This window comes from Cololabis saira, chromosome 3 (assembly GCF_033807715.1).
Source record: "Cololabis saira isolate AMF1-May2022 chromosome 3, fColSai1.1, whole genome shotgun sequence".
In the NCBI taxonomy this organism is placed as follows: domain Eukaryota; kingdom Metazoa; phylum Chordata; class Actinopteri; order Beloniformes; family Belonidae; genus Cololabis; species Cololabis saira.
Window position 1 is genome coordinate 30,571,959 of NC_084589.1, and position 109,981 is coordinate 30,681,939.

A 109,981-nucleotide genomic window follows, 5' to 3' on the forward strand; every position below is an offset into this window, starting at 1 on the left:
TTGTTTGTTTTTGCAAATCTGTAACATTTCCAATAGGCCTTTAGAAGAGGGAGCAGTTGGATGCCTCCTATTAATCAGATGCCATTACTATGCATATTTGAGACAAAAGAGAACCCTGCAGGACTCTTAATTGCTACATTTAGCACAAGTTTAACATACCAAACAAACTTAAATGATGCTAAAGTGTGATTGCTGCTTAATTTATTGCTAGATGTCTCACTTAAAAAAAAAAAACTGAATATACTAAATGGCTCTAATGTTCTACCTTTCGTCAACTTCGGCTCAAAATGGTTTAATGCGTTAACTTTGAACACATTTTAGGGTATTTCCAAAAGTAGTTTTAGATCACAATTCTATTGACACAGTCTAATAGCCTCCACATACGTCAGCCGCTGATTAGAAATATAATTTGTACGGGGAGGTAAGGCCTCATCTGTGTCCCTGCTACTTTACTATGGGTATGTGACCTCCGATGAAAGCACGATTGCAATCAGCCTATAGGCCGGATTATCCATATATTGAACCGGGAGCGCCCAGGGGCACCAAATCAAATGTAACTGGACCATATGTCATTTTTCTCTCTATATTTGCTGGAAGAGGAGCAGGTACAGCAGTAACCAATGATATAATAAAAATACATGAAAATAAAATAAAAAGAATTGTGTTTGAGTGAGTGCCTTAAAAACCTTAGATCTAACAGCATTGCTATTTTATTAATGTGCTGTTCCCTACCTTCACATAAGCTCATTCAGTAGGCCTGTTTGATTGTTTAGTCATATGTTGTAATAGTTTTGCATTTAGTCCTCAGACAGGCTGTTATGATGGAAATGATGACAGTTAACATGTGGTGTTACATTGGCATGTGAGTTGTATTCTGATTGGAGCATCAGTATACTGTAGTATGGCGTTTGTAGACTCATGTCTATCTGTGGTGTTACTCTGTCTTCGTTGGTTGCTTGTCTTACATTTATTTGTAGTATTTGTAGAGTGTTGAGCCGCACCGCGGTGAGTGTTGAGCATATACTTCAGCAATACATTAATGTAAATCTATAGTCTTTATAACCATAGTAAAATTCCCTTTTTTACCGTAAAATGTGGGACGAGGGAGGCACTTCAGGTGTGGTCACCCTGGGGGACCACACTGAGTTAATCCGGGTCTGCAATCAGCGGTGGCATTTAAAAAAAAACGTGTGATCGTGTCGCATTGAAGGCACGAGCGGAACAGGGTGCGCGCGCTCGGTGCCCACCATAAACACCCCCCCAACCACCTTAAAAAAAATAAAAAATAAAATAAAACCATCATTCTTCCAGCTTCAACTGTCAGGATGTGGTTGTTGAGGACCCAAATGCAGGAGAGCAGGAGTTCACAAAAAGCAGGATTTATTAAACAAAAAAAAACAAAAAAAAAAACAAAAAAAAACAAAAGCGCTGCTGAGCTGGATCAAAAGGCTGAACAGAAACAGGAATCCAAAAAACTAGATGAGGAGACAATCAGGGCAGATGGGAAACAGGAGGGGTAGAACTGAAAACTCAAAACCCTGACATCAACAGCTGGAAAAGCCCATGTCCAGAGCCCAAAATTTCACTTGTCAGTACCACTCAAGGTGACAAAACTTGCTTATCATTTTTGAAAATACCCATGTCTGTAGATTATATTCTGGTATGATAACCCTTCCTAAGTGGCAGATATACAGCTGGTTATAAGCTCATGAAGTCACCCACGATATTGTCTTTGGTATCATTTTAAAGGGGACCTTTTAAGCATTCATTCAAGCTAAGATGTGAATCTTTCTGACCAACATGATTTTGTCGCTGACGCTCGCTCGCATCACATGCAGTCAGGACACGGTTACTCCGCCGGCCGGAGCTTCCGCCATCTTTTCGTAGCGGCGTATCGCGTCATTCAGGCAGCCAATCAGCACAGTGCCTCATTATCATAGCCTCCCCGCCCACTCAGAATCCCGCATAGATAATGAGGTTATAGAATGGGAAGATAAAGACATGGCTCAGAGGCTGAATTTCTAATTTATTTAGCAAAAACAATCAAAAGCTTGTTTTAAAGACATTCAAGGCCCGTTTAAAATATATATTATATGCCATAATAGGTCCCCTTTAAACTAGAAGAGCATCATTAGGCTCCTATGAAACTAGGCTATAACAGCCACTAGGCTGATGTCACAAACTGGTCTTTATCATGCAAATACAGGATGATACAGCTGCCACTCAGGAAGAGTTATTATACCAAAATATCATCTATATAGACATGGATATTTTCAAAAATTATAAGCAGTTTTTGTCACTTTGAGTGGTACTGATACAGGCCCAGTTCTACGAGGGTGCATAAGCAGTCATTGCACCCTCAGTTTATGTGTTTGCATGCTCAGTTGAAAAAGACGAAAAAAAACTGACAAGTGCACGCGCGTTAAGCCTGAATTATGGTTCTGCGTAAATCGACGCGCACCTACGGCGTAGGCTCTGCGTTGGTGTAACGCGGAACCATAAATCAGCCTTTAGTGTACGTCACTCATCTGCGTCCAGCGCGCAGTTACCTGCACCAGCAAGACGCTGGTCTCTGCTGCACCGTTAACACAAAGTAACAATGGATATTCGGAAGTGGTTCAAGCACAACCACGCCAGCAAGTTAGACAACGGTGATCATGAGACAGAGACTCGATCTCAACTTGAATGGACCACACAGGTTATATTTATTTTTGTTATTTATTTTTCTATGTTTTATTTTCTGTTGCTAGATTGTCTGATGGGTGAGGTAGCCCAGACTAAATGTAGCATTTTCTTTCTGCAGCAATATTGCTGCAATAAAGCATTTGAAATACACTTTAAATATTCTTGTTTTGCTAGTATCATTCTGCTTGAAATTATGGGAAAATGCATAACTTAGTGTTGAATAACGTGCCAGGCATGTGCACCCCCTCTGATCTGAGATGCACCCAGGGGCGTCAATTGGGTATGGCAAGGAATGGCAGCCGCCACACCTTGGCTTCAAGGGAAAATGTAAGTTTGTTTCTTAAATATATTTATGGAATTACTCTGTGTCTATTTGTATTGATTATTCTATTACTTAATACATATAGAATAACTACAAATGCTTATTTCTAGTTAAAATGTCTAATTTTTAGTCAAAAAAAAAATCTCATTACATTTAAGACAAGACTCAAAAACAACCATTTTCACCTGTTTCAAGTAAATTTTCACTTAAAATAAGTGGAAAAATCTGCCAGTGGAACAAGATTGTTTTGCTTGTAATAAGAAGATAAATCTTGTCCCACTGGCAGATTTTTCTACTTATTTCAAGTGAAAATTTACTTGAAACAGGTGAAAATTGTCAAAAACAAGTTATTTTTCTGGTGATGACTCTTGTTTTAAGTGTAATGAGATTTTTTGACTAAAAATGGGACATTTTAACTAGAAATAAGACAAATATTCCTGGTAAAATTTTGAGTTTTTGCAGTGAGCGAGACTGCATTTAAAAAAGTTTCAATTTTCTTGACCACACAGATAAGCTACATAGCAGACTTCTGTGATGAATATTTGCTGGACGTGTTGATTGATACTCTAGTTAAGTTCTGTGACTTGTAACCTTGCCATACCTTAGCTTCCACTGAATTGACGCCACTGGATGCACCACTAGTCATCATTTTCTAGAACCGGCCCTGTACTGATATCTGGCCGGGCTCGTGGACTAGAGAGGAGCGCATGCCGCGGGGTCGCGCCTCTCTCACCTTGTCCTGCGCCTCCGCTCCGCCGCTCCACCGTGCGCGCCCCCGCTCAGGGACCAGGGCTGCGTGCGCGCCCCCGCGCAGGCACCAGGCTCCGGGCTGAGAGCGCAGAGACGCGCAGAGAGAGACGCGGGCAGCGGGGAGAGAGGAAGATGGAGGTGCGGGTCGGGGACGGACTCCTGTGGCTGGCCGTACTGTCCAGTCTCTTCCTACAGTCAGCTCTCGGGAAATACGTCAGAGGCGTCGTCAACACCAAAGAGGTGAGCGATATTCATCTTTTTATTTTATTTTATTTTATTCCCCCTTTGCTGTGACTGTTACTGGTAGAAATGGACTGCGTATCCAGGTGTCTTTGCGGGTTTGGGGGACTTAAATTCACCAGCCAAGTTGCTTCTCTTATGTACATTTCCATTTTTTTTTTTTTTTTGCCACTGCATGAAACGCGCTCACCTGTTTTTTTTTTCGTCGAGCATTTATTTGGCACCATTTGCGCGTGTGCTCGGTGTGGCGTAGGTATCACCCTTTATTCTGACAGTCTTTCAGATCAGCTTTGTCCCAGCAAGCGACCCATATCGCTCCAGCCCGAGCAGCCCTTCAGACCTCCAGCAGTGTTCACATCTGAGTGTGTGACATAAACACCCCGCATGCTTAAATAAATGAGTGCTGGTCCGCCTGTTAACTGATTGGAGAGCCGTCACAGGTGTGCGTCATGCGGCTGCTGGAACCTGGACTCACTTAAAGCCTGATTTATGGATCTGCGTTTAATCGACGCAGAGCCTACGCCGTAGGGTACACGGCAGCGCGCACCTTACGCCGTAGGCGCTGCGTTGGTGTAACGCGGAACCATAAATCATCCCTTAAACCTGGCCAGTGTTCGGGTTTGTCACGTGGATTCAGGGGCGACAACATCACTGTCTTCATCGTTTTGATCGAGTTTGTGACAGTGACCGAGCAGGAGGAAGGAGCCGATGCTTCTGGGTCGCTTATAAAGCTCTTCCACATGTCGTTTGGTCGGGGTCAAGATCGACATAAATGGACAGCAGCCTGCAGTGGCTGTCAACCATTTTGCTGGGTTCAACTATACGGGGCACTTCCTGACAGAATAACAGTGACACCACATCACAGGCTCAGATAAGAATTACCCAGCTCTCTCTCTTCTTTATTTCCACCCATAACTTCTATTTATGCTGCATTCACCCAATCTCAAAGATGGGAGTCAAAGCTCATTTGCTCTTGTGTTTTGCTTCACTTGTAACAGTTTCCTTAAGAAATATGAACTAACAATGCTGGAACAGTATTATTTATATACAGAATTGGAGTTTATAAGAAACTGTGGAATCACAACTTGCTTTATGATTAGTTTGTTACCCTGTGGGCTCGCTGTTGCATTACTTCAGCTTTTAATAAGCCACGGAAAGTTGAGATTGTGCCCAAAAGAGGGACCAGTATTGATCTGTCTCGAGCAGAACTGCAGACGGTGGAAATGAAACTAGTCTGTTTTCGAATAAAAGTATTCCTGTTTTTGTGTTGTGTGAGTTCAGTTTGTGTGTGTGTGTGCGTTTCCTGGCTGGGTACTATATGTTCTCTCGCATGGCATAACATGTTCAAGGGATTCTTGAGGGTTAATTTGTGTCCAAATGTTTGTTTTCATGGATATGGAAAAACTGTCAGTCTGAAGTGTAAATCCTCACCCTGTAGAAAACACAGGAAGAGCAGAAACGATTGCTTAACTCCACTGCTGCGACCAGAGATATCAAGACAGGACTGCAGCTGTGGTACTGTCAGCCTGACGAAAAGATGTAGCAGACGTCTTTCTGAAAAAATGTGAATTACATGTAATGCATTAAAAAAAGATGCTTAAGCAATTTTGCAAAGTCCACCACAACATGTAAAGCTTCTTGTTTTGCTTAATAATTTGGCTATAAAATATATATATAAGGCAACAAAGCAGCTTTTGAAGCTGTTCGTATTTGGCATTTATAATAGTAAATGAGTACTGTCGCCTTGACGCCTTAAATTGCCATCAGTTAGTCCAACTAATGGTCTCAGAAACCTCCTCTTGCCACAATGGGTCCCATTGTGACCAGAAAGAGGAGTTGATGTTTGTGTTTTGCTTTGCGTGTCAGATCACAATGTGAGTGGAGGTGCAGATGCACAGAGGGGAGAAAAGGTTGGGCTTTCATGTTCAGAATCATAACCAGAAAAATGGTGCTAAAAATATTTTGTACCAAAATCATTACTGTTGAGCAGGAGTCTTGAATTTCATCTTATTTATTGAACACTCTCGTTGGCTCTAACTAAAAAAATAGAGTGGAAAAAAAACAACAATATTTAAGACCGCAAGCAGTTTGGGCCAACACTATAAAATTATCACTCCAGATTGTTGGCATGTTGGGCTCATATTTCCTCAAATCTTGACTTCAGTAAATTTAGAAATAAGTCAGACTGTGAGATTGATGTCAACAGTTTGCATCTCTGGGACAATGATGGGGGATCTGAATGTATAAATTAAACAAGAGGCATTCATCCGTCCGTCACAGCTGTTGAGATGCCCTTGAACGCTGCGCTATATCTGCACCTGCTCCAATAGAGCTGCTCAGTGGCCATGCAGAAAAAAGGTGGCTCTAGATGACTTGCCTGTGTGTGTCAGTACGAGATGGAGAGGAAAAGAGAGACCCTTTACATCCCGTCTAATAGATAAACCATCTATTCATCTAAAAATTTGCAATAAATTTAGAATGTTATCCAATCTGTCTTAATAAGTAAGGCTACAAATCAAGTTTAGCAGAAACAGGACCCACATTTACATGATATTATAACTGCTACTAAAAAAAAGATATAATTACCCAGATTATTTTTTCAATTAAGGGATTGCACTATAAAATGTCGTGGTGAAAATAATATTTTCCATTTTGTAAGTTATGACCACACTGGCCAGATCAAGCTTTCAAGCCAACTGATGAAAAGCCTAAAGAAATCAACAATGTCTTTTTAATGTTTAGTTGCACCAGCTGCTGATCAAAGGAGCTTTGAGGAGGATGATGTGCAGTATGTTTGCTTTTATTTCCATTGTTACAATATTGAGATGGTTATTGTGCTTCCACAATGATGAAATTAGTAAAATATAGATACAGTCTGAAAAATGACGTGAAAGTATTTTTGGTGACTAGACAGCTGCTCTGCTAGGCAAAACAAATGTGATAACACCATTTACACAATTTTCTATTAACCATCCATCCATCCATCCATCCATCCATCCATCCATCCATCCATCATCTAAACCCACTTATTCCAGTGCAGGGTCACAGGGATCTGCTGGAGCCTGTCCCAGCTCTCTTCGGATGGCAGGGGTGCATACTGGAGTAGTTGTCAGACCATCACAGGGCAAAATACTTTGATATCTGTGTATATCAGACAAAGCACAATTGTGGCATTTTTGTTCGGACCACTTTGATAATAGCTAAACTATTGCTAAGGGATTTTTTTGATGAACTAACAAATTAACCGAGCATTGGTTTTGGATTTACTGCATCGTCATGGGATTTTTCTTTTCTTATGCTTCCATTTGTCAAGGGCTTTTGACAGTTAAAGTACACAGTGCACTGTGAATGACAGTGGGCAGTGCCAAGTCTGACATTGTCTAAACCAGACACACACACAATATCAATGCTCACATTATGGAGATCTAAAGCAGACACTTTAGGAGGGCATGTCCTCCATATAAGAGTGAAAAGTAAATTCTCTTAATTTAAGATATTACATTTTGAAGGAGAAGACATGTTTTAAGGTCAGGCAGTAAGTAAGTGCAGTAAGTATTGTATACTGTTACGGCAGCCGTCGTTGGTATATACTACATCACTGTAACCCCTCTGTCCCTCTTGTGTGTTGGAAACATCAACATTCTTGCTGTCCACTGGCTTTGAAAGGGGTGATGTTGAATTATTGTAGAACTGACTTGTGGATCAAATGGGTCATGGTGAAAGCCTTACCTTCATCAGACGTTGAAAAAGTACAACTAGCACTGTAATCGCTTTGGTACATTGTAGTGTCTGATTGCATTATGGGATACAGTTTGCAAGTAGGTTAGAAATGATTAAAAAAGTAGCATGTTCTCCAGATGCTTCCCGGATACTGCAGATTATGTAATTACAAACTGCATTTGAGAAAATCAATATATCTCAGCAGTATTATGTGTGGTTTTAAAAATAATCCATCTTTTAAGTTTAGATTTGTTATGCAAGCAACTTCTTTTGGCTGTTCCCTTTTCAGTGGTTGGAGTACTGCATATACTTCAGAACTCTGCTGTTTGAATCGTCACTAAACCCGGAAAAAATGGTCCAGTCCAGCTCTGAGGTCTTTAAACTGGCTGCCTCTCCATCAGAGGATACTCTTTCTAAAGTTCTGATGTGGGCCCATAAAGCTCCAATTGGTTTAGGACCAAAATGCATCCACTGAGCGGTTCAGTATGATCCAGTCAATTCAGGTGAACGTGTCCACTGCAAGTCAGACCGCCACGGCCTATGCGGGGTGTAGACAAAATGACTAGCGTGGTGTGTAGGGCTGCAGCTATCGAATATTTTGGTAATTGATTATCCTATCGTCTACCTGTATATGTGGGCCTGCGATAGACTGGCGACCTGTCCTGCCTCTCGCCTAAAACCGGCAAAGGATAAAATGGCTATTTAAAAAAAAATGGATAGATGGATTATTCTATTGAATATTTCATCGATTAATTGAGTAATCGGATAAAATATGCTTTTGCTTAATTAAAGCAACCAATTTGTAAGAAAAAATTGACATCGATTTACATATTGTGCAAACTAGTAAACTGTTTTGTTAAATTTTCCCAATAAAACTAAATAAAATTACTTCAAACTTAACATTCCCTGAGACATAAAATTAACTAAAAATAAGTACCATTGTTTCCCAATTATTGTTTTCTAAGTATCAAAAATAAAATACAAATTATGCTTAAACACTGCTTGTTAAACTGTACAACGTTTAAACACAAATGCTTGGCTGTGGCCCGGGACTTGGACCAATAGTCTTACATAATGTGGACCGGGACCCTAATTTTTAATTCAAATGATCCCACACCGTCGACATCTTCTGCCTCTTCCTCTCATTACTGACACTTTGCTGCGTTTGCTAATTGTTGCTGTCACTGTTTTCGGTCCCGGGACGTCGTCTATACAGCAAAACTGTTCACACACATAACGGAAAGCCCGCCGCCGTCTTCTTCCGCTTTTATAATTTTAAATCATGTTTTTTTATTTTCTGCCATGTGATGTTTTAATGTCTCTGTAAATCCCTTTGAATCATCTTGTTGTTGAATTGTGCCTACATATCAATTTGCCTTCCTTGCCTTACTGCATATTGATTTGAGTTAGGTTTTACATCAGATGTCCTTCTTGGGACATGCATATCAGGACATGGCTTTTGACCTCCTTATTGCAGTATTTCTATCCAGGTCCTTGAGAGCAGGTGCCCCTCGTGTTTTAGTTGGATCCCTGCACTAGTACACCTGATTCAAATGAATGGCTCACCATCAGCTTGTCATTGAGGTCTGCCCAAGTCTGTTAATAATCCATTCATGCGAATCAGGTGTGTTGGAGCAGGGAAACATCTAAAACATGCAGGGCAACGGACTGAGGAACACTAATCGCTGGGTTCTTGCAGTGGGGACTCTTTGGCACGTGTCAGGGCGAGGGATCGACCTGCTGACCTTCTAGTTGATTGGTAACGAAAGGAATGAAGGACAACAAGCTGAAGTGTATAGTGTTTCCTAGAGGATCATTTGTAGACCCAATTCCAAGCCCTGACCCTATTCCTTCATTTTGCATGCTGACCTTTCAGTAGGGTGTTCCTTTTGCTTTAGGGTGCAGCAGTAGTTATATTTCTAGCCATTGAAATGGCTCCTGAAATTCAAGTTAAAAGGCTCAATGACCCATATCTATTGATTTCAAATGAAAAAGGGGAACTTACCCTGTAGAATACACTTTGGAGAAGTAGTGCTTGATGAACGGTGACTGGGAATGAGACGTAGATTACCCATTGACACCTCAAAAGAAACAGAACACTTGGTAACATTGCAGTGTGTTAAATGGACAGATGGGCTTGTGTTTGTTAGCACCAGTGAGGTAGCAAGGCATCTATGTGTATCAATCTCTTTCTTTTTTTTATGTTCAGCGAGTTCATATAGGCTTGGGTGTAGGGCTGGGCGATATGACCTTTTAATATCTTGATATTTCTAGGCCATGTCACGATACACGATATATATCTCGATATTTTGCCTTAGCCTTGAATTAACATTTTGATGCATACAATCACACCAGTATGATGGTTTTAGATGTCTACATTAAGACATTCTTGTTCATACTGCATTAATATATGCTAATTTTAAACTTTCATGCAAAAAGGGGGAATAAGTCAAATTTACCAAAACTGTATTTATTAAACAGTTATAAGCAGTGAGTGGCACAAACATAAAAAGTGTCATTTCAAAACAGAACGAGCACATTGCATCTCTCTGACTCCCCGTCTGAAGAACATCTGCTAAGAACATTTTCTGGTCCCAGTTTTACCTGGTTTTACCTGGTTTTACCAGGATGACCTGCTCTCGGGCAGGAGGGGCCCCTTAGAGCACCTTTATATTAAGACTAATTGTAGGTGTAGGCACTGCAATGTTTCATCCTCTCCTCCTTTACTTTGCATCACTTTCACTTACTTTTAGAAATATGACGTCATATAGTCTTGTTTGACTTTGTTTCGATGATAGTGATTGATTTCATGTGGCCACATTTAAGCAATACTAGGTGACGTTTCTCACCTCTGGAAGAGAAAGGCTTGGTGGCGCACTGCGCACGGACGCGTGTCGCACGGACGCGTGTCGCACGGACGCGTGTCGCACGGACGCATGTCGAACTGAGCGGCTCTCCGGAGAGCCGTGCGCGTCGTGCGAGGAGAAAACATCCCCCCTCGTCTTTACTAAGCCGTCCCAGTTTGCTTTGAAAAGAGTCAGTCGCGAGCAGCAACCGCGCAGATGAGCTCACGGCGCAAACAGCCCGAGTTTGGGAAAGTTAGGTGGAACTCAACGGTGGTCCCGGACAGCAGCGCCAACACCAGCAGCTGGTCGTGGGCGTATGACGATACACGCACGACAGCATGTGACTGACGTATGTAACTAGGTGCGCTTGTTTTATCTCTCTGAGAAGGAGAGACGAGACGAGAGAGTGAGAAAAGCCTGTAATTTATTGCCCGCGGCTAAAAGCAAATGCGTGACAATGTATACTTGAATATTCACGATATAGTCATTTTGTACATCGCACAGTAGTAGAAGCCGCGATACCTCGAGTATACTCGATATATCACCCAGCCCTACTTCTCAAAATCTATGGGTGCATGGCTTTCAGAGATGCAAAGGATTTAATATCAAATAGGACACATGTCAAAAACAATAATGAACAAAGAGGCATGGACAGAGGCTGCACTGGAAAATCTTCATTACTTGAACACTCAATTTCACTCAGCCACAAATGAGTTCTTTTGTCCATTATGACTTAGCATGAACAACAGCACATTAACACAATCCACAATCCAGAGTACCTCACACCTCAAAGTGTAAGTCTGAAACTGCTCCAAGTGACAGCAATATTGTGAGTACCAGTGCACAGGGGGTTGCAGATTTAAGCACATCCAACCAAAAGGCCAGTAGGTGTGGGATAGACTTAAGTCCTGGGGAAATAAGTTTGTAAATGTCTGCTGAATTTATGAAAGTGCCTACATGTTTAACACCGCATTGTTACCCATTAACCCTCATGTCAAAACATATACAGTACAAAGTTTGAACTTTACTTTAGTCCCTTGCCATTGCAACTGCTTCAATCTCTGCAGAATCAAGGACACAGCCTGTGGAGAGGTGTAATTTGCCAAATAAAAGTTACCACACTGAGAAGGACAAACTGTTGAAATATAGGGAGTAACTGTATAACTGCAGGGAGACAACAGCATAGTTATCCAAAGTCACTGGTGCGCAACACTGGTCAACTGCTTTCAATGGGCTGGTTGATGTTTACAATTAGTTTAAGTGGCTCATGACATATGGACACGCTGATAAAATGTCCCTGTTGAGGGGACAGCGGAGCAGTGATTTAGAGCCAGAGGAAAGATGCTACTGCTTTGAAATCAGCTTGGAAAATTTAGGAAATTAATTAACTTTGCCTTCCCCTGATAGCCAGGAGCACAGGACCTCTGAGCGAGGCATCAAATCCACACCCTGTTTCAGTCTGTGCTTGTGTGTTGACGTCCATAGATGTGTGTGATATTGCACCACAACTATTGAATATTTAATGGATTTGGTTGAGCCGAGTTGTGGCTTATGAATACAGGCCTGCCGTTTTGGAGTATCGCGAAACATATAGATTTTTTAAATTTTTTAAATTTTTTGGTAATTGAGAGAAAAACTAGCTCAATTTAATTTAAAATATTATAGTGAGCACTGAGTATAAATTAAATCAATATGCAGTTTGTATATCAAGCAAGAGCAGTGAGCTTTTTTATGATATTTGGCTGACAGACAAGTGGAAATTAAAAATTTCAGCAAAGTAAATTTGCCAGCAACAGTTGCAGTCTTAATCTTAGTTGCTAAGACATGCTAAGACAAGTTAAGACCCTACTTAGCGGAAACATTACTTTTAAATATGAATTTGCCAAAATCTAGACGGCTATACATTTTTTTTGTCTGTACAGTAATGAACGTTTGTGGATTATGCAAAAGATAGCTCTAAGTGTTTGTCCTTTGAAACTGAAAGAAGAATTGGCAAATGCCCTTGAAGGCTCTGTTTCTAATTTAGAAATATGTCACCTACATTAATTGGCATACCTCGGCTCAGTGACTCTTTTCTTCTTACTAAAATCAACACCGCGCACCCTGAGGAGATGAAGTAAAAAAAAAAAAGGTTATGGATGTGTGGGCTGATGTCAAAATAGTTTTTAAATGTAGCATTTTGCCAGGATTTCTGCTCCCTATGAGATCATAAAAAGTCCTTGAATTTGTGTCGTATTTGTATGTTACATCTTATTGTAAAACAGTTCTAAAATCTTGAGCTTCACCAACCAAAGCTTTGAAAGCCACTAAAAAAGTGTAATTTGACTTTTGCCCATTTTGTGACATTTTTCCTTTACAGCTACACTTGATCAGTTTTACTTCATCTTTTATTCACTGGGGACATCGAGATTAGATTCCACATGTGTTTACGTTGGTGTATGGGTATGTGAAAGTGTTTCCATCTGTCCGTATGCTTTAATATGTTCGTGTATGTATGTGTGTCTGCATGTCTGAAAAATCTGTGTATACACAATGGAAGCCTCACCAAACAAAAAGGGACAGAGCTTGAATGTGTCAGTGTGTGAGAGTGTTTATGCAGTATTGTGTAACCCTGACTAATGAATCATTGAGAAGCCTATCGGTCCAGGGGTGACTTGACTAGCTGATTGGTAATTAATTGTTAATGAGGCTTAGCCAGCAAACATGGATCTTGGGGGACAGAGGAAAAAGACACAAAGCCACAGATATGAAAAGACGGAAACTGTGAGACTTGAACCAAGCATGAAAGCTGAAGAGTGACTGTGAGGAGCTGAATTGACCAGATACTGCATTAAGGAGGCATAGCACTTGATTAATGGGGTGTACATACACACACACACGCACATCTAACAACGCACACACACACACACACACACACTTGGGGAGCTGGCTGAGTGACTCTGCATCACAATGCAGTGGCCTTGGGGGAAATAACAGGACTAAAAGGGGATTAAGGTTGACATGTCATCTACTGTTGCTGCTTTCCAATGTAACACATGCACGCTGGTTTATGCAAGCCTTACTGGTAGGTGCTTTTTTGTAGTTTTTGATAATAATTAAAATGCTGCACTGAAAGCATTTCATTGCTTTGTCAAATTTAGGTGTCTGCCTTTTGAAATTACCATCCATCCATCCATCCATCCATCCATCTTCTTCCGCTTATCCGTTCCCGGGTCGCGGGGCAGCATCCTCAGCAGAGATGCCCAGACTTCCTTCACCCCAGACACTTCCTCCAGCTCTTCCGAGGGGAGTCCGAGGCGTTCCCAGGCCAGCCAAGAGACATAGTCTCTCCAGCGTGTCCTGGGTCTTCCCCGGGGTCTCCTCCCGGAGGGACATCCCTGGAACACCTCCCTAGGGAGGCGTCCAGGAGGCATCCGGTACAGATGCCCAAGCCACCTCAGCTGACTCCTCTCAATGTGAAGGAGCAGCGGCTCGACTCCGAGCTCCTCCCGGGTGACCAAACTCCTCACCCTATCTCTAAGGGAGCGTCCAGCCACCCTGCGGAGGAAACTCATCTCGGCCGCTTGTATCCGCGATCTTGTCCTTTCGGTCACTACCCAAAGTTCATGACCATAGGTGAGGGTAGGTGCGTAGATTGACCGGTAAATCGAAAGCTTCGCCTTTCGACTCAGCTCCTTCTTCACCACGACGGTCTGGTACATCGACCGCATAACTGCGGACGCTGCACAGATCCGTCTGTCAGTCTCACGCTCCATCGTTCCCTCACTCGTGAACAAGACCCTGAGATACTTGAACTCCTCCACCTGAGGCAGGACTTCTCCACCCACCCGGAGAAGGCACGCCACCCTTTCCCGGTGGAGAACCATGGCCTCGGTTTTGGAGGTTCTGATTCTCATCCCTGCCGCATCGCACTCTGCCTCAAACCGCCCCAGCACATGCTGAAGGTCCCGGTCTGATGAAGCCAACAGGACAACATCATCCGCAAAAAGCAGAGATGAAATCCCGAGGTTCCCAAACTGGATCCCCTCCGGCCTCTGGCTACGCCTAGAAATCCTGTCCATAAAAATTATAAACAGGACCGGTGACACGGTCAAATGCCTTCTCCAGATCCACAAAACACATGTAGACTGGTTGGGCAAATTCCCATGAACCCTCAAGCACCCTGCAGAGGGTATAGAGCTGGTCCAGTGTTCCACGACCGGGACGAAAACCACATTGTTCCTCCTGAATCCGAGGTTCAACTACCGGCCGTATTCTCCCCTCCAGTACCCTGGCGTAGACTTTCCCGGGGAGGCGAAGAAGTTTGATCCCCCTATAGTTGGAACACACTCTCCGGTCCCCCTTTTTAAAAAGAGGGACCACCACCCCGGTTTGCCACTCCAGTGGTACTGTCCCCTTCCTCCATGCAATGTCGCAGAGGCGTGTCAACCAAGACAGCCCTACGACATCCAGAGACTTGAGGTACTCAGGGCGAATCTCATCCACCCCCGGTGCCCGGCCACTGAGGAGCTTACGAACTACCTCAGTGACCTCGGCTCGGGTGAGGGATGAGCACGTCCCCGAGTCCCCACTCTCTGCTTCCTCAATGGAAGGCATGTCAGTCGGGTTGAGGAGATCCTCAAAGTATTCCTTCCACCGTCCGACTATGTCCCCAGTCGAGGTCAACAGCTCCCCACCCGCACCGTAAATGGTTCAATTCAATTCAATTTTATTTATATAGCGTCTAATACAACAGATGTTGTCTCTAGACGCTTTCCAGAGATCCAGAACATGAACATAAACATAAACATAAACATGAACCCCCGAGCAATTATTATATAAACAATGGCAGGTAAAAACTCCCTTAAGCCGGGCATACACTGTGCGATTATCGGCTCGTTTTGAGCCGATTTTCCAGTCGTGCGACTTTTTTTTGATCGGGCCCGATTTCTACCCAATCGTTGCTCGTGCCTCGTGCTGTGTACGTGGGGTAGCGACGAGAGATTAACACCTCACGACGAGCTCCCGATCACAAATCGTGAGGTCGCAAGAAAATCCAGCATGTTTGAAATTCTCGTGAGGTACCGCACAGTTGAAGCAGTGCTGCGACCCGATTTGCCTCATCCTTTTGCAGAGAGCATGCGCAATCTCTGATGTCACGTCAAAAACTATTATTTGTAGTTTAATAAGGGCCAAATCCACAAAAGGATTGCGCGGCTTTTGCGGCCGCTAAAAGAGAGCGTCTAATTCACAAAGCACCCGCAAAGGGGGAATTGCTCCACAAACTGCGCTGCCAAGCAAATAGTGGCAGTCTGCGCCTGTGCCATTTGCATGCATGCAAATTAGGTAATATTCATACATTCGGCGCAAAATTGCCCCCTTTCTATGCAAATAAGCCTCATTGCAAAAAGCGCCTAATTCATAAAGGCCAGGGCTATTTGCCACACGCAAAAATAGTGGAGCAAATACCGTTTTTCAGAAGCGTGTATTAAACTGCGCGCAAACTCCTCATTCCCCGTCTGTCTCTGTTTCTCTCTCTCTCAATGTCATTCAAGCCTGTGTGATACTGAATGATATTAAGGGTGAAATCTATAGTCAGACATGACTGTACACAGTCAGATCAAGTGGGGTTGTGGACTTATCTCGGATTTAAAAATAAAAATAACAGGAGCTCAGGATTCATCCATGTAGCCTACAGTAAGGGGCTGCTTTATTACAAACAATTCCACCATATAAACATATAAATCTAGAATGTGTGTGTTTAACAGCTTAATAATGTCATCACATATCACAACATATATCAGACTTATAATAAAATAGCGCTGATCGTGTCCCTGTGAAGCTCAGCGTCAGTCAGGACTCTCAGCTGCTGCTGGAGATGCAGCCGCTGGACGGGTGGGCTGCCACCCGTCCCTTGAAATACGGAATTGTTACGTAATTGGGAATTAGAATTCATATAAAACAGTTTATTCCGTATTTCACAATCGTCCCATGCGCGTCTGTCACATACGCACACACTAGTTAAGCCTAATTATGCTTAAATAATGGTCCGCGTTAAATCGACGCAGAGACTACGCCGTAAGGTACGCGGCGACGCGCACTGTACGGTGCGCCAGCCCGTAAAGTGCTCTGCGTCGATTTAACGCGGAACCATAAATCATCCTTGAGCAGCACGGAGGGAGGAGGGAGGAGGGGGAGCGGGGCTCTTCGCAGTGTCCTGATGATTTGTAATACAGGCTGAGCCTACCGTTAGTTCTTAAACTGTAAAAAAGCTGGGGGGGGGACTAAAACATGAGTTTGAAAAGTGGGGGGGCATGTCCCCCCTGTTCCCAGTGGAAATTGCGCCCTTGCGCCTCACGGCGTTTTATTTTCACTCGCTTTATTTTTTATTTCTGCAGTTTTCATTGTGGACCAATGTGTGTGCAGAAATATGGAAAACACTTGAAACAGCTCCGCTCACAGACAAGGGCAAATTGCACTCAGCCGCAAAACTTTATGGGCGTGTTTGCTCCGGTATATCATTAGAGCAAAATCTTTTGTGAATAGGACCTTAAAGCGGGGCAAATTGCGGGCGCTAATGCAGCGCAATTCACAGCGCTATTTGCAGGCGCAATCTGTTCTTTGTGGATTTACCCTTAAGTGTTGCAAATTCACATTACAAATCATGTTTTAATAGCAAAAAAATACCGCATTTCCACGTAAGGTGCGGGTCGCCGCGTACCCTGCGCCGTAGGCTCTGCGTTGGTGTAACGCGGAACCATAAATCAGCCTTCAGTGTGTGCGCTGTCTGCTGTTGTATTGTATTGGGAAAACCTCTTTTTTCTCTTCTCACTTTGCTGGGACGCCGGTCCCTCCGCCGAGACACAACTTTTGCGGTTTGCGTTCTTTGTTGTGTCAAAAATGATGCGCAGTGCCCACCCAATCACAAACGATACAGATATTTTGGGATTTTTTTAATATATATATATGTATATAAAAAATTTAAATTATAAAAAACTAAAGGATCCCCATAACCTTTGATCAGGTGGGCAGCCAGGACGCACGTTTGGGTGGGAACAGCCCACCCCTGCCCCAGAACCAGCCTCGAGTTCCAGTACAGAGAGGTCCGACGGGAGGATTATGAACGTATAGTGTGAGCAGACGGGTCGCATCAGAGCATCGGCTCGTACAGTGTGAGAACATAAATCGTGGGTTCTGAACTTTTGAACTCCGCGATCTAGTCGTGCAGTGTGAGATGGGGCAGTCGCATACGATTCAAAATATCGCACAGTGTATTCCCGGCTTTAGTGGGAGAAAAGCCTTAAGCCAAACAGTGGTGCCGGCAGAGTACTGCTTCCCCCTTCTGAGGCGCCGAACGGTCCGCCAGAAATTTCCTCGAGGCTTCCCCGGCCTCGAGGAAATTACCATCAACTGATTTTAATGTGAGAAAACATATTTGAGTTTATTGTGTATTTATACTATTGCTCCATCTTTAAAATATCAACAATGTAAAAAGCCAGTAAAATGATTGGAACTAGACTGTTGGACACATTTTTGCTTGGATGACTTGAATAGCTATTTGACAAAATTGTGTCCCAGTTTATTTATCTCTATAGGATTGCATATAGATCAATCCCAATCATGTAATTTTAGTAATCTTTTTGACAATTTAGTTAAATATGACTTCTTCACACTCAGGCAGGCGGCTCCAGTCCTCATTGTCTCCTCTTCCATGGTCATGCCTCTGTACTGTACATCCTTTGGTCTTACATTGTCTTGTCTAAAAAGGTGTGGATGCCTTGAAGGGAGATATTTTGTTCTAAAATGTCAGTGAACTTTCCTCCATTACTCTTTTCATCACAGGTAAATGTCCCCTCCAACCCCATGCAATGCTGATAACAGTCTGGGTGGTCCTTTTTATCTTTGTTAGTCTGAAGTGTTTACTTGTTTAACCATAATACATGCTTCCACTCTATACTGGTACATCGTGGATACAGCTGAATCCAGACATCACAGTCACCTCTGGACAAGGTTAAAATAAGGCCTCTTTTTTTGAACGGTAAAGTTTTAACATTTGTGAATGTCGCCTCATAGTGTTTGATAGAAGTTTTCCAAAGTAATCCTTTTCCCTTGTGGGTAAATCAGCTTTTGATGAATGACAGTTCTTGATGCAGTGCAGTCCGACAAACACATACACACACCCCAGTCTCCTTGAAACATTCAATAATATTAAGCACTCTAGAAGGAAAAATATTCAAATCCCTCTCAATATCTTTTTTCTTTTAGCTTTTTCCTCCCCTCTTTTCTGGTGGTACCAGAATTTAGAGTTTGGTCTTCAGTGCAGGACCCATCAGACCACCAGACAGGGATGCAATAAAATTACATGAATTAAATTTCCACTATAAACCTAAAAACAAGGAAAACATTGTGAAAATAGGGACGGAAATATGGTAGTGTTATGGGGTGTGGTTATTGTGGTTTTGAATTTGTATACTTTTGTCATACATGGGTCTTTAGTTTTGGTGGTTTCTGTCAGGATCTGGGTTCAGTTTGATGTTGGTGTTCTTGGGTTTTGTCTTGTTTTCTCCCCTCTGACCATGTCTGTTAACTATACTTCCTTTTTTAGGAAGCGCCAACCGTCTTACTTCCGCATTGAGTCTCTCATGTGGAGCTAAGTTTCATTGCTGTCCCTTTACTGGCCGATGGAGGCTGGCTGCAAATGGCCAGTCAATCTCCGTTGACTTGCATGTTAAAAAATGTCCAACTTTAAAGCAGAAATTAACATATGTAGAGTAGAGAGTTCAGAAAACCATTTTCGTCTCAATCGTTTGATGTCAAACCCATGACAACTTTGAGGGTGGTGAATCTTTTTGTACAAGAACAGGAGAGTTTATATCAAGCAATACATTTATTTCTAATATGATTGATTGGCAGTTGGTTCCGCCGATCGCTAGCCATTATCACTTCCTCATCCAAAATCATCATGCATACAACCCAGCATCAGCTAAACATAACGGTCATTTTTGATTTCGCCGTCGAGTTTACATCTTAACGGTACATCTTGCTGTTAATGTCTGATGGCGCTTCTACAGATATTTCTGCAGTTTGGCTGGGAGGAGCTGAGAGCAAACCTAAATTTGATTGACGTGTGGTGGGCGTGTTTCTGTTGGCTTGCTGAGCAACATGGCTGCACACCGTACAAAGAAAAAAGGAAATCAATGGGTCACGTGACCAAAAGCTTCCTCCATTGTTATGTACAGTGTATTGTTAGCCTTAGTGAGTGGATATCTCATCTTTCCCTTCCTCCCAGCTGGTCCATGTGTGTTTCCACCTGTCTGTTTTACCTATGTTTTTTCTACCTGTCTGTTTTCCAGTAAAGATCTTTTTTCTTTGAATTACTACGGCTGCAGCGGATAATGTTAATAAAAGTATTTTTCTTTGTGCCATAGCAAGAGTCTGTCTCTTTGCATGTTCTCGTCATGCTTGCGTGGCATAGGCTTCAGCAAACATCATTGACCCCGTATAGGATTAAGCGGACAAAATGGATGGACAGAAAACATGGCTTATACTGAGGCTGTTTTTTCTGCGACTCAGTGACTGTAAATCAGGGCTGCAAATATGGATTAAAGTGTAAAGCAATTGGCTTTACAAATATATTTATTATACAGTTTTGTCTTTCCTTGTATCTATGTCCACAAGCCAAAGTGGCATCTTCAAAAGACATATTTTGTAATACCAACAGTTAGGAGACCATCAATGTGCAAAATCTATATATATATATATATATATATAAAATCAAAATTCAGAAATGACATGCGTATTTAAGTGTTAGGTGTTTAATCAGCTCATCAGTTAAAATTTTAACCACTCAGGGAAAAACTATTGCAAAACACGTCATTATTATTATTATTATTATTATTATTATTATTATTATTATTATTATTGTGCATTCCACCCTGGGGCACAGTTTTGTAGAATGCCCTTTTCAGTTTCAGCATGTCCAAAAGGAAACTGCTCTTTGATTTTTGTTGTAAAAAATACTTAACTGGTCTGCACAAAGCCTGACCTCAACCCCATTAAACACCTTCTGAGATGAAGCGGAATACCAACTGCTAGCTCGGCCTTATCGCCCGACATCGGTGCCTGACCTCACTAAAGCTCCTTGCAGCAGAAAGAGAGCAAATCCCTCCAGCAAGGTTCCAAAATCTTGTTGCAAAGCCTTTTCCTGAAGAGTAGTGGATGTTCTTGCAGTATATTAATGCCTCCGGATTCAGTATAAGATCACCCGCTGACTTCTCACATTGTTGTGTCTGTGTGTGTGTGTGTCTGTGTGTGTTTCACTGCTTTTCTATTTTGATTCATGCCTTATGTTTAATCGTGGTATTTCATTGCTGAGAAATAGTAGTAATGATAACTGTTTATGCTTCAGCCTTTGTGTTTCTAAATGCATAGGTTTAAGCTCAAATTGAGATGCAAGTAAACCTCAGTTAGAGTTGTAATTACTGGCAATTTAATAAATTAGATTAATTCTTGAGCCTTATTTAATTAAAAACATGTCACTTAGTTGAGTAGTTAATTGTTGTGCATTCATTATAAACATCAATGTGTTAACTGATCTAGTGGCTGCATTTGCTCTCTTTGCCATGTGGAAAGCACAAAAAATTTGCTCGTTTAGCAAAAGAAGTCAAACTAATTATCTACTTTGAACATCATTGTTTGGAACTGTGTACCTCTCCTGGGTTATTGAGTGGAAGACAGGGGTGAAATAAAAGTGGTAGTGAAATGAAGGCTTGTCCTTTTGATGTTTCTATGGCAGCTGCAGCAAAGGTATGCTGTAGTTGCTATGGCAGAAATGGGAAGTGGGGGTGGCGTGAGGAGACGTTGGATTTAGTACAGTGCGTGCGCCTTAAGTGTGCTGTGTAGATGAGTGTGAGCATGCATGATTGAGATCAACCATTCTGTTACCAGTGTTGCAGATATCTTTGGGTACGTGTTCAATAAAGAGGGTTTTGAGTCCTAGTCTGTGGTGAGTTAAATGACCCCGACATCAACCACTCCGCTCTGCTCACTCTAGGGATTCATCTCTGGGCCAGTGCTTCCTTCTTAAGCCCTGGTTGTCATGGTTATAGCCTTAGCGTCTAGCCGGACGTTTCAGAGGTGGGCGTGAGTCTCTGACTTTTGCCGTGAATTTATAACACAGAGGCTCCGGGGACTGAAGCTGGATGGCAGCTCCTGAAATATGGCTGCGGTTTTTGTTTGCTGTGATATATGAAGGGAGCTGTGCTGGCCACACTGCTCTGGTTGCACTTTCTATCTCAGTACAGACATTACTGAGCTTGTTTATGTAGGGACAACACTGGCAGAGGTAATTACAGTATAATGGTGCATGGGGAGCTTTTCTTGGTTGGTCTGAGATCAGAAGTTCATGGCGACCAACCTTTAGGCCTGTTTTAATAAACAAGCTGTAAATACAATAAATAGCAGCTAGCAAATTGTGGAAATGTTTTTGATGATTGGTTTAAAAATATGAAGAATACAACTGATTCAAATTAAATATTGTACGTATGCCAAACTACAACCTCTGGGATTTAGCTTTCAACCATCTTTTTGTTTTAAGATGAGAAATGAATGTTGCTGATGCAATACCAACCCTTACTTTCTCCAGCATGTTAGGCCTTGGTTGGGCCTGTTAATGCTTTCTGACCTCAAATTATACATCGATCCAAAGTTTCCAACTCGTAAATAGTAAAACTTGCTTGTGAACTTTTGGTCTTCCTCAAACTAAAAGGCCTGAATTTAAAAATCTTCAGCTAATTATTAATTCAAATCGGGAAAACAGAATAAATTGGATTGTATTCAAATTGACTTTTTTCAATAGATTTATATCTTTACCGTAATGATTAATCGCACTGTGTGTCAAGAGACCTGTGAAATGGATGACCTTTCCAGATTTTTTCTCTTTTTACCCTGCTATAGAAGTTGAAGAGCTGCCAGTTGTTTCCTCACAAAGGCACTTGTGAAAATTTAATTCTGAAACTCCACAGTCATAACCCAGATCCTGTTGGCTAAAAGAGTGACCAGAAGAGACATCAGTTACATTCAAGTCCAGCTATTTGAGGATTTTAATGTGTTCAAAACCAAATAGAAACCCCATATTCTTAAAGTCAACACACACGATAATATGGCTAATAAAGGGCCGGGTACTTTAAAAATGTTTTGGTTCAGATACCTTCACTTTGATACCGGTTCCGAACTGCACTTTTTTCGATACCAATTTTATGAAATTAATTGTAAAGAGTAAAGAATTACATAACACATGACATTACCATAGTAATGTTGACCTTTATTTTTCAGCTTTAGTCATTTGACTGTAAGAAGCTTCAAACAAATAAATAATTTTAGTCCAAACAAACGTTTACAAATTATTATATATTATTATTTTACTTGCTTTTTAAAATTTTTTATTGTTTTGCACCGAGCACAGGAGAAGCTCTACAATTTCGTTATACAATGTATATCGCATTCACCTCTGTTAAGAAAAGTGGTAAAATGACCAGTTTGTGGTCGTGTATAAGCTATAAACTTAAGCCAATGTATAATACATTGGGAGAGCAATGCCTCACTCTGTTGAAAAACATGCGTGCTGACAATGGCGGCTGAACAGTATTGTGCATATGCATTTCTCAGCAGAGGTAGGATGGAAGAGGATGCTTCACTTTCAAATTTAATTTTTTCCCGACAATAGTTGACAATTAAATTTGTTAGCGACTATCTTTATCGATTTTTGTCGACAATGTTGACTAATCGTTGGACCCCTAGCTAATAATATCAGGTTTTTTTTTTTTTTACTTTTCTGCTATTCCATTTTTTGTTTGGAATGTTTTGCATTTTATTATGCAATGAAATGGTCCCATACAAAGATTGACTCTGTTAAAATATTAGTTTGAGATAGCTGTGCAGGACAGGAATATATATCAACATGAGTGATGCTTGGTGCCCAAATCTGGTCGACAGCTGGATGCTTCTTATCAGTTTTCAGGTGTTTGGTGTTCGAATGCCAGTGGCTAGTGTTTGTATACATTTCTCAATATGGCAAATAAAGAAAACTGTTGTTTTATATTAAAGCTGATGATTTTAATAAGACCTCAGAGCAGCCTTATCCATATTCCACTATCCCATTGTCATAGTGGTGGCACCAGTGGAAGCAATACCCTGAGGCACAAGGGGTAGCAAAAGTTTGAACTGAAATCTACTGACTTTCAGCATTAAGCGGCCATAAAACGTTATCTCATTGTCATCCATGTCAACATGAACAGAGTGTGCTTAATCTGATACATGCAAACACTTATAATTTCTAGTCATTAAAGATTCAACAGGGCCGGAAGAAAAGATAAGTGAACCCTCAGAGTTAATAGCTCGTCAGACCGCTTTTGGCATCAATGAAATAGTCATTCAAATCGATAGCTCTGGATCAGACCTTGGTAAGATGTTACCCAACTTAAGTCTCCCCTGCCAGACAGTCACCTGACATTGTCCTGGCGGATCTTTTTTTCAATTTTGGAATTCATTTTTCTTTCCATGATGGTGTAATCCAGGCCCTGAGGCAGTAAGGCAATAAATCATGGTGCCTCCACTACACTTTCAATGTGATGACTTCTGATGTTCGTAAGCTTTATATGCAATACATACTGCTGAATATTCTTTAGAATAACTTGATCCTTTATTTCATCAGTTTGCTAACTCTTTTCCCAGTAGCCTTGCAGATTGCCAAGGTGCTTTTTCGGCAAAATTCAGATGCACATCAATGTTTTCTTTTCTTTTTGGAGAGCTGCAGCTTTCATTGCAGTGTTCCGCCATGACCATTCATGCCTTTTGTGAATGGTACACTCATGAACAGGGATGTCTGGGTGTTTGTTATATTTTCAAGGCCTTAGCTGTTATTTGTAGGCTGTTCCTTACCTCTTTAGAGAATCTGTGCAGCTTTTGTTGGAGTCATCTTGGCTGGGTGCCTGCTTCTAGGATCCTCAGTATTACTGTCTCCATTTATAGACAGTGGGCCTCATTCATGAGATGTGAGCAGAATGGAGAACAATATTTATGTATGTTTTGGCATTTTTGAAAATGTTAGCGGTTCCAAATTGCTTGTTGTTGCAAACAGAATCTACTCCTGCCGTCACACCACGCATAGAGCCGGTGTCAGTGAGTGCATATTGATATTGCTTGTCGTGATCAGACATTCAAATGTTAAAGCCTTATATGGTCTGCTTTTTATCACAATATGTAGATACTAGGGGTGTAACATTGAAAAGAATTCACGGTTCGGTACGTACCTTGGTTTTAAGGTCAAGGTTCGGTTCCTTTTCGGTACAGTAAGGGAAAAAAAACCCACAAAACTTAAAAATTGCTTTTCGTTTAATTTTCAACTTTTGCAAACAACATTTTTTTTTTTAATAAAAATGAAATATTAAAAAATATATAAAAATAAGAAATAGAATACTGCTTAAATCTATTTCCAAATCCTCAAATAAATAAAATATTCTCAAATTAAACAAAATATAAAACATGTGTTTAAAACCCATGTTCTCAACAACTGAGTATGTATGCCGCTATAAAAACCCCAGTGGCGTTAGTTGTAGCTATAGCCCGATCTGAATGATTGAAAAGCATGTTTAAATGGCAGACGTAGCTGCGTTGACACGGTGATGGTTTTTTTCCTTGCAGTAGCGATATTCACATTAGCGTTGTGCCGTTTCAAATGTGTTGAGGTTTTGCTATTGCCAGAAACATGCTGATTGCTGTTGAACAACGTCGGCACACTGCTCTAGTCTTATGTACTTGTCTTGGTCCGTTGTTGTTTTTCAAGCTCCTGCTTCTTGCTTACAATGACGTCTGCAAGCGGGAAAAAAAAAACTCACCTGGGATTCCGGTGCTGACTACAAACTTCCAGTCCACCACTTAAGATGTCCATGTGAGAAGCTCAGGTTTGAAGTATACCATGTGCGCAAAACAAGCCTGTTAACTCGCTACTGTTAAACATCGTACCGTACCGACAGCCCTGTGCCGAAATGGTTCGGTACAGATGCATGTACCGTTACACCCCTAGTAGATACCTTTTTTATAAAACTGTATTTAAACCTGACAATAAATTATAAATTACACATTTATCTGGATTTTGCATACTTACGCTTCAGATTACCTTTCTGAAAATGCCTCTGGGTTAATTAAACTGGCATAATTTTTTGTCTGCGTTCAGGAGAAGCATGTGAAGGAGATGAAACTGGAGTCACTTTCAATTTGTAAAAAGGAAAAAAAAAACGGTGGTGTTGCCCTCATCTGCAGATGTACTCTTTCTGTTACTCAAATAAATCAAAGTTTGTGGGCCAACAAACTTTAAATAACCTGCAATGAAGGAAATTAATGGGCTGTAAAATTTATTCCTGCCCATCGTTTCTTACAACGTGTAAAAGCAATACATCCTCTGGCTGCCTCAATGCATAGTGATATAACGTACTGTAAGAACAGTAAGGTTGCCTTCAGAGTTTGCTCTTGGCTCCCATGGAGACCCTGTCTGTGTGTATCAGGTATGAATCCTGATCCTGGGGTATCTCCAATTATAGAGACAATGCAGTTGTCTGCACTCTGCAGAAGATAGTTTTGATATAGAGAAATGCTTTGCATCCACCTGTTTTTTTTGTTGTCTTTTTTGTTTGTTTTGCTTCAGGTTTTTAATGCTTTGTTGGACAGAAGAGACAGCATTACCTGTTTTGATCATCTCTTTACAGGCCTGTACTTCACCGGTCCCTGTCATAGCCGTAGCCAACTAACGGAGCAAAATAAAATATTCATTTCTTTCTCCACTGTAGTTAAAAATGTTTCTTCTCTCTTTTTTAAAAATGTATGCCATGTCCACAGGTAGACATACACATTCACACCTCGTTTTATATGGTGGTCCCTGGGCAGGGATTTATGCACATTTTTTAAAGTCAAGAGTACGAGACCTGTGATCCACTGCTATTCATGAGTGTGCACAGGTTCCTCCAATCAAATCCAAGTTTTATGCAGCATTCCAGAGTTTTTCAGAGCGGCAGTGATGATTACTTTGTAACCTTTTCCAGCCTTATGCAGATTAAATATTGTTATCGTATGTCTTCAAAGATCTCCTTTTATGAGAGGCATCGTTTACAACAACAGATGTGGTGTTGTTGTTTTTTCTTTTTTAAATTGAATAGTTTGTGGCTTTGCTTATTTTATTCTAGTACTGTCTGTCAATGTTTTGGTAGGTTCAATAAATAGTCAAGCAATTAACCGAGTGCTATCAGCTAGAGCACATTGTGTCTATTACTGTGACTGAGATGAAGCTCAGATAATGTTTAATTGCAAAATAATTCAGAAAAACAGTAAATTTCATGGGCTGAATATTGATACAAACATTACAACCAGCTGCTAATAATTTAAATCCTGTTATTTATATATACGACAATATTTTTACACACACATACATATACACATATATATATATATATATATATATATATATATATATATATATATATATATATATATATATATATATATATATATAATATAAATATAAATTCTTGTCTTACTTCCAGCTGATGAAAAGCCTCAAGCAATCAGTAAAAATGGCTAAAACTATGGAGAGTTGAAGCTGCTGCTCTAGTGAGCTGTTTAGAGTGCAGAGACTCTCACATAATCAGCGATATTACTGAGGTGAGAGATTGCAACAAAGCTCAAAGGATACTTAACGACAATATCAAACGCAGCCTCAGCCTCAGCCTGTTCACCCTGCGGTCTTCTTGTAAGTGATACAGAAATATCCACCGCTATACCACCAGATCTTAGAGTATTTCTTCATGCTGTGGGGTATGAATTCATCCTCCACTCCACCAAGAAAGTGTTTCACTATATAGAACTGATCATTTTTTTTAGGCATATCAGCTTTGAGAAGGCGGTGCAGAGGGGCTGCATCTGTTGTTTTGTTATCTTATCTTCTGTAAACAGAAGCTGTTATAGCTAAAAGCTATGTAAGGTGCTTCTTGGGAAAACCTGTCTCAAGTTACTGATGAGAATTTTTGTATTTTAAAAATCAAACCCCTTGAGTAAGTGGGATGGAGAAATTTGAGGTGTGTGTGTCATGCGTGCGTGCGTGCGTGCAGAGTTGAACTGATCACTGTTTTTTAAGTCCTCTTATGCATGTGCTATGGATAGTGTCTCTTAAAACAAAACTGGATTATTTTGTATTTTAGATGTGAGCCCAGGTTGCTTTAATGTTACTTGTTTTTCAGTAATCCACAAACTTTGTCAGAAATGCATCTGAAGAATAGTGAAAACAAAACGTATATCTTTTTACAGGCAACCCAAGCTCATGCAGTTTTAGATGAAGAGTCGGCCAATAATAACTGAATCAGTTACCCATCTACTGGCATGGAGCTGTGCTGTCATGTGTGACTCTTCATCTCATACCCCACTGTGGCTTCTCTTTCATGGTTAAAGAACATAAGAAAGCTGAAAATGACTGTGCGACCTCCTCACAAAAATGTACAACTCAGTAAGTAACAGGTCAGTAGTTTGGAACCCCTTTTGGTTTTGCTGTCAAATACGAAGGTTATGAAAGAGTGGTGGATAAGAAAAAACCCCAACAGTATGCTGCATCTGTTACAGCAGAATTGGTTACCCCGGCAGAAATACCACAAACATGTCAGTTCATTTACACCGACATCATCCCAATGTATTGATCGGTGGAACTAGATAAAAACAGGGAGTGACACACACTCAGCAAACCATTATTCCAGCATTTTGCCAGTGTCAGCCATTCCCAAGTGACTCAAACAGGACAAAATAAATAACGGTGGTAATTGCTACCTTTTAATAGCCGCGGACATGAGACTCTTTACTGTAGTTGAAAATGCCAGCAACCCTTATGTGAGAGATGTCAAAAGAGCCATCGGAAAATGATCTGCAGGAGAGATGCACCGACCCTAGCCTTCATGATTACCTAGACAAGAGCACCGCTTTGGACCCACGGTTCAGGTCACTGCTACACTTGGATGCTGCCGCTCGCCTGAGGGTCCATGACACTCTCACCACAGATTATGAGCACTGAACAACAGGTATTCATGTTCTGCTGCTTTAAATACATACATTGTATATTTTGGGATTTTTTTATTTTATTTTTGATACTTAGAAAAAATAAGTGGGAAACGATTTTACAAACAGTTTACTAGTTTGCATAATATGTAAATAAATATAGATTTTTCTTTATAAAGGAAACAAATTGTTTTTATTAAGTGACTTGTCTCGTTTTCTATTGTATATTTATAATTCGGCTTTAATTAAGCAAAAGTAAGTTTTATCCGATTACTCGATTAACAGATGCAATATTCGATAGGATAATTGATTACCAAAATATTGGATAGCTGCAGCCCTACATTTTTGGTCATTATATTTTATTAATGAACCAGTTACACATGGAATGTTTTAATGGAGCTGTGTTTGGAGCACCTGAGGTTCATCGGATGTAAAATATCAACTGGGTTTTAATCATCATTTTTATTAATAACTGCCTTTATTGTCAGATAATATGACTGCTGACTATATTTCTTAAGTTCCTAGCAGCAGGCACCACTAAAGCAGTGGTCATGGAGACTTCCACATCTCCTCCCCCAGTAAAGAAGTCTGCCATGACTGAGTTATTTGGGTAATTAAGTAACAAAGGACATAACGAAGAAGGTGAACTCTTTCAGGGCATGGGACTGTATTCCCCTGGATGCTGATTCACTGAAATGGTGGAAAAATCCTGAGCACTTACCCTCATATTGCCATGTTGGCACGACATTATTTGGCTGTTCCTGGGACATCTGTCCCGAGTGAGAGGGTGCGAGTGCGTTTTGCACCGCAGGTGACATTGTCACATCAAACAGATCTCTGCTGTCCGCAGAAAATGTTTTTGATAGAGCAGTCTTTCCTTGATGTGCTCCTAAAAACCTCAGACGATGGGTCAAATATATCTCTGACAATGTTTAAAGAAATTAATAACTTTTATCTTTTAAATAGATATCGAACCGTGGCACCAATGTATTGAATCAATCCAAACCTAGAATTTACACACACGCAGGCAAGAACACACGCAGGCATGCGCACACCCACACATACACACACGGGCACGCTTTTGGCTACAACCGTGCTTAGACAGCTCATTTGCTTAGCAAGTTACATCTGCATGCCGCTGGGAGCTTCAGAAGAGCTGAGAGCCTGATGCTCGATGCAGCAGCTTCCAAAAGCTGCAGGAGAGCTTCAACAACTGCTAGCTTGAACAGCTACAAATAAACTGAAAAAAGCTTTTGGCAATCACTCTGCATTTACTTTTACTTATTCATGGTCATGGTTATTTCCTAATGTAATCAGAGAATTGGTGGATTTTGATTGAATTTTTTTTTTTTTTTTTTTTTTGTATCAGTCCTTACTCTACATGTCTGCTGTTAAAGATATTTTATTGGAGTGCAACCTCTTTTCATGAAAATCTAACTGTTTACCTTTTTATACAGTATATGTCAAATGGTGGTTTCAAATGGAAGTCCTTCATAATCAACTAGCCATGGTCTGTTTAATATTGTAGATATCTCTCAGATTTTTTTTTAGAGTAGCCAAAACGGGGCGTGATATGCCGGTTACCATGATGGTCACGTCAACGGTCATGGCTTACCAGCAGGATCGCAGCCTGACCCCGTCTCTGCCAGACTAATAATGAACATGTCTTCACCAGTGAGGTCATTTTTCTCAGTGGCAGAAGATAACCACAGCATTGCTGTCTGCAAAACCTGCTCAACAAGGATTCAAAGAGGAGAAAAAAACGCTTCAAGTTTCATCACAACAGATCTTATAGTTCATCTGAAAAGTCGTCATCGCAGTGAAGCGGTATTGAATACGAAGCAGCCGCAGTAGCAGCTAGCTAAGAACTTTTCAACAGACAGTGAAAAGGCAAAAGCCATTGATGACGGTCATGGAATTCATAGTGTTCGACAACCAGCCTTTTTCTGTCGTTGAGAACCGGGTTTTCGCAAGTTAATAGTACATTTGGAGCCATGTTACACCCTTCCAAGCCCTCGCTATTTCTCTTGTGTCCCTCCCTGACCTTTATTATATCATTGCCACACACATCCACGACTTGATCGACAACAACAGACTGTCAGTTTTACCACAAACATGGACATCTGACGTTAGTCCGGTCAGAATGCTAAGCTTAACGCCTCAGTGGTTGGATCACGATTTTAACATGCAAAAAGCAATGCTGCACACACAGGAGTGCCCCGGGTCACATACAGCGACAATGATATGCAAAGATTTTGAAAACAATGCTTGCACAGTGGAGTATGACAATAGAGCAAGTGCATGTTGCGCTCAGGGATTATGCACGAAACATGACAAAGGCTATGGAGGAATGTGGGCTTGCAAGCTTGAGCTGTATGGTACACACTTAACAGCTCGCTGTGAACGAGGCTGCGCTGAGCCAAACAACCATCACAGGCTGTGTTTCGATCAGCAGAAAGATAGTAGGGCACTTCAAACATTCCCAACTTGCCACCGCCATTCTTCAAAGCTTACAGAAACAACTAGGCATGAAAGAGGCAAGGGTTTGACGAGATGTGCCAACTAGATGGAACAGCACGTTCTACATGATGAGAAGTTTGTTGGAGCAGAGGCGAGCCCTTACAGCATATGCAGTAGATTTTGAGTTAACTGCTTTTCTGAGCCCATACCAGTGGAATTTAATTGAAAAACACAGTCAGTCACTATTCTTGACCCATGTGAACAGCTGACAAAAGACATTAGCTCAGCTACAGCCACAGCGGCTGATGCGGTCCCTGCCACTGAAGCCTTAAAGAAGACTGTTGCAACAACACGTGGACTTAAAACCTCAAAGACTAACTATTGCAAGCTATAGGTCAGCGTTTCAGTCACATCTACACAGTCCTTTATTTTTTCTTGTTACAATCTTGGACCATAGATATAATGACAGCTATTTTGAGCAAACAACAAAAAGGGAAGCAACAGAGGTGTTGCAGGTCAAGGTGAGACATGCAACATCAACAGAAAATGTTGAAGAGCCAAAGGAGAAGAAAACGTGACAGATTGCAACAATGTTTCCATGCTGACAATGTATGAAGAAATCCTTCAAGAAAACGAGAGGAAAGAGCCAAACACATCAGCAGGTAATTCATTCATTGTTTGAGTAAAGCTTTCGTTATCCCGAATAAAATAGACCAAAAATAGTGATGTTAAATATAACATTTTGTTTTTGTTCTTTATTGTTCTACTTTATACCCAAGCTTATCTCTCAGAGCCCATGATTCCTCCATCCAAGAGCCATGCCTCACTTGCACTGACATACTTTTCCTCACCTTGCACCAGCATCGACAGTGAACGTTTGTTTTCTACTGCTGCAAATGTTAATCATGACAAAAGAAACTGACTTGGATGTGAGAAGGCAGAGATGCTTCTTTTTGTTAAGAAAAATACTCCCACTGATGCCCTCGCATAGCAAATAGAAAAGACAATGTAGACATTAGACAGAGTGACAAGTGAAAAGATAGTTTGGTGAAGGTTAAAAAGGGTGTGTAGGAAGTGGAAATCTTTTTTTTATTTTTTTTTTAATTTTATTTCAAACTAGATTTCAGACAAATCTCCGCTATGCCCAATGCAGTCAGAGCATTAATGATTCTGTAACCCATTGATGATTCACTTCATTTTTGAGGATGCACTTCATTTTATTTATTTGATTATATTTTTTGTAATTGAGGTTGACATATGTCGATGTGTCCTCAGGCACTATTACTTTTGTGTAAATACTTGAATATGAATCTTGTTATTTGCAGACAAACCAGTTAGAGTTCTATTAAACAATTTTACAAGGATACAACAGTTATGCCAGGATGCTCTTTGTGGATTATATTTTATATTCTGGGATATTTCAACACAATCTTAATTACCACCCTGGGCACCCTGGCCCTCTCACCTGCACCTGGATCAAAGGTTTTTTGAACAACCAACCCCAGACTGTGACTTGGCCCTTACCTCTCCTCCACCTGCACGCTGAGCGCCGGGTCACCACAGGGCTGCGTGCTGAGCACCCTCCTGTACTGTCTCTACACCCACGACTAGGGATGGGAATTGATAAGATTTTTTCGATTCCGATTCTCTTATCGATTCTGCTTATCGATTCGATTCTTTATCGATTCTCTTATCGATTCTCATTTGGAAAAAAGGAGAAGAAACAATTTTAGTATCAACTTTGTTTTAATAAAACAAAGTTGATACTAAAATACTAAAAAGAAACAATTTTAGTATGAACTTTGTTTTAATAAAACAAAGTTGATACTAAAATTGTTTCTTTGTTTCAATTTCTTTGTTTCTCTGATCTTTTTTGTTCAAAGATATAAAACTTTTTAAGACGCCCCCAGCCTTGGGCTCCTCGATGGTGCCAGGGGGTCCCCACAAAATGATTTGTAATATACAGTAAAATATGTATTTAATATAAAATAATAATAATAAAATAAATATTCTTCTGTACAAATTAACGAAAAACAACAAATTACTTTGTAGCAATTCCACAAGAATGTCCAGTAACATGTTCAACACCACAAACTTAGTCCCTGCTTGGTGACATTCATCTATTCTGGCCTGATACTCTTCCCTGCCTTGATGAAAGGAGAAGCTAGTGGTACAAGCTCTTTAACTTCTCCATAGATGAGCTGACGAGATGCAGCTGTGTCTGGAGCTCCGCTGTCCGCCGGAGCGCCCGGCACGTCTGCGTGGCGCAGCTCTTCTAAAGCATGATTTATGGTTCCGCGTTAAATCGACGCAGACCCTACGGCGTAAGGTACGCGGCAACGCGCGCCGTACGGTGCGAGTTGCCGCGTACCCTACGCCGTAGGCTCTGCGTTGGTGTAACGCGGGACCATAAATCAGCCTTAACACACGCCGGCTGACTCCGCGCTCTCAGCGCATCAGCCGGCCGAGTCCTAACAGTTTCCCCCCTTTGTTGAAATGTCCACATTGCAAGAATTGTCGCCCTGTTGTCATCCTTTTTGGTAAAATGTAACCAAACTTTCCAGCGTTTGTGCCGCTTTGTCCCCGTGTTTTCCTGCTGGGCGTGAATGCGCACGGTGCGCCACGTGCTTGGTGACGTCATTCGTGCCGACTGGAATCGATAAGGGAATCGTTTGGGAAAAAGGCAAACGATTCCAAGGAATTGAAACACTGGGAACCGGTTCTCAACAAGAACCGGTTCTCGATTCCCATCCCTACCCACGACTACAGCGCAGGCCAGCGACAAGCATGTAGAGAGTTCCACACATTCAGGTTCCTGGGAGTCCAGATATCTGATGACCTCTCCTGGACACACAACACCACTGCTGTCATAAAGATGGCTCAGCAGCCTCTGGACAGTAAACTGCTGCTGGCCTTCTACAGCTCGTCCGTCGAGACCCTGCTGACGTGCTGTATTTCCACCTGGGAGACACAGGAAGCTGCACTGAGGCAGGCAGAGTGAGGCTGCAGAGGACAATCAAAGCACCACAGAGGATTGTTGGCTGTCCTTTCCTCTCCCTGATGGACATCTACTCTGCCCCGTCCCTCAGCAGAGCTCACAACATCACCAAGGACAGCTCACATCGCAGTACTCAGCTGTTTGACCTGTTACCGTCTGGCAGGCCCCACAGAAACTTTAAAGCAAGGACAAACAGACTGAGAAAAAGCTTCTCTCCAAAAGCCATCAACATCCTGAACAAATGCAAGATACAAGATGAACAGTTACCATACATTTTCAGACATTATACTTTTCATTCTTATATTATTATTTTGCATATCTGCACTTTTTTAATTTACTTTAATTGTTTTCCACTGACCACAGGAGAAGCTCTACAATTTTGTTGTACAATGTATAATGACAATAAAAAGGCATTACATTTGTCAGTGCATTTGATTTATTCATTTCACATGGAAAGTTTTTGGCTTATGAGTGTCTTTGGTGCGATGACATGGTAAAACAAATTAATATTTAAAGAGCCAAAACTTTTGTTTGCTGTTGTACATAGGCCAGAGCTATCAGTTTTTCATCACTGCATCCTGCACTATCAGCAGATTATATAAAGATTATGTTGAATATAAAAATATGAATTTATTGGTTGCCTGTATTGGCACCGTTTATAAGAAGAAGGATATTATCGGTATTGGTTGGAATTTTTCATATCGTGCATCACTACTGATTACATTTGTCATTTATTTTATTGTCTATCTACAAACCGGATTCAGTTGAAGTTGGGAAATTGTGTAAAATGTAAATAAAAACAAAATACTAATAGATTTTAAAATCCTTCTCAACCTATATTCAATTGAATACACTACAAAGACAACATATTTAATGCTCAACTGATAAACTTAATTGTTTTTTGCCAAATAATAAACTTAGAATTTCATGGCTGCAGAACGTCCAGTAGAAGGAAGGTTGGGAAAGGTGGCAAAAAATACTGAGAAAGCTGAGAAAAGCTCATCAAACACCTATTTGGAACATCCCACATGTGATCAGGCTAATTGGGAACAGGTGGGTACCATGATTAGGTATAAAAGGAGCCTCCCCAAACATGCTCAGTCATTCACAAGCAAGGATGGGGCGAGGGTCACCACTTTGTCCACAACTGCGTGAGAAAATAGTTGAATAGTTTAAGAACAACATTTCTCAAAGCAAAATTGCAAGGAATTTAGGGATTTCAACATCTATGATCCATAATATCATCAAAAGGTTCAGAGAATCTGGTGAAATCACTGCACGTAAGCGTCACGGCCGGAAACCAAGACTGAATGACCGTGACCTTCGATCTCTCACACGGCACTGCCTTAAAAACCCACATGAGTGTGTAAAGGATATCACCAAATGGGCTCAGGAAAACTTCAGAAAACCACTGTCAGTAAATACAGTTTGTCACTACATCAGTAAGTGCGGGTTAAAACTCTACCATGCAAAGCAAAAGCCGTTTATGAACAACATCCAGAAACGCCGCCGGGTTATCTGGGCCCGAGCTCATGTAAAATGGACTGATGCACAATGGAAAAGTGTTTTGTGGTCTGATGAGTCCACTCTTCAAATTGTTTTTGGAAACACTGGACGTCGTGTCCTCCGGACCAAAGAGGAAGCGGAACCATCCGGACTGTTATCAACGCAAAGTTCAAAAACCGGCATCTGTGATGGTATGAGGGGGCATTAGTTCCCATGGCATGGCTGACTTACATTTCTGTGAAGGCAACATAAACGCTGAAAAGTACATACAGATTTTGGAGCAACATATGCTGCCATCCAAGCCACGTCTTTTTCATGGACGCCGCTGCTTATTTCAGCAAGACAATGCCAAGCCACATTCTGCACGTGTTACAACAGCGTGGCTTCGAGGTAAAAGAGTCCAGGTTCTCCCCTGGCCCGCTTGCAGTCCAGACCTGTCTCCCATTGAAAATGTGTGGCGCATTATGAAGCGTAAAATACGACAGAGAAGACCCCGGACTGTTGAACAACTGAAGCGGTTCATCAAGCAAGAATGGGAAAGAATTCCACATGAGAAGCTAAGATAATTAGTCTCCTCTCTTCCAAAACGTTTGAGTGTTATTAAAAGGAAAGGTGATGTAATGAAGTGGTAAACAAGCCCTTTCCCAACTTCTACTGCACGTGTTGCAGCCATGAAATTCTAAGTTAATTATAATTTGAAAAATAAAATAAAGTTTATGAGTTTGAGCATTAAATATGTTGTCTTTATAGTGTATTCAATTGAATATGGGTTGAAAAGGATTTTCAAATCATTGTATTTTGTTTTTATTTACATTTTACACAATTTCCCAACTTCAACCGAATCCGGTTTGTTTAAGTTTCACCATGAACAATTGCAGTTTGACAGGTGGGGAGTACGTCTAACCTTCAACCTAGAGTCGCAGTTTTTAGCTTGTGGCCTGATGTCAGTGCTGCAGCTTAACATCGCTGTTGCTACATTTACTATTGAGTTTTATTTTCAAAAAAAGTGACAAATCTAGCTACAAATCTAGCAACTTTTTTCAGGTATCATTGACAACTTTTGTAGACCTAACCTAATGGCTCATCGTTTATACTCTTCTCAGCGAGCAGCCAACGCTGACCACAGCATTGGCTTAGAGCAGCCACTCAACTGCAGTCACAACAGGAGACATTCACCACAATGCGTCCAGACTTGCAAATGAGCCCCACATTTGCAAATCAGCTTCTGGCTGATCTTGCCCTGGCCCGGCATCATCGAATAATAATAAATATTCATATATAATTCTATTTAATGTTATGATTATAATAATTATTCAATAGTGCTGCACTGGCCTATAGTCAGGACAAAGGAAGAGGGTTGAAATAGTGACATAGATAAGAAAAAAGAATCGAGGAAAGAAAGTTAATTTATAGTTCTAAGCATATTTAGTGTTTTGTTTTTTTTACTCCCTTTTTTTTTAATCTCTCCCATGACTATCCCTTTTTCCTTCAGCCTTCATTGCAATTAAATACAAATTGTAACGCCAATAGCTACCTGCCTTGAGGGCCATTTCCACCGGGAGTTACGTGTAGATTTTTCGCATTACCATTACCAGGAAAACCCCTGTAATGTGGCCTTCAGGAACCTTTTACGGGGACAAAAAACGGTCCTGTAGTAGGAGAGGGCCATTTTTCGGCCTGGATGGGCTACCTGGTGGGTGGTCTCTCCTGATAGGGTATTCTAGTAGCAGCCTCTCACGTGAATTTAAATCATGTGACCAAAAAGTATTTGGACCAGAGACATTTTGCTAGAACCACATTTGATGCAGTTAGAGAGTACATGAAAAAAAACAATGGACTGAGGAATCGTTTTAGGTCTTGTTGCCATATTACACCACAGAAGTTCTGCGGGGGTTTCTTTTAATCTACGTATGTAAATGTCAAAAAAAGGAAGTAGCATCTGTTGTTTATGTGTTTGGTTTTCTCTTTATTCTTCTGCTTGATTCTTTTTTGTGTTTTTTTATTATGCTGCTGGCTGTTTGCGAACAGCAAAAAATACTGCGACCTCGTGGTCAGATTTTCTGTTTTTCATTGAAAGGTTCTTTGGTGGCACTGCATTGTAATGGAGACACGTCAGCTGAAGGGGTCTGGAGGATTTACTCTTAAAGGACGAAATATGGTTCTGCGTCAAAACTGCGCCGACCACACGCCGTCACCTGCGCCGTCACTGACGTGCACCTCCCGAAAATTGTAACTACGCGTCGAGCGACGCAGACCACACGCAGACAGAGAGGGCTGTGATTGGTTCACTTGGGAGCAACGCATTTCCGGTTTCCGGTTTGAAGCAGTCGTGAACTTTCAGGGCTCTTTTCTTCGTTTATGTGTGATTTTTTTTATTTTGGTTTTTTGATTCCATGTGACTGGAAAAAGTCGGATAAACCATTCAGAAAAAGATTGCTAACTAGCGGCCGCGGGGGGTACTGCACCGCGACCAAATGGAGAGACGGAGAAGTCCGAAGGGTTCAATACGGCGTCACGGCTGCGGCGTGTGCTCTGCGTTGGTGTGACGCAGAAGCTTAATTCAGCCTTAACTCTTGCTAGTAGAAACGCACCTTTACAGAGGAGTTGGCAACACTGGTTGACCTAAACGTTGAGCAAACTTAAAGCGGACTCATCAGCACTTTTAGAAATGCCTTCAATTTTGACAAATTTCCAATTGGACAGCGAATTGAGTGCTACAGCAGCTTCTACTGTTCGCAATTTGGGAATTGGTTGGATGGAAACGGAAGAGCTGCTTTTTTTTCTTCCATTTTTTAGGCATAGGCACTCGGTATCAGCTAATATTCAAAATCAAATTACTCAAGCTTGGGACCAAAAAATGTGATGGTACGTTCCTTGTTATTTATTTTTATAGTATTGAAGTAAGCAGAAAGTGTGAACTTTTGGCCTTCGGCAGTAGGGTCCCACCTTATGAGCCAGATGCTGCTCAAAGTTTCTTCCCTCCTAAAGGGGAGATTTTCCTTGCCGCTATTTGGCTTAAGGTTTTTCTCCCACTAGGGGAGTTTTTATCTGCCAATGTTTATGTAATAACTGCTCGGGGGTCATGTTCTGGGTCTCTGGAAAGCGCCTAGAGACCACTTCTGTTGTAATAGACGCTATGGAAATAAAATTGAATTGAACTATTCAATGTGTCAATATTTTATCAAAATGAGGTACACCTTAAGGTTTTTACCACAGTCCTATGGTATTTTATTGCCCTGTTGTATTATTGTATTTTATTGCCCTGTTTTTGTTGTTTAAACATGAGACACCTTTTGTTTGTTGTATTAATTTATAAGACTGTCTTTAGTACTTATTAAAGAATTGATGTCTCATTCTGCTGCAAAAGCCATGAACCCTTTCAATTTTTCATCCTGGCTTACAGTAGTTGGGCCCACTCACACTGGGCATTCATCCAGGTAAAGAAGTGTGTGTAAACAGCACATTACTATAAGTGATGTGATGTTAGTGCTGTGTTCAGCACTATGATCCATTTCCAGTGAATGTGTCTGCCCACTGTTGTATAGAGTATATATATTAGCACACACCTGTAGAGACCCCAAATGACTGATCCACTGTACCTCTGCTGCTGCAGTTGCTTATGTAATCTCAGTGAAGTATATCATCAGCACTATTATCAGCTCCCATGCTGCCACACTGATAGCTTAATAATTTTGTGGATGGACAGGGCTTTTTTTTTTCCTTCTTTTTATTAATGTGCTCAGCAGCCCTTTAATGTCATCTTTGTTTATCCCCAGTTGAAGTTTAAACTCTTGGCAGTACCTCCCTCTTCTTCGCTTCTTGGTTTTTTCTTCCCCCAACTTCTTTTATTGCTGCTTCTCTGCTTCTTCAACATTTCTGAATCTCTTTCATGCTTTTATAACTCCCTTTCCCACTCTAACTCCTTTTTTATTGCCTTGTTGATGGTTTCCACCAGTTTTATTTTTTTATTTTCTTCTCTGCAGTTCTGTTTCTCTGTTTTTACAACTTTTATGTCCCTAGGTTTTCCACAACCTTTTCTAAACTTGCCAGTGGTGTGGCTTTCTTGAGGTCTTTTCCACAGTGCCTCAGCCTCTAAACTATACAGCACCATGGGTCTCATCTCAGCCGTCTTGTGCACCTTTTCTTTCATTCTTGTTGATATTCGTATTGCTCTGGGCAGTTGACCCCAAGTACTTGAAACCCCCCCATCTTCTTTCTCTGTTCTCCCTGTAGCTTCACTGTTCCACTTGGGTCGTCCTCATTCACACACGTGTATTCTGTCTTGGTGCAAACCCTCATTTCTCGTCTTTCCAGGGCATACCTCCATCTCTAGATTTTTCTCCACGTGCTTCCATCTCTCACAACAGATCACAATGTCATCTGCAAACATCATAGTCCATTGAGACTCCTGTCTAACTTCATCCGTCAGCCTGTCCAACACCAAGGCAATCAAGAAAGGGATCAGATACAGTCCCACCTGCACCTTGAACAACTCGCGCCACTGTCTTACAACTCCTATATGTGTCCTGGACATATTTTGAAACCCTCAAAAGTGCACTCTCTGTACTGTGGAGGGCTATGAACCCAGACTGGAACGGTCCAGTGATTCCAGATTCAGACTGAGATGGAAATCATATTAATCTATTGCTGTTTGACACTACTTCAGTATAAGTCTTAACCTTTTCCAAAATATACAGCTTTATCACTTTTTTTTTTAATAGGGGGAAATGATAGAAATTGCTACATATTAACAAGTTTTTAGATTAGACCTCGACAAAGAACTTGTGTGTAATACGTGCTAGGCAGTGTGATAGTGTCATTGCCTCCCCAGTGCCTGAAGCCAAGTTGAAGGGAGGGAAGAGTAGTCAGAAAGCATTATTGAGTAGTACTGTAACATGAATGTTTGCTTACCAACATTGGAAGAGCTGGCAGAGGCAGCTCTGGGTGCAGGAGATGGAGCGGGTGCCAGATCCATGCTACTCTGAGTATCAACAGGATTTGCGGAGTGGCTTCCCCCAAATCGTGTAGCACAAATGGAAATATGGCTGTTGTAGAAAAAGATGAAATCATCAAACTGACTCTGGTTGAATATTTGCAAAATAAAGACCTTTATTTTACTTGCAAGGATAGCGTTTCATACACAGCATTTCATCTGTTTTATAGCAGTTACTAAGGGGGAGAAGACCCGCTCCTCATATAACCCCCATCTCAACAGAGAGGGAGAATAAGTCACTTAAAGCTGCACGCAGAAACAAAGTATACAGCAAAACAAAACCAGAGACTACCGTCTCTTTACAACATCCTCAGTACAGTTGCAGACTCTTATTACCTGTGTTACCTGTGACAGGGTTTACAACTTATGACCCCCTTTATGGCCTGGGCCTGCAATGGAAAAAAGCAAGCTACCCTGAGTCAGCATTTTCAAAAGGGAAGACACAAAATTCCATGTCATTAAGAAAGAAAAGGAGAGACGGGCAATTATTGTAAAGGATACGAGAATAGAAATAACATGTATTTTCCCATTACAATTGTCAGTCCAATTTTCCTCTGCAACTCCTCCTGTTGGGGTTGTTGATCGCATGTAAGTTCTTTCTAAAGCTTGAGTTATGGTTCTGCGTCAAAACGAGTTTGGTACACGTCGACGCGTACCACACGCCGTCACTGACGCGCACCTCCCGAAAATTGTAACTACGCGTCGAAGCGACGCAGACCGAGAGGTCTGTGATTGGTTCCCTTGGAAGCAACGCATTTTTGGTTTCCGGTTTGAAGCAGTCGTGAACTTTCAGCTCTCTTTTCTTCGTGTATGTGTAATTTTTTTTTTTTTTGTTTTTGTACAATAGTTGTCCTTATCTCTTTGATTCACTGTGACCGGAAAAAGTCGGATAAACCATTCAGGAAAATATGGCGAATTAGCGGTCACGGGTGTAGTACTGCACCACGGCAAAATGGAGTGACGGAGAAGTCCGAAACGTTCACGACGCGCGTGCTCTGCGTTGGTTTGACGCAGAACCATAATTCAGGCTTAAGGCTCTTCAGTTTGTTAATGACGTGAGTTCTGTTTCTGCAAAGTCACTGTCTGGAATTCAGTTGCCAGTTGCTCCAACAATTGACCATCTTATACGGTTTCTGTCACACGTATGCTGGTTTATGGCATCCTTGGCTTTAAGACTGAGGTGTTCTTGGACCGCCTTGCCATGTTTAAGTGTACCCTAGGAGGTGTGCTATTGAGGGGGCCAGCTCGACCCCCAACCCCATGTCAGTTGGTGTAAAAAGGACACGATAACTTGGTGGAATAAACACAGGAAAGCTGATGATCTAAAAGGGGCTATTATGAATGAATTCAGGAAAAAGAATCCAAGAACCACTGATGTGGCTTGTTTACTCCTTTCTCCTTTCACATTGTCATCACTTTTCACTGTTTTCCTTGTTTCTGCAGGATTGGGTATTCCTCACACGCTTCTGCTTTCTCACCGAATTCGGGCGGCTGGATTTCAGATTTCGCTATCCCAAGGTAGGGTGTTTTTTTTTTGTTGTTGTTTTTTTTATGTGACATGAAATCACATAAATTTTTTTCAAAATGTTAATCTGCCATGTTTTTCAAGAGAAGTTAATTATTTCTGCAAAATGTTACAAAACCACATTCATTATGTATTAGAATAGTGGGGTCCATAACGAGTTTAAGTGTCAGTTGTGCCAATTTACGAGCCAGCAAGCCAAAGATGACTGTACTTTTGAGTCCAAGAAATAATGCATGAAAACTTTCAAAAGCATAAGAGTTTATCTCCTCAGTTCCCAAAAGCTTAGAATTTTGTGACAAGAATATGTGATACGGTCCAATGTTTTTGAAAACGTATCATGCATATCAGTATGAGCATGTATTTTGCAAAATGTATCAATATTTGATGAGTTATCTTAGTGCTGTTTCCGCTTAGATACTGTATATAGTTAAAATGACTTGGGTATATTTTTTTTGTTCTGTTTTTAAACACCAAATTCAGTAAACTGGCAACATAAGCAAGCTTTTCCTCTTTCCCTCATCTTTTTTATGTAGTGTCTTCCACTCAATTAGTTTTCTATTCTTCTCCTTTATTCTTTCTTTTCTTTGTTGTATTAACTGATGCCAGACTTTTCTCTGTTCTCTGGCTATTTCTGCATTGTAGAGGGAAGAAGGGGGACCTTCCTTCATGTCTAGCGAAGAGTTTTTTTTGTCTATTTTTCTCCCCCACTGTGCTTCTTTAACCCATGCATTGCTTTACATGTTTGAGCCTTCAGACTTTGGGAACAGTTTTGTCTTTAGATCTTAAATTGTCTCACTAACTGCCCCCTGATCCACGGACATCCCGGTGCAATCTCTTTTTCTGTCATCGTCTCTCTTCTGTGCAGTCTCGCTGCTGTCAGAACATACTGCTCTACTTTGATGACAGTTCTCAGTGGCCAGCAGTTTACAAAAGGCCAGAAAAGGTGAGATACTGACACGCCCTGTATCCTGTCATCTGACAGGCTATGAGGAAAGAAAAATGTTTCTTTTTCATATGTCACAGTGTAAAAGTCGTGCCACAAATTTGAATTTTACTCAAACTAAAAGATCCCACACTTCTCACCCTGCTCACAGTAAAAGCATGTTTTCAGTTCTTGAAAAGTTGACACTTTTGAAAAGGCCAGTTTTTTTCTCACAAGCAGTGATATATTATTGATAATACATGCTATGATTAAGGATGATGTGATACACATTCATTAAATACAAACTGAGCCACTAGAGAGATGAGCATAAGTTGGAGCTGTAGCATTAAAAATTGGGGCATGAGATGAGATTTTCTGCAAATATATATTTATGCTTTATGCCATTGAAAAATAGTTTGAAAGGCCAGTTATAGTGTAATAAATTCTAGATTATGACACATTTGTAATGTAATGGCTTTCTAGTCCAATAGTTTCTAAAAAAAATGGTGGTTTTAAGTATTTTTTCTGTGTTGTTTAGTGTTTTTAAGGGTAAATTGGTAGAATCTGGGTGAATTATTCCCCCTAGTTTTATCTGGCTCAATTGGGAAAGATTGCATAGATGAGTCAGTATTCCTCTTCCTCTTCACTCAGTATCACCCTGAAGACTTTGAATTACTGTTGAAGCTGAAAGTCGGCACTTGGGTCTTTTGGCTGCTTTTTATTAAAAAATCTGCAGCAGTGCAGTGTCAACAAAAGAAACAACATAAAAAATGACTTCCTTCCTCTTAAAAGGCTGAACTAGATGTAGGAAACCTGTTTGCTGTTTGTTTGATTCTAAATGTTTAGATCTTTGCTTGCGCAGGGGGTGGATTATATAAAGTCCTCTGTCCCTCAGCTTTAAGACCATCATGCATAAATTATTTTCTCATAATGTGCCATCTCTCAGTAACACTCAGTTGATATTCTGAGATGTAACCATAATTGGTTGGTTTATGAAATCAAAATTAAACTGCCTTCACAACCAGTAAATAATATATAATGCTAGCTTATCATATGCATGCCGCAGTATCTTCCACTTTGCCTTGTTAAAGCTGTTCTTTACCAGTTCAGTATGTTTTTATTAACCGTCGGATGTGACTGCTTATTTTCTTACAGGAGATGTCTGAGTTAGAAATGGTTTACTCTGATTTAAATGTTATGTGCTGTAATATCCTATTGGAAAATCCATCATAAAATGATTTTGCACAGCAGGAAAATATAATGTCAACTTAAATATCTTTCATTTCTTGCCTCATGTGCAGAAGTTGTTTGGTTGACTGTGTAATCTTCCTCTGCCTGACATATTCTGACACACAGATGTGACATCTATAAAACATTTCTAGTGCACTTACAAGCATCGCATTACTTCTCAGCATTCTCAAGTTCCCAGAATCAAACACTTTGACTTTTTCTTTTTGCTCACCATTTTTCAATTTGAGAAGTTGCACAGAAATAAATCCATCACAGAAGAAGCAAAAATTCTGTTTTGATCCCAGCAATTAATTACATCAGGATGCAGATTTCAGCATGCCAGTAATATCGATGCAGATGGAAGTTGTTTATGAAGCAAGAAACCTGGCTGCCAATATACAATACTGACTTCCAGTTGTTTTCTTTTGTTTTTAGTTTTTTGATGTGATAAACTACAGCAATTCAATAATGACAAACAAGACACAATTATTAACCTTTAATGAACTTTAAATATTGTATTGTCCGTACTGTGTCTGTAGCACACTTATTTCAAGTAAGTGTCTGCTAAATAAATGGCTTAAAATCTTTGAAAAACATTGCCACGTTTTAAATACGATTGTTTTACGTTTCTTTTTCTGTGTATGCTGACGGCAGAACTGCTACCAGAAGGAAGCAGTGCTTAGGCCTGAAAATAACCAGGTCATCAATCTGACCACCCATTACACCTGGTCAGGATGTGTGGTAAGACGGACACACACACACACACACACACACACACACACACACACACACACACACACATATACATATATATAAGTCTGTTATAATACACTTTTTGGATGCTGTTTTGTCAATTAAATTGATCTCTGACCCTGCTGTGTGGTAATGTGCAGTAGTGGTGGGTATTGTAGTAGATGGCACAGAAAAATGTAAATTGAGAAAACAATAAAGACCGGCTGATGGAGAGGGAGGGGGAGCTAACGACCCGTAATGTGCTTTTACAAGGTTCCACCCATTTACATTTTCCACTTTGTATGATTCAACGCAGTCTATCAGAGGCTTAAAATAAATATTTCCTGTAACATATTTTACAGTTTCTCATTCAAGAAATAAAGCAGCTTGTTTGTTTATTGCATTAGGAGTTGTGATTATCAGTCTGATCATGTTGTGATGGCAGTTAGAGGATCTTACTGCCACATTCCAGGCTATATTTGGGTGTGAAATATGCTTCTGTCTTGATATCTCAAGCTCTCACTCCAGTCTGACAACTCAGTCTCTGAAGTAAAAATGTGCTGCCTCTTTGGAATAACATCCTCTCTTCTCTGCCCCGACCCTGCATTTCCTATGTGTTTCAGGTGGAGGGCGATGGCAACGACGAGGTCCTGAGCTGCGTGGGTGGCCGAAGTTTCCGCTCGGTGAGGGAAAGATGGTGGTATATTGCTCTCAGCAAGTGTGGGGTAAGTGATAATCTCTGATCCTCCAGACACTTACACCTCTTTCTCCTCAAGAAGGGCAGGTTTACTGCCAGACGGTTGGCGTGGTTACACAGACACACTGGGAGGGCTTGCAGGCTTTCCCAGTGTTCTTCCTTTGTCTCGAGAAAGAAACGTCATCACCATCATCAGCGTCGTCTTGTCTGCCCATTTTCTTTTCTGAAGACAGACTGTGGTTTAGGTAGCATTTGAAGTCCAGGTTTTAAATATTTTTCAACAATTTCAGGTGGAAGTAGCAGAAATGGATATTAAGATATGAAAGCAAAGGCAAAAACATGCCCTCCATGCCCTGATGAATGGTCATTGCTGGTTCTCTGTGAATTTTATATCAACTTGAGCATACATTTAGACCCAGTGCATGTTTTGGATTTACAAATTTTAAACCAAACTATTTTTAAAATTAGCCTGTATAATGTAAATGAGCTTAAGAAAAAGCCCTTACAAAAACAAAACAAAAAAAACAGTATCTCTCAGAGCCATCCAATTGCCTTATCCTGCCCGTGTGTTTGATGCTGGATTCAATGTCGACTTCTGAAAGCCTTACCTCCTTCATGCTACACTGCTTTCTGCAACTAATACGCAGCTCTCTGCTTACACTGTGATGGACAAGACCTCTGAAGTCTCAGCTGTAGCCTATTGATTAACTTGCTTTAAGAACATTTAAGTGTTGACTTCAGAAACGTAGCATAATGTTGGTTACAGTCTGTTCATACGCATATCTCCGGGCACTCTGTGAAGAAATCATGAGCTTGGATAATGACAGCTCAGTGATGATACATAAACCTTCGCCAAGTGCTTCAGTCAAAGAGAATTCCTTGGAGTACGTGTTTGTGTTGCTATGTTCTGTGTGTGTGCTTTAATTACGGTGTTATGAGCGTAGATGAAGCTAATATTTATTTATATAGCTCCTCTCAGAGACGGTCACAAAATACTTTACAACAAAATGAAGAGAATAAATAAAAGCAATTGAAAACTATAAAAAACCCACATGAAATAAGAAATAGCAACAGCTTAAGACAACTTAATACTCACCTAAAAGCCATCATAAATAAAAAAGTTTTCAGCTGTTCTTTAAATGCGTCCTCTGAAACTATAAAATTAAGATACCATGGTGGAGAAGTTTAGAGTCTAAGTGGCACGAGCACAAAAGCCAGATCGCCATGTGTTTTTTGAAATGAGAACAACACCTCCATGACCATAAGAGCTCAGAGAAATACTGGGGTGTCTTATTGTTGGGAGCTTTAATGGTAAAAACAAGGATTTTAAACTTATTCTGAAGATGTCAGGGAGCTAGTGAACAGTTTTTAAAATTGGAATAATGTGGTCTCTCTTCCTGAAGGTGGACAAAACTTGTGTGGCTGCATTTTGAACAGGCTGCAGCTCATTTACGGATGTTTTGTGTTGACAGGTAAAAAGAGATTTGCAGTAGTTCAGTCATGAAATAAAAGCATGAATAATAAATTCCTGTTTTGATATTTCTGAGCTGCTGAACATGAATATCGAAGGACAGAAAACTGTCCTTAATGACCACCAAAGTTTCACAAACTAGATTTTGCAAAAGCCTCAACTGACCCACTTTTCTTGCCTGTTACGGCCTTTTTAGGATTCGTACTGTGGTATCCTGGCCTCTTAACAGTAAGGGGTGCAGAGGAGCGAATACTTGGCAGTGAGAAAAGGTCACCATACTTACAAAAGACACATTTGAAGCAGGGTATGCTGATTGCATGTAAAAACAGCTGAAACGGTCACCGACAGAATGTAGATATGATCAGTAAAAACAAAGAGAAACGTCTCAGTGACAGCAGCAGTGGTAGGGCCAAGCACAGGCACCGCCATGCCACATCGACAGAGGAGATGCGTACATTTCTACTGGATGTGACAGTGCACTTGCTTATCAGTGACATGCCGTTAGAGCGGTGGATGCCCCAGATGCCGTGTGTAATTGTGTGCAAGTACTCGTGCCCTTGAATTTATTTTTCCCTCTTTTTGTTAAGTGTTGTTTTTCCTGAGTGTTGTTGTTGGCTGAGTACGGATATGATTAAAAAGGATCCTTCCTACACTGTGTGGTTTCATGTCATGCCAGCATCCACTGACAGACGAGCTGCCTGATTCCGTTGGACTTGAGTACAAAAGCTCATCCATGACACACGCATGCTGCGTCCCGCAACCAATTTTCACCCCTCGTCTCTCACTGCTTGCCCTCTTGGTTTCATTTGGCTTCCACGCCGCTTCATCTTTCTTCCAGCTGTCGCTCACAATCTTCAGCAATGTCCCGATCTCTTTTAACTCTGTCAGAAATCTACGATGCGCTCCACGCCTTTTCATATCTATTTACCTCTTTCTCTCCAGCTTGCTTCTGTCAGCCTCTTCTTAATTGTATTTTTACTCTCCATGTCTCCGCCTTGGTAAACTCATTACTTTGCGTCTTGCTTCTTTAATGTATTTTTCCCGGCCCCCTCACTGCTCCAGGATATTTTCCTCTCTGTTCCTGTTTATGCTCCAACCAGCTCAGCTCTCATGTACTTTCCATATCAGTCTATACCTGCGTCTGGGTGGTATACGTCCTTTAAAACCAAGAGATGTCTGCTCTGATTTCCCCATGCATGAAGTGGTAAAATGTGACGCTGATTTTTATTTTACATTTTCAGAGCGGAGGACCTGTGACGGTCAGAATTATAGTTTTCCAGAAAAGCCAAATGTCAGATGAATCAGTGTTTACAAGTGATCATGTTTATTCTGCTTCTGCTTGGTGTGAAACAGAAATACAGCAGTGGATAGATAGAACTTCACCTGTATAAGTATAGTCCTAAAATGTGTCTGTAAAACTTTTGTGCATTTTAAAGATTAAGTGGGGTTTGGATTGTTTAAGGATCAAGGGAGTTTGAAAGATGGATAGGAACTGTTTTGATGAATTACACAGCTGACACTTGTTAGCAGATCTAATTATACAGCCATATGTGAAAACAAACAGAATGCAAAGTAGCTCTGCTAACTCTCACTGACCTCGACAAATGCTGTCAGTGTTTAGCCTTGTGTTCTTTCAAAAGCAAATGAAAAGAGGCATTTTGAATTGCTGTAGTCAATTCCTTCTTTATTACTCTCAGCAGAGCTCGTGTTAATGACATGAAATCACCTCAGTAGGGATTCAACAAAAACAGTGAACTTGGAGAAGCTGTTAATTGATGCAGACTTATAGAGAAAAACAAAACAAAACTGTCTATAATTTTTCAGCTGCCAACTTGACCAGTCACTCATCTCTACAGAAGAGATGGTGTAGAAATTCACCAGCTGCTGTAGTTAGCCCTAGTCTCAGGCAAGAACATTTTAAACTACGTCTCACGTGGAGACTTGCAGCGCTGTCATGCATGGTGTGGTTCTTTGTTCGTAACAGATGGTGGGGGTGTCTGGACACACTTCTGGCATATAATAAATGAGAAATAATTACAAGCGTATTTGACAACTTCACGAGTCCTCGAGGATGTACATTCACCCATATAGGAAATGAACAGACATGATGATTTATACATTGTGCTGGTCAGTCCTTACTGGGTTTTGAAATGAGGAATATGCAATGTCAGATAAACACCTTGTGCCACACTGCACTGTCATTTATTTATTTATTTAACAAAAAGTATATTTATTTGAGAGCAGAATTTGTATTACAGATTACTGTTTTGAAGCGTTCAGGTATATACTGTATTAACAATGTCAAGAGGGAATGAGATCAGTAATGATCTGAGAGGAATAAATGTTTCGGCCCATCAATCCGAGAAAGGTTATAAGTCATGTACAAACTATGAGTTTGTTTTTGTACAGTTAGAGAGAATATTTCCAAATTGGAAACATTCAATACAGTTGATAATCTTTCCATGAGTGAATGTTTCAGCAGGTTCCCACCAGGGTCAGATGCTAAAAGAAATTTAAAAAACGTTAAAAAAAAATACATCTTCTAAGGCTAGAACTCTTCAGGACTCAGTCGGCATGTGAAATTTAAAAAGTCATGACATTACAATTAGAAAAAAACATTGAACCATTATGGTGTGTTTTAAAGGGTGGCGAAGAGAAAGCCTCACATATTTTCTTTTTTGTGAAGAAACAAACATGTCAACACAATTTCGATTTGCATCTGAGGCTGCAAACAAGCCAACCGAGTTCTGAAACAATGTACTTTCGACAGATGACACCAAAGTGTGGATGATTTTTCATAATGTACAATGTCATATTTGATGAAAACCAAACTTGAGAGAGAAAGTTAAGAACGATCAATGATATACTACAAATTCATTTAGACTTACTCTATCTGAACGAACACCTCATACCAACTGCCAAGCACAGTAGTGAAGGGGTGATGATTTGGGCACCTTGCAGTCATTGATTAAACCATGAGCCACTAATACACTGAAGCATTCCAGTCGATTGCTGTGCAGATGTGAGGCCATCTGCCTGATGAGTACAGCTTGGCCCAAATCGGCTCGTGTTGCAGGACACCATTCCTAAACATACGAGCAAATCTATCACAGAATTGCTGGCTGAAAAATAAAATCAATATGCAAAGGCCCAGTTGAAATCCAGACCTCAACCAGTTGAAATGCTGTGGCGAGAGTTTCGGAGTAATGAATAAACTCTTGTCTACAAATCTTAATCAACTGAAACCTTTTTGTAGAGGGTTGGCCAGAATTCCTCCTCAGTGATGTGAATGGATGCTGTAATGTATAATAACCTTAGTTATCCTGAGAGTGTATGGAAGGGCTTAGTTATTATCATAAGTTATTATCATATGGGTTGAAAATATATTGATTATCATTCTGCAAACTCAAAATGGGAAGCCTAAATATGATTTACAAAAAGGATCCAATTTATATTAACCTCAGCTGACTAATTAATACATTAAATATTTGAGCTCTAAACTATGTGTGGAGTGTTCTCGTAACTTGAACATGCCTTTCATAATTTGGATCGGATCGATTTCATTCTAAACAAATATTGCTAGTGTTTACAGCATGTTGTTTCGATATGACATTTCCTTCCAGTGTAAGGTTGGTCTTTTGCAGAACTGTCAGAGCTTATTGTAGAAACATTTCAAAGGCCTTCACGGCCCTGACCTCTAACATCTCCAGCATGAGTTGGAGCACCAACAGCGAGCCAGACGTTATCATCTAACATCACTGTCTGACCTCACTAATCCTTCCCTGTTGCCTGGATAGCAATTCCCGCTTCACAGGTTCACAAATCCTGTGGAAAGTTATCGAGAAACAGTGACTGTTGCTGTTTTAACAGACACTGTAATGTACAATAAAGGAAGACTGGTAATATTTTGTCTGTGCCTTTTAAGGTGGTGAAACGGTGATGGTTTGCATATGTAAGTTGTCACTGGGAATGTAGCAGCACTATGTAAATCTCTTTCTTGTAAATCTCTTAAATTCAAGGAAATCCATCCATCGATCAATCCATTAAGGACAATTATCTAAACCTGCTTATGGCTGTAATTCAGGTGGTCTGCTGGAATCTATCCCAGCTCTCTTCTAGTGAAAAGACAACGGTACCCTAGACAGCTTGCCAATCCATTGCAAGGTTCGTTGGAATTCCTACTTAATTGGTGGAATTGGTGTTTTAACTTTGAATATCCATCCACCCATTAACTTCTTCCTTTCTGGGTTTGAGTCGTGGGGGCAGCAGCTTCTCAATGTGGAGGAACAGTGACCGTACTTCGAGTCTCTCGTGAATAGCTAAATTTCTCACCCTATCACTGGAGAGTCCATCCAATGCACATAAGAAACTAATTCCAGCCATTTGTACCTGCAATCTCGTTCTTTCTCACTCCATTACTCACATTTTGAGATCAAAGGTAATTATAGATTTGAGACCAACTGGTAAATTAAGTAATTCCCTTTGCCTCAATTCTCTCCTCTCCACAACAGACCACCTGACTTTGAATGTTTAACAATTACATATGGGCATAATATTCATCTGTACAGATATTTTGCTCATGTCGAGTATCTAGAACTATGCAAACTCCGTTCAGAGTTGTTAAACTGTGCTGAACTGCCAGATAGAAACAAGAATTCATGTCCCAAAGTAACAATGTCAACCAGACAGATGCCATTAAGAGCATGAAACACTTAAACTATGAAAATGTTTGTGATATGAGGACAGTAAGTCAGATTCCTTTTAGACCTGAAGCCAACCATTAGCCCCAAACTCATCATGAGAGTCCATCTGTTCCACGGAGAGCACTCCTGCTGTGAAATGCCATTCCCTCCCTCCTCATCCCATCTCCTGTGCATCCACCTCACTTTCCCTCTTTGCATTTGTTCATTTTTTTCTTCATTCATCCTTTCTCTTGACTGGTATTTTAAACTTTCTCTACATCTATTACTCCCCTTATCTCCGACTCCCTACTCTTTGTGTCTGTATTGATTTTGTGGCAGTGCACGCTCCATGCTGCTCACCCTTTTTTGATGGAGGGAGTGAGATGGAGTCTCGGGCTGCCAAATGAAATCAAAGTCTTTCCCCCCTCCCTCCCTCTCTCTGTTTCTCTCGCTGCACTACAACAAGCGCGAACTCCATCGGCTTTGAACTTGCGTGTGTGAAATGAGCTCTCTGTGCTCTGATTGTCAACCCATCTCCGTGCCCTTTCTCTTGTTCTCTGCTCTCCCTCCTCCATTTTTTTCCCTCCCCTTTCCAAGTTCACCGGAGTTACCAAAAATGAACCTCATTCCAGTGAAGGTTTATTATGAGGAGACTGCGCCATCTTACTCAGTGTATAACTATTACAGCAGACAAGCATATTACCAGATTTCACTGTATGAAAACAAAAACAAGAATATCTTACATTCAGTATTAAATTGGGTGGTAAAAGTCCTAGATCTCCTTTGTCTTTCTCCACTAACTTTTCCTGGGGAGTGTGAGGTGCTTCACGGCCAGCTAGGAGACTCACTGACTACACTAAGCCAATAAATCTCTTCCTCCCCTAGGAACATGTGTATGTTTTCAACCTAAAGCCAGAGGAAATGTTAGAAGAAATCTGGATTTGTCACAAGGCTAGTGGGCTGGGACTTTTCTGTTCTGCTCATCTTTTAAAAGAAAAATGACATTGTGCTTTAACAAAGGAGAGCATCCGGTCAAGTCAAAAGCTATGACTTCATTCTCTTCATCGTATGAAAAGAATGGACACAAGTGAAACATTTTTTACTGCTCAATGTGCTGAATCAGGGTGTTTAGAAAAGCCTCACTGTCTCATGAGCAGCAGCAGCATCCAAGCAACAGCAAGCGTTTTTCATTATGATTGTGCAATTTGCTGATAAATTGGGTTGTTTGCGTAGTTGTTGGAGTAGAAATTAAAGCAGGCTAATGTGCTGACACCGGGATATGGGACAAGATGAATTTTATTTATTTGGAAATGACCCGTGTATGTCTTATGGGAATGCTCTGAGTGTATGAGCAAAATGGTGTAAGAATATATATATACAGAGATAAACTACGACATTAAACCCCCTGCCTGATATCCTACCATCCAAACAGGTCTAACCCACTGAGGCAGGCATGCAAGACCCTTGAGGTGTGCTGTGATGTGACACCAAGACAAAATTAGTAAGTCCTATGGGTCTTGTGGACATTTTCTGGTACATCATGTGAATCCAGTATCAGATAGGGATTTTGAGAATTTGGAGGCTGGGATTTTACAATACCATGGTCACTTTTCCTAGTGTTCTTCCGAACCGGGTTTTTAATTATTGTTGTCTTTGTCCTTTTGGGGCTTCGGGGGAAACTGCTAAGGTGTTTTCCTGAGTATACTCCTCATACCTCAGAGGAGATGTGTGTGCTTGGTATGCAGCAACATTTAGTGGGGTGGTAAAAGTCCAAAAAGCATGCATAAATGCAAGAATTTAGGGAATGTATCAAAGTGCCCAACGTGTGTCCATGTAATCCTAATCTGAGATTTGCAAAAAAGCCTTCCCTGCAAAAGCAGTTCCAGTGTTGGTTTAGAGTCAGTGCCTGACTTAGAGCTGGTTCTTCATTGTTTTCAACAGCCAACCGCATAGAAAGAGCTGGGAAAACGGTGCAATGCTGGCTCAAAACCGTTGGGCAAGATGAAAGGATTGTAAATATCGGGGGTTTGAAGTACGATTGTATGTCCAATGATGACATTGTGACCACCATAATTTAAGTCACATCAGTGTTGAGTTTGTGGAAACTAACAAAAAAGAATGGACACCAAAAACAAGCAGCAGTCATCTGAGGACAAGACCATCTCCTCTAGTCAAGTTAATTGGAAGCAACAGTGGAAACACAACACATTTAATGGTTTAACAATGTTTGTTTATGCAGCACTTTGCATAAAAAAACAATCACAGTGGCTGTTTTTAAACAGAATTTAAAAACTGTGGTTGCATCTTGATTAATGAACATTGTTTGATAGTTTTATATTGTCCAAATGGTATTTCCGAATCTTGCTCAAATTCTGTTTCTAGGGACGTTAATAAAAACTGGTCAACCGTGTGTATGGCGAGCTTTATAAATTCAGATTTGCAATATTACAACATTTTTTTTGAGGGAAAACAAGATAAACACTGAATTTCTGTAAAGGGCCCCGTTGCACAAAGGACACAGATCACAAAGTACAATAAAGGGAGGTTCATACGCCATTGGGAAGGACATAATGACTTAATTGCATTGCTCTGTTGTGGCTCTGTATATAAGGAAGGCAACAAGAGTCTGAAAACACTCCCACGTTGAACCAGCTGCTGAATTGACTTTAGCACCAGTCCATGACCAGTGCGTGATTCATGTTGGTCAAACGTTAACTGAGATCCATGCCATAAAATGGCAGAGCTGGTTTGGCAGCATGAGTGGAATCTACACAATAATCATCAGACGGCTTTAATGTTGTGGCTGATCAACATGAGCGTTCATATTTATGTGGTGTGCTAATGAGATAATCAGGGCAATTCATTTCGACCATCTGTTTTCTTTATGTTGTCATCTGTAAAGGTACTAAGATGTTCTTTATTTGCCTGATAAGTGATGTTCAATTTTGAAATACCTGGGCTGTCAGGATGGTCCATGACACTAAAGTTCCCAATGTTAAATTGTATAGTGCTGCTTTTAAATACATATCATAATTTTTCTCTCCCAGTGGGTTCCATAAATATCAATTTTCAGTATTTTAGAGACAAAGCAAAGTGACCCAAGACTGTTCAAATATAAATCTAAAAGCCATTACCTCTTGCTGCCAGTGTAACCAACGGCATTGTCCACTACAGCCTGCAGCATTAATCATATTTTGTGCTGATCAAATAGGCCTGAAACAGCACATTTTTAATCAAACTTGCCCCCCTCCCCCTTTTGCTCCCCTCTTCCATCTTGCAGGGCGATGGTTTGCAGCTGGAGTATGAGATGAAACTGACCAATGGACAGTCTTTCTGGACGCAACATTTCTCTGCAGATGAGTTTGGTAAGAGCGATTAGACTGAAAGAGAGAAATTACAGAATGAATAGCCGATGGCACAAGCCAACACCACTTAGCACGGCCAATAAAGCACCCTGAACTGAACAAATTGCAATAATGAAGGGATGGTTGAATGAATTAATGATGATGGATGAACTAAGAGAAAGGAATGAAAAGGAAAAAGATGCTCATGTATCTGCTAAATGGATTATTTCTACATGTCCAATGCACCATCCCTCTCTCAAACTCTTCTGCTATTCTAACTGTTCCTCTCTGAACTAATCCAATATCCCCATCAACTGCATGCTTCTCTGGGTTTCCTCTGGTTTCTACTCTGCTCTATTGTTCAACTTTCCTCCAATCTTTAAAATATGTGAATTCTAATGAGTCATTTAACATGTACTTGTGTAACTTTTTCACATTTGTCTGTCCTTTTTTCATATTTCTATCCTTTTTATCAATTATTCTACTCCTTATTTTCTCACAGGAATTTTGGAGACAGACATCACATTTCTGGTCATCTTCTCCTTGGTGTTCCTTCTCTCCTGTTACTTTGCCTGTAAGTACTACCTTTTCCACTTAGTCACATTTCTCTTTGTTCCCTTTAAGGAAATTTACTCTGTTTCTCAAAGCTCACAGCAATCATTAAATTGACTTTTCCACAGCTCTATGATAAAATCTGCATGTTTTCTTGATGGGATAGAAGTACGTTCTCATGTTTCTTCGGAGAAGTAAAGGTGAAGCTTTCCCTTTTTCCCTCTCCTGGCTGAGGGTTTGTCAGAATGGAGCATGCAACACAGAAGCAGGAGTGAGAGGATGGTGAGAGTGGGTCTTGGTTTTCATGTAAAAATGATCAGTTGGTTGAATGGAGAAGCTGGCAACAGCCTTAATATTTCTGAGGTGATTTTGTTGCATGGATATTAAGGCTGTAATAACTCTGAAAGGGCAGAGGACAGGAGCTAAAAGGAGTAACTTAAAACTTGATAAAAATGTGCAATTCCATGGTGTCATAACTTTCCTACTTTTGGCAACATAAAAGAGATGAGAGAAGGCAGTTTAGTGTATTACGTCTGAAATAAAAGACAATGATCAGACATAACGCAAAGCATTAAAACGGTAGTATTAGATACCAAAGTAATGCCATTGAGTGGAACATAAGTGACAGTTTATTTCTGAGGCACTCCGGTCCAAAGACCAAAACTCAACTTAATAGGAAGTTAGAAGTTATTCTGGCCTTTGTCTCGACATGCTTGTAGTCCAGCTAACTTACTAGCTTCATCTTGTTTAATTGATATTTATAAATGAATATCATCTGTATATTGATGAAAAAATATTGCAAATGCCTGATGAATGTACCTTAAGGAACTGTGCAAAGAAATAAGATGCAAGTTTTCATTTGTGGGCATGGACTTCCAACAATATACTACTGAATAAGAGAATGCTGTCTGCCCAAAGGTACCTTTTCTTCATCGTGTCTCACAAAATTCATTGGTTACTGTCTCTCATGGATAGTTGTTTTTTTTTCTACAATGATGGTTGAAAATCTTTTAATAGAATATATTTCTACTAGTTTTGCTGGTGTCCTTCCCACTTTTTAAATTAAATTCAGTTTATTTCCATTCGGGGATTGATGAAGTTTTTTTTTTTTTATTCGACATGAATTTTTGTCTGTTTTAAGACAGTAGCCTTATTTACATTTTGTTCCGCCTCTGTAGTGCATATATTAAAAGGTACTGTCTTCAGATTGTTCCTTATACATCTTAAATATACTAGATTTTATTTTATACACAACTTCTCAAAGTTGTTTCTTTAAAATTATGTCACAAATGAGTTATTACATCTCTGTACTTATAATTAGGAACCACAGGTAGTCTTTAATGTGCTACACCTGGCTCTCTATTTATAGGCACTTTTTTTCAAAACACAGTTTTAGTAATATTATTAAAAATTATTTACATTTCAGGGTTATAGTTCATATTTTTAGCATGTACATATTTAATCGTATCATCAGCATACATCTTGATTTGCATGACTGATGGACAAACTTCAGAAAAGCCATTAATTTACAAGCAGCAGAAGATCCAATATAGAGCCTTAAGATACACCAACCATATTATCAGCTACTTGAGTAGTTTCACAATCAATGAAAACATGTCGTTTTCTATTAGCTGGATATGATTTTATCCATCTTGTGACTTTAGCTGAAAAATTAATCCCTGATGACTTTTTAATTAAAACCTCATGGTTGACTATCAAAGGCTTCTTTAAATCATGAAAAATATAGACACTACTACACTATTCTTATCTAATTTAGCCTTGCTTTTTTTCTGAAAAAATCAATCACCATTGGTGATTGGAATTTGTGATGCTACATGTTACTACATACCTGAGCTTTAAAGTCAGGACACACTGTCATTTGAAAGTTACTGTAGTTTCTTTCCAGAGGACATACCGGTACCTTCTCTCACTCTTATAATCGTCACATAATAGTATGAGGGTTCATACAAATTCATACAAGCCTCTTTTGGAGCTGACAGAGCTCTAGATTTTCTACCATGGTATAACACACTCAGAAAGATTCCCACAAACAGATGGATATGATATAATTCTAATTGGCCTGTTTTACTCAAGGGAGTGAGATGTATGTGGCTCCACCTTTGGTTCCACTTTTAGTTTTGGCTGTGTTTGTTTTGGGCCGCTTAGCTGCTGCACACAGCACTTTCCCAAGGTTGTATATTATCTCTCTAATTAAACGAAGAAAGACAAAAACATAGCAGTCAGTTCAAGAGCAATGTCTCCTGTGGGAGAGAAAAATTCACTCTGGTGTTGACTTGGTAACATTCACAGAGGGGGGAAAGATAAGTTTTGTCACCGACTAAAGGAAAAGTGGAAAAACACAAAAAGCGTATTTGCCTTTGAAAAAATGAAAAATCAAACCACATGATTTTCCACTGTGTACAGTATGTCAATAATCCCAGTAGGTTTTGCTTTGTTACCATTTTTTGACCCTAAATGTTTGCTGTTTCACTCAGTCTAAACCTTTTATTATATAATGGTAAGATGAGCCTGGCATGCGTTTTCATGTACCTGTTCTATTAGGCCTTTTCCTCCCGGTCATGCTTCATTAGGATTTATTAAAGTGATCTTGTTACAATCGGCCTGCTGCACAACTCAGCCCAAGTTATCTCAATAGGTTAATTATTTCCTTTTAAAAAACTCCACTATTTCCTATTTCTTTTCCACCATTTATCACTATAACTCGGTACAATAATTTCCTCCCCAAAATGTTATAACTGCTCTCTTTCAGTGGCCACTTGAACTGGAGATGATCAAACCTCCATTTTTTCTGGTTCCTTGGGCAATTTGTGTTCGTCTTGCTGCTAAACTGACTTGTGTTGGCTGCCTTCACATTAAAGAAATCATCAGATTGTTTTATATATAGAAACTCCTGAAATGATTCAACATTTTTTACCATGTTACTTCTGCTTATTGACTCCTTGAAATGGAAGCAAAAATATAACTAAATTAACTGTTATATATACACAGAGGGAACTGTTTGCCTCAAGGATTTGTCTAAATGGGTAAAAAAAAAAGTACCTGCAATAGATTTGAAAGGTTATTAGATTCTGAAGTCAGTAGAATGATTTAATTTTCAAGATGTGTGTTCATTTAACAGCCGTCATTGCAGGCAGCTCTTGCCAGAGGAGCTATGCGTAGCTGTTTACAACCCTTCCTCCATCTATACCTCTCTGCCCTACAGGCCACTGCTGTTGCTGTGTTTTGGTCGTAAAATTGCCTGCTAAAATATACATTAAGATTATTTCCTCTCAGATAGTAAGATCAGAGATGCATTGGGTCTTGGTATTACAAGATGGATGCACACTAATGATTGCCATCCCCATTTACGTTGCCTGTTGCCTTGTTCTCATATTTTCTGCTGTCTTCCACTCTAGCTATCCTGTGGCATCTGTTAGTGTCTCAATCCTTTTTATCTCTACCCTTTCAATACACACACACACACACACACACACACACACACGTACACGGCTCTGTCACCTCATTCTTGCTTTTTTTTCCTTTCTCCAGACAATCTGAAGGGAAGACAACTTCTTCACACTACCTACAAAATGTTTATGACGGCAGCAGGTGTGGAGGGTAAGAGCTTCTATCCTAAACACGACACACACACAGATCATAAAACACACACACACACAGACGCTGGATGGCAATGAGACTCTTGCAGTGCTGCAGCATCTCATACCTTAATCCGCACTCCAAGAGCAGAGATATTATCGGCCTTATTAGTTCTGAATAAGAACGATTGCAAGCAGAAGTGCTGCACTACAGTGTTCAGTGAAGCGTGCTGTTACTGATGAACCCCCCCACTCACACACCCATACACCACTACTACTCTTCTCATCTTAGTCTCGCTTCTTTCTTCCAGGGCCTTATCACACTTTCTTCTTTCTCGCTTGCTTGTCCCCTCTCCAAATCCTTTCATGATTCTCCTGAAGTTCTCGTTCACCCTCTCCTCCCAAGCCTCTCAAGCTTTCTTTTATCAATTCTTCTTTCTTTTCATGCCCTCCCCTTCGAAATTTCTCTCTCTCCTTCCACATTATCATCTCCCTGTCGCTGCGCGCGTTTGCTTTAATCCCACATCTTCTGCGATAACTGTTCACCTTTTCCTTTCCACCCCTCTCCTTCCTTCCTTCACTTATTTTGCCATGTCTCTTCTTCCTGCATCTCTTTTTACTTGGCAGTGCTCAGCCTGTTGTTCCATTGTGTCTACTGGGGCCTGTACGCCAGAGATGGAGTTGGCAACGGCAGTCTGAAAATACTCGGTGAGTTCTGCCCCTGCATTGGTCACTGACTGACTGAATGACTGACACTGGCTCTGCACTGGAAAATCGCTCACTGCCCGAGCGGAATGGATGAGTGGACAATGATAGATGCGCGTGCAGCTGAAAAAAACGGAGCGGTGTGTTTGATAGGTGGGATCATGCAAGACGCTCTGTGAGTGCGAGCGTGCAGTGCGTGTGTGGTGACCTGATTTTATTGTTCCCCTCTGATATTACAGATTTGGAAACCACAACCTAATTACCCCTTCTGTCTCCTCTCTCGTTTTTTTTTTTTGTCTCTCCCCGCCTCACTGTCCGTCTCCAGGGAAATTACTGTTCTCCATCAGTTTCTTGGTGTTCCTTCTGATGCTCATATTGTTGGGCAAAGGTTTCACTGTCACCAGGTGGGGGAGGGCGTTGGAGTGGGTTTTACTTTTTTATGTGTCTATTACTTCTCTTATTCTCTGTGTCTTAATGCATGCCTTTTACATTTTGTGGGTGTGTTAGCTTCAGCACTGTCTGTAACATTCAGCTGTCACACTCTTTCTTTTAACATGACACTGCCGGGTTTCAGTCACATGGTCAGTTAGGGTCTTGGCTCTCATTCTACGGACAAACTCCTAATATAATCCATAAAATGTAACACATCAGTGACCTGTAATTGTTTATGGCCATTATGTGAAATTATTTTGGTTTAGTCTTTACTCTCTGCCAAGGCATTTGCTTGTGGCTGGTGGTTAGACTACACAGACAATTTATGGGAGTTTGTCCTCACTGGAACATCAGCATGTATCCATCTTACACCTCACTGGAGAATTACTGTCCTGGCTCAGTTGTCACCGTGCAAGTTTTAAAAACTCGTTTTAAATTCCAGGTGTCAAAGTTAGTGGATTAAAAAAATATATATAGAGAAAAAACTAAAAGCATGCCAGCTCTTCTTCATTGGTTTCAGAGTTTCATGTCAGAGAAGTCTCACGATTACACAGTCGTTCTTAAAAAAAAAAAAAAAAAAAAAAAAATCTAAAATCTAAATAGCTTCTTTCAAACGGTGTTTCACAAGGTCTGAGTTCTGATTTGTAGTGAGTCATCGCCTAAATCACCGTTCAGAGTCTGAAGATTTGTTTTGCTTTGCAGTTCAATCTTTGTGAAGATTTTCTCTAAACGGAAATAGAGCTTGCAATGTTGTGAAGCTGCCTTTTTTTTCTCTCCTTTTTCCATGGATTACACCTTCCTCTGGCTTTAAAAGGATTTTGTGATCTGGACTTTCCAAGCTCTTCTAAAATTGCACGAAACCTGCATCACCATCAAGCTAAAAATGACTCTCTTCCTTGATTAACTGACACCTTGAAAACAAGTATTATTTTTTTTCTAGTAGTACATTTGTTCTGCTGAGAACTGTTTAAAATGCTGATGAAACTTCATTCTGACTTGCTACTGTTAAATGCTGAGACAAAAGATGCATTAACTTCTGCTTGTTTTCTCTTCATGAGCCTGCAAGCCATTTCATTCTTATAAACAAGAGCGTTGTGTTCAATAACCGCTTGCATAATAAGCTTTCTGCCTGACCATAAGATATTAAATGCATGATTTATTGCGTGTGTGTGTCTGTGTGTATGTATGTATACGCCTGTATTTCTCTTTTTGTCTATATTTATGTGTTTTCATGATCTTTCTCCAACGTCTGTGCCACCTCTGACCTTCTTGGTTTGTTCCTGTGTCAGGGCGAGGATCAGTCACAGTGGGTCTGTTAAACTGAGTATCTACATGACTGTCTACACAATCACCTACGTCATCCTCTTCATCTATGAGGCTGAGGTACAGTATAAATGCTATACTGACGGCACAGCACTGTAATTAATACTGAAGCTTCAAGTGTAATTTTAATATAGATTAATGTATCAACAAAACGTGTCAACAAAATGTAATTACCCGATCAGTCTGTCATTCATGGGCCACCAATAGCTGAAAGATTTCATTCAACCAGGACTTGGTGGTTGTTGCCTGATACGGGATAGAATAATTATCAGGCTCCCTGAATAGATTTTAAGCCACAATTAAATGTAACTACAAAGGTATTGAACAACAACAACAAACACAAGATTACATATTTTTTTTAAATAATTAGTTTTTCTTGTAACAAAAGGCTGTTTGCTTACCACTATTTCAAAATGATAAGAAAACTTTCTGGGGATTGCTTTGAAAGCTTGGAGTTTTGCTGTCTGATTAAAAGCATTCCCAATTATCTCAAAGAAAATTACTGTTTAGGAGTTTGTCAAGTTTCACCCAAGATTCTTCCAGGTGCTGGTATTTAGAGGAATCTCATTTAGAAAGGTTTGGTGCTTGTTATAAAAAAGTTACCATGACTTCCCACTGACATGGATGAAACCCCAATGCTGGTTTCAGTTTTTAACAAACAACTGAACCAAACACTGTCAGTGAAGGTCAAGGAGGATGCCTTTAATGAAAGAAATGTAGCAAGAAAGAAGATAAGAGGACGATAAATCAAAGACTTTCTGTGATCTTCTGTTGACATGGGAAACAACAGAAGACCTTGATAGGAGTTCAATGCATCATCATTTTTTTAAATGGCAATAAGATAAAGCTCATAAAAATAAGAAACACTATTACAAAGTTGTTTCATACAGAAAATGTGTTACCCAGTTTCATAAAACAATGTTTCATTGCAAGATTTGGGTGTTTCAACTGGACCACCAAACAACTGAAAAAACACATCCAAAAGCAAAAAAAAAAAAGGAAAAGAACATGGACAGTTTAAAACAGGCCAACAAAGACTGCTATTCTGAATCCCACTGAATTCCTTAAAGAGCTTACAGCTGCAGTTGAAAGAAATGGAATAAAATTAAATAAATTTGCAGTACCGGAAGTGGCGAAGATATTCTGTGTTTGCAACTATTCACTTTTTAAAGGCCTCCTGTCATTCTTGTTTTTCAATGACTGGTTTAAATATTCTGATTGTAACCGACTGATTTTTACATCTATATGTACAAATACTCTAATGTATTCTTTGTTTACATAAAGGGATTCCAATGATTCTGATCAGAACTGTGCGAGGCAAAACCGCCAACTTTTGTACATAATTTCTAACACTAAGACAGAACAAAAACAAAACAAATACATATATCACAAAAAATAAGTGTCTAATATTGTCACTCATTGGTTAATTGTAAATCTGTCTGTGGTGTTTATTGAACACAGTGAGCATATTCAAAGGTCTTGACAGAAACAAGTGTTTGTCCCCAAACACCTTCAAATCCACAACTTCGCAGAGTCTCAGCTTTGAGTGCCAGTTGGTATCTATGTCAGCAGATGGAACCGAGATGGCGAACATGGTTTTTACACCAGTGAAACAAGTGCAACATTCTGGTGACATCAGTTTGAACTCTAACATTGACAACATAATTGAAATCTGCACCAGTTTTGGGGAGATTCTCTCATTACCTATAATCCAATATTAAACCACATGTGAATAAAACTGGACTGGTATTTTTTGTTTCATCCTACTGGCAGACAAGCAGACAATCTTAAAGTTTAAGTGAGCCAGAAATGCATTTAACTTATTAACCACTCAACCAAATAATAATGATATAAACAATGCTCAAGTACACAAGACAAGGTTCCAAAAGAATGAGCACTGTTCTCTGCTTTGCTTTGCTTTGCTTGTGTATTTACTATTATGCTCAGTGACAGATCTCAGGCCAACTAATTGAGCTGCATTAATGAGCAAACAGCAGAGTTTCAACTGAACCCAGCTGCTCAGATATGAAATTACCAAGCACACACTTTTTTAATAGAGTTGGGATCTTCTTGCCGATGACGGCAAAGTTGTCAGCACAGTGAATGTGCTAATGGATGAGGAAGGGAGTTGATTGTGGCAATGATTCATCCATTCGTTTCACTTGTATTTGCTAAAGGTTTTTAAAAGTACAGTACCAGGTTAAAAATAAGGCAAAAGTTGATGAGAGCCTAACTTCTCTTTCACCATAGTTTTGCACAAAATCAGTCCACTAAACATCCACTTACTTCTGCTATCTTTCAGTAGTAGCTAAGCCCATAAACCTTCACCATCAGGCGTTGGCTCTTTGCTAAATTAATTTATAAAGTGTTACTTACAGATGGTACGTGATTCTCTAAGCTGATGTGTAGCCCCTTTCAGCATCTGCTGTGTTGCATATCGGCTTCCTTCTTCACATAATTCAACCACTTCTTCTTAATCTCATTATTCCTTTGCAGTTTAAAGCAACCAAGTTTTACAAAGTCTCAAATCCTGGGAACATGTATTTCTGTGATGAAAAAAGAAATGTTTATTCACTTGCCAGATATACAGCTAGAAACAATAGTTGGGTCAGGTCTCAGACTAAATGCATCTTAGGTCTGTTAATAACATTAGTGTTAGGGTGAGCTTTTACTTGCTTGTAAAACCTACAGAATCTTGATTTTTCACCTGTCCTCGAAATCCTTAACATAGACACAATGAAAAACAGCTTTAAGATGGTTATCAGTCTTTTAACCCATTTAAAATAATTATGTGTAGCATGCAAACCCCTGAATTTGAGGTATTCATACATAAATCTGAACAATTGCTTCCTCTGCATTTCCACCCTCTCGCCAAGGTAATGATTGGCACTGAAAATTATGGGTCATATGTGTGGTGCTCACTGAGAGCCCACTTTTGTTCAGCTCTAACCAATTCCAAGCTGTGTAACTACAGGTTTGACCTGAAAATAACTTCTGAAGTACATCCAGTATAACTGGATGCAAGATTTCTGCCACGACAACACTCGACAATATATCTGGACTTGTGCAGTGGCTCTCTGACATTTTGATAATATCATACCCATAAAACAATATAGCCCACAGATGGGAGTGGGGTGTAAAGGCCACCAAGTTATTTGTTAAATTTTTACTTGATTTATATACATATATAAACAAATGTGCGATCCTGAAGCAAATAGCCAGGAATTTGCGGTTGAAAATGCAACAAAATACATATCTGGTACTTACTTATGCACTTGAAATAAATACTGTAATTAATTACACTGGCCTCACTATATTCTGTAGCAGAAGATGGAAATGTATTTTAGTTCCTATGATGTTGAACACGAGCCTATGAATTATTAACACTCTCAGGAGAGTTAAGATGTACATGTATCTCTGCACAGACTTCACCAGAGTTGGATGTAAAGCTGGTGCATTTAGGGACTGTGGATTACAGCTTTTGAATACAAGGTGTTAATGACCCAAGAGATGAAGTGTGCTGTGGAAGTATCTGTGCTATATTTAACATTGAAGACTTTAGCCGTCACTCTTACCACAATATTGAGGTCTGAAGCTAGGATTTATCAGTCGGCTGCCCTCTTACACAGGCCCTGCTATGAAAGAGCTCTAAACTCGGGGGAACTCTAAAAATAAGATAAACTAGGTTACAATCTGAGCTGAAATGAAGACTTTGGATTATTCCCGCTGCCTGGCCTCCAGTGTGGAAACCGCAAGGCTCATGTTGACTGGGTACATCCCAAGAAGCTCCAGACCAAACTGGTAGAACTATGCATTATGTAGCAAGAGTAACCCTGTACAGCCCTGTGAAATGCAATCTAGCGTCTAAACATGCAACCGTACACGGCAAACTCACGCCCACAAAGTTGATAACAAACTTACTTGTGACCTAGATTTGGGGAAGTGTCAATTATGTACTAAATAAATGCAACAAGTTAAAATTTGGCCTGGAACCATAAAAATCCATCTCAGGAAATAGGATATGGACAACTACAGGATTCTGAACCAACATTTATTTTTGTGAGTGAACATTTTGTATATCTCATTGTGAATGTCACATCCCTGTGCCAGTTCTTTGACCCAGGTGAAGTGCTTTATGCCTACGACAGTCCAGCAGGCTATGGTCTGATGGCTCTGCAACTGGTTGCCTATGTGTGGTTCTGCTACGCTGTTCTGGTCTCCTTGAAACACTACCCTGAGAAGCAGCCCTTCTACATCCCTTTCTTCACCACATACACGCTATGGTGAGACCCGCACAGCTTCCACCAACTCAATTTGAATAATTTATGCTGCTCCTTAAAAAAAAAAGAGAAAAAAAAGCATTGAATAGTTGATGAACTTGCTTTCCAGGAATGCCATGTTATTAGTTCACACTACCTTTTCCCACCATTGTGGGACCAAGCTCTATATTGTAGTTGAGGTCAAATGGGAAAAAATGCTTTCTTTGAACTCTATGAATTCATAGGAACAATAAAAACATTATCTGGGCTTTACAAAGTTTAAATATTTGTAGGTTCAAATGAAATAAACAACACATAGCATACTACATTATTCAGCTAAACTATGCAGAAACAATCCATTCAAAATATTGGATTTATGAGTGTGAGTGGCAACCAGGTACTGCTCATCAAATTAACTTGAGTGATTAATCATCAGCAGGAGTCACCGACCTTTGCTGATCTAAAGGAAGAGGAGGGTTGACAGGGTTACAACGGAGGAAGCACCTTCCTGCTAAAAAGGAATTTAGCAGCTTAGGTTTGCAAGGTTTTGAAAAAGCAAACAACTCGTAGAACAATTACTTGGATAAATGAGAAAAAAAAATGGAAATGTTTGTCCAAATTGCACAGCACCACATTTAGCAAAAACCCTGTATGATAGATGAAGCATGCTGGTTGGGGGGTGATTATTTGGACTTGTTTAATAGCCACAGGACATGTGGATCTTGCAAGCATTGTACTATATTCAAACATATCTGCATGATAAAATATCTGAGTCAAATGTGAGGCCATCTGCTTGATAGCTGAGACTTGTCCAAAAAAAACGAATGAATCACACAACAAGACAATGAGCCCAATCTAAAACAGAATGGTTGACAAAGAATCAATAAAATCCTGTGAAGGGAACATTTTAAAATATCTGTGCTTAAACAAAAGCAGCAAACCCAAAGGACTGAGGCAACATAGTTTGGAATAATTGGCTAAAGTTCCTCTACAAATATGTGAAAGAGTGATAACATACAGTACAATAAACAATTGCTTGAAGTTTTGGATGCTAAAGGTGTTTCTTCACACTATTCATTCATGAACGCGACCTATTTTTTCACACTCTGATTCTGCGTTTGTTCAGTTCTTTTTGAGACGCTCAATATTTAAATATGTTGTGACTCATGAAATCTTATTCATAATTTATGATACATTTATAATTTTTCAACACCTCCATATGTGCTAGAAATTCTTTTTTTTTTACTGCGCTGTAATGTAATTTTACTTCTTTTTTTTTTTAACTTTGCCGGATACATTTTTCACACAGCCCAGAGAAAACATATACTGTATAGAACGTTACTGTCTAAGCCCTTGAGCAACAGAGTCTGATAGCAGAGATATAAAATGAAATGTACATTACAAAGATTAATATCATCTCTGCTCACTAGAGCCTCATTATCTACATCCCTCCCTCTATATTTATCACTCTCAGTGCTTTACACCCTCTTGTTTTAGATCTCCCTGTACCAAACCATTTTCTCATCAGATATCTTCTTATTATCCTAAATCTGTTCACTTCTCTTTCTCCCAGGTTTTTTGCGGTGCCTGTCATGGCTCTGATTGCCAACTTCGGGATTCCACGTTGGGCTCGGGAGAAGATTGTGAACGGCATTCAGCTTGGCATCCACCTCTATGCTCACATAGTCTTCCTTGTTCGTACCACGCACACATACTTATGCAGACTCTTAAGTTTCTACATCCTTCACATCGCACGAGAAGAGTTATTGCCACTGTCAGTCATTTATTATTTATAATCCTTGAGTCCTTCTCCACACATCATTATCTACCCCTTTACAATTTTCAACATATTCTTTACCAATGGATCATTCTGCTTCATGTTCATCTTATCTGAATCTCATATGCTCTGACTATGTATTACCATCACATACATTGTGCATGCATTTCCCATTTAAGGATTATGATTGTTAATACTTCTGTTTCTTAGGTTATTACAAGGCCTTCAGCAGCCAACAAAAACTTCCCGTATCATGTTCGGACATCCCAGATTGGTATCCTGCTGTCCAGTCCGAAAGCAGGAGAAGGGGCTGAGAGTTTTCCCCATCATGCCTATGGAAATAGCTCCTTCGTCGGAGATTCTCAACCCAACTTTACTGAGCTCTTCTCCATCCAATCTGTAAGTTTCTCTCTGTGTGTGTATGTGTATATGTGTGTGTGTGTGTGTGTGTGTGTGTGTGTGTGTGCGTGCGCGTACACCTTAAGATGGTTGGTTAATGTGAAGTCGGGAGATAAAACAAGAGCATAAGCATAAGATCCACTGACCTTAAAACAATTATACTACAAATCTGCTTCCAGCTTTCCATCACCGGTAATTAGATGAATACTTATCTGTACTAATTTTCTGATACTTTTAACTCAAGCATTGCTTGACATTAACTGCTGCATCGTCTGATAGATTTGTCGAAAATTAGAAGGCATTAGTGCAGCAGTACAGTTTTTGATGATGTTTTTTGGATGTTTTCTGTTGATGGCTGAACATTTTATATTATCCTGAGGGAGATGGGTGAATGATAATAAGCATGGTATAACGTATCACGAGCAATGATATTAAAACACTTGAGTGCAATGAAATTGAGCTTAAATAGAAACGTTGACAAAAACGTATTACGATGCTGTGTTTGCTGTAATGTATTGTCTTGCTTGGGTAACTTTCATATCAGTCAGTGTTTGACACTGCACGGAAGTGAGGGACAGAATAAGAGATCATGTTGTTAAAACTGTACAAATACAACGTAGCATGAAGGAGCAAAGCTGGAAAAACCTTACAAGGAGCTCTTCCTTTTTTTAAATGTTTTTGAGAGGGTTAAAACTTTAAAGGGGACCTATTATGGCATCTAATACCTATTTTAAACAGACCTTGAATGTCTTAAAAAAAAGATTTGGATTGTTTTTGCTAAATAAATTAGAAATTCAGCCTCTGTCTTTATCTTCCCATTATCTAACCTCCTTCTCTATGCGGGATTCTGAGTGGGTGGGGAGGCTATGATAATGAGGCACTGTGCTGATTGGCTGCCTGACGCGAATGACGCGATACACCGCTACGAAAAAATGGTGGAAGCTCCGGCCGGCGGAGTTACCGTGTCCTGACACCGTGTCATAACTGCATGCGATGCGAACGTCAGTGACAAAATCAATTCTATTGCTTTATTTTCTATTGGACTGTCTTAACTGGCCGTAGCGCTGTGCAGCGCAGCGCCGTGCCGCTTTGAGTTGAACATTTGTCGGACGCCCTGCTTCTATTTTCTTCCTGTCGCTCGCGTTGAAAGCCGCTTCAAAGCGCTGTAGGAAACAGTCACAGAAGTTATCTCTATGATACCTCCTTATTTCACTACAAAAACCTCAATAAAGTGGCAGCTGGCTGGAGGGAGATGGACAGAGAGCGTCCGATGTCACGCAGTGCGACGCGATAGTCGGACACTCTCATGCAGTTACACGGTTTCATAGTTGTGGGCGTGGTTTGCATTTTGGTTACGTAACGAAAATGCGCAAATCTGAATGGCTCGTAGAAGCCACATCACACTGGATGGCTCATCTGGGCGGCTGTACAGACACTGCAGAATTTGGTTGCTTTCCTCCTTTTCTGAGTTGGCAGGCTGAGGGGAGACCACTTTATATATGTTAAAGCAAGAAAAAAATGTGTTTTTCATATTAGGTCCCCTTTAAATATATTGACTTTCATTAAGAAACCATGCTTTAGAAATAAATAGATTAATACAATAAAATGAAACTGCAGTGACTTTAAAAAATTATAAACAAATTACATTAAAAAATGACTTGGGGTGGAGGAAGTTGTTTCTTATTTTCTTCCCCCAATTCATTTCCTCATTTTCTTATAGTACAATTTAAAGTCTTCCAACCGCCTGAAAACCATTGTGAATCTTGATTTATGCTTCCGCACTGGCTTGACTCAGTCTAAGGCGTAGCAGCCTGATGTACATACACCTCAACAGAGCAGCGTTTTCAGCAACTGTGAAAATTCTGCTGGGCACAATGTTTTATTATGTATGGGATTCGTGCCATTTGAGATGTAATGTCTGTTTAACAAAAATAGAACATTTAATAAGCTGCAGCTGTATCAAACTTTCTTTCTTTAATTCAATAACAAAAAACTGTGTCCTGTCTTTTTGTTCACATCAATACACTTTATACTGATAATTGTTATAGATATCTGGCCTCTATGTTGATGATAAACAATGCACTTCCTTTCTTTCACGAGTTAAGTTAAGGGGGGAAAAGGGTTTCAATCTAATTAGAGATTTCTAGAACTATTTATTAAATACTAGCTTGATATTCCTAATAATGAAAAGGAAACTGTAATGAGCCTCATTTCAGCCATGAAGGGTAGGTGAATGGGTGAATAGATGAGAAGTTGAGAGCTGACTGGGAGATCATATTGATCATATGACTCTGCAACTGGTTGCCTATGTGTGGTTCTGCTATGCTGTTCTGGTCTCCTTGAAACACTACCTTGAGAAGCAGCCCTTCTACGTCCCTTTCTTCACCACATACACGCTATGGTGAGACCCGCACAGCCTCCACCAACTCAATTTGAATAATATAATGCTGCTCTTTAAAAAAAAAAAAGAAAAAAAAGCATTGAATAGTTGATGAACTTGCTTTCCAGGAATGCCATGTTATTAGTTCACACTACCTCTTCCCACCATTGTGGGACCAAGCTCTATATTGTAGTTGAGGTCAAATGGGAAAAAATGCTTTCTTCGAACTCTATGAATTCATAGGAACAATAAAAACATTATCTGGGCTTTACAAAGTTTAAATATTTGTAGGTTCAAATTAAATAAACAACACATAGCATACTACATTATTCAGCTAAACTATGCAGAAACAATCCATTCAAAATATTGGATTTATGAGTGTGAGTGGCAACCAGGTACTGCTCATCAAATTAACTTGGGTGATTAATCATCAGCAGGAGTCACCGACCTTTGCTGATCTAAAGGAAGAGGAGGGTTGACAGGGTTACAACGGAGGAAGCACCTTCCTGCTAAAAAGGAATTTAGCAGCTTAGGTTTGCAAGGTTTTGAAAAAGCAAACAACTCGTAGAACAATTACTTGGATAAATGAGAAAAAAATGGAAATGTAATTAGAGATTTCTAGAACTATTTATTAAATACTAGCTTGATATTCCTAATAATGAAAAGAAAACTGTAATGAGCCTCATTTCAGCCATGAAGGGTAGTGAATGGGTGAATGGATGAGAAGTTGAGAGCTGACTGGGAGATCATATTGTGTGATCTTGTATTTTGTTTTGTATCAACAAACCAACTGAATCAAATATTCATAGCACTTAAGTCATCAAGGCAAATTGACAAACTTCACATTGCTGAGGGTTTGGAGTGCGCTCATGCATCATTCATCTAATTATACGTGTGTGCGTGTGTGAGTGAGTGTAAAATGTGCTTTTGTGTTGCAACATAAAAACGATTAAGAAAAGGCACCTTTTAAATAAAATGTCTGAAAGTTTGTGATAAAATTAATGATAGTAATGAGTCTATTGCAAATGGTTCTTTACAAGAATTAGTCATTTTAAATCAACTGGGGGGACGGTGACTGCAGTGGGGTGAAGTCACATATGAATGTAAATTGCCCGGGAGTACCGCAAGGGTCTGTTCTCAGGTGATTATTGTTCACAATGTATATTAACAACGTACCAAGCTGCTGTCAGAGATGTCAACTGCCAGATGCATCCTGATGAGACACTCATCACCACAGTTGGATGTAAAGCACTCATGTGTCCAATTAAACAACCAACCTGGCAGGTGAGCATCTGACGCAGGCTTTATTGATCATCTCTGAATGGCTCGATTATACTGTCTAACTTTTACTGTTAAAAAAAACTTCATCCATGTGTTTCTTCAAAGCTTGTTAGTCAGGTTAAGTTCATTTGAAGGTTATACCAAATTTTAGTTTCTTCAACCACATTAAAACCTATAATCTCATACACGCAGGCAATAAAACTCATGGACTGTAAACCAACAAGATGGCATCGCTGCCATATATATATATATATATATATATATATATATATATATATATATATATATATATATATATATATATATATATATATATAAAAAAAAAACAGCCTTCTCAGCTTTGAAAATGTCATGGGTTTTAGTACTCTTAAATTGTTTGTAAATCATGCATCACTACTGTTTTCTGAATTGGCCACCAGACGTCAAAGCTCTCATAGAGCGACCACACAAGCCTCCACCAGTGGTCATTGTCTCGTCCCAAGATACAGGACTTCAGTCTGTCGGTCTGCTTTTCCTGTAAAGGTGGCAACATTTTGGAGCTCTCTAGCCATTAAAGACCAACATGCTCTGAACACAGGGCTCGAACAACAGCTAAAATCAGAACAGTGCTCACATGAATAGTTTCAATCGGTTGATCGCTCAACTATATTCCCTTGGCTTTGTCACTTATGTATGTATATAATCTGAAAAACTGCTTCTCTTTTACTGTTGTATTGTTATTATGGCTTTTATTTCTCTATATATATTTATTTTATTATCCCGAAAGCCAGCTGTGGACAAGTGGTGTGAATTAGCATGTGCTAAAACACTCAATCGATGCGTCTGGTTTGTCCAATGTAATTGATATGTCCACATCAAATAAACAATAAATAAATACTAATTTTGGGATCAATACTGGCAGAAATGCCGTATGAAATACATTACCTGTCAAAAGTTTGGACACCCTTTCCCCTTTGATTTGAACAGTAAAGTGTGTCCAAACATTTGACTGGTAGTGTATTTATTAATTTCTAATCTAATGCCTTTGTAATGTTTTGACTGTGGCTCAAGACTGAGCTCTATATTAATGAGAAAATTGTGGACGAAACAAAATGTAAGTAACATCTGTTCACATCAAATGGTCAGTGGACATTTAAACATCAAACCGAGTGTGAGCAGCACTTAGGTTTACATTTGCAGTCTTTTTTTCTTTTATTCAAATGTGTAAATATGTTTAGAATAACTAAAAGTATTGAACATTTATCCATAAAAAGACTGGTCTTTTTTGTGGTTTTGCTTTTGTGGGCTGTGTGAATAAAAGCCCTCACACATCACACGCTTAGGCTCATTATGACTCGTAATCTAATGCAGGACAAGGTAACAGATAAATAGATAGTAATCAGCTTACAGAGTTCCATTCTGACATCTTATGGCACGCATCATCTGGATTATTTTGGTAAGAGCCATCAGCTTGATTAAACACGTAAATGCAGCTTCGACAGTCACACTTAATACTGCTTGATGGATGAGCTGTCACTACGAGCAGTAGACATGAATACAAGAATTACGAAGAAACGAGCGTTGATGGACCGCAGAAACCAGACTCAGAAAGTACACCGATTTTCTGCTTCGGAAAAATGTCTTTTTTTCCAGACTGTGCTCCCAGTTGTTGCAATGACTCTCAGTTAAAATGCATTCAATAGCAGTTTTATTTCTGTGCATCAGCATGCATGTTTTACACTGACAGTTTGTAGTTAAATGTACATTAGATATACAAAAGGTAGGATGTGCACATTTTCAGGTGCACGTCCTCCATCCCGTTCCAATGTACTTTAAAAATTGAACATTGTCTTACGATTTGTATGCACATGGCTTTATAAATCTGATAAATCTTTTAGCACATGCCATTTTCTCGCTTGTGGGCACTTACTTTTTTAGTATGGATCCTACACACTGCTGTAAAAAAAGAGGCTTCGAGTCAAACATGTATAACTTTTTTTTTTCTTTTTTCAGGAGCCAGTAAAGACGGTGGAGGAGACAGTGGCTCGTAAAGGGCCAGATGTGCCAAGGAACAGCGAACAGAAGATCATCACCACCACTGCTGATTTGACTTCCATATTACCCCCACCTCCACCTCCAATCCCCCCACGCCCAGCTTCACGTTCACCTCCGCTGCCACGTCGGCTCCCATCCTTCACAGAGTATTTCAGCATGCAGAGCGGCAACGGAGGAGGAGCATTTGGAATGAAGGCGTAAGATGGAGAGAAGGGAAGGACGGCGGTAGAACAGGGAACTTAAGAAGGCAACAGACGGAATGACAGGACGAGGTAAAAGCACAGTCGGTCGGTATAATTCAAAGTGTTGCTGTTAAAAGACAAAAAGGTCAGCCAAAAAAAGAAAAGGGAAGCAAAATTGAAAGGACTGAGAAGAGAAATCACCATAGAAGTGCTCATCTCTAAATGGTCCCTTTTCACCTGTGAACAGGAGTGACCAGAGCCGAGGAGCGAGGGGAAGTGGCTGAGACTCTAGTGCTGAGCTTGTAAAAAATAAAGAAGCAATAAATTTTTGATGTTGACCAGTAGAAGGCACGCGGCGTGGAAAATGACAAAGTGGATGTAGCCAGGGCGATAGATTGATAGCTGTGCACAATGTGGAAATGAACAAAATTCTTGAAATACTTTAATTCAAAGATTCATGAGGATTCGGTGGTGTGTCTGAAAGAGCTTGTAAATAGCTAAAACTGTTGAAATCTACTGTTCTATATAGTTTTAATTTCAACAGAGATTTATTTTCACGTTTTTCCACATTATTACACTCTAGCTGACCATAGAAAATCTCATGCCATTACATGGATCATAGTAATCTAAGAAAATACTTTTTTTTTTATGTTTGACACATTTTGATAAAGTATAGACATATTTACTCTATAGAGAGTCTGTTGGGTTAATTTATATTCTTATATGCCTTCATTGCAGCTGTTTCTTCTGGAGTGATATGCTGATGTTTAACTGTAAATTGTCACATTTACTGTGGGCACCTAGAAATACAGTACTCGTAAAACATGCATGTTTGTATTGTATTTCACGTCCAAAAAACTGATATATGTACTCCATGTGACCTTTCAATATTTGCTTATTGTGTGTATTGAAGTCCATGCCTTTATAAATACATACAATAGGCTGCAGAGTATTTTTGACTGCAGAATTTGTTGTTATTCCAGTCAAAACCATCTTGCACTGATTGAACTGCAAAATAAAGCTATTGTTATACAGTTGCTGGGTTTAGTTGACTTTTCACTGGAGTGCAGAATATGCCTGCTCAAAATTGTCATTTCTGTGTATGTGGACGTTGGTGAATGTACTGATGCAATACAGCACAAGGACAGGGGTGATTATCAAGTTACTCAAACACTGCAGTAGAGCTTTGTGAAATTTTCTTGGCTGCACATCACTGATTTAAGAGTAGATTTTTTTATTTTATTATTTTCATCTTCAACACAAGTAACTTAATCTTTACCCTTGTCTTGTATGTGATTTTTTTTTTATTAGTTGGCTTTTTGCACCCCAGTGTTTCTACAGTGCAGAGAGCTGAACAAGTATTTGCGTTTTTTTTATCCCCTCATGTGAGAAAGGAGGAGAAATTAAAAAAAAAGTTTCTCACAAATGAACTGAGAAAACAGCAACACAACTGTACATTTTGTCTGTCCTGCATGGAGCACTTTAATGTTCCTGATCTTAGTCTGTTTATCTGTAATGATGTCACCTTATAAGACTGTAAATACAAGCTGAAAATCTCATCCATTTTTCCTGACATTTTTAGGGAAAAATTCACACTTGTTTAAAAAAAAAAAACTGGAAAAAGGGAGAAGTGTGTGTGTGTACATACACACACACATATATATATATATATATATATATATATATATATATATATATATATATATATATATATATATAAATCAGTACACTGACAAATTCTGTGGTTTTATCTTGATGTAGACTAACTGTGCTACTTGGCTACCAGCCCACAGATTTTCCAGTGGAAGTCTTGCTGATGTTACTGGTGTTAGCTGATGTCGAGACTGTTGTGTTTTTAACTTGTGAGAGTGTAGTCAGAGGTGTAACTAGTCTGTGAAATGGAATGATACTTGAATTAGAGTATTAATTGTTATTTCTGATTTTGTGTCTGGTTCATAATTGGCATGTCTGCCGTTCCGTCCGCTGTTGCCGTGGCCTGACCGAGTAGACACCGAGTTGGCAGGCTTACTGGTACCTTTTATCTCTGCTTCAGCCCTGTGTAAACTGACGCTTAATTACAGGAATGACAAAAAGACTTGGGAAGAGAACTTGAAGGAGATTATGTATGCATGACAGACAACAGCACAGCTTTTAGGCTTTACAGAGCGATCCGGTTAAGAGCACATCACAAAAGCACTGTTCAGATGCATTTTAATGGTGTCAAATAATAATTCTAAATATGCTGTGTATATATACACTTTTTGCCAAAATAATAAAAAAAAGATATGGTTTTATTAAAGGTCTTGCCTTGGTCTGTGTGTGTCATTTGCTTCCTGTCAATTTGGGGGTAGTTGGGACACGGACATACGGTAAGTAAAAATGAGTACATCAAATGTATAAATCATATTTCAAATCCATTCTCAATTAAAGGAAAATACATAAGGGAAAATGTCCAGCCTTGTTGCATTCTTGATTTGGGAGGGATAATTGTTTCACTGTCAATGTCCTGGTCTTACTCTTGTACTCACACAGCTGCAAACAATTACTGAACAATTGTGTTTCTGACAGCGCTTTGAGAGTTTTTGTCCGACCAATGCAATAGTTTAAAAAGATATAACTGGCTGTTAGTGAAACTCTTACAGCCCAGTCTGCAGTGGCCAACACGCATCATTATCTGTGGAAGCGTTTTAACAGCAGAGCTGTTCACCAGCAGGCTCTGACAAGAGGCAAGAGAGGCACGACAGTCATTTATTGTACTGATGACGGCTCGTATCCATGTGAGTGTTGTTCTGAGCCAGCGTTGACATCCTCTACGCTTTGACATAAATAATAGATTGTGGTGAGCCAGATCAATAGTTTTTGATGGGACTACAATTTTTTGTTCCTCTCACCCAAATATGCTACAGGGCACAAAGGTATCAGATGCTGCGCCTTTCTTTTGGTTCATCCACTGCAATAACTAACTGAGTAGTATATTGAATGTATCCGTTTATTTATTTTGCCTAGAACTAAATACGCTGCTCAAAAAATAAATAGAGGGAGCATAAAGAAACTGCCCAGATCTGAGTTAATGAAATATTCTTATTCATTACTTTGTTCTTCACTTAGTTGAAGGTGCTGACAACAAAAATTATCAGTGGAAATCAAATTTAGCAACCCATGGTGGTCAGGATTTGGAGTCACACTCAAAATTAAAGTGGAATAAGACCTTACAGGCTGATCTAACTGTGATGCAATGTCCTTAAAACACATCAAAATGAGGCTCAGTAGTGCGTGTGGCCTCCATGAGCCTGTATGAGCTCCCTACAACGCCTGGGCGTGCTCCTGGTGAGATGGTGGATGGTCCCCTGAGGGATCTCCTCCCTGACCCGGACTAAAGCATCCGCCAGCTCCTGGACAGTCTGTGGTGCCAACGTTGGTGGACGGAGCGAGACATGATGTCCCAGATGTGCTCAGTTGGATTCAGGTCTGGGGAAGAGGCGGGCCCGTCCATGGCATCAATGCCTTCGTCCAGCAGTAACTGCTGACACACTCCAGCCACATGAGGAGGAACCCAGGGCCAACCGCATTAGCATATGGTCTCACAAGGGGTCTGAGGATCTCATCTCAGTTCCTAATGGCAGTCAGTAGGGGTGGGCAAAAATATCGATATGGCAATATATCGCGATACTTTTCCAGCCGATTCAATATCGATATTCAAAATTCAGAATATCGTTTTTTTTTTTATCCCCGATCTTTTTCCCATTATATCACCCAGTGCTCCTACCTAAGTGACAGTCCTGGGCATTGCCACTCTCTACCAACCCTGGGAGGGCCCTGCACTGAGCTCAGGTTTTATTTCACGTTTTATTTCATTTTATAATTTATTTTTTATATAACACAATTGCCTGTCCTTAAAAAATGAAAAATAATGGACAGAGGTTTATTTATTTATGGATTTATATCTATACTGACTGATCACTGTGCCTGTCCTTGGTTTTAGTTCCATCTTTCTTGTGTTTATTATCATTTGCCACATAATTAAAGCAACCTCATACTAAATTTAATGTTAATTTCATATGATGTAAATAATATGAAAAACATATACAAATATGTTGTAACTTTAGCTTGTATAGTTATAATAAAACATTGTTTTGACTCAGTTTGTCCCATGAATTGTCACTATAATCTGATGAACGTGCAACTCGGATTTTAAGATCCATCACTATCATCTGATGTACATATATACAACTTGGATTTTAAGATGTGTAATGCATTTTTACATTTTTCGGTGAACTATGTAGAATATAATAATCAGGATATCGCATAATCGGGATATCGCAATGTGTATCGTATCGTGGCTCATGTATCGTGATGCGTATCGTATCGTGAGGTCCTTCCCAATACCCACCCCTAGCAGTCAGGCTACCTCCGGCAAGCACATGGAGGGCTGTGCGTCCCCCCAAAGAAATGCAACCCCACCCCATTCCTGATCCAATGCCAAACTGGTCGTGCTGGAGGATGTTGCAGGCAGCAGAACGTTCTCCCCAGCGTCTCCAGACTCTTTTCACGTCTGTCACATCCTGCACATTTGTGGCCTGCTTGAGGTCATTTTCCGGGCTCTGGCAGTGCTCCTCCTGTTCCTCCTCGCACAAAGGCGGAGGTAGCGGTCCTGCTGTTGGGTTGTTGCCCTCCTACGGCCTCCTCCACCTCTCCCGGTGGCGCCTCCAGGCTCTGGAAACTGGCCTGACAGACACAGCAAACCTTTCCACAGCTCGCACTGATGTCCCATCCTGGATGAGCTGAGCCACTTGTCTCACGCCACCACGAGAGTGAAATCAGCGCCAGCATTCATCAATAGCCAAAACATCAACCAGAAAGCACAGATAGTGAGACGCGGCCTGTGGTTAACACCTGCAAAATCTTGCCAATAATAATTATTATAATTTCCGCCTCTGTTCTAATCCATTTGCACCACGGCATGTGAAATTGATTGTCAATCAGTTTTGCTTCCTAAGTGGACAGTTTGATTTCACAGAAGTGTGATCGACTTGGAGTTACATTGTGTTGTTTAAGTGTTCCCTTTATTTTTTGAGAAGTGTAATTCTGCCTTTTTTTTTTTTAAATAACCCAATTAGTTTTGTTTTTGTGTTGCTTCTATCCAGGATTTGTGGAGATGTGTTCTTCATCAAACAAGCATACATTTTCACCGGCTTTGAGTCGAAAGATGACATCAAAGGTACGCTGTCATCAGAGGGTTTTTGGGTTTGAGCCATTTTTTTCAGGTTTTGTACCAAATTGGGTTTTGGAAAATTGTCTTGTGCGTGAACCAACACAGAACCTGCTCCAAGCTAGTGGAAACTGGGTCCCAGGGACTCTAAAGTATGATGCTGGATCACTCCCTGAACCTTTCATACATTGACACTCAGTTGCAGTTTCATCAAAGACTAGGGGGAAGGAACTAAGAAATCATGTATGGGATAAAAAATTTCAAAATGAATTAAAAAGGTTTAAACTAAAATTAAAGGAGCTTGAGGCCGGATTGTGGCAGGATTTATGAAAAAAATCCGTATACATTTTAAGTTTTCTAGTAATAATGTCAGATGAAGCGTTCCAAACCCAAAAGAATGAGCCCTCTAGTGTATCTCTCCTTTGCCTTGAACAGGCTGTGTGCTGCAAAATGTGCTGCAATTCGGTCCCGAATTTCCCGCGCTGGGCTGCGGATGTGACGTCACATGACGCTGCATGTGCGTCTCCCCGTTCTCCCGTGCCGGCTTCACTGTTGGCTGCAGTACCCCCAACGGCCGTTGTGGTGAATGGTGGCGCTAGAGAGTCATTTCTCAAAAGGAGCCTCAAGCTCCTTTAAGTATAAGCCACAGAAAGCAATAACTCAACCCAGTGCTTTAGAGTGGGGGAGTTTTCATCAACACAAAATTGTAGTTTGTCCATCTGGACTAAAATTAAAAGAAAATCTGAAGCAAAAGAAGTGCTTCAAATATCCATTGAGCTGTTGTGTGTGTCCCCTGACTCCTCGGACACAGGGACAGTAAGAAACATTTTATTAACCCTATAAATGTCCTTGAAGTGTCCTGAAAACATGATTGTACTGGTATGTGGGAGTCAGGTCTTGCAGGTCTGGCAACATTCCCTGACCCTCAGAGCGCTGACTGTTACTCGGAGATTATCCAGCTGAATTTCTTGTTACGACTTTGTATTAACGGTTTCCACAGTGGTTGCAAAGGACCTGGCAGGCCCAGACCCTAATACTTCCTCTGCCATGCCCCAAGTCTGGATAAACGCATCAGCGTGAGGTTTTTATACACCAGTTCTTTGCAAACCTGCAATATATGTAAGGTTTTTCTTCTACTGACTTCAGCTGATTTTTGAAGATTCACAGCGATATTTGCGGAGTTCAGGAAGAAATTTGCTTTATTGTGAACGGGTTATTCAGTTTGGCTTTATTCATGTAGTGCCAAATCAGAGAGCACTATACTCTTATGTCCTGTTGAAGTATTTGAGATCGAGTCTCGGCTGGTAACTGAATTTCTCATAAAAGAAAGGGACACGTCTGCAACCCACACTCAAGTCCTTAAGTGGGAAATAGTCATTAGCACAGAGGAATGTCCTTGAAAGACATGAAAAGTACAACTCTGTTATTTGTTCTGCATCTGTGTGTAAATATTAGATCCGATTTTGATTAACGGAGAACTTTTTCCTTGCAGAAGAATAAACTACTGGGTTTCAAAAATGATTGGAAAGTAAGAATAAGGTGTGTTTTTGCTGCTGCAGCTTCAATCGTCTGTCTCATCAAACCACCAGATTTACCTTCACAAGAAAAGCAATTCAGGTGGAGTATATATCTATATACACAGTGGGGCAAAAAAGTATTTAGTCAGACACCGGTTTTGCAAGTTCTCCCACTTAAAAAGATAAGACGCCCAAAAGTTTGGACACACATTCTCATTCAAACAAAAAGGTAAGTGTGTCCAAACTTTTGATCTGTACTGTATATTTTATAATAAAAAAAAAAAAAAAAAATCCAGAAAATCACTCGTCTGATTTTTAAAGAATGTATTTGCAAATTATAGTGGAAAATAAGTATTTGGTCAATAACAAAGGTTAATGTCAATACTTTGTTATATACCCTTTGTTGGCAATGACAGAGGTCAAACATTTTCTGTAAGTCTTCACAAGGTTTACACACTCTGTTGCTGGTATTTTGGCCCATTCCTCCATGCAGATCTCCTCTAGAGCAGTGATGTTTTGGGGCTGTTGCTGGGAAACACGGGCTTTCAACTCCCTCCAAAGATTTTCTATGGGGTTGAGATCTGGAGACTGGCTAGGCCACTCCAGGCCCTTAAAATGTTTCTTATTAAGTCACTCCTTCGTTGCCCGGGTGATGTGTTTACTATACTATACTACTGTCATTTAGCAGACGCTTTTATCCAAAGCGACTTACATCTGAGAGAACACAAGCACAACAATCACATAGGAGGTTACAGCTGGATAAGTGCTGGTCAGACTGCTGAGAGTCCAGTTGGACACAGGTGCTTCCATGCCAGTGCTAAAATATCTTTTTTTCTTTTGTTTGGGATCATTGTCATGCTGAAAGACCCAGCTACGTTTCATCTTCAATGCCCTTGCTGATGGAAGGTTTTCACTCAGAATCTCACGATACATGGCCCCATTCATTCTTTCCCTTACACTCACCGTTCTTGTGATCATTTTTACCCCTTGGGGTGAGATCTTGTGTGGAGCCCCAGATCGAGGGAGATTATCAGTGGTCTTGTATGTCTTCCATTTTTTAATAATTGCTCCCATAGTTGATTTCTTCACACCAAGCTGCTTACCTATTGCAGATTCAGTCTTCCCAGCCTGGTGCAGCTCTACAATTTTGTTTCTCACGTCCTTTGACAGCTCTTTGGTCTTGGCCATAGTGGAGTTTGGAGTGTAACTGTTTGAGGTTGTGGACAGGTGTCTTTTATACTGATAACCAGTTAAAACAGGTGCCATTAATACAGGTAACGAGTGGAGGACAGAGGAGCCTCTTCAAGAAGAAGTTACAGGTCTGTGAAAGCCAGAAATCTTGCTTGTTTGTAGGTGACCAAATACTTTCTTTATCCAGGAATTTACCAATTAATTCAGTAAAACTTCTACAATGAAAATACAATGACGAAAATTACAGGCTTCTTTCATCTTTTTAAGTGGGAGAACTTGCACAATTGGTGGCTGACCAAATACTTTTTTTCACTGTGTGTGTGTATGTGTGTGTGTGTGTGTGTGTATATATATATATATATATTTTTTTTTTTAATATATATTTTTTTTACATATCTGTGTCTGTGTGAGCCAATCCTCCAGTGTTTTGATTAATATTTAAGGAAATAATATGAATCTGTTACCTTCGTTTGAAGATATAACATTTATTAACATACAATCAGTTCAATGTTGTCTTTAACAGAACTGTCCTTAGCTTCAGATGACACTTGAGCTTTTTCAAATGATGGGTTGGTGAAAAAAATGCATCAGTCTCTTCAAGCCACAAGCTGCAGCATCACAAGTCTCCCAACATCACAATCATGCTTTTGCAGCGAACGCTTGCGCCCTTTCTTCTCTGTAGCCTTTGAGCAGCTGGTTGATGAGAGTCAGTTCATTCTCCTTTCTCACAGGATAGAGAGGTGGGAAAGGGTTGCCTTTGTACTCCAGGACAGCCATCTTGGCTCTATCCAGGTTCTCTCTGCTGGGAAGGCGTGCCATCCGTGTGTAACCTTTAGAATGTTCCTCAAACCGAGGAGCGAGGACCTTAAAGAGCTTTGGGACCAGGTCCTTTTCCTGGAGGACAAAGGGAAACATAACCTACACGTCACATAGATTGTTTGTGTTACACAGCTTGTAACTTTATGAGAATAGCTGCAGAAACCTACCGTCAGCCAAAAACTGGCCATTTTCATCGCCTTGTCATCGGTGTCTCCCTTTTTGGCATAATCAATCAGCTGAAATGATGAAGCAAGAAAACACCAACAGTCAGATCAAATTCAAGTCAAACAGAATTTAAACTGGGTAACTTATCTTCATGTAAAAATAATGAGTAGGAGCATTATAAAACTTTCATGTACTATTGTGGCTTTTACACTTAGTCCAGGAGAAATGGAGCATACAGGAGGATCTGCAGGAACATCTTTCTTAAGGGTCTAGTGCACTTATTAAACAAGCATTTATCTGTTTGAATAATCTGATGTAAATGTACAACATATGCAGCACATTTTGGTTTCAGTCTTGTAGATATTAGGGGTGGGCAAAAATATTGATACGGCAATATATCGCGATACATAGTCTCCCGATACGATATCGATATTCAATGTATGTATCGCGATATATTGCCGTAGCAATATTTTTGCCCACCCCTAGCTGCACTTTATTTTGTGATTTCAGTGTGGGTGAGACACTGCATTTTATTTTTGTCATTTTAAGTCAGGGGCAAGTAGCTGTACTGTATTTTTGTGATTTCAATTTCAGTGTGGGTGAGACACTGCATTTTATTTTGAGTATTTTGTATCTAAGAATAATGCACACACTGCACTTTTCATTGTGTTTCAGTGTGTTTTTTCATGCAAATATGTTGCATAATTAAAATGGAAAGTTTGAATTACATTGTTTTGACTCAGTCTGTCCAATGCATTATCACTATCATCTGATGTACATATATACAACTTGGATTTTAAGATGTGTAATGCATTTTTAAATTTTTCGGTGAACTATGTAGAATATCGCGATATATCGGGATATATCGCATAATCGGGATATCGCAATTTGTATCGTATCGTGGCTCAAGTATCGTGATGCGTATCGTATCGTGAGGTCCTTCCCAATACCCAGCCCTAGTAGATATATGTATATGTTTTTCCCCTTAGCATCAGCATGTAACTACATAGATTAGTCTTCACTAAGAGAGTATTGAACAATTTAAGTGAAAATGAATAACTGGGGGCATGTCTGTCAGTCCCATTTGATAGATCTGGTGCCTTGTACCAACACACAGTTTGAAAGGATACCAAAGCTTCTCTTCTGTATTTCAAGCGTCCAAAGACATAAGCACTGCTGAATGATTTAAAGTACTGTTAATCTAGTCATTGATCCAAGATGAGTCATAATTGGCAAATTAGACTCGTCAATATGAATGAGATCCAGAGTTCCCTTTTGGAGATGTGAGAACTTAAACAATTCTTCTCTACCAGGGTCATGGCCAGACTTGTACAGGCCTTGATGACAAGAATCAGCAGTGCTAAAGCAGGGAAACATTTAAAAACACAGGGCAGGAGGTCCTTAGTACCAAGATTGGGATACACTTCTGTAAATGCTCAGGATGTCAGGCCTGATCTTGCTTCCATCAAACGCTGTAAAATCTCCGGGGATACAGCCAGAGCTTGGTCTTAACTAATCCAAACGTGTGCGGAGGAAGCTGATAATCTCTAGAAAGCCTGGATGTCTGGAAGGTTTTCTAGGGAGAAAAAGAGGCTGGCTTTTTCTACCAAAGGAGACTTTAACAAGTAGTAATAGAAATATCTTGTTCTTTGGATTGGATTATTTTTTCTCTAAGGGAAAAAGGCAGTAATATATGATCTTAAACTAAACTTAACTAAACATGAAAGCAAAAAAGATCTGAAAGTCTGAAAACTCTCTAAATACCAACAGTATTTCATAATCAGAAAGAAGTTTCTTGTAGTTGAACACACATATAAGTAGTTGAACACACATAAGGAATTTGTTGTGGTGATTGGTGCAATACAAAAGAGCAAATAATATTCAAAGAAAAAATGTACAACAAGTTGGTTCTAAAGTGCCGGAGTAATGAGTCTGTAGGGAGAAAAAAAAACCCTCTTCCAGACCTTACTTTTAAATTTTCAAATGATAATTTAAATTTGTTAACCCTAATCTTCACTTAACGTCCGCCAATTCTTTTCCAGTAACATTTCAGGAGTATATAAAGAAATACAAAGAAATAGTTTGTTTGAAGTATAAAAGTGAAGACTGGGTTTAAAGATCACCAGCTGTGTGTTCTGCTAATTTGTCATGCTGTCTTTGTATGATTACTGGGTATATACTTGGATTTACGTATTATATTTATATCACAGTTATATGTTTACTCAAGCCTACTCTTAAATTAAATACTTACCTGCTGTACTCTACTGCCCTTATTTTTAACAGCTTGTGCTTTTTTATTATTTTACTTTTTTTTCTTATCATTTTATTTATTATTTTACCTCCTTTTCTCATAATTTTATTTACTGTACAATTATGTCTTGCTGCTTTTAATGTCGATGTAAAGCACCTTGAATCACCTTGTGCTATATAAATAAACTTGCCTTGCCTTATATTATATCGATATCATAGTTATATTATATTTACGATAGAGCTTATATCTTGTATTAAACAGGTTATTTTTGTAAAAATGATATATATTTATACAAATTAGTGTATAGTATAAAAGATAATACAGACATATAATTTATGTTTAGTTGTGGAAAGGGGGTGGGATTAAATCAGTTTGTTTCCTCCCATTCCTTTTCGAACATGTAACTGAAATATGTGTTTTGATGTTGTTGTTTTTTTCTTTATGTGGTGGGATGCCCACCTGTATTTGTTTTCTTGTTTTTTTATACATGTTCGAAATAAACAAAAACGAACGAAGGAAAGTATATTAGATCTAACTTTGAAACATATTGTTTCATGTGTGTGCTCCCTGCAGCATCCATGCAGGGACGGCTGTGTGTGACCCCGGCGGGGCTCGGCACCTTCTCGGCGTAGAAGTGGACCTCGTCGGCTAATTTCGGTTAACGTCGGTTAATTTCTCAACTCATACTACCACTTGTTGATTATGCAGATATTGTTTATCAAAATACTCCAGATACCCATCTTAAACCTCTGACTGTATTATTTAATTCATTATGTAGATTTGTGTTACGTTGTCCTTTCAGAACACATCATTGTTTTATGTTTGATTCATTGAACTGCAACCCAAATCTAGACGGCAGTTTCACTGGCTTCACTTCCTTTTTAAATGCGTTTATTTTCACTGTCCTCCATATTTAAAAGAACTCATGATTCCATATAACTCTCCATACTCACTCAGACATATGAATTTGCCTTTTTTCTTTGTTCCTAGAATTTTAAAATAGGTTGGGAAAAGATCATTTTATTTTAAAGCTCCATCAGATTGGAATAATCTTCCCCTCTTTTTGCATTCTCAATTCAATTCAATTCAATTTTATTTATATAGCGTCTAATACAACAGATGTTGTCTCTAGACGCTTTCCAGAGATCCAGAACATGAACATAAACCCCCGAGCAATTATTACATAAACAATGGCAGGTAAAAACTCCCATAGTGGGAGAAAAGTCTTAAGCCAAACAGTGGCAGGAAAAACTCCCCTTTAGGAGGAAGAAACCTTGAGCAGGACCAGGCTCATAACGGGGGACCCTCCTGCCGAAGGCCAGACTGGGGGAGTCAGGGACGTCAGCGTCTTATTACCTCTTTTTTTAAGCATTATATTCTCATTTTAAAACAAATTGCCTATGTTTTTAATTTATTTATTTATTTATTTTTTCGTTTCTTTCTGTTATGTTATATTTATCTCATTGTTTCGGTTATTTAATTAGCCTACTTTGTAACTAGACTTATGTGGGTGGGGGTTGTGTGTGGGAGGATGAGCAAGATGTCTGTGTTTGTTTTATGTCAAGTATGTCTGTACTGTAATGTAATATATTGTAATGTATGTTTTATGGGACCCCCTTGAAAATGAGATGTTACATCTCAAGGGGCTATCCTTTAATACATTCTAAATTCTAAACATGTTGTTTCATGTTAGGGATACCTAGATCATACGAATAATTTGTTTTTAAATTCTTATTTGCTCAAGTTTCCAGATTTGGTGAAATTCAAAACAGCGCAGACCATGTTTAAAGCCTGGAATAATAGTTTACCTGGAAAAATCCAAACGTTATTTAGGAAAAGAGATGATATTCATGATTTACGGAATAAACGCACTTTTAAACAGACAATGGCTCATACTACATTGAAAAAGATGTGCATTTCAGTGTATGGTATAACACTCTGGAACAATCTTGATGAAAGTGTGAAGGTCTGCAAGAACATCAGGCTATTCAAACGCTGCTATAAGCAGATTCTACTGAACTACCAACATTTGATGTTATAATGACCATGATTTTTTATTTTATTTTTTTTCATTGACTTTTTTTCTTCTCTACTGTGCTTGATGCCTTGATTCGTTTTAGCTACTTTTATTATTGACTCACTTGTCTTAATTACTTTTATATGTCAAGAAGAAGGGTATATACTGTATATATGTATTATTGTTGTTGTTATTATTATTATTATTATTGCTATTATTATTCTTTTATATATCGGATATTCTTATATTGCAAGAAGGGGCCGGACTAGATAAGCATTTGCTTCTTCCTGTCCCTTCTTGAACAAAACTGGTTTTTTAATAGTTTTGTTCAAGATGAATAAAGATCAAATCAAATCAAATTGTGTGTGATCCAGCAGCATCCATGTATACGGCTGTGTGTGTGTGTGTGTGTGTGTGTGTGTGTGTGTGTGTGTGTGTGTGTGTGTGTGTGTGTGTGTGTGTGTGTGTGTGTGTGTGTGTGTGTGTGACCCCGGCGGGGCTCGGCACCTTCTCGGCGTAGAATTGGACCTCGTCGGCCCGGCCCACCGTGGTCTCGATCCTCTCGTGCCGGACCAGTCCCGTCAGCAGGTTCCGCAGCATGTGGATCCTGGACTCCGGGCCCAGGCCCATCCTGCGGGCCATCCGCCCATGCGAGATCCACGCTTGCAGCGTCAGGCGCATCTTGTCGCCTACAACAGTCCGCAATAACGCGACACAAACCTCAGACCGTTAACCTTTATGTGTACAGTTTACCTACACGACGTTTAACGAAAAAACAAAAAAAACGGAGCATTCATCAGCAGATAAAAACAATGGTCGGTTATGTCAATGAGAAATTTCCTGCCGTGTTTGACATTGAGGGTGCGTCATCAAATGTGTCCGACTGTCTCTTTGGTACAAGAAAGTAGTTCCGCAGAATAAACGGTGACTACACTTTGTTGGAGGTCTCTTTTTATGCTGGATGTTTCTCCGTGAAGTAAATTTGCATATTAAATAAAACTAACAATGAAATATGCACGGTTCGATTCCAAGATATTTGTCATCCCCTGTTGTGACTGTTTTAGGTATGAGCATTTAGGTGTTAGGCAGAAAAATGCGTTCACGCCTAATGTCTAATTGTGTCTAAAAGCTATAATATTACCCTATAACGACATTATAAAAACATTTCTAAGTATCTGTGACCAGGTGGAAGATTTCCATTGGCCAGGTGTTTGAGGCAGGACATAAATACCTGTGACACCAGCAGCAGCAGCAGCGTTGTGTCACTGTTGTCGGCCGTGCAGTTTCACTGACGGGGTAGTTGCTGGTATGCATGAGCCGGTGTAGAGCAGGTACTACTTTTTAATGTGAAGGGTTTTGTTTTGTTGTTAAGCTGTTTTCCTTGTTTCAGTGTGGTATTTTTGACACCGATTCAGAGCTGATGCTTCTATATGTTTTGGTTAAACAGTAAGAAGCCAGACAGAGGTCCTGTTGCCCAGTGTGAAGTGTGTCTGTAAAGTAGTCAACCGTACTGAGGCGAGTGTGCACCAGGCCAGTGGTGTATTTATGTATATGCATCCCTGGCAAACAGTATATATTTAAGTGGGTCTTTGTGTCTGCAGGAGTTGTGGAGCAAGTAGCCTGCTCCAGTCCACTGTGTCTATTCAGACCGAGCTTGAGCACCTTTTTGATATCACTGTGATTTTTGTATACTGAAGCTAGTGAGTCTGGGAACCTCAAAGCACTATTGCACTTTGGAGATCTGGGGCCTCATGTACAAAGGGTGCGTACGCACAAAAACGTGGCGTACGCCCTTTTCCACGCAAACGTTCAGATGTATCAAGAGTGAAATTACCGTGGAAATGTGCGGTGCCCAACACCAACTTCATGGCTGGCGTACGCACGTTTCCACAGCTATTGGTCCGTTGGCGACACTTAGAGGTGATGCTGGGAAACCGTTAATAATGTGAAAACAATTAGCCCTCAGAGTGATGTGCACATCAGAGACACACTGATGAACAATTAACACATTCACCTGTTTAAACGGCCAACATTAAAGCGCAATTTGCAGCGAGAGCCGGTCTTCCTAATCAGAGCTCCATCACTGGATGAATATGTGTACGTTAACAGGAAGCATTTTCATTCCATTAATGTACAGATTATATGTGATGCGCAAATGCAATTAACAAACATTGTGGCGAGGTGGCCTGGTTCAATGCACGATTCATTCATTCTAACTAACAGCATGGTTGGGAACAGACTACAAGCTGGCACCGTGCGCGATGGGTGGCTTCTTGGTGAGTAAATAATTCATCCGTTTAATTGTCCTAATATTAATCCCCCAGATGCGCATTGAGCATGTGCACCCCTAAATATCATCCTGTCTTCACGGCATCATTACTAGTCAGTGGTTCAAGTTTGTGACTTGCTGTGTTTTGCTGGTTAAACTACAGCTTCAGAGCTTTCTAACAAGCCCCTGATTGTCTCTGTGTGTAAAGTACTTATGTCAATAAACACATGCGTAAAATTTGAGACACATGCGTAAAGTTTGAAATGACTATCAGCCTCACCTTTTCCCCGGCGCACTTCGCTTCGTTAATTTACAGCAATAGTGTGTGATCCATGTAAGTGGTGTATAAAATTAACAAATGGAAACTGTACATACATTTTGCACATAATTTACCTACTTCCTCCGCTTCACCTCCACCTTAATGTCTGAGCACTTTTTTTTTTGTTCTGTGTGTGTCCACTGCTCTGACCCCACAGCATTGACCGCCTCACACACACGGTCCCACTCACTCCTCTTGCGTTTACTAGTTATGCCCGAGGACAGCGTGCCAAAAAGGACTCTCTTCCTCGCCTCTACCTCACTGAGGAGCGTCTCCACCTCACATTCAGTGAAATTCTTTTTCTTTCCAGTCTTACTCATCGTTTGTTTTGTCTTATCTGATCGCGCAGAAAGGGGAATCTCACCTGCAGGGCCTATTTAAATAAATTTGCATATTTAAATGGGGGCGTGGACAGGGAGGAGTCTGGTACTCCTACATGTGCGCTCAATTCCACGTTGATTGGGATGTACAAAGGAAATGTGCTTGGATTCATGCCTACGCATACATCTGGATTTTTTTGTGCGTAGGACGTTTTCTGGATTTAAGCGTACGCCATGTTTCAGAAGGAAATCCATGCAAGTCTTCGTACATGAGGCCCCTGGTCATTAGTGGTATCTAAATACCTAGTTTGTCTCCTTTCATTTTGTTTTGTAGCAAAATGTTTTTCTTTTTTGTATTCCCTGAAATCCTCTTTTTTTTTTTTTTTTTTTTTTCTCTGTCATGATTCTGACTTTATAATAAAATAATTATTTTTTATATTTAACTCAGTTGACTGACTGCTTCTTACTGTTGGTGATCTTGTCACGAGGTTAGATATCTATGATTTTCTAAAGGATTCTCATTCTTACAGCCTCTAGCAGCAGAGAAAAGGCCTTATCTCATGACAGTAGGATCACTTTTTAAGATTTGTTGTGGACCCCCTCTGAGAATTGACTTTTTCGTTTTCTCCAAATGTGAAACCTCTTTAAAACTCTACCTTATCTGCAAGAAGGGGAGATGCATGGTTTTTAAGTTAGGAATTTATATTTTCTATTGGACAAAAACAGAAAGGAACAGGACACTGATACTATGCAAATAATGTTTGTTTGGTAATTTTCCAATGTTTTGGGAGTTTAATACAATAAGTTTGTTACATGTTATAACCTGTGTATACCCCTATTTAGAGCAGTTGAATCCAAAGTCATTAACTGCTTTAATTCAACTTTTAAACTGTAGCATTTCAGCTTAGAAATGTTTTATAAAGTCAGGAGAAAACAGTGAAATAAAAAAAAGAAAAAGGCCTTAAACAGTGACTGATAAAACAACATATGATTCAGATTATTTTAGATGAGGTAGGAACAAAATTGACAAAGTAAAACGCTTTAACCAAGGGAAAAAAAGTCCATCCATCCATCGTACGCCGCTTTTCCGTTCACAGGTCGCGGGGGCAGCAGCCTCAACAGGTATGCCCAGACTTCCTTCACCCCAGACACTTCCTCCAGCTCTTCCGAGGCGTTCCCAGGCCAGCCGAGAGACATAGTCTCTCCAGCATGTCCTGGGTCTTCCCCGGGGTCTCCTCCCGGAGGGACATGCCTGGAACACCTCCCTAGGGAGGCGTCCAGGAGGCATACGATACAGATGCCCAAGCCACCTCAGCTGACTCCTCTCTATAGCCCCTTTCACACAGAGATTCCGCAATATTGGTGTAAAGAAGTCCTGCCAATACGCCGCCTTTGTTGGTTCACACAGAACCATACAACGCCGGCATAACGCCGCTCCCGTCTGTAAATTCACACAGCATGCGGGCGTTCCGCAATCAGAGGCGTGACGACAGCGTCAGCGCTGGCCCCGGCTGGCCCCGGCATGCCGGCTGTGTCATTCACACAGACCCCGTTTCGTCTCTGTGACGGCTCTGTGACTACCTCCGCTGCCGGCTTATTGGTGGGGCCACTTGGCCCCCCCATTCCACCTCCGTGACTTTCACACAGAACAGCGAGGCGGCTTAAAGGCGCAACGTTCCCGCCTCGAACTGGCTGTGTGAAAGGGGCTAATGTGAAGGAGCAGCGTCTCGACTCCGAGCTCCTCCCGGGTGACCGAACTCCTCACCCTATCTCTAAGGGAGTGTCCAGCCACCCTGCGGAGAAAATCATCTCGGTCGCTTGTATCTGCGATCTTGTACTTTCGGTCACTACCCACAGTTCATGACCATAGGTGAGGGTAGGTGCGTAGATTGACCGGTAAATCGAGAGCTTCGCCTTTCGACTCAGCTCCTTCTTCACCACGACGGTCCGGTACATCGACCGCATAACTGCGGATGCTGCACCGATCCGTCAATGTTAATCTCCCGCTCCATCGTTCCCTTACTCGTGAACAAGACCCCGAGATACTTGAACTCCTCCACCCGAGGCAGGACTTCTCCACCCACCCGGAGAAGGCACGCCACCCTTTCCCGGTGGAGAACCATGGCCTCAGTTTTGGAGGTGCTGATTCTCATCTCCGCCGTGTTGCACTTGGCCTCAGACGGCCCCAGCCCATGGTCCCGGTCCGATGAAGCCAACAGGACAATGTCATCCGAGCTGATTTATGGTTCCGCGTTAAATCAACGCAGAGCCTACGGCATAGGGTACGCCGTACCCTACGCCGTAGGGTACGGCGTAGGGTACGGCGTACGGCGCGCGGCGCCGCGTAACCTACGCCGGTCCGGGGGATCGGGCCTCCCCTGGCCGGGGGGTGCACGGGCGGGCGCGGTGGCGGGATGGAACCATTCTCAGATGTCTGTCTTATATTATCAGTATGAATGGAGGGATGCTGGACCGTTTCCCCCTACGTCTGGGGGCTCCGGCAGCGCCGGGGGCGCCCGTGGAGGTACAGTGGGGCCCTGGCCCGGCTCGGAGGGCTGGCCCCCGTCAACTGGATGGCCGGTGAGGGAGCCTTCGCTCCCCCTCTACACGATTCATACGCACATAAGTGAAGGGGCGGGGGGTCCGGGGCCTGGGGGGCATTGTCCCGCGTGGCCCAGCACTCCCCACCTCACGGTTTTAACGTCACTGCATATTCAACATTTAATAAATACATTTAACAAGGACACTTAGTTCTGGAGGGGGGGGATCATTGTCAGCTTGATACCCTGTCCTCCCCCTCGGTGTTTTTATGGCATTAATCACATGCACTCAACACCAGGGTCCGGAGGGGGGCCCACATCACCCGCGTTCCCTCGTCGGCCTGGGATAGGTGGGTCGCGATGCCCGGGCCTGGGGGGGCTCGCCGCGCAGCCTGGGGTGCCTTCTGGCGGTGCTGGACCTCCCCGGGGAGGGGGAAACGGTGCGTGATTGTGCGTCTTTGTCGGTGAGAATGCGGTATGAAAGGGTCCTGCCATGGAGGATTTGGGCCTCCATTGGCAGGACAACAAAATTTAATAATTTATTAATATTATACTATACAAAGATTATTATTATTATTATTATTATTATTATTATTATTATTATTATTATTATTATTATTATTATTATTATTATTATTATTATCATCATTATTGTGTTTAGTATATCTTATTATTATTATTATTATAGATATCGGATAGATGATTGGATGGATGAATGGGATGCCTGGGTCTGGGGCCCTCCCTTGTCGCCCTGTTGGGGGGTTCCCTCTATCCGGGCCCGTCTCAGGTCCCCCCCGCTGCCTCCTCGGCGGGGCGCCCCTCTGGTCCTGGAGGGCCACTTTCGTGGGGGCGGATCCATCGTAGTCGAAGATGACGTAGCTTCCTTCTGCTGTGGTGTGTTGGGCAGTGGCTATCGGTGCTGGCGACGATGCCACTGTAGGTGACTATGAAGCCCAATTCTGGAGCCACATATCCTGCCACAGTCAGGACATATGAGGCCTGGGTCAGGAGGCTGAAGTGGTACTGGGACAGTACGTTGGTGTCGTTGCTGGCGCCGCACCGTTGGCTGCTGAGTGCGTCTCACCTCAAGCTGTGAGAGCCCTTCGTGGCATAGAGAACGCCAAAATGGCCGATCAGCTGCAGCTGACTCCAGATCACTGGGTTTGATGTTGCATCTCTTCAGGGTCTGTTTCAGCTGGTCTTTGTACCGCAGCTTTGGTCCACCGGGCATCCTGTTTGCTGACAAAATCTGTCCATAAAGCACCTGATGAGGCAAGCGGCATCCAGGCATCCGGATGACATGACCAACCCATCGGAGTTGCCTCAGGGCTAGTGCTGCCGCTATACTGATGGACTTAGTGCGGTGGAGGATGTCAGTGTGCGGGACGCGGTCCTGCTAAGTGATGCCAAGGATGCGCTGTAGGCATCTGATGTTGAATGCATCAAGGCGCCTGACGTGGCGTCAGTAAACAGTCCAAGCTTCTGACCCATATAGCAGTGTAGACACGCACACTGCCCTGTAGACAGCAACTTTCGTCTGTGTTCGTAGATGGTTGTTTTCAAACACGCAAGAGCGCAGTCTGCCAAAGGAGTGGGAGGCTTGGTTGATGCGTGCTTGGATGTCATCATCTATTTGGCAGGAAGGGGTCAGCATGCTTCCGAGGTAGCAAAACTGCTGGACAGTCTTGAGGGGTGTGTCGCAGATGTTAAATACGGGGGGTGGGGATCGCTCTTGTGTCATGATCTCTGTTTTGTGGATGTTAATCACAAGGCCGAGCTAGCCGTAAACGGAGGACATGGTTTCCAGGGCTTGTTGCATAGCAGCCGGGCTGTGGGCCAGGAGAGCACAATCGTCTGCGTATTGAAGCTCATAGATGTTGCTAACCAGGGTCTTGGTCTTGGCCTGTAGGCGTCTTATGTTAAACAGGTTACCATCAAGGCGGAACTGAATTTTCACACCACCCTCTTACTGGATGGATTTGTGGAAGAGGAGTGTGGCTGCCGTCAGGAAAAGATTGAAAATCACTGGGACCAGCACACAACCCTGCTTCACTCTAACCTTTACAGGGAAGGAGAGAGATTGCTGGCTGCCAACAAGCACAGATGCCTGCATGCCACTGTGGAACTGCTTCAGGATGCTGAGGAATTTGGGAGGAACGCCAAACTTCTGCAGTATAGTCCAGAGGATCTCCCGGGCAACAGTATCAAAGGCCTTAGTGAGGTCTATGAAGGTGATATAGAGGTCTTTGTTCTGCTCCCTACATTTCTCCTGAACTTGACGTGCAGTGAAAATCATATCCAGTGTGCTTCGGTTCTTTCGAAAGCCACACTGGGTCTCCGGGAGGATGTCCTCTGTGATGTGTGTTGTTAGGCGAAGCAGCATTAGTTTTGCAAGGATCTTGCCAGCAATAGAGAGCAAAGAGATGCCACGACTGTTACCACAGGATGACCTGTCTCCCTTTTTTTTAATAAATGGTGACAGTGTTGCTGTCTTTCCATTCCTGAGGAAGTGTCTCACTTTGCCAGATCTTGCAGATAAGATGGTAGAGCTGTCGCAGTAAGAGGTAACCTCCTTTCTTGAGGACCTCGCCGGGAAGTCCATCAGGGCCAGGGCTTTTCTTGTTTTTGAGGGTCCTGACTGCGGAGAGAACCTCAGTGAACTTGGGTGGTTCATCGAGAGAGGGAACTGATGGAAGTTCTGGGAGAGCATTGAGGACAGAGGGATCCGAGGGATTTATTTTGTTCAGCAGGGAGTTGAAATGTTCGGTCCATCGGTCAAGGATCTGCTGTTTCTCCTTGAGCACCACAGAACCGTCTGCTGATCTTACTGGCGAGATATTTTGCCTTTGTGGACCATACAGGGACTTAACAGCATCATGAAAAGCGAATGAGTTGTTATTGTCTGCATGCCTTTGGATTTCTTGGGCTTTTCTGACCACCACTCATTCTCCATGCTTCGGAGTTGTTTCTGTGTCTCACTGCAAAAGGAAAAGGAACAAACAATTTTTGAGTCACCTTTTCTAGACCCTTCACCTTTAAGGGGTGAGCAGTGTGGACCCTAAATAGGGCTGCTCAGACGCACGGGATGCTGCCGATGGAAGATGTTGTTCCAGTCCCATCCTCGCGACGACCATCAGGCCTGTGCCGCCTCTGTGCAGGATTCAAGCTAGAGGCTTTCAGTCACATCCATGACCTGCCCCTGTCACTCTATCCTATCGCCAGAGGACTTCTATGGTGGAAGTTGAAGCCAGCGCTGCTAATTGATTTAGTGTGACGGATGGGGCGCGCAGTCCCTTCCCCCACAAGCTTGGCCACACCCACCGGGTTCCAGTGGCAAGAGTAAGGACTCCAGACCACCTTCAGGTGAGTGAGGTTGCAGGGGGCTGCCAGTGTCTCTATTACCCAGAGTCTGCCTATGTGTGCCCCCAAGCACAGTGGTTGGATCGCCCTTGGTCTGGAACCTCCCCTTGAACCTTACCGCCATGGTTGGACCCACCAGGAGCCTAAGCTCCAGACGGCATCGCTCTCAGGTTCATTGGAGCACGCAAGGTTCTCCACCACGTCAAGGTGGCGATCCAGGGAGAACACACACACACACACACACACACACACACACAGTCATATACATACACGCACACACACACATAGATATATGTGTATACGTGTGGTCCTGCTTCCTGGATTGGCAGTGGATGTCACCCCCCAATATTTGATAGTCCTTATTCTCTGCCATAACATTTGAACGGGTTGTGATAAAGACATGTGGGTGGTGTCATCGGACTAGGTTTTGAGTCCTTGACCTTCATTGGCTTGAATTAGTCCCGCCCCTTTTTCTGATTTGTCAATATTTGATAGATCCTATTTTCTGCCATAACCTTTGAATGGTATGACATACAGAGTCGTGGGTGGTGTCGTCACACTCTGTTTTGACTCCTTCACCTTAATTGGTGCAAAATAGCCCCGCCCCGCCATCTGATTGGTTGATATCTGATAGTTCCTACTTTCTGCCATAACTTTTGAATGGTTTGGTATAGAGAGTCGTGGGTGGTGTCATCCGCTAAATGTCCAGGCCTGAAGACATCTACATGCAAGTCATACAGGCGCTTCCACTGCAGCACGCCTAAGCGTGCACAAGGGTGCAAGGGCCCGTTCATCGCTGCTTGCAGCTTTAATTTCTATTTGAATTTCAGTTACTTTTCTGTCCATTTATCTTTCAATAATGGACAGAAAACTATAATTTTGGATTCTCCTTTTATTCTAACGGCTTGTGTAATTTATCCTGACTAATCTATACACATATACAGCTTTTAAAATGCTGCATGCAACAGAAGTGACAAACTAACAAGTACATTTCTGATTTCACTCTCTGTCAAAATACGTGCAGACTCCTTTTTTTATGTGCTTATAACATCCTTTCGAGTGTTACTATGATACTATGAGGATGCTATGATATGAAACAATGAAGAGCAAAGAGAAAAACAGAAACAGAGAAGTTCAACTTTTACGTGTTTATTGATTTGTGTGGAAACTGGCTGCATGTTGTTTTGAACTCTACAGCAGCTGTTGAGTTACAACAAAGGATCGAAGAAATACATGGTGGTCTCCAGCCACTCGTTGAAACGGCAAACCTAAAACAGAAGAAGACCACTGTGAGAATAGTTTATCAGTGTGACGATGCGTTCAACTCTAGCTAGACACCGCATTTGAGATTTTTTTTTCCCTTTCAAAGGTACCTTGGCGTAGACACCAGGGTGGTCCTTCTCAGCGCATCCATAGCCCCAGGATACAACACCCTGCAGCTCACCATTACACACAAGAGGGCCACCAGAGTCACCCTGACAACAAAGGATAAGATGGATGATGATGATGACTTGTTATAAAGTAAAAGTATTGTTATGAGGAAGACATTTGGCTTGTGCTTACCTGGCAAGAGTCCTTGCCTCCCTCCAGGTATCCAGCACAGAACATGGCGTCGGTGATCATTCCAGGGTAGGAGTTATCGCAGTCGCTGTCAGACAGGATGGGGAGGTCCAGACACTGCAGCTTGTTCTTGTCAGCAGCTGGATTACAAGAGAGGGATCTTTACAATACTGAAACTAAGAATAAACACAAGCAAAGAGCATGTAGAATAGCTCACTGGAGCTCATGGTGTTTCCCCAGCCGGAGACTAAGCACATGGTGCCAGCGGGAGCACAGCTGGTGGGAAGAGCCACAGGCCGCACGTAGTCGCTGTAGATGGCGGGGGAGCTCAGCTTGATCAGCATGATGTCATTGTCAATGTTGTAGGAGGTGTAGTCGGGATGGCGGATGACACGGGCGGAGTTGATGTACTGCTCGGTGTTCTCGTTGATCCTGATGTGGTGCTCTCCCAGACGCACCTCCAAATGGCTGCAAAAGCCAAACAATCAGGAGCGGGTGGTGGTAAGAAGAAAAAAGAGACACAAAAATGAGAATGAAATATGTGTGCAAACCTGGGGTGGGTACATCTAATCCACAAATGTATAAAAACTTGAGAAAGGACACTTACGATTTGTAGCAGTGGGCAGCAGACACGACCCAGTTCTCGGTGAGCAGAGAACCGCCACAGAAGTGGTAGCCAGAGTTCAGGGACACCTGATGGGGCTGAGAGTGGGGTTGGCACTCATACCCTCCGACGATTTTGTCGTCGTCAAGGGCGACTGAAATCACAGAGACAGCTCAGTAATCAGCAGACAAATGAATGAATGTATACATATATATATATATATATATATTAAATGTGAATAGGAGTAAATGCTTACAAGCAGCTCCGATGAGCAGAACAAAGACCAGAGACCTCATGGTTGCCGAGTGATCGTGCTGATGAGAGGGCAGCCCTGGGTTTTATAGCAAGACAGCTCTCTTTTTTTCCTCACTAAGGACAACTCCCACTGTTATCTTTGACCAATGTGCACCCTGAAATATGTCCTGGGTGTTGGAAAGGTAAACATTTTTGTCCTGATGCTTGATTATTTAGTTACACATCAACAGTTTGAAATCCGATTGGGGTATTAGCAAGTGGATAAAAGTAAAAAAATACAAAGTATTGATGTGGCAGTGTCGCTGATCTGGGATCTGGGATTGGACAATGTTTGCATTTTATATATTAGTTTTCTTTTTGAATCAAAATTTTTCTTCCTGTCTGAAATTATTTTATTGATTAACATGTTCATGAAGCTTGCTGAGCAGATGGCCTGTTTCACAGCCTCAGTCACCTTAGTTTTTCAAACAAAGTTACACATCCATACCATGACAAGATGTCATGCAGACCTAATGCTGTGAGACTTTTAAAGCCTGAAAGTTTAATCAATTTTTTTTATTACATGTTTTTTTTACCCTGATATGTGAGTTAAATTATAGTGAATACACAGAATCATGGTTTCCCCAAATTCAGGAAGGCTTCCTCGTTCCTATGTTTTCTGCCCAGCCCTGATCAGTACTTCTGCCTGGCGCTGGTTCTGACTCTGACCTGCTGTTTCCAGATCTGTCATCTGCCTCACAGTAGCGGAACCACAACGCTCCTGGTCTCCATGTTAATATAATACCTAGGAAAAAGAAGAAGTCAGAATATGACAATGTTGTAATACAAGAATATAATGAAATAAAATGAGTCATAAATTAATCCTGCAATTGGCAGCATATAAACAGTGAATAACAAAAATACTGCTAACAAAGATATTCATAAAGAGTTAAAAAAACCTTCCTGAATTTGGGGAAACCATGATTATGTGTATTCACTATAATTTAACTCATATATCAGGGTTAAACAAAACATGCAATAAGAAAAAATTGATAAAACTCTCAGGTTTTAAAAGTCTCACAGCATTAGGTCTGCATGACATCTTGTCATGGTATGGATGTGTAACTTTGTTTGAAAAACTAAGGTGACTGAGGCTGTGAAACAGGCCATCTGCTCAGCAAGCTTCATGGACAAATGAAGATAAGAGATTTTATCAATGTGAAGTAATTACCCGAATATCTGTCTAATTTCTCCTTGAACCAGCCCGGTTGGTCCAATAGTTTCTAGGAATTTAAAAAACGTTAGGTCACTTCTGTAACCCCGGTTCTCTGAGTAGCATGAGTTAGTGTCTCACATTGGGAAAATACTGACTCTCGGATTGCTAGGCAGATGTCCTTGTTTGTCCTTGTTTGTTAGTAAAATACCTGAATTTCGTTTTTTCACTCCCAGCCGTCATCTTTTTCGCTTCCCGGGTAATTTCTACTATTATTACTCCTGAATCCTCCTAGACTGTTCGGTGTGTAACAATTGGGGGCTCGTCCGGGATAATTCCCTCTTAGGGATTTGTTGTAGGTAGGGAGTTGTGTCTAGGTCTGTGATTGCATGTTGTGTAACGTGAAAACGCTTTCTCAGCTTAGACAGGAGTGCCCAGCTGAGCGCGGTCAGCTCCGCCTTCATGCATTCATTTATTATTTTGCCTTTTTTATTTGCGGGGTCAATCCTGGGCGGAGGCTGTGTTCTCCAAAGTGGGCTGGTGTTTCAGGGCTTCGGCCGTTGATGTGTTGCCTGTAAGTCGCCTCGAGCACGGCACGCTCCAGAGGATAGGCAGGTGAGCTAAAGTAGGCAGGTGCTGGGGGTTTGTTCTCATGTTGCGTTTGCTGAACGGTGCTTGTGCCAGCGGACTTTGAGCGAGGTCAATTTAGTGTTGAACGCTGTGGTGGTGTTAGTTGTAGTGAGCATGGCGTTGGTGCTGGAGGATTTTGTAGCTAACCCTGAGCTAAGCAGTCTCGAGAAGGGTAAGAAGGCATTTCTGTTTGCTATCGCTTACCATTACAGTATTCCTGTGGCTCGTTCCCTCTGTAAAGATGACTTGAGAGCAGCTGTGATCCGTGGTTTGTGTGACCAGGGTGTGTTGGTATTGTCTGCGGATCGGACCTCGGCTGTGGAGGTCGATGCTGCAGCAGCGACCACCGAGACCTCTGGTGTTGATGCGACCCCTCCGGTGGCGAAGCTTGAGGAAAGGCAGCTGCGCACGCTACCTTGTTATGACTCTGTTTCTCCGGAGTCCTCTCTAGGGTCCAGGATGGATGCGCGGGTAAAGTTGCGGTTGGCTCGGCTCCGGATGGAGCAGGAAGAGAAAAGGGAAGAGAGGGAGTTTCAGCTTAGGAGGGAGCTGGAGCTCAAGAGGCTGTACCTGGAGAATGAACTTAAACTGCGCCAGTTAGAGCTCCAGAAGACCCCACAGCGTTTTGCACCCGGCGCGCAAAATGCTCCTGAGTCTCTGGCGGCACTTGATATAAGTAAGCATACCTCACTCGTCCCAGTTTTCTGTGAATCAGAGGTTGAGGCTTATTTCGGGGCTTTTGAAAGGATTGCCGGTACGTTGAAATGGCCTGTGAGTGTATGGGCAATTCTGCTACAATGTAAACTGGTTAGCAAAGCTCAGGAGGGGTGTGCAGCTCTGTCCGTGGAGGATGGTCTCGATTATGAGAAGGTTAAAGGTTATATTCTTCGGACTTATAAGTTAGTGCCGGAGGAATATAGACAGCGTTTTCGCAGCTTTCGAAAAATGCCCAACCAGTCATACGTTGACTTTGCAAGAGACAAGGAAACTCTCTTTGACCGGTGATGTGCAGCTAGTAAAGCTGATCAGTTGGTGTCTGTGCGGGAGCTGATGTTGCTGGAGAAGTTTAAAAACTGCCTCCTTGAGTGCACAGACGTTTATTTAAATGAGCAAAAGGTTTCCACTCTGCAGCAAGCTGCAAAACTTGCTGATGAGTTCACACTTACACATAAGACCGTGTTCGTGAAGAGAGATGCCATTCAAAACAGACCCACCTACAAACCTGACATCCAGGTGCGTAGTAGGTCCTCTGCGGGTCCCAAGCCTGATAGACCATGCTATTACTGCCTTAAGTCTGGACACCTTATCGCAGACTGTGAAGCCTGGAAGCAGAGACAGAAGTCGGATTCAAAACAGCCAAAGGGGGTGGGGTTAATATCTGTCCGGTTTGTTAATAAAATACCTGAATTTTTTTTTACACTCTCAGCCGTCATCTTTTTCCCTTCTCTGGTAATTTCTACCATTGTTACTCCTGAATCCTCCTAGACTGTTCGGTGCGTAACACCACACCAAGCACTGAATGAGCACACGGGGAAGCTGAAACATCGAGCTTGTAAAACCTGGCGAAGGTGTGTGGAGAGGCCCAACTTGCTGCGGCGCAAATCTCCTGAATGGAAACCCCTCTGAAAAGGGCCCATGAGGTGAGACCCCTGGCAGAATGAGCACGCAGACCCTCTGGTGCTTGCAAACCCTTGGCGGTATAAGCCAAAGCAATAGCTCCCATGATCCAGTGAGAAAGCCGCTGCTTGGAAAACTGGCTTCCCCATCTGATTCTTTGCCCAAGACACAAAAAGCTGGTCACTCGTCTTACAGCTTTTGGATCAGTCTATATAGACACATAAAGCCCGCACCAGGCACAGCATGTGTAACCACCGATGCTCATCTCAGAGGAATGGCGGGGGATAGGACACAAGAACAATGGGTATAAAAGCTGGGTTACGCTGTAAAGTCACCCTTGTATGTCCTGAAAGGAACTTCGTACACTCTTGGGGCCCGATTTACTAAGATCCTAAATAAAGAGTACTTAATTGCGTGTGCACTGAAAAAGTTTGCGCGTGCTGTTGTTGTGTGGTTTGCGGGTGATCAACTAAGATTGCGTGCGCAATTGATAACAGGTGCAAACAGCAGTATTTAAATGAGGTGTTGCGCGTCTTACGGTTTGCGAGCGCAAACTTTGCGCCATGGAGGGTGGATGGAAAGCAGGATATAGTCGCAAGCGCAAAATGGAATTTGACGCGGTGGAGTTACAAATATTAGTGGAAGAGGCAAATAAACACATTCATGAACTACAGCAAAGACATTTAAACATTACCAAAAGAAACGCAATATCGGAGAAAATCTGCGATAGAATAAATGCAGTTATAAGACAAAAAGAACGGCAGATGAGGTTAAAACAGAGTCGGCGGCAGAACAGATCTAATTGGGGGGCACATAATAACCAGCGATGTAAATGCTTAATATGAGTTTGCCATCAACGATCACAGCAAACCAGTTTCAATTACACAACATACTGCAAAATCTCTTTTTAATACACACACACACAAGTGTATTGTGCACCCAAACTGCAAAAAAAAAAAAAAAACGACGTACAGGCCATGTCTCTCTCCCTCCCTCGCCCTCTCCATCTCTCTCTCATACAACGCATACACATAAAAGTGTATGCGGCGTAGGGTACGCGGCGACGCACACCGCACCGCGACCGTACGCCGTCAATTTAACGCAGAACCATAATTCAGGCGAAGCTGCAGTCTCTGCGCTGATCCTGACACAGCGGGTCGGAGCGGATTTGGTCATGATGTTTAACCTGTGTTTTGTGATTAATAAGCACGGGTTTTAATTAAATGTAATTTACAAAGGATGATTTCACGTTCAATAAGATAAGTAATCAATAAAATACAAAGTTTGGCACAAAGGCTTGGCCTGCTTGTGGGCGAGTGGAGGGGGGCACATTAAAAGAAGGTGGCAAGAAGGCGGAGAACTAAAGAAAAAGTGGCCTTTAATAAAACTTGTGCAACCATTTTTAAAATAGCATGCAGCAGAATAAAGACTCTCTCTCTGCGTATTCTTTGATTTTGGATGTCGCCTCCTTGCCACAATAACAGCAGCAGATTAGCACCTTCCTTTCGAACGTATTAAATACAGACGCAATCACAATACGCGCAATTACTTTCAGGCTTGGTAAATCTCATTGCGCGTGGTAAATGGAGCAATTTGCATCTTCCCCTCCCAGTATTTAGGATTTCTGGCGGGTACGCCCCATATTGATTATTCATCAGGGCAAAAGTACTAACTGAATTGCGTGTGCAATTTTGCGCATTTCAGAGACGCAGTCGTCTTTGCACGCTGTTAGTAGATCAGCTGGCACTTTGGTTTGCGGGTGCTGTCAAGTTTGCACACGTTTTTACACACGCAAACCTTTAGTAAATCAGGCCCTTGGTGTACTGACAGAGCGTGAATCTCACCCACTCATTTTGCTGAGGCCAAAGACAGCAACAACACTGTCTTTAAAGTCACCATTTTTAAGTCCACCTGATCTAGTGGTTCAGAAGGTGAGGCTGAAAAGGCATCCAACACAGTGGGGAGGTCCCAGGATGGCATCAACGGTTTAGACACCGAGAGCTTGCAACGCCCACTCTTCATGAAGCGTCAGATTTAAGGGTGCTGTCCCACCGGTTTTCCCCCAAAACTGATATGACGGGCTGAAATGGCCGCCAAATACACCTTAATAGTGGAGAAAGCCTTCTTTTTGTCCACCATGTCTTGTAAGAAAGCCAGGATCACAGCCACAGAACATTGAAAAGGAATGTCTTGTGAGTCCGAGGACCATTTCTCAAAAACCGACCATTTGCTCCCATAAAGGGACCTTGTCGAAGGAGCCCTGGCACTCTGGATAGTCTCAATCAAACCTGGAGGGAGGCCGGCGGACTCCAGATTGAGCCACTCACGGACCAGGCTCACAGGGCCAGCCTCTCTGGATGGGGATGAAATATTTCTCAACGCGCCTGTGACAACAGGTCCCTGCGTATTGGCAGAGGCCACGGCTCTTGACAAAGGAGCTGAGTTATCTCCGCTAGCCAGTGCTTCGACGGCCAGCAGGGAGCTATGAGAATCATCGACAGCCTCTCCTCCCTCACCCTGGCTAGGGTTGGGAAATCAGCGCTATCGGGGGGAACACGTACAACAGAGCCCGAGGCCACTGGTGAGCCAGCGTGTCCACCCCGCTTGAATGCAGCTTGAATGCGTGGGAGAACAACCCCATTCAAATATGGCCACTTAGCCAGCTCCTCTTCTTTAATTATGTTTCTGGTTGTCACAGGCATTTTCTTTTGGGTGTAAACCTTGGGCAGGCCGTAGAACTGTTCTCCAGCGAGGCTTGAGATTTCCAAGTCCGTCAGCATGTAGCATGAGACAGATGCCTTTGGGCCCATTGTGAGAAGGCTGATTTTTGCTTTCCTTCCATTCAGATTCAATTTTCTCATTAACGCTTCAGAACAAAATGTGTCTGTGCTGCTGGGATCAAGGAATGCATAAGTTTTGATTATTTTGTCCCCCTTGCTGGACTTTACCTGTACAGGTAGGATGGACAGAATGCCATTGCTGTCACCGGTCCCTGTTTGTCCACAAGAGACTTGTGTGTTGCTCACTGCTTGTTTCTTTGACTGGTTTGTGCTGATTGCTCTCTCTTTAAAGTCAATATGAAGAAGACTGAGAAGTTTTTTGTTGCACACTTTGCAAGTCAAACGTTTGTCACAATATTTGCTCATGTGGCAGCCAAAACAGATTCCTTTTTGCTTTATAAAAGAAACCTTGTCCCTGTGGTACTTCTTCTCCACATGTGGACATTGATCAAGAGTGTGATTTTTTTGAGCAGACACAAGCGGTGGTGGTGTGAGCAGATGTGTTACTTTGCTTGGGACTTTGTGGATCCGGTTTGGTCTTTAACTTCAGGTTGAGGGATTTTAATAGCAGTGGCAAAACTGTCTCCCTTGTACTTGGGCTTGCCTTGTGACTTCAATCCTTTGACCGGCTTCACTGTGCTTTGTGAGGTATTTGTGAGGTAATTTGTCCATCATGCCACATGCAGACACTCTCCAGATATCTCTGAACTTATAGGGAAGCTTTGAAATCACAGTTTTCATGTTGGCGGGCATGTCAAGTTCACTCATATACCGTACCGTTTCCAAGGCATTACAACACTGGCGAAGGAAAAGTGAGTAAGCTTGAAGGGATTTGGGATCTTCAGATTTAAACACTGGCCACTGGAGCACCTTCTCCAGGAATGCTGCTGTGATCTTATAAGCATCTCCAAAGTGTTGCTCAAGGAGCAGTCTGGCCATGTCATAGCCTCTGTCTGGTGGCATGAGTTGACAGCTGCGTACAAGCTCATTGGGCTAGCCCTTGGTGTACCTTTCCAAATGGCACAGACAATCACCTTTGTTGGTTTTATTTCTTTCCATGCAGTGTATGAAGGCCCTGACAAAGGTTTTAAACTGTAATGGATCCCCATCAAAACATGGAATCTCCCTGGGTGGCAGTAAATGAGAGGTTTGCTGTTCCATTAGCATGGCTGTGATTTCATTTTGCTTTTGCAAAAGGTCACATACAGTTGAGGTTTCATTGGGTTGAGAAGAAATTTGAGGCTTTGTCACAGCATGGTTCAGGTAAGTAGTGGGTTTATTGTCCAGTGGCAGTTAACTGTACAGGTAGATGGAATTTCCTGCTAAGCATTGCTGCCTGTCGCACCTCCTCCGGTGCCCATGGGTCAGCTGCAGGGTCATCAGCCAGGAACCACCTTTCATCAACGTTTCGCCCCTTTTAATCCTGGAACGTCTCCTGGTGGCGGGGCAGTGACAGGGACGTCTCCCTGCCACCCCCTGCAGCTGATAGGTGTTCCCCCCTGCGGCTGTTGTTGGTGTTAGTGGACCTTTCCCCAGCTCTTGTCCTTCCTCCTCAGCCAGAGCCAAAAGCTTCCTTTTTCAGCCTCCTCCGCCAGCTCTTTCATCGCTTTCTTTAGTGTCCCCCCGGTCACTCCTGCATGCCTCAACAGGCGTGTGGTTGACAGCCCCACAAAGCCTCGGCATCCGATCTCCACTGGGTAGATGGTGGTCTTCCAGCCTGCCTCCCGGCACTCAGCAGCTAGCTCTGAGTACTTGGCCTTCTTGCGTTCGAATGCAGCCTCAATCCCCTCCTCCAGTGGTACCGTCAGCTCGATGAGGTGCACCGATCTTGCCTTGGTGGACCACACAACGATGTCAGGACGGAGAGATGTGGTGGTTATCTCAGTGGGGAACCGAAGCTGCCTGTCAAGATCGACCCTCATGTCCCACTCTTGGTCGGGGGAAAAGGGTCTTGTTGTTTTCCTTGGCATGGCGTATCTTCGTCCCCCACCTTCCGTGACAAAGTTTATGTGGTTCTCTGCTGGTGGTGCCTCTTTGTTGCCCTGTCGGCGCCCCTCCAGCACCTCAGCTAGCTTTCTCAGGACCTGGTCGTGGCGCCATCTGTAGCGCCCCTGAGAGAGCGCGATCTTACAGCCTGAAAGTATGTGCTGGAGGCTTGCGTTGGGAGCATTACAGAGTGAGCAGCATTCTTCATTCCCGAACCACTGGTGAAGGTTACGGGGACAGGGAAGCGTGTCGTAGGTTGAGCGAATCAGGAAGCTGAGCCTTGCCTGTGGAATCTTCCAGAAGTCTGACCAACTGATGTTCCGGTTGGTGATTCCCTCCCAGGTTGTCCAGCTTCCTTGTCGGCCTTGCGACACGGCCTTGATCTTGTAGCGCTCTTCCTCCATCCTCGTCACCTCTGCCACCACCATCTCCTTCCTCTCCTTGCGGTTGGCCTTGGACCAGAAGCATGGCACCTCTCCCCATCCTAGTCCTGCTCTTCCTGCCTGAACTCTGCCCACGATCTCTTGGTGTTGCAGCCTACCAACCGCTTGGTCGACCTCAGCCTGGGCATTCCACTTTCGGCCAGTAGGAACCTTGGCGTTTGCGTTCCTCACCAGCTGGTCAGTGGACTCTCTTAGCTCGAGAACCAACCTGGTCTTTTCTTGCATGTAGCCCAGTCTGATGGACTGCAGTGGCAGCTGCAGGGTGTTCTTCCCAAAGAGACCCGTTTCGGAGAGGCACCGTGGCAGCCCCAACCACTTCCGGATGAATGAGTTGGCTTTTCCATCCATCTTGCTTGCGGTGGATGAGGGGATCTCACTCATTTTCAGCGGCCACATCACCCTTTTGTAGAGCATGAATTGGTAGCCCCAGATCTTATACTTCCCTGGGAGTTGGCTTTGGTCGATCCTTGCCAGGCCGTCTGTGAGCTGTTTCATGACGGTTCTCCCCATCTGTTTGTCAGACAGTTCTGCAGTATACTGCCTCCCCAGACTTTTGATGGGTTGTTCAGACAGGAGAGGGATCTTCTCTCCCCCGACGACAAAGATGGTGGTGTCGTTCCTGACTCCCCTTCTGAGTGACAGGCTACGTGATTTGGAGGGCTTGATCTTCATTCTGGCCCAAGACATCAACTCATCCATCCTTTTCAGCAATCTGGATGTACATGGTGCTGTTTGGAGGAGGCTGGTGATATCGTCCATGTAGCTCCTCAGTGGTGGTAGCCTCTGACCAGATGGTAGCTTGATTCCTCCAACTGTCTGTCTTGCTCCGATGAGGATTATCTCGAAGGCTGCTATGAACAGGATTGGGGAAATGGCACACCCCATGGCAATGCCAACTTCTAGCTGCTGCCACCCAGTGATGAAATCTTGGAGGGCAAAGCACATCTGTAGGTCATTGAAATAGGATGTGACCAAGTTCTTGATGCAGGGGGGCATGTGGAAGAACTCCATGGCATAGTTGATCAGCTGGTGTGGGACTGATCCATACGCATTGGCGAGGTCGAGCCAGATGACGTGCAGGTCTGACTTCTCCCGCTTGGCTCTCTGAATTTGGTCCCAGATCATCGTAGAGTGCTCTACACACCCTGGGAAACCTGGGACTCCTGCTTTCTGGCAGTTGGTATTAGGGGTGGGCGGTACACCGGTGTCATAGTCATCACCGGTGTGACACTGCGCCACGACATGGATTTTGCAATACCGTCAATACCGTAATACATCAATTATAAAATAATAAGCCTAAATAAGGCATTAAAAATGTCGGTGATATGCAAGGTTTGCTGCCGTGTTGTGACAGCAAGAGGTGGAAACACAAGCAACCTGTTTCATCACTTAAAAAACACGCACGCCCGTGAATGAAGAGGCAATCCGGGCCAAAACGAGCGCAAGTGGGACCAGCAGCTGGGACCGCTGCTCCGCTGGTGCTGCTGAGCAGCTGAGCAGCACCAGCGGAGCACGTCCCAAGACTAAACAGCTTTCACTGCAGGCATCGTTTATATTATATTATTATTATTATTATTATTATTATTATTATTATTATTATTATTATTATTATTATTATATATATATATTACTGCTGCTACACCTTACGACAAGAGTAGTAAGAAACGACAGGCTTAAAGTATTCCGGCACCGTGCCGGATCTCCGGCGTACGGAGTTTTTTTTCTCGGCGTGCGAGTTTGACTGCTTAAAAAAAAAAAAAAAAAAAAAAAAAAAAGGTTTGAGAAAAAAAAAAAAGTTTCAGAGTCAACCGAGTTCGTCTACCAATGGAATGAGAGGAAAGCAGCTCTGGCTCAACCAAACTAACACTAGCCAATCAGAAGTGGAGCAAGGCGGGTCTTTGACGGCAGCGGAGCGCAGAGCGCTGTTTCAACCATGGATGTATTATAGGTTTCAACCTGCCGGAATAAGAATCACCGACTTCAAGATGGAGAAAAAAATAATGAATGTCGGTTTATAAGAATCTTTTTGCCCAGAAGAAAAAAAAGAGTGACAAAAAAATACCCATAACCATGTTCTTCTCTCGAAAAAACACACCTGTACCGCGGGCTTTAGAAGAAAAAGACGCTGCAGCGCGAGTCGGGATGCAGCAGAATCAGAAGAGCAGTGAAATACGTGCGAGGCGGTGCTGATCTCTGCAATTTGAAGCTTTGTATAATAATTATTAAAAAAAAAGGGTTGCTACTATGTGAATATCACTTATCACGGGTTCTTTTTGGAACGTAACCCTCTCGAAAAACAAGGGATTACTGTATATGAATTCTCATGGCATCAAGTTTTGGATTTAAAATGAAGGGAAATTTTCCACCACCCGCTGTCCAACCAGCCCAACCGAGGTCCAGTATTACATTTTAAGACAGGTTTACAAAATATTTAAAATATAATATAATAAAAATAAATATAATAGAAATATATATATATATATATATATATATATATATATATATATATATATATATATATATAATATATGTAAGATCTTTAGGTTTTTTGCCAAATAAATATGTTGAGAATGTATAATACTCTCCCATGTCTCTTTTTGATACCATTTACTTATTATATTATAAAAATATTAACCTTATTCACATAAAGGGACAGGACAGGCTACTCCTCCCAAAACGTACCAAAAAATACCGTGATATTATACCGTCACCGTTCAAAAGATGAAAAATACCGTGATATTAATTTTAGGTCATATCGCCCACCCCTAGTTGGTATCAATGTAGCCATTCTCTAGCAGGTAGGTGGTCATCCTTCGGGCCATTACTGA

The 109,981-nt window shown here is 41.4% G+C and overlaps 3 protein-coding genes across 3 annotated transcripts; 1 reads left to right on the top strand and 2 right to left on the bottom strand.

Annotated features, from left to right (window-relative positions):
* The first annotated feature begins 3,868 nt into the window (after positions 1–3,868).
* tmem145 (transmembrane protein 145) lies at positions 3,869–75,831 on the top strand. The gene is made up of 15 exons (XM_061717201.1): positions 3,869–3,997; positions 42,030–42,104; positions 42,977–43,054; positions 44,918–45,004; positions 45,619–45,720; positions 55,126–55,210; positions 55,692–55,763; positions 59,291–59,359; positions 59,965–60,045; positions 60,368–60,446; positions 61,764–61,857; positions 65,908–66,080; positions 67,630–67,750; positions 68,044–68,232; positions 73,886–75,831. Exons 1-15 carry the CDS (start codon positions 3,890–3,892, stop codon positions 74,126–74,128), a joined length of 1,656 nt encoding a protein of 551 aa, XP_061573185.1. The 5' UTR covers positions 3,869–3,889; the 3' UTR covers positions 74,129–75,831.
* A 6,660-nt stretch (positions 75,832–82,491) lies between these two features.
* Positions 82,492–88,150, bottom strand: mrpl17 (mitochondrial ribosomal protein L17). Its single transcript, XM_061717216.1, has 3 exons — positions 87,786–88,150; positions 83,013–83,081; positions 82,492–82,920 (listed from the first exon to the last, which is right to left on the bottom strand). The coding sequence occupies exons 1-3, from the start codon at positions 87,957–87,959 to the stop codon at positions 82,666–82,668; spliced, it is 498 nt and encodes a 165-aa protein (XP_061573200.1). The 5' UTR covers positions 87,960–88,150; the 3' UTR covers positions 82,492–82,665.
* Positions 88,151–97,219: 9,069 nt separating this feature from the next.
* On the bottom strand, positions 97,220–98,629 carry LOC133436320 (trypsin-2-like). Its single transcript, XM_061717207.1, has 6 exons — positions 98,507–98,629; positions 98,254–98,404; positions 97,864–98,114; positions 97,650–97,786; positions 97,460–97,561; positions 97,220–97,354 (listed from the first exon to the last, which is right to left on the bottom strand). Exons 1-6 carry the CDS (start codon positions 98,544–98,546, stop codon positions 97,295–97,297), a joined length of 741 nt encoding a protein of 246 aa, XP_061573191.1. The 5' UTR covers positions 98,547–98,629; the 3' UTR covers positions 97,220–97,294.
* Positions 98,630–109,981: the final 11,352 nt, after the last annotated feature.

Bases quoted from the DNA above. Each gene is read 5' to 3' on its own strand.
- tmem145 (XM_061717201.1), top strand. From the start codon at position 3,890: ATGGAGGTGCGGGTCGGGGACGGACTCCTGTGGCTGGCCGTACTGTCC. The intron at 45,005-45,618 runs GTAAGACGGACA...TATGTGTTTCAG, and splicing joins ACACCTGGTCAGGATGTGTG to GTGGAGGGCGATGGCAACGA. The intron at 45,721-55,125 runs GTAAGTGATAAT...TCCATCTTGCAG, and splicing joins TTGCTCTCAGCAAGTGTGGG to GGCGATGGTTTGCAGCTGGA.
- mrpl17 (XM_061717216.1), bottom strand. From the start codon at position 87,959: ATGCGCCTGACGCTGCAAGCGTGGATCTCGCATGGGCGGATGGCCCGC. The intron at 83,082-87,785 runs GTGCCGAGCCCC...TCATCATTTCAG, and splicing joins TCCAATTCTACGCCGAGAAG to CTGATTGATTATGCCAAAAA. The intron at 82,921-83,012 runs GTAGGTTTCTGC...TTTGTCCTCCAG, and splicing joins TGGCCAGTTTTTGGCTGACG to GAAAAGGACCTGGTCCCAAA.
- LOC133436320 (XM_061717207.1), bottom strand. From the start codon at position 98,546: ATGAGGTCTCTGGTCTTTGTTCTGCTCATCGGAGCTGCTT. The intron at 97,562-97,649 runs GTAAGCACAAGC...CTTTGTTGTCAG, and splicing joins GAGGCAAGGACTCTTGCCAG to GGTGACTCTGGTGGCCCTCT. The intron at 97,355-97,459 runs GTACCTTTGAAA...CTTCTGTTTTAG, and splicing joins ACCCTGGTGTCTACGCCAAG to GTTTGCCGTTTCAACGAGTG.